The following is a 137,773-nucleotide window of genomic DNA, read 5'->3' on the forward strand; positions in this document are numbered from 1 at the left end:
TTCTTTCCCTTTCTTCTTTCTTTTTCTTTCTCTCTCTTTCTTTCTTTCTTTCTTTCTTTCTTTCTTTCTTTCTTTCTTTCTTTCTTTCTTTCTTTCTTTCTTCTTTCCTTCATTCCTTCTTTTTTCTTTCTTGTGAGAATATCTGTTTTCTTCTAATATAATTTCACAAGGTTATATGGATTCACAAAACTATAAAGATGGAAGAAGTGGGGATCTGGGCTTAATTATGACTATGAGGAAGAAGCTGAAGAGAAAGACATGGAGGACAAGGAAGCAGGTGGCAGAAGGGGACATTTCCCATTCAGAGATGAGTGCTGCCCAGCTGAACATGGCCTCTTCCTTTCAGCTCTGCATTAAATGAGCAATTAAAGCATCCTTAAATAAATGTACTTCCTGCCTGTAGAGAAAAGGCTTCTCCATGCTTATACAGGGGTAGACAACGGCCCGCAGAATGAATTACTTGAAGACTTCAAGTGTACTGTGTGTCTTTTTTTCTGAAGTGTTGCCCTCTGTAATTTGTCCTTTACAACATGACAGAAGGTTCTCAGCAGAGTCTTAGAGAGAAAGAGAGCAGGAAGAATTCTGCAGTTGTGAAGATCTGGAAAGGGTACATTTTGTTCGTCCTGAAGTTGCCTCCAAGGTCTCTCCTGACTCTAGGGACTATTTGCAAGCCTTTATCTTTTTTAAAAAATAAGTTTTTTATTGTGAAAATACTGTACAGAGGGGTTACAGTTACATGAGCAAGGTCATGAGTACATTTCTTATCAAGCATTGTTGCCTACTCCTTTGTCCCCTGCCATCCCTTCCCTCCCATCTCCACAACTGCACTCTCCCCGCCCCACCTAAATTGTAAAGTTCATTTTTTGACATAACATCTTGTACATCTCATTGTTGCAATGAGACAAAGGGGGGCTGGAAACATGGTTCACAGGGCAAAGTGCCTGTATTGTGAGCTTGATGTCCTGAGTTCAATCCTAGTATCTCAGAAATATAAACCGGTAAGCAATGGCTGCCAAGGAGAATGTTCATGTACTGTCAGAAAAGGAAGATAATTCAATGAGGTTCAGAACTCAATTTTGCATCAGAAGACACTGAAAACATCTAGGCCAAGGAACCGTTTGGTTCATCAACAGGCCATTGAGGCTTGGCTCTAGTGCAGTAGCTGCAATGGGAGAAAGAGGAACGGGTTTGCCAGGTCCAGAACTGCATGCTTCATTTTGTAAACCAGGCTTCTATCAGGCAGATAAGAAACTAGCAGAATCATTACAACTTTCCAGCGAGATAATTTTACTCGATGACAAGATTCAATTGTTCAGTAATTGTCATAGTCATCCGATCTTGTTGTCCTTCACCATCTGAGATTTATGGATAGCAAGTGACATAACATTGTCTAGCAGTTTTGTCCATAAAACTTCAAGCATGATAACAGCTTCTGTTTTCTTTTTTAAATCTGTACACTTTTTCTAATGTGTCTTGCGCAAAAGTAGGCCAAATCTTGTGCTGAGCGAGTTTCTCTGTGGAGTTACAAGTCTTCTTAATGCTTCTTCTCCACAAATGGGCTTCAATTCTTCCAGCCTGGGGGAGGAAGCCAAGAAATTAAGGGATAGAGATCAAGTGCTCCTTTTTCTTTATTGACAGATGGAAGGATAGCATATTTTCAGTGAGTCTTTCTAACTTCCCGGTCTTATTATGCTTGGGGAAATAAAAAAGAAACTCGTATTGGCATTCTGAATGGGGGTAATTTGGCGCCTTCATTTTCTGGCTTTCATTTGAGTGCATGCTAAGGATTTGGCTCAGACTCCTGGCTTCCGAAATACTGGGTACATTGTGCCCATACTGCAAGAAACCTTAAAGACCTTGCTTTCGTTATAATTTGAGCTGTTAGAACAATTTTGTAGAAATCCTGTTTATATCTTGGTTTGCTTTCCCCACTATTTCTTGGTAGGAAATCCATATAGTTCTATTTTGGAGGCAACTGGAAACATGGTTAAATGAGATCAAGATGCACCAACATCAGCAGGACATGGAAGCGATGGGATCTGAGGAGCTGAAGCTGGGCTTTGTTCTAGCTTTGTCCAGCTGGCTGCTCGTCCTGCTGGCGCTGGACACCTTCCATTTGTGGCCCTGCAGTGAGGAGATCCGGCCCTCAGGTGTGTGTGTGTGTGTGTTTGTGTGTGTGTGTGTGTGTATGTGTATGTGTAGGTAACTTGTCAGTGTCAACGTTTTGATAGAGAACACAAGGCAAAATAAAGAATTAAGTGATAGCTGGGCCCCGGTGGCTCATGCTTGTAATCCTAGCTACTCAGGAGGCTGAGATCTGAGGATCGAGGTTCAAAGCCAGACCAGGCAGAAAAGTCCATGAAACTCTTATCTCCAATAAACCACCAGAAAACCGGAAGTGGCGCTGTAGCTCAAGTGGTAGAGCACTCACCTTGAGCTGAAGAGTGCAGGGACAGCGCTCAGGCCCCGAGTTCAAGCCCCATGACCGACAAAAAAAGAAAAGAAAAGAATTAAGTGATCACAAAATGCACATATATGAGATGGATTTGTATATAATTAAAATGCTTATTACAAGGGAAAAAGATGATGAATAAAATATATCCATGAAGTAGAATAATCCACAAATGCTGATTTGTTTGCACCTTTTACTGGATTATATGCATCACAAAGGTAGAGAATTTGGAGGTTCTGGTTTTTCTCTACTCACCAACATTTATTCTTCACAGTTTTCACAAGAGTAGTGGGTTAAAATATGCTCCAGAATGAATTAGTTATGAAACTCATGGTTGAAATTCTGGAGAGAGAAACAGATATCCATGCTGGGCTGGGATAACATATTGGGAGATTATTTGTTGGTTTATTTTTTGTTGCCATAGAGACAGAAAAAACCAAGAGATGCATGGCTCCTAGAAGGGGTCCCAGGTATGTCTAGATCTGCATGCAAAATTCTGGGCTCCCTTTTCCATGGGGTGGAAATAAGAGGTCCTTTGATTCCTGTGCATTTCTTGGTAAGAACCCTTAGGGAAGTTACACCTTGGAGGTGTAGTCCCATCCGCTCCTCAGAGCTGGTGGAGAGACAGCTGGAGAAACACGTTTCTACACAGGAAGCTTTGATACAGAGGACTGGAGTTCAAAACCAGCCCAGGCAGAAACAACCCTGAAGACTCCCTCTCCAAAATGATGAGCAAAAAGCAGGACTGGAGGCATGACTCATGGGATTGAGCAACAGACAAACAAGAGGATTGAGTACAAGGCTCGGAGTTAATAACATAATACAATAAAAGAGAGGATACTTGAAGAAGAGCAGAAAGTAGAACTCTAGGAAATAGGAGAGCATAAACTGGAAGGGAAGCAGTTTGCTTGGTTTTGGTTCTGAGTGTAGTGTTCTTACCGTTTTGCCAAGTTAGTACAAATTAGATCATGGACTAACAATTTAGATATATTAGCTACTTACTCATGTAAGGAAGAATAACTTCCTGTCACCTTAGCTCACAAAGGCGAGGGGTATTTTTACCTCTGAAAGATAAAGATTCTGCCTTTCAAAGACAACAGAAGATGGAAGAACTTGCGGGGTGAGTGTGGCTTTTGCTGCTGCCTAGTGTAAGTCATCATTGCGCATGGTGGATGTCTCCGAATTCACGTTTCGAAGGCTCTGGAGTCGTGGCTGACGCAGCTGTGAAGTGACTTGCTTCGAGTGATCTGATCCGCGGGCTCCGAGTTGAGGACAGGGACGTGGCTCCCACAGGAGGAATTACCCTGACTCTGGTGTTTGCTTAGTCTTCAGGCCGCAGAGAATGACTTCATTTCGTAGCCTGACACTCTGCACACATTTTAGGGTCATCTCCCAGAGAGTCGCTTTGAAATGGTCGTTTATGGTTACCCCACAACTCCCTCACGCAGACGTATCTTGGAAATGTAAACTGCAGAATTGTTGGAGTCGGCTGAAAGAATGTTCTTTTCTTGCGTGAAAATCTGGTCAGTCATCAGAAAGCCAAAGAAGTATGTTCTTTAAGACACTGAAAGAATGGAGGGAAAATTCTGTGAAACGAACACTCCCACAGCACACGCTATCCTGCCACGCTGCTTTATTTATACATGGAGTGACCATGTGTACACAGAGGTGCCATGTGAACAGTGGGTTTCTTATAGTTAGGATTGCGGCCCAGCCCGTGGCCTGATTCGTGGCCGGACCCGTGGCCTGACCCGTGCCCTGACCCGCAAGTGGCTTAATCACAAGTGTTTGCAGCCTGGGCCTCCCCGGTGCAAAGGATGCAAAGAAGCGGGCGCTGAGCAGACGGCTGCTGACCACCAGAGGCACGGTGCGGTCCTCTCCCCTGCTCCTCGGGTCACGGCCCCCAGCCATGTCAAGTCTCCGGGAAGCTTCTAGACAGGACACCTCTCTGCTGTGCTGACCTCAGCATGCAATGGCCGGGAGCCCATTCTGTGACCGCTCAGCTTCTTGTGCTTTCCCTTCATTTGGAATCCAGATGAAACGTGTACAGGCTCCACATCACTAGTAGTTCACGCGTTCTCTCCTGGCAAGAGTGTTCCTCATGTCCATGGGAAGGTGTGGAAGTGAAATCAGACCTCTGAACCCTGACTTGCTGATGCGGAGGTTGGGATCCAGCTGCTTTAATGTCGTCGTCCTTTGTGCCGAGATCTGCACGGCATTTGCTGACCAGCCTCGGAGGATGTGGGCGGATGAGTCCTGGCCTTTGGGCTACGGTACAGGGCACCTAAAGAGCACCGAGAGGAAAGGAGGCTCTGGAATGAACTTGCCACGCTGTTGATTTCATGTTATTTTGAGGCCAGTGAACTTAGTGTTGTTGACCAGGATGGATTTGGAGATTCACCCGGGAGAAACTTACATCGCCCAGCAGCTCAGGCGCTGACTTCAAACGCTGAGTCTGAGTTTCTTCTAGAGAAGGAATCTATCTTCGGATATTTCTATTGAACTGTGCACAGATGCACTGTCAGGAAATGTGTGTTGTAAATAAAATAAGCCCACATCTGACCTCTGACTTCTTCCCTGTGAGGCTGGAGGCTTCTTTGTGCTTCATTTACTTCTTTGGTTTCAGTCTATATAGTGCCAGCCCAGCACACTGTCAGATTGTTTGGTTTCTGGAAGGATCAGGGTTGGAGTTTGGGTGGGTGGCTTGCTGTGTCTGCTGTGTCTTGGGCAGAACTGGCATGGGTGAGGACCATGAGGACAGTTTCCTGCAGAAGCCTGCCCTGGCGTCTGTTCCCAGCATGACCTTGGACACAGCCAGGCTGTGCCAGTGAGGCCACGTGTCAGAGTTGCTGTGGAAACTGAGTGAAACAACTCACCTAGTAAAGCACATAAGGTGCAGAATGAAGAAGCTGAGGTCGAGATGCCTGTACTGAAAGCCGCCTCAGACATAAGGCCTGTTCCTTTGTCATTATTCTCTTTTTCCTTTGTGTGCTGGTGTTTGAAATCAGGGCCTCTCACTCTCCCCCTAGTTCAGCTTTTCATGCAAAGATGGCACTCTACCACCTGAACCATGCTCCTGCTTCTGTTTTTGCTGGTCAATTGGAGGTAGGAGTCTTTCAGATTCGTCTGCCCTGGCTGGCTTTGAATCGTGATGGATTCTCAGATCTCAGCCTCCTGGGTGGCTAGGATTACAGGCATGAGATACTGGCACTCAGCTTGTTACTGTAAATTCATTATCTGATAGTATTTTTGGACAATTACACCTAAAATGTAATTTTAAATAATCTTTAAAATCTAAATTTCCAACACTAAAGAACTGACTAAAGAAATGACAACATAGCAGCGCAGAGAAATAATTTTAGTTGCTCTGTATTTTGGTTGTTCTCTCTGGAAAATGTCACACTACTAAGTACTTTCCACTAAGTTGGGGTGAGCGTGACTTCCCACCAATCCCGGAGAAAGGCAGCCCCTCACTTTGCAAATCCTCGTCCTCATGTGGGTTGAGCTACGCCGTTGTTAATGATATGTGTTGATAAGAAGTACATAACACTGCCAGTTTTTCTACATTGGGGATAAAATTGTGATTTTTATTCCTCTTCATCCTTTTATAATATCAACCACAGCAATTGAATGAAAAATAAACAATCAAATACTAAACTAAGAGAACTTGATATCCCCACGGAGCCCTCCCTGTGATTTTCACATTTTTTTCCATCCTGTTATACCTACTCTAATAATGTTACTATTTGGTAATCTGAAAGTTTTCATTTTACATCTACTTAGTTCATATACAACAAACCTGGCCTGGTGATGTACAAGCAAGCTAACTTGGAACACACATTTTGATTTATTACTTCACGTGACCAAGACAGACATAGAACAGCAATATTCAAATGAAAATCAAACAGAAAAGAATCAAGTGCAAAAGTCTTCAAAACTAAAAAATAATAACACAAGTCTGGATACAAATCCAAGGACCCTTTTCAACGATGCTTCAAAGAAAGTCCTTTGGTGGGAGGGCAATGATTCTGAAATGTATTTCTTGCCAAATAGTCAGGTTGACACACATGCAATCTCAGTGTATTCCAAATCCCTTCAACCCAATTGTGCATTTTATCATTTGGAGTGACTTGTATTTCAGAGTAAGTTAGAGTCCAATGCTTCATTTTAATTTTAATTTTTGTCAGTCGTGGGGCCTGAACTCTGGGCCTGGGGGCTGTCCCTCAGTTCTTCAGCTCAAGGCAAGTGCTCTACCACTTGAGCCACAGCGCCACTTCTGGCTTTTTCTGCTTATGTGGTGCTGAGGAATCAAACCCAGGGCCTCATGCATGCAAGGCAAGCACTCTACCACTAAGCCACCTTCCCAGCCCTAATTTTAATTCTTTAACATTGTACAAACAAAGTACTGGGCTCTTTCCTAAAGTGGTAGAAAGACTGCAGGTTTTGTTGAGCTGGAGAGTAGCATCAGAAATATGATATGGAAGCAAAATTACTTGTGATGATGTGGTCAATGGTTTGTAAAGGATGGAGTTAATAGAGCCGGAAACCAGGACCAACCAGCAGTGACTCCGTTTTGGTTTGGGAGGCCCAGCCTCAGGTCTGTGTGAGGTGACAAAGCTGTTTTTACAACCAAGAGCTTTCCTGGGCATCATTGCATGCAGACGGTGTCTAGGAAATGGGCTCCCTTCTTATGAGTCTGTTCTGTTTCACTTGCACAGATCCAGGAGGGAGGAGGGGTCTGCTGAGGCCCATGTGTGTATTGTCATGCTGCACAGAGCCTTCCAGACTCTGACTTCAGCCCCTTGGTTAGAAGAGTGCTTTGTGGCTGAGCGCCAGTGGCTCACACCTATAATCCTAGATACTCAGGAGGCTGAGGTCTGGAGGATGCCAGTTCAAAGCCAGCCCAGGGGGCTGGGAAGGTGGCTCAGTGAGAGAGCACTTGCCTCGCATGCATGAGGCCCTGGGTTCGATTCCTCGGCACCACATCAGTAGAAAAAGCTGGAAGAAGCACTGTGGCTCAAGTAGTAGAGTGCTAGCCCTGAGTTGAAGAGCTGAGGGACAGCACCCAGACACAGACTTCAGGCCCCACAACTGACCAAAAGAAAAAAAGAAAAAAAGCTTCAAAGCCAGCCTAGGCAGAAAATCCCCCATGAGACTCTTAACTCCAATGAACCACCAGAAACCAGAAGTGGAGCTGTGGCTCAAAGTGGTAGAGCACTAGACTTGAGCAGAAATAGCTCAGGGACAGTGCCCAGGTCCTAAGTTCAACCCCTAGGACCAACCACCAACAACAAGAAGAATGCTTTTGGAGCCGCCCGGCCTTAGCCTCAGGTCCACCCTGAAGATTGCTGAAGGCCACAGCTTCTCACAGCTCAGCTTCCCTCTGGCATCACTCAGTCTGGTGCTGCTTCTGCCTCGCATGGGATCCTGCTCTTTGGGTTGTGAAGTCAGAAACTGGAAGCCCTGGAATGCGATCACAAAGCAAAGGAAGCCTGCTTCTCCTCACAGTGAGCGGACGTTTCTTCTTTCTTAGCATCGCCAGGCCTCTCAAATTACTCAGACACCACAATGCAATTTTACTATCACCCTACCTCCAGTTCGTTCTCCTAAGCCAATCCCGTAAGACCATGAGTCAGTTTTGTTTGTAATTTTAAAGCAAGGCCAGGCCGCAGATTGACTTCCCCTCCATTTCCTGATATTTGGTGTTTGTGACATGCGTGGAAACTCAAATCCTTGTCGTCGTTGACCTTTGTCCTCTGTCCTTATGAAATTCAGAATTGTCGGTAACTGTGTCTCTACATTGTATAGTGCACATTTAGTTTCTCAAAATCCTGGACATCACAGAGCCAACATCCTGATGGAGAAAATGTCAACTACATGACCATTGTTGTACACCATCTTCGCTCTGCAGATTGCAGCATGGAACTGTGGGAAGGGTATGGAAGTGGGGTGTGTCCACCGCTGGACCTATGCAGTCTTCTTCAGGGCCTGAGGTTTGTCATCAGCCAGTCACTCGGTCCCTGGGAGGCGCTGATGTGAAAGCCTTCACACCGCAGACTGAGCAGTTGAAGCAGCACATGAAATAGGGTATTGTTTACCTCACTTGATAAATAAATGTGAAAATCAATTGAAATGAATGTGGGCAGTCTTTTATAAGACACGTTGCTCTGTGAACGGTTTATATGTGAGGTTTCTTTCAGGTGTATGCTCAGCAGACCGTAAAATTGAGCTGCAAAATGATTAAATTAGGTAATTTGGCACGACATAAGTACCTCTTTATCATTGCATAATTGTTTCAAGTCTAAGTAGAAATGGTAGTCTTCCGAGATATGTTTAAAGTAGATTTTAATTGAAGAGTTACTTTAGTGGAATCTTCTACGTGAAAAATCTAAAATATTCTTCTGCTCTTCTAAAATAGAAGCCTATATGTGTGAAGCAGTTTTAGTACTAGAAGAAAACAAATCCTGGGTTTCAGCAGTGTGGGTTTTAATGGGATGAGTTTCTTGTTATAATTTGTCTCTGGTTGCAAAGGTTTTTATGCAGGAAATATCCATTAAATTTCCTATTATCTGGGTTTGAAAAAAATACCAATGATGTGACATTTGTTACATTCAGATGGTATTTATTAGGATACCATCTGTCTGTGCCATTATAACGATGAGTTGATGGCCTTGTTTGCAAGCACACATGGAAGCGGGCCCCAGTTGTCAAGAAGACATAAAAGCAAACATTGCATTTGCCTCTGAATAGGGACCATGTCATGTGTGCCTAACTCTGCATGGGGTCATGGTATGTGTGCCTAACTGCATGGGGTCATGTCATGTGTACCAACTGTTCATGGAGGTCATTTCCTGTGTACTAACTCTGCATGGAGTCATGTCATGTGTGCCTATCTCTGCATGGAGTCATGTCATGTGTACTAACTGCTCATGGAGGTCATTTCCTGTGTACTATCTCTGCATGGGGTCATGCCATGTGTACTAACTCTTCATGGAGGTCATGTCCTGTGTACTAACTCTGCATGGGGTCATGTTGTGTGTCCCTAACTCTGCATGGAGGTCATGTCGTTTATATATAACTGATAAAGGCGGGCAGTTTGGATTATCTCTGTGTTGCCTAGGTAAGTTAAGAGTTTACTCCCTTTTAAATCTTGAACCCAAGCTTTCACTGTTGGTTCTTCTATGGAAACTGCAGGCAATTAAAACATTTAGCCACTTGGGATTTGTTCCAAATGCATCTAGAAGAGTTTGTGCAGGTGAATGGCTTTGGACAGTCCAAGAACTTCTATTGGCTGTCCCCCGCACTGGACAAGGAGGAGGGAGAGGGAGGAAGAAGAGGGAGAGGTAGGAGGAGGAGGGAAAGGGAGGAGGAGGAGAGGGAAGAAGAAGAGGAAGAGGAGGAAAAGGAGGAGGAGGGAGAGGGAGGAGGAGGGAGAGGGAGGAGGAGGGAGAGGGAGGAAGAAGAGGGAGAGGGAGGAGGAGGAGGGAAAGGGAGGAGGAGGAGAGGGAAGAAGAAGAGGAAGAGGAGGAAGAGGAGGAGGACAGAGAGGGAGATTTAGGTCACGTCCTTCCAATGCCAGACTACTTAGTGAACTTAGGCCCGTGAATCCTTACAGCTTTTGAAATTTTGGAAGGCATGTGTTCAAACACTCACACTGTTTTACTCTACTGTGTCCCACCAGAAAAGACTAAGGAGCATTTGCCATATCTGTCTTGCGCCAGTGTCTTACAGAAGCTGAGATAGATGGATGACACCTGGTTTTCCACTTGTCTTTGTTTGCATGCTGTCCACTAATCGAGCCTGGGGTATTTGTCCCTTTTCACTGGAATGAAATCCGTCGTTTGGAGGTAAGTGCTGTTTCAGCATTCACCGGCTGGGGCTTGGGGTGATGAAAACCTAAAAATATGGAGTGTGCCTTCTCAGAAAGCAGAGGCCGGAAGTATGTGGAAGACATCAGACAGGTTCAGGCAAAGCTGTCCCATCGGTGGCCTGATGGAGATCCAGCTCTTGATTCTTGATTTGGGGACTACAGTTTAGCAGCTGAGTCATATTACACACAAATCACACATGTGATGTTTGCACACTTGGTAGGTAAATGGAAAATGATTGTAGTGCAATACCAGTATTTTAGGTGAGCAATAAAATAGGAGCACAACTATTTTATCTTGTATTTGGGTATCATAAAGATGGCACGTGAATACACATAAAAATGATCTAACTAAGTTACAGTTCTAAATGAGTAGTGGAAAAAAACACACTCATTTTATTTTGCATTTAGAGATAAGAAAACTTAGCATGCACAGAGAACGACCTAATTAAATTATACCAATTTACATAAATGCACATTGAAGGAGTTGTAGATGTTTCAAAGGACAATTCATGACAGAAGAAAGAGCCAGTAACCATGACCTTATACATTTCCTGCCCGCATTTGTTCCCTGCTGGTAATTCATGCTGCCTGACTTCATTGACGCCAGTACCATAGGAGCCTAAGGCTTTTTGGAATCACAAGAAGACATTATAGTCTTTAGAAAACAATCAAAACTTTGATATTTCCACCAGTTTGAATACGACCATGAGAGCCTTCTCGATTGATCGTTTCTTCGGGGTTAAGTTCAGATAGACTGTTATACTTTGAGAATGTCCTCCGAGGCTTGGAATCTGAAGGATGGAATGAAGTTCCTAAGGTTGTCATCCTGACTGGAATGTTCTGGAGCCACAGGCCACAGGGGGCTGTGAGGACCGGAGTCACGTGGGGTGGGGAGGGGCAAAGGTGAAGAGGGAGCAGGGAGAGAGCCCGCGCTCAGGTGCTCAGGTGCTCCAGACGTGACGGCACCGGGAAGACTGGCGCGTGGTAACTGCTTGGTACAACCTTGTTAGACTTACATTTGGATCCTCCAGGATAAGTAAAGAAAGACCTCCACGCTGAGCAAAATGAAAATGATCTGTTCACCGTGACGGTTCTTTTGTGATCCACAAGGCAGCCTCCCTGGGGAAGTGCTCAGTACAGGAAAGGCTTCTAAATTTAAAACCTTCCCAGCCTCCCAGACAGAAGTGGCCTTCATAGGCCACTGGATCTGGACTCTCTCCTCTGTGGGTCCACTTAGCTTATCACCCCAGGCCCAGGCTCTTCAGAGCCAAGAGGACAGGGCTCACAGCTTGAATAACCTCATCTATTTAAGGGCCTGCTACAGAGAAGCCCAAAGTGTCCAAAAAAGAATTCTACAACATGTTGTGTGTGTCTCTTGGCTCCCAGATGAAGCACTCTAAGATCCTTTGGTCCCCCCCAACCCCATCTTCTTGTCTGTTTAAGGGGTGTCTCATGCAGTGTCAGCTGATGGTATGCCCCAAAATTTGGAGCCGTTTAAAGCAACGTTCTAATCCAGCTGCTACCCATGCACAATGTGTTTCCTTTTTGTATAAATTGAACAGTTAAGATGATAGCTCAGAGAAAATAATAAGAGTTTTATTGCTTTGGAGAGAAGATCTGTGTGAGTCCTTCATGCTCTGTGAGTTAGAAAGTATGAACATACAGTGAATGAGCCCTGCTTTGAAACTGTGAGAATCCATGGCCTGGTCTTTCATAATAGTAATCATAATCATAAAACGACCCAAAGCGCGAATGTTTGCAAGCGTTAGCCTGTACTGTTAGGTGTGATAACGCCCAGAATCCTTTCCTGTGGCAAATGAGGAACAAACATATCAGCTTCTGCTCTGGGCTGGGAAGTGGCTACCCCGGCTTGTTTTAGGCACTTTGCAAAGGTCAGTACCTGATTCCGATGCTTCCAGTGGACAGAGTGTGGTTGAGGTGACTAGGGGCCCCAGGGTAGGTTCTGGAAGCAGGGTTCTGTGTGCTGCGGATTAGTCAGTGCTGCTGTTAGGCTCACGGGTGAAATGACTGCCCGAAGGTCGTGCCAGTTCACTTCCATTTTCACGTGGATGGGGGACCCGGTGCCCATGCGTAAACACGAGGCTGCGAGGGGGGTGGACAGCCGTGCACTCCTGCCCGGAGAGCTGGAGAGCCCAGCCGAGAGCGTGAGAGCTGGAGAGCCCAGCCGAGAGCGCGAGAGCTGGAGAGCCCAGCCGAGAGCGCGAGGGCTGGAGGGCCCAGCCGAGAGCGCGAGGGCTGGAGGGCCCAGCCGAGAGCGCGAGGGCTGGAGGGCCCAGCCGAGAGCGCGCCTGGCTGCCTCTGCCCCGTCCCGCCTGCTCCCCGTCTCCACGGGGAGCGAGCTGGCGTTTCTCATCCTGCTCCAGCCAGGCCGCTTATGGCCCTTTTGCTGTTTCAGAGGTAGAACCCATGACTCGGAGATAAGTCACATTATTTTGCCTTTATAATCAAATAAACTTAAAGCCCAGGGAAAAGCTCATGTTTCCATAGAGCATCCCTCTTTTTGCCTTGAGAATTCTAGAAGAGGCTGCGTGGAGGCCGGTGACTCCCTTCTGTGCCTGCCTTGTTCACCACGGCCCAGACCAGAGACAGACAGACAGACAGACAGACGCCTCGGCATCAATGTTTTCATTCTGGTGAAGAGTAGAGCCAGGAGGAGATTTTGGAGACACTGAACCCCGCAGTCCCGCCTGTTGAAGAAGCCTCACTAGCATCCTCTCTGCCTTCCCTCCTGGTCCCCCGACATTACCGCCACCTAAACCTTTCCTTTGACCATTGCCGGCAAAGCGGCTCAGACTCTGGTGTGGCCCCCAGGGCACAGGGTGTGTGTGGAGGGGATGATGGGGGGAGCGGGGAGGGGAGTCGAGTGGGGACGGTGCATGCTCTTCCTCTTTCGTGTGGCTGCTCCAATGAGTGAGAACGTGTCCGTGAGTCACGGGGGTCCATCCTTCCTTACAGACACGCTTTTATTTGGAACAAAATCCCATGACCTACGGTGATTCTCACTGTGCTCCTCAAATCCTTCTTAAAAATAGATGTGCATGCTTCTACAAATCAACCAGCAGCCAGCAGAGGACAGCCTCGAAGACAAATCCAACATGCATCCCCCTCAAATAAGCACTTCAGAATGTGCATCAGGGGGCTGGGAAGGTGGCTCAGAGGTAGAGCGTTCGCCTCACATGCATGAGCCCTGGGTTCGATTCCTCAGCACCACAGAAGCAGAAAAAGCCATAAGTGGTGCTGTGGTTCAAGTGGTAGAGCGCTAGCCTTGAGCTGAAGAGCTGAGGGACAGCGCCCAGGCCCTGAGTTCAGGCCCCACGACCGACCGAAAAAAAAAAAAAAAGTGCACCAAGCACTTTTTGTCCAAAAGACAGTAATGTCTGCTTCCTTGTGTTCACACTGCAGCCTGACCCAGAACCAGCGATTCACTTCTAACCACTGGCTCGGGGAGAAGTGACCCCAGCATACTTTCCAAAGGCCCAGGACTCCTCTGGCCTCAGTCTCCATCTGTGTGTCTCTGTTTTGTTAGAGAAACGGAGGAATCGTAATTAGAATCAAGAGCGCAATGCAGACTGGAGAGCATGAATTTACAGTGTGGCTAATGGGGATGTGTTCAGCATTTCCTGTAAAATGCCAGTGCTCGGATGCATGTGTGTGTGTGTGTGTGTGTGTATGTGTGTGTGTGTGTGTGTGTGTGTGTGTGTGTTTGTGCGCATGTGTGCGCCTGCCTGTGTACGTGTGTGCGGAGGGCATGCCAAAGACCACATGCCATGCGGGCGGGGCTGGGATTTCCTGACATCAGTTTCGCCCCTGGTCTGCTCTCCTGCTCTGAGTATGAGCAGGCCTGCGGCCATGACTGCAGGTGGGAGTGGTTCTCGTAAGAGAGGACGACAGGATGGGCGGGTGGAAGCACTCCCCTTCCCGGAGGAGAGGGACGTGAGCAAATGGTGTGAGGGATGGAATTTGTGAAGCATTTCATAGCCGGAGCGAGCCCTGTGCTCAAGATGCTAGTTTGGGCCACACAACTGAAGTGAGGTGTGACGAGATTTTCTACAAGGCTGGGCAGCCGTGGCTCACGCTGCCATCCCCGCTACGCAGGAGGCTGAGATCTGATGGTCGTAGTCAAAGCCAGCCGGGCAGGGATGTAGGAAACTCTTATCTCCAATTAATCACCAAAAAGCCAGAAGTGGAGCTATTGCTCAAGTGGTAGAGTGCTAGGCTTGCGCACAAAGAGGCGCAGGGACAGTGCCCAGGCCCCCGGGCCAGCAGCAAACAAACAGATTCTGACAAGGTAGGAATGAGAGGACTGTGGAGACACACTGCTGGGTGTGTCGCTCTTACTGCTGTTCAGCCATGTGACGTGGGGGTGGCGGAAGTTCCCGTGTGATGGGAGAAGATGGTGGGCCCCCCAAAATCTTCAAGGCTCCAGAGTCACTCCATAGATGATAGCAGGGTGGACTTACTCTGGTGTGCAAATAATAATTTCATTTATGCATGCAAACCACTTTTAAGTTTCACCTTCAAGACCTCCTTCAGTATGAATACACACATTTGATAAAATAGGAAGGTGCAGACGAACATAACATTAAAATTGCTCAGAGGTAAGCGTCCTGACGTTGGCAGGAACGCAAAAGGTTTCCCCGTCACGGAGTTCAGAGCAGTTTCCTTCTCGCCCCGAGTTCCCCTGTCCCTGGGCTGTTGCTTATCATCTGGGAGAGGCTTTCCTCATTGGCTGGCTGACCTTATGCTGTGCCCCGCCCCCAACTCACACTAAAATGGCGCCCAGTCCTGCTGGGCTCGCCATGTAGATACTGTCCTCACCCTCAACCTCATTATCTGGGGATATAAAAAGTTCTGAAGTCTGGTTCTCTCTAGAACATTTCCAGAAGGCACGTGAGGTGCGGACCTGTCATCCATTCTAGGCTACCCCTCCCAACACGCGTAATGCTCACCCTTGACAGTGGGGTAACGGCTCTTTGGGAACCCAACCACATTTACTTAATTACACTGCCCATCTTTCCCAAGGCTAGGCTGATTCGATGTACTGTTGAGGTTTTCCCAAGCCTTGTTTTTATGATCTCAGTTCTACTTATGCAGCCACTTGAGGTTTGCATTATTATTTGAAACCATGCTTTTTTGGTAGTAGGAAAAAATATTTTCTCTCCAAGATACATCTCTTAAAAATCCAAATTCTTTTGAAGATGAAAAATTTTGTTTCTGCTCTAGGCTTAATGAACTTTATTTTAAAACTGATTTCTGCAAATTGATTCATTCTGTTGTTTGCTGGACCTGAAGTGCTACAGTCCTTTGCTTCAGATTATTGCTACATAACAATAAATAGAGGGGGAAAACACATCATTCGCTCAAAGTTTATTTTGCCAGAGTAGAAACAAAGAAGCTGAATGTCATGAACTTTAGCAGAGCAGATATTATATTATTTTAACACAGGGATGGAGAACTAATGGTATGAAACAGACTGTGGAAATCAAGCCGAGTACAGATTTTATAGTATTCTCCCTGAGTGTGGGTTTCAGAGACTTTGGGAGAATTCAGAAGAAAGCCTTAGTTATTTAAAGCAAACAAGTGGAGCTACAAGGAAGGTACTGGTATTTCATTAGACGAACTAACAGCAGCAACAAATGCTCAGAAGCAACTAAATGAAATGAGCTCCTGAAGAAAATGGATGTGCGAGACCACGTGCTCCAGGACCACATCCAGTTCATGTCCTACACCATTGTTTCTTGGATGGTTCTTTGGTTTTATTATTATTACAGGATTTTTATAAAAGAAAGACCAAGTAGATAGAGTTTACAGAAAAATGATTTGAATGCAAGGTGCAAAGGCCAATATTCCCTCTGAAAGTTTCTGTGAAAGAGAGAGAGAAGGAGGGGGAAAAGGAGGAGGAGAAGGAGGAAGAGGAGGAGGAGGAGGAGGAGGAGGGGGTTCAGGAGGAGGAGGGGGAGGAGGAGGGGGGGGAGGAGGAGGAGGAGCAGCAGCAGCAGCAGCAGCAGCTGGGGGTGCTGGGGACAGATCCAAGACAGCCCCTCACTCTGTTCAGAAGTGCCTGTAGACTTACTCAATAATATCTTGTGAAAATTTCTCACAGTCAATTACTGTGATTAATTTACTGATTAACTTTATAGAATGGTTTTGTATTTGATGATGCTAATGTTCTCTAGTGTCCTCTATTAGCACAAATTGTTTTATTCTTACTTCTTTATAATACATAGTGCTATTGATATATTTCAATAGGTGATTGCTTACATATGGTTTAAAAAGCCTTTGCAGGTAATAAGGAGGTTGGAGGGAATTTCCATTGAACAATGGAAGAATAAACCAATACGTCTTCACGATGGTAACATTTTAAAATAGTATACGGCTGTCCGAAGTATACTTTAGGCACTATAACACACAGGGTATGGTGCGTGCAGGACCCGCGCAGCCGCGCACTGCGTGAGGGTGACGCCGCCTCCTCCAGCATGCCCGCTCCGCCGGCCCACGCCTTCCTGCTCCCACCTCCTGTCAGGGCCAGGGGTCTCACACCCTTGACGGTGAGCTTCTCCTTGCCACTGTTTGCCCTTACATTTCCACAGACTTTATGTGAAACGTCCTGGGTGCTCACAGCGGCAGAAATAGTCAGTGCCCAGTGACGTCCAGGCCCAGGTGACGTTTACTAAGACTGCACTGTATCCTGTGTCTGGATTATTATTGAACCTCTGGAATGGATGAACCCACCGTGAATGAAAACAGGGGAGCGAGGGCTAAAGGATGACTGCTCGTTTGTAATTGGGGTTTACACGGTGAGGACACGCTGGTGCACAGGTGAGTGTCCCATACACGTGCTGGTGTGCTGGTGAGCCACGCACACGCACAGGCGCACGGGTGAGTCACACACACACACGCTGGTGCATGGGTGAGTGTCACACACACACACACACGCTGGTGCATGGGTGAGTGTCACATACACACACGCTGGTGCATGGGTGGGTCACACACACGCTGGTGCACAGGTGAGTGCCACATACACGTGCTGGAGTGCTGGTGAGCCACGCACACACACAGGCGCACGGGTGAGTCACACACACACACACACACGCTGGTGCATGGGTGAATGTCACATACACACACACACACACGCTAGTGCATGGGTGGGTCACACACACGCTGGTGCACAGGTGAGTGTCCCATACACGTGCTGGTGTGCTGGTGAGCCACGCACACGCACAGGCGCACGGGTGAGTCACACACACACACGCTGGTGCATGGGTGAATGTCACATACACACACACATACACACACACACGCTAGTGCATGGGTGGGTCACACACATGCTGGTGCACAGGTGAATGTCACATACATGTGCCGGTGTGCTGGTGAGCCATGCACACGCACAGGTGCACGGGTGAGTCACACATACACGCACACACGCTGGTGCATGGGTGAGCCACACACGCACAGGTGCATGGGTGAGCCACAAGCACACACGCTAGTGCATGGGTGAGCCACACACACACACAGGTGCATGGGTGAGTCACACACACACGCTGGTGCATGGGTGAGCCACACACACGCACAGGTGCACAGGTGAGTCACACACACGCACAAGTGCATGGGTGAGTCACACACACACTGGTGCATGGGTGAGCCCCCCACACACATTGGTGCATGGATGAACCACACACATGCACAGGCACATGGGTGGGTCACACACATACACTGGTACACAGGTGAGCCACACACACATGCTGGTGCATGGGTGAGCCACACACACGCACACACACACTGGTGCACAGGTGAGCCACACACACGCACAGGCGCACGGGTGAGTCACACACACACACACACGCTGGTGCATGGGTGAATGTCACATACACACACACACACGCTGGTGCATGGGTGGGTCACACACATGCTGGTGCACAGGTGAGTGTCACATACATGTGCCGGTGTGCTGGTGAGCCATGCACACGCACAGGTGCACGGGTGAGTCACACATACACGCACACACGCTGATGCATGGGTGAGCCACACACATGCACAGGTGCATGGGTGAGTCACAAGCACACACGCTGGTGCATGGGTGAGCCACACACACACACAGGTGCATGGGTGAGTCACACACACGCTGGTGCATGGGTGAGCCACACACACACAGGTGCATGGGTGAGTCACACACTCACGCTGGTGCATGGGTGAGCCACACACACGCACAGGTGCACAGGTGAGTCACACACACGCACAAGTGCATGGGTGAGTCACACACACACTGGTGCATGGGTGAGCCCCCCACACTGGTGCATGGGTGAGCACAGGCACATGGGTGGGTCACACACATACACTGGTACACAGGTGAGCCACACACACGCACACACACACATGCTGGTGCATGGGTGAGACACACACGCACATACACACTGGTGCACAGGTGAGCCACACACACGCATACACACACATAGATGCTGGTGCACGGGTGAGCTACACACATACACACTGGTGCACGGGTGAGCCACACACACACACATACACACTGGTGCACGGGTGAGCCACACACATGCACACACACACACACACTGGTACATGGGTGAGCCACACACACGCACACACACATACTGGTGCACAGGTGAGCCACACACACGCACACACACTGGTGCACAGGTGAGCCACACACACGCACACACATGCTGGTGCATGAGTGAGCCACACATACCTGCTGGTGCAGGGGTGAGTCACACACACGCTGGTGCATGGGTGAGGCACACACATGTGCTAGTGCACAGGTGTCACACACACACTGGCGCACAGGTGAGCCACACACACGGCCAGCACCGGGCCTTGGTCTGCACCGTGCATGCGCAGGTTGGCCTGCGGTTGACTTGCACAGCCCCGGCAAGCTTCCTGGGGGTCCAGGCTCCTGAGCCCCGGTGCTGCTTGCCGGTTGGCGACTTTCATTTATCACCACTCTGCAAGCGGCTCCATGTCACCTCCTTGTCTCTATAGGTTTCTGAACGCTGCTTAAAACAAAATAAGGATGTTGCAAAACAGGTTGTACGACTCCTCGGCCCGCTGTCCTCCGTCCCGGAGCGCTGGCCGGAGGTGGCTGCGTCCCTTGCCTCTCCCGAACGAGGAGGGCCGTGGGGAGGAGCAGACGTGACGTTCACAAATGCTGACTGAGGTTAGAAATTAAGACGCAGGAGTCAGTCTCGATGGGAAAGGTGTCCGCTTTGTGTAGTTTTATGCATTTTTAAGAATTGATCTCCAATATAGAACTGGCATTTACTATTTAACGCAGCTTAGAAAGCCACTGTTCCTTCTTATGGAGAAGTGTTTGTGTCTAAATAAACCTTAGCTTCTAGAATCTAATATCACCAGGTGCTACTCTGCCATTCTGGCTTCTAGTCTTTCAAAAACTGTAAAATCATCAAGGTTGTAACCGTGACATCATTGCGGATGAGGGCTCTGGCGCATTTAAGATGAGGTTTGTGAGTCCGGCCTTGCGGGAGTGTGGAGGAGGGCGCTGGTGCTTGGAGCAGCGCCAAGCGCCTTGTTTCCTGGCTGGCTTTCTCCATGCCTTTGTCTTGGACTTAGACAAATGGTTTAGTCTCAATTCTCAGCTGAATAGCTCTGTGAAATATGCTGTATGGATATGTATGTGTGAGATCGATTTAAATCAGATGGGAACACACGCGTGTCAAATTATAGAAGAAAGACCAGGCCAAAATGTGTCATCCTGTGTGTACTCATCCTGTGTGCTTGCTATTCTAGCAAGACATACTGGAGGCCATATGATTAGATGTGGTCTCGACCCAGAGGAGTTTTTACAAGTTATTTGCCTGAAAGAGCCAAATAAGATGAACAAGGATTCTAGAGAACAGAAGAAATTCCTCAGCTATGTGTATTTCAAAAGAAATTATGTCCTGACCGTTTCTAGTTTTCAGTTGGCATTTTTCAGTTGGGAGAAGGAATCTCATTGTTATATTCATCTCTACTTTGGAGTGGAAACTGGATCAAGGTTTTAAAAGATGATATCATGGTGGGAATCTCCTCCTCGCGTCCCGCACCCCTGCGGTTCTCTGTCAGGAGTGAGTAATGGTACCAGGAATTTGTTGAGCAGTTCATCACCCTGGCTCTGTTTGTCTTTATTAGTGCACGGCCTTAAAAGTGAGACCGTTTTGCCGATGACTATAATGAGAAAAATACCTGGGATGTGGTGCGCCCAGCCACCTCTGTGTAGCTCTCCGGGCCCGGCCTTCTCCTGACTTCAACAACCAGATGGATACATACATACCTAGATGATAGATGACAGATAGATGGTAGATGATAAACAAATGACAACCTAATGATGGGTAGGAAGCAATGAGAAAGCCACAGAAGTGATGTGTACAATCTTGACGTCTCGTAGAGAAGTATCTGGAGTCCTGCTTGAATTCCATTTCCACGAGGACTCACCTGGGCAAGTGTCACCTTTGCGTACATAACACTGTGGTTACCTCCCGGAAGGCTGAGACCGTGACTCAGCCCAGCACTGAAGGCTGTATGTATGTATCCAGCTATCTATTCATCTATCATCTATCTATGGGTGTATGCATGCATGCATGCATTATGTATGTATGTATCTACCTACCTATCCATCTTCTAGATATCTATCCTCCCCAGCTGGTCAATGAAATTCACTAGGCAGTGAGCTATGGCCTGAAATTCTCTACCCCTGAATTCTAATAGAGTTCAAGAAAAATATGAATGTGGTTTCAGCACTATAAATTTTTATCCAGTGTTTGAGGTTTATGATCCATTAGAATATGGCATGTGTGTGTGTATATGAGAGAGAGAGAGAGAGAGAGAGAGAGAGAGAGAGAGAGAGAGAGAGAGAGAGAGAGAGAATGAGAGAGGAGTATATGTACTTATCTCTGAATGGTACTCCTTAGAAGTGAATGCCTCAAAAACCCAGAAGTAACAAGAGTTTTATTATGTAAGTCTGAAACCAAAAGATTGGCTTCATTCCATAAGTTGAATCGAACTGCTAGGCTTTCTCTCCTTTAGATATTTTATAGACAAGAGTCACTATCTATAATAAATTGCATATTATTTTAAATAAAATGCATATTTACATTAATAATAACTTGAATATATACTAAAACATTTAAACATGTTGAATTCAATTGAATGCCACAATCATGCTAGAATTAATATATAATAAATAGCCATGATATTTGTCATTTTCTTTTTTTTTGGTGGGGGTCCGGTTGTGGGGCCTGAACTCTGGGGCCTTGGTCACTGTCCCTCAGCTCTTCAGCTCAAGGCTAGCGCTCTACCACTTGAGCCACAGCTCCACTTCTGGCTTTTTTCTTTTTGCTTATGTGGTACTGAGGAATCAAACCCAGGGCCTCATGCATGCAAGGCAAGCACTCTACCACTGAGCCACCTTCCCAGTCCATTGTCATTTTCTTTAATTATAAAAATCGATATAGCAGCCGGGTGCTGGTGGCTCACCCTTGTAATCCTAGCCACTCAGGAAGCTGAGATCTGAGGATCATGGTTCAAAGCCAGCTTGGGTAGAAAAGTCTGTGAGACTCTTATCTCCAATGAACCACCAAAAATCCTGTGAGTAGAGCTGTGTCTCCAGTGGTAGAATGCTAGCCATGAGCCAAAAAAGCTCAGGGGCAATGCCCAGGCCCTGAGCCCCACCCTCAGAATGGCACAAAAGAAGAAGCAGAAGAGGAAAAAAGAAAGAAGAAAACAGTAGAAAAATGGCAGATCTTTCTGACTGTTTTTGAATTGTCACTCGTATTATATGCTTTCTACCACAAAACATAAAATGGCCCTTTCCCATCTGGTTCAATTGTAGCAGTGTCTAGGCCTTCTCCTCCTGGGAGGGTAGCTGATCCTGAAGAGGATCTGCTTCACTTCCAAATTTTAAAACTAACTCCCGCTAAATACTCTGAGAGCAGTCGACAGGGCTCTGCGGTGCGTTCCCAGGTCTCGGGCAGCGGGTCGGGTTCACAGGCTGCTGGGCTTGGCCAGGCAGGCGGTCAGTATCTCCCGCGGCAGACCACGGCAGTCCCCGGTAGAGCGCTCCAGCTGTAGTTTGGGCAGAGGGAGCCACGGAAGAGGCTCACTAGAGTCACATAAAATGTTCTCCCCCTCAGGTGCTGTGTTCACTGTTTCTGCACACATAGTTCTCTGTTAAAGACAAAAAAATATATTTTCGGGTACAGTTTTAGAGGAAATTGAGTTTGACGTATGCATAGCACACATGCATTACCAGTGTGTTTTCCAGGGACTGCGTGCACACCACCTCGTGTGACAGAGCCTGCGGGCGGGCAGGCGGGCGGGCGACTGTGTCCTTCCACACAGCCCCACTCCAGCGGCTGTTGGACCACCTTCATCTCCTCTGCGGTGTCCTCAGGGTTCTCTTCCTCCCACCCCAGTTTTGCTGCTTGCTTTGAGGCCTACTGACAGTCCTCATCATTCCGTGATGATCCAGTGCTTCCTGGAACCCCTATTCCCTACCCCCCTTTCCTTTTATCTTCTCTTTGGAGGAAACACCACCTCTCTGAACTTCCTGAGGATAGTTGTCTGGACAGTAGAATCTGGAAAACTCTGCAGGCCTGAGAATCTCATTAGCCCCTCTTACCTGTGAGGGCTCTGTGTCTGGGCGTCTGAGCTTAGAGAACGGTTTCCCGGCACAATTTGTAGAAGTGTTTAACTTTTAAGAGGTTTTAGGTGTTCCGTTATGCTTCTACATTTCCATTAAGCAAATAATTTTAGCTATGAAGATTGGAAAAATAAATAGCCAGTTGTTTAGCTATCCAGTAATATTATTTCTCTATACATCTTCCTTGTCATCTCTCTGCTCTGCTCTACACTCTAAACATTTAAGGTTTCTCTTTCTTGATTTGTGAGGCCTGAAAATCATGTGTTCTCTGTTTTTAGCCATTGTGCAGTAACAGAGAAATGCACATTCTCAGCTTGTTAAAAAAAATCTGAATTATTTTTCTGATCATTTCTTCTGTTTTCTTTTCTCTGAAATGTTTATTTTATATTCATGCCCTGAAACGGATTCTCAAATGATCTTGTACTTTTCATTTCTACTTTCTTGCTGACTAGTTACGGATTTTCTCAATTGTATCTTCCTGTTTTCTCCATTAATTAAATATGATTTTAGTTCCTAAGAGTTCTTTTGTCTGTAAAATTTCTATTTGATACCCTTCTTACCAAGTGAAAAATCAATGCTTGCCTCTCTGTGCAGATTTCACAAGTGCTCCTGAGATTTTACTTTGTTTCTTTACCAGTTTTCTCCCAGTTGGTTCAAATGATAAACAATTAAAAATTCATAGTCTCCTGCTTTTTCCCCCTCATATATGAGCTTAGATAATATTTGATTTTTTTCCTATTTAAGAATTGCATTCTTAAGGCTACTGGGAAGTTCTCTGTTCATAAATGGTTCTTGACAGGGACACGCTCCTGCCTATGATCCCAACCACTAACACCAGAAGTGAGAGCCAGCGTGAGGAGGATCACGATTCCAGCTATGGGAAAGGGCATAGGCAAGGGGGTTGTGGCTGGAGATGGCTCTTGCAAAAACACAGGCTTTGTTTGAAACAGAACAAAAGTAAAAATCCCCAAAAGTCTTGGCATGCAGCTTAAGAGGTAGAGAGTCTGACTAGCAAGTACAACTCGAAAGCACTGCGCTCTGAATCTGGTACTCGGAACAGCTAGGTTGGGGAGAGGATCAAAATGCACACAGGTACACAGCTGAGCAGCATAACGAATTCCTCCCCACCCTGCTGGAGAAAGCAGGGATGGAATTGTACAGGAACCGGTAAGATTGCTCAGATTACTCTCTGTACATGTGTGCAAGCATCACAGAGAAATCCCCTGGTGCCATTAATGGACACTAACTCAAAATTTACAAGTTCTCAAGCCTGGTGAGCACACATGGAGAGCGGTTCTCACTCCGGAGTGGGTGTCGTCCAGATCGCTCCGCCAGTGTTTTCTGCCTTGCAGCAGACCGGCTGCGATGAGCATGGATTTAGTGCATGTTTTTGTGTTCAGAAGTGCTGTCTGGGCCAGCCGGCCTCCGCCAGTGCGTCCATGCTTCTCTGCCTAGCTGCCGTGGAGGTGGTGGCTGGGTGCTGAGCATCTCACACGTGGGTGGCCAGGGGCTGGCCGAAGCGTCCAGCTTCTCTTTTTCCGTCTTCCAGCAGGCTAAGTTGTGCTTATTTGCAGGTCTTGGGATCCACGAGTGGGAGAGCGAGAGTCCCAGGAGCCATGGGTTGGAGCATCTGTTTTCTGTTTTCTGTGTGTCGCTGGAGCCAAAGCCAACCATGTAGAAAACTCAGATATGGAGGGTGGAGAAACCGGCCCGAGGTCCTCTTAAAGGGAAGATCTGTATTGTTACGCTGCAGACACAGAGGAGAAGACTGTGGGCCATTTTTATAATCTACCGTGGAACAGCTCCCAAGCTGTGGTGTTGAGGATTTTCAGTATCATGTTCTATAAGTCTTTTAGGAAAATTTCACCAAGAATGAAGTTCTGAAGGGAAACGAGCCAGACAAGAGCTGTTCCAAATCGAGGAAAGGCCTGAGAAAGTATCTGCAAGCACCATGTTGCTTTTCTCTAAAATATCCTACATTCATTTGGGGTCCTCATACTTATCTTTGCCCCGTGATTTTAAACCAAGAGATTATCAGGATCAGTTCTTACCCAGAGGATGTGCCCAGTCTTCTGCTGTTAGTATTCTGGAGACCTGTTGTCCACTGTGTAGAAGGCAAAGCCTTAAGATGACCCTAGACTGAAAAACAAAATAAGAAAGCGGAGTCGCATTTGTGCTGAGCTGAGGCCCAGGACAGAGTCAGGAGCAGGTCAATGGTGCCTGCTCGTGGCGGGCTGAGGGAGGGCCACACCACACCCATGCGCAATGACCTCGCTGCTACAAGATCCAGACCCACAAATGAACACAGAGGGCAAATACCAGGAAAAGATAGGATACTGTGGGAGGAGAAAAGGGAACCAGCATGACTGTGATGAAGAGTTCTGAGCAATCACTTCCTCTCCAATGTACAAATCCCAATGCAAAAATCACAAGAGAGGAGAAAACCATGCAGCCTATCCACACCCAAAGCAGATAATGCCACAGTGATGGATGTTAGCGATCGTGGGGGGGGGCAATCGTCAGAAATTCTGGGGGATGTTTCTAAGAATCATCAATGAACCTTAGAAGGACATGAATAATCTATGGAATGGATACCAAGAGATATAAATCTGGAAGTGAAAAGCTCAGTGAGGCAAACCAAAATCCCAGAAACTCATGGACAGGATCAAGTCCAAGACAGAATGTCAGGCCTTGAAGACAGGGCGGTCAATAAGAACATGTTGGCAATGATAAAATAAAAACATGAAATAATGAAAGGAATGAAAAAGACCTTTGGGAAGTTGTGAGAGGACCAAACCCGTAAGTCATGGGCACAGAAGATGAGGTGCGATTTTAAAGCATGACAACCTGCTGAATAAACAACTACGGAGAAAGGTTACCAAGTCCTGGGAAATAGACAAGTATCAGATACAGGAGGGTTTTAGCACACCATTCAGACCGAAACCAAGGAGTTTCACTCCATATCATATTATCGTTGCACATGCAGGGTAGAACAAGGAAAGAATGCTGAGGACCTCAAGCTCCAAGTGTCAGGTGAAATACAAAGACACGCCCACCGAATACTAGCATAGCTCTCAGCAGAACTGTGAAAACAAGGAGGACACACAACAATGCATGTCAAGCTCAGAAAGAAAACAACTCTCAACTTAGATTGCTATATCCAGCAAAGCTATTCATCATAATAGAAGGAGAAATGGAAACTTTCCATGATAAACACTCCCTAAAAATAAATTTAAAAAACACACCCCCAAACCAACAACAAACCAAACATGACCTTCTCAGCCATCACTATAGAAGATTCCGAAAAGAAACAACAAATGCAACCAGAAAGCCAAGAAAAACACAGGAAATTGAAATTGCCTTGTGTATTTTATCTAATTTCAATGGATAAAACTAGAAATCACCAGCAAGAGAAACTACAGGACACATTAAAGCAAACAGAGACAGAACTGTGTACTTTTGAGTGCTTATTAGTAATCACAGAAATAAAGACAGAAAGAAAAAATTCTGAACGAAAGTGAAAATGTAAACACAATTTATCAGAACATTTGGCACACAGCCAAAGAATGTTAAGAAGAATATTTGTAGCTATAAGCACCCACATTTTAAAAAAATCATAGAGAAGCTAGGCGCTATTGGCTCATGCCTGTAATCCTAGCTACTCAGGAGGCTGAGATATGAGGATTGTGGCTTGGAGCCAGACTGGGCAGAAAAGTCCCCATGAAACTCTTATCTCCAATTAACCACTCACAGCTGGAAATGGTGCTGTGGCTCAAGTGGTAGAGCTCCAGCCCTCAGTACAAAGAGGCTCAGGTACAGCATCTAGGCCATGAGTTCAAGGCCCACAACCAACAGAAAAAAATCATAGCGACCCCAAACTAATGACAATAATCTCAAACTTTCAAGCTATTAGAAAGCAAGAGGAAACCAAAAATCAAGTTAGCAGCTGGAGATAACAATGTTATAGACATAAAATATGAAGTGGAGACTAATGGATGATATAAAAAAATCAATGTGATCATTGGGGGAGTTTTGGAAGATAAATAAGATTGGCAAATGTTAGTAAAACTAAACAATAGAGGGAGAATATCAAAATTCCTAACATAAGAAATGATAAAAGGAATATCAAAACACAGAAGAAATAGAGCAAGTTTTATACACACGTAGCCTATTAATATTAAACCAACTGGACACAAATAATATACAAATCTTTAATAATCAATGAGATTGACACTCTAGTAGGTTTCTAACAAAGGCCCTGGCCTGGATGTGTTCACAGCTCACTTCTTTCCGACCTTTTAAAAAGAACAAACGTCAATGTTTCTCAAAGAATTCCATAAAATTGAAAGCAAAGCTATACTAACAAACTGAGTCTATGAATCAAATATTACCTTGACACCAAAAAATAGATAAGGGAATAATGTGGAAAGAAAATGATACGCCAATTTGCTTGATGAACACAGACACAAAAATTCCCCATAAAACAACTGCAAATTGAATTCAACAGCATCCTGTATTTTTTTTTTTGTCTTTTCTTTTTTGGTACTGGGGATCGAACCCAGGACGTTGCACTTGCTAGGCAAGCGCTTTGCCACTGAGCTACATCCCAGCCCTCAACAGCATCCTAAACAGATCATATACCATAATCAGTTTGGTTTCATTCCAGGGATAAAAGAATGGTTCAGGCTGGGTACTGATGGTTCATACCCATAATCCTCGTTACTTGGAAGACTGAGATCTGAGGATTATAGTTCAAAGACAGCTGGGCAAGGAAAGTCCAAGATACTTTTATCTTCAGTTAACTCCTAAAAAGCCAAACGTGGAGCTGTGGCCCAGTGGTAGAGAACTAACTTTGAGCAAGAAAGCTCGGGGACAGTTCCCAGGCCCTGAGATCAAACCCTTGGATTGGTGCAGACACACAAAAATCAATCTTAAAATGAATAAGCAACACAAGAGATCTTGAATGCATCCCCCCAATTAAACAAGAAGCACCATGCTGCTCTTGGAACTCCTATTTGTGGGAGGTAAAAGGAGAAACGAGGCAGGGCAGAGGGGTTTTCATGGAGCCTGATGATCGTTTCTGGAACTTAGTTGTCCAGCGAGGATGAAGAGAGCAAGTCACTTCTCTCTTGGGTCTCCATCTAGCCGTGGGATGCAGACTTCCCTGGGGAGCGTGCTCTGAGACAGTCCTGCAATCTCACCCACTGATGGTGTTTTCCCACTGAGTTTCCACAAGCTGAGCCAAAGGCTCCTCAGCGAGAGGCTCTGCACAGCACCTCTCTGTGCTCAGCGCCCCGTGTAAGTTTAAATATTATCAAAGTAAGTGTTGTAAACTATTCCTGGACACGCTCACCTAGTTAGCTCTCAGGCACATGAGCTTTGTCAGTTTTAGAAACATTCCCTCTACAAATGATTGCGGTTCGCTGGCACACGTAAAGATCCTTAGAATATTCTTTGTAGTGGGATATAATATGCCCATGACATGAATGTAAATGATTTTATAAAGTATTAATGCTACTCCCGGCCTCTTCACAGCTAGCTTTGTTCTAATGACAACTGTCTTCTGCCAATTGGAATAGTTTCAAGAAAAACATTTCTTTTATGACTAATTTTAAAACCTAAAAAAAAAAACCCAGCCCCTAAAAACTGCAAGTTTATATATTGCTATTTCTGGTAACTTTCATTGTATGTTCAACATATTATAAAATGTGTCTCTGCCCAGTATAAGAGCATAAACATTTAAGTTTTTCTTTTGTCTTCCTCTAAAGCATCTGCAAATCATATGCAGGGTCTTAACACTGAATTGTTATAGTCAAATCTGATTTTTTTGCTTTTCAGTAGTACTGAAGATGCACTATGCTTTCCTCAGATACACCCTTTCTGTCGCTCTTTCTCTCCCCTCAGCACTTCTCCCTTGGTTGTTTTTATTTGTACAGTTTTAATGGGTTTAATCAATTTCCATACATGCATACAATTACTTCAGATTTCCCATCATCTTCCCCTTCACCTCACTCAACTGAGCTAGAACAGACAAGCCGAACTTGAAGCCCTGTAGTACTAGAACGTAGCTCATTTTGTGAATCTGCCAAATATTTTGGCTGAGGTCGCAGGGACTTGTTTTGTTTCAAAATAATTATGGAAGCTAAAGAATGTGCCTGATTTTCTTTTCCTCAAACTGATTTATATGTAGTATTTGTTTTCTGATGAATTGACTTAAAAGCTCATATTTCTGGGCTTCTTTGTCGGTAGGAAACTTGGCGAGAGCCCTGTAGATAAAACATGCACTGGTGTTGGGGTTGGAGCCGTTTCCCTTGCTGCTCTTTACTTTTCTCTAAATGCTCTCCTTTTAAAGAAAAGAAGAGGGAAGGGAAATTTTGGATGAGACAACTTTATGAATGACCTTTCTCTCCACCAAACTCCATGTACACTGAGCAGCCTCCTCTCTGTGGGAATAGATACAGAGTCAATGTAAGTTTTGTGTGTATACTCATGGAATAAAACCAAGTTCCATTTTGTAACTGAACATTTTCACTGAGAAAACCTCGCTTCCCAGCATGGGAGAAGCACACATGTCTGCCCCTAGTCAAAAACGCTAATGTTTTCTATTGGAGAAATTGCAAGCTGTAGAAAAAAGCAATACTGATTTTTCATAGATGCCTAGTGGAAGCATACACATGCTATGTAACTTTCCCTTTCTTTTGCTTTTTTCAAAGACAGGCAAAGTTGGCATCTTCATGACTTTTGGAGCGGTGAGACTCTGAACGCACCAACATTAATGGTGGTCCCCAGGGAATCTACCATCGTTTTCCTACAAAAACACGTCCGTGATGACCCCAAAACCCAGGAGACAGAGAAATCTTCTGCCCTTTTGGTTATGACTCCAAGGTTGGTGAGACCAGTTCAGTTGTCACAAACAGTGTTGAATAAACATGAAAGGTGTTGAAATGATCATTCTTTCTCCCATTAGCCAAGAGAAGGAGGAAGGTACGAAATGTCGGCGACCCGTCGCCAAGGATGGTGACTTCAGGTGTGATTATAAATTGCGTGCTCGGTGCGCAGGTTTCTGTCTGCTTGGGATTCAGGGTTCGAGTGCGAGGCTGTCACTCAGCTGTGGGGTTTCGGCCTTGAGGCTGCAGCCGGCCAGCTGATTTCAGCGCCGGGGCACAGACTTGAAGCTCTCCTCCAGTTAACGGCGGCGGTCCGTGGTGACTGGGGATGCTGGCCCACAGGAGTCTTTGCTTAATACAAAAAGTAAGTACTTCTAATCATCAGTCCTCCCTGAGGCCTTCAGCCAGAGCCACAGGAGTCTGGGCAGGACTCTAGCTCCTCGTTTGTGGAGGGCGGCCTTCGGTGGGCACTGTGGGTCAAGTGATTAAGCCGCCGGTGACGTGATGGAGGCAGGAACACAGCGCTCGGGTATCTGTGCACTTTCCACGCGAGCTGATTAAAAAACCATTATGGCTTGGGGTCAAGGTCAGCACGGACCCGAAGTGTTAGTTACGGGTAGATTCTGTCTGAACAGGGCAACCCGCACGTCTTGTGGCTACAGAGAGCTGATCCATCTTACAGAGCAGGAGTTGTGTTTTGCTTTGTTTTGCCCCAATATCTGACCCCGGCCAGTGAGGAGAACCAGTGACCTCTGGCGGCTCCACACAGTGGCCGCACAGCTCAGAGACCACCCCTCGGGTAGAAACCTTCTCTTCAACACCGGGAGCCAACCCGAAGACCGCGCCAACCAAGTCTTTGTTGCCATAATCCAGGACAGTGAATTTCCCCAAACATTTCCTTTTATTTAGGATGTTTTCTTTGTGGGTTTTGTCTGCATGAAGATGAAACTCCCAGATACTCACTTCTGTTTTCTTGTCTTGGTCGGCTATAACAAGTCTTCTCCCACAAACGGTTTAATAGGATTCATTTTCGAGAACGTGTGCTCGTCGATGATGGATGTGCGCACATCCTACCCAGCACCCTTCTTGGAATTAGTATCTTAAGTCCTGAGTTGTTTGGGTTTTTTAGCAGTGATTGTATTTTACCATGGCCGTAAGTATTTCCTTTCTGCTATTTCACACAGGTAACAGCATAAGTGCGAGGATCTGCGTTTGGAATTCCCACACAATCGAGACATGTGGTGTTCTGTCTGGCCTGTGAGTTCTGAACTCTTACACATTCTTCCTTTGACAACCTCTTAATGCATTTCAATTCCCATTTATTAACTTCTGCATCCTTTCTGATCACAGCTTCGAAAATCTGGGATTAATTTCTACAAAGGACTGTCTTGTTGCAACCCAAGCTATGTCTTCATCGGCAGAAAATGGTGGTAATTCATATGTGGACAGTTTTTTAAAAATACAATGATGGTGCTGTTGTACGCAGATGCCATATCTAGAATTTTACAAAACTGTACATGATTTCAAGATTCTTTTAGTTTTCTTTAATAAAAATATGATTGTTTGTTGACATGGTATTGGTAATGGAAGGCAAAATTCATGATATTTTCACTTCCCTGTGTAAAGTTTCAAGGGGGGTCTTACATTATTCATAACATCTGAATGCTCCAACTCAACCTTGAAATAAAATCCAAACAAAATGAGGAGAAGCAAATGATACCCACATTTGGTTGCTGATCATAACGATCATTGTGTTTTGCACATAACATTTACATTATTTAAAAATTCAGCATGTTATTTTAATATATTTTTCATTTAGATGGTAATATTTAATTTAAATGTTTTTTCATGTTGATAAGTCACAACTGGCTTTAATTATAGGTTTGTGTGTATTTTAGTATTCTTCATTGGTTTTCAATGCCTGTAGTAAATAGAATTGTCACAGCTGTTTTACATATAACTGCTCAGCCTGGCAAGTGAGAACGTCGTGCAGTATTGAGCTTCTAGAGGGAGAAACTTCATGAACTAATTGCTGATAACAGATTAGGGAGGAAAACATGTGCTTTTTTCCCCCCTAAGTACGTATGCAACTGAGATGCATGCAGAAATGGACTTGAGGAGGATTCAAATGTCTCCAAACTTTTGCATCCAATTTCATAGATATATTTTGAGTGACACCAGCGTTTCAAAGCTGGGGGTTCTGTGGCCAGGACGTCAGCCTGTTCACCAGAGCACTTAGGCCTTACCTCGACAGGGCGCGGCGTGGCTGTGGTATGTGGCTGTCCAGGGGGTGTGGGGGGTGTGGGTGAAATGGGCCACACACAGCCACGTGGGTCCCTGCCCAGTCCCACAAGGCACCCGGCCCCACCACCGTGGGTGCCGCTGGGTAGAGAAGACCCAGTAACCACTGGTCACAGCCAGCTCAGCTCAGGGAGAGGTTCCGGGAAGCCGAGGCAGCGAATCTGTGCTGATTTTCTAAAGCCACCACAAGAAAAGAGCTATGTGTGATTCTTATTCTCTAAACCATATTGTTTTAAAATAAAAATAGAAACGTCTCATAACATTTTTTTTTCATAGCCAGACCAGGACCTCCTGCACAATCGGCCTGAGTCTGGAGTCTCTGTCTGCAACTCCCTGCTGACCAGTAGACTACGGTAAAAATAAGTGGATCACAGTCCTCATGAGTGCGCTCTGCCCGCTACGGTGCCAGCGTAGTGCCCAGGAGTCAAAGACTCACCTGGGGGATGGATGAAAGACAAACCCATCCTGAAGGAGCCCGGGCACCGAGTGCCGCCACCCAGCCTCTCCCGCGGGTTGTCAACCCCTGCAGTCCCACAGCCACCGGACAGCGCTGCCACCCGTGAGTGGACCCAGCAGCGTGGACGCCCACATGTGCATGAGTACAAGCACACATGGAGAATAACACTTTAAGATCTTTGCTCTGATTCTAAGGACAGCAACGCATGCCAGTCCACAGGACAACAGGACACAGATCTGGAATGTGGACAGGGCATGATCAGGATTTCCTGCAGCCACTTACGCTGATGCTGACTCCTGCTCTGTGGACCGGCGTGTGTCTCCACACACACACACATGCTGTGTGGATCAGCGTGCGTCTATACACACACATTCATACTCTGTGGACTGACGTGCGTCTCCTCGTCCACACTTCCACAATGCTGATGTCTCTGGGCACACACTTCCCAGGAGGCTGAAGTTTCAGTAGTGGATTTGTGTCTTAGGATTTCATTACAAAATACAAAAGAGATAAAGTATAAAGTTAATACAAATTGTAGATTTATACCACACGATGATCAGCGAGTCCACTCCTGTGCTGCTGCCTGTATTCCCTTGCAAAATTTGTGTATGCTTTGCTGAAAATATATACCTGCTGTAGCGTCAGGAACGGCACGGAAACTCCAGGGGCTGCTGGACCCAGGGATGGTTAGAACCAACAGGATCAGTTCTTTCCCATCATCCCCACCCGAACCCCGGGGGTGCTCACCACGCCCAGACACAGCTTGTGTTATCAGCGGGCATGGGGCATGCTGACGCAGGAAGGGAGACAATGTGTTCCATCTGGAAGAGATCGGGGAGGCAAGGGCTTGTTGTCGGTCGTCTTGCAGTTTTAACCATGTGTTAAAGCGAGAACTCCATCCTCAGAACAAACATCTCACACACTGCAAGAAAAAAAATGGTTGGCAGGAGGTAGAAGTATGATATGGTGGTCAGCCTAACTCATCCCGGCTGGCTTCAATGCAACAGTCCAGCCACTCTTCTTGGTGGTGTTGTTACAAATCATATGTCTAGGGAGCTATGAACAGTCAGGACCAGTGGTAGCCAGAGAAGAACCAGAACAACAGGGACTGTGTGGCATGAGACAGCCCGGGGCAGCGATGTCTGTGGACCAGAGGGAAAGCAAGCTAGCCGGCCGGGCAGTCACTAGGCCCGGTTTATGACGACTAATTCATTTATATATCAAATAAAATTCTTACCCCTCGTGACCAAGCATCTCACAGGGGACAAGCGAATACACGTCTCTTGTGCCATTCGCGTCATGTATGGTAACGTAATCCGTCTACTAAAGGAAGAATTTCACGTTTGGTGGCACTTCCTGGCCTCAGTAGGGCGGTAGATGTCAGTAGTAGCCAGCAACTCTAACTGTTGAGTCTTGAAGACACAGAAATAATGTGCTAGCTAAATTACTTGGATTAAATTATGTACCTCTCTGCCGCTCTGCTTCCTCACATAGGAAAGTACCATGACTGGAGGCCCCTGCCTGGCCCGGCTGCTGAGAAGACTGGAAGGGTTAACATGGAAAGAGCTGTCAGGTGAGCGCTCTACGCACCGATCGCAGCTGGTTAATACCTGTGCTATTGTTCTTGTTTCCACCAAATTTGGATGCTTGAAAAAGGATAACTGACAAATTATGGTTCAGGATATATACATGAATTGTGTTTACGAGATCTAAAACTTGGGCTATCAAACTTAAAAAAATTCTATCAACATCCTGAAACTATTTAAAACCCAATTTTAGAGCCCAAACCATCACAGGTTGTGTATGCGCAGGACGGACTGAGGTGAAATCTTTGTAAATCATACTTGTAGTCAGTTTTGTTTTGTGTTGAAATATGAACTCCGCTGGAAGCAGCCGAGAGCAGGCTGGGGCAGGGCCAGAACATTCGCTGGCTTGTGTTGTTGTTGCTGCTCCTGCTAGTGCTGGGGATTTAGTCCAAGGCCTGGGCAGCACTCTCAGACAGAGACTCTCCCAGCCCTGAGAAGATCAGGAAGATAAAATGTGAATAAATCCTGATAAAACAATTTACATTGTTTTCCTTTGAACTACTGATGCTCAATAAAAGGTAAGATACTGACTGCTAAGTGGAAGACGGTAAGCTCCTCTCTCCATCCGAGGTCTCTCAAATTCCGGCTTGCCTTTGTTGGGAATGAGGCTCTGGGAGCCGCGGGCTGTGTCTCTCCCCCAGGGAAGTGGTTGTAGAAGGCTTTCAACAATGCCTAATGGCCTAGAACTTAACAAAGTCACCGAGGAAACCAGCTGATCTGAAGAGCTCTGCAGGAAGTCTTAGCTCTGGTTAGTTGAGAAAACAACAGTGTAAGGATTCTATTTTTGAGAAGGAAATTGCAAGGCTGAAACCATTTTCAAAGACTTCAAAAAAGGGGGAAAAACCTGATGAATTCTAACTTATTTTAAGATTGTGTTAAGCGTTCTTGGGAATCTCCGTGAACAGCTATGACTTGGTGACAGGGACATTTTCCTCCAGGGAGAATGGACTAACAGGTAAAAATGTGTTTGTGCAATATGGATGGGGAGAGGTGGGAGGAGAGGAAGGGAGGATGGGGTCTCGGAGACCCCCGTTTTCTTCCTCCATCGTTCTCCTACGACCCAGCGATGGATTACAGCACCTCCATTCATGAACCTTCAAACGCATGGATACAAAACCAACACAAATATCAAACAGGACTTTCATTTGTGAATGTACTGGCAATTTGAGGCTTTCGGAGCTTAAGATACTGAACAATGCCAGTTATGAATGCTCTCTTGATCGATATGACTTGCTTTTCTATTCAACACAACTGGAGCCTGTTGTGGCAGTTCACACCTAAAGTCATAGCTGTTCACTGGGCAGAAATCAGGTTGTGGGAGACTCTGGTTTGAGATCAGCCCAGACAACAAGCTCTGGAGACCCCCATCCCAATCACCGAATAAGAAGCTGGTGATAGTGCACATCTGTCACCCCAGCTGTGCTAGAAACATAAATAGAATCTGCGTTGTCTGCTCTCCACGTCCAGGACAGCCTGCACACAAATATGAGGCCTTACTCAAAGACAGACTAAAGCAAAAGGAGCTAGTGGTTCAAGTGGTAGCATTCCTGCCCGGCAAATCAAGGTCCTGAATTCAACCCCTGAAAAAACAAACGCAACCAAACTACTGGATGTAGAGCTAAAGAACGTATCATCCAAAGATAAAATTTAGTGCAGTTGAGTCACACTTACTGTAACTCACCATGATAGATCAATGGATTGATGGATTGGAAAAAAAAAAGTCCAACTAGAGTTTGAGGTTTTGCATACACTGGCAAGGTACGTGTCCTGTGGTCTTCCAAGATCAGAGGCAAAGTTCACCGCTGTGACAATTCTGAGCTGGCCTGGAAGCGAGGCCGGTGCGTGGTTCTGAGTTTGTGTATCTGCTGGCCCTGCGGCCTCGCTCAGAGTGGGACGCTTTTGTAGGAGAATAGAATTTGTTTCTTGTCTTCCAAAGCCTGGTCTTTATCAGAACAACGCTATTGTTCACGGAACTCTGATTTTACTGACAGAATGCCAAAAACTTGCATGCTTCCCATCCATTCAGACAGGCCAGAGGTAACACGTGTGAAGCATTGTCTCCAGTGGGGTTGGGAGAGATGGGGGAAGGCCGGAAGGCCGGAAGGCCGAAGGGATGGCACTGACAGCGTACCCATGAACTGATACGCTGAACTGAGCTATGCGAAGACAATAGATAGAGATTCTAAAAACCCAGATGCTGAGAGATAAAAGATGGTCTCCGTCGTTTTTCACGTGTAGTGTGTGATGCATGCCACTCTTCTGGTGTTTTCCCACGTTCTCTGTCTCGTCTTAGAGGTCTCCTCCCTGTCTAGGAGGTGTGGTGACCGACGGCCCGCGGTGACCAAGGCACTTGCTGCTGCTTGCATGTAGGGCTGGTTTGTTTTTCCATGAGGAGGGCAAGCGAGCATCCACACTGTGACTCTGCCTGTCCGGGACTGGGGGATCTGTCTGCCTGGGGGAATCTGTCTGTCTGGGGGATGTCTGGGGGGATGTGTCCGTCTGGAGGGATCTGTCTGTCTGGGGATGTCTGGGGGAATGTGTCTGTCTGGAGGATCTGTCTGTCTGGGGATGTGTCCGTCTGGGGGATCTGTCTGTCTGGGGATGTATCTGTCTGGGGGATGTGTCTGTCTGGAGGGATGTGTTAGTCTGGGGGATGTGTCTGTCTGGGGATCTGTCCGTCTGGGGGATGTGTCTATCTGGGGATCTGTCCATCTGGGGATATGTCTGTCTGAGGGATGTGTTCATCTGGGGGGGAATCTGTCCATCTGGGGGATATGTCCGTCTGGGGATCTGTCTGGGGATCTGTCCGTCTGCTCATGTCTGCAGTTTCTGTCTTGGAGGTTCATAGTTTCCATTGTCAAGGTCTTCCACGCCTAGCTTGGGTTATCCCTCGATATGTATTTTCCTGAGGCATGTGACTATCTTCTGGATTTCCCCCTGGGCATGTGCCTGCCCTCCCCCGTGGGTGTGCGCTGGGATCTCGCGTTCCTGGAAGATCTGGCCGGCTCCTGTGCGGGGCAGTGGTGCAGCCCGGGCAGGCATGGCTGCTGGAGGCCTGGGGCCTGTGCCCGGGGACAAGCGGTCAGAGAGGATGGGGATGGGCGGTCAGCGTGGGGAGGGGGACGGGCGGTCAGCGCGGGGGAGGTCACTGCGGGGGGATGGGCGGTCAGCGCAGGGGGAGGTCAGCGCGGGGGGGATGGGGACGGGCAGTCAGCGTGGGGGGAGGTCAGCGCGGAGGGGATGGGGACGGGCGGTCAGCGCAGGGGGGGACGGGGACGGGCGGTCAGCGCGGGGGGGACGGGGACGGGCGGTCAGCGCGGGGGGGACGGGGACGGGTGGTCAGCGCGGGGGGGAGGTCAGCGCGGGGGGGAGGTCAGCGCGGGGGGGGGACGGGGGCGGGCGGTCAGCGCGGGGTGGAGGTCAGCGCGGGGGGGATGGGGACGGGCAGTCAGCGTGGGGGGGGAACGGGGACGGGCAGTCAGTGAGGGGGGGGACGGGGACGGGGACGGGCGGTCAGTGAGAGGGGGGACGGGGACGGGGACGGGCGGTCAGCGCGGGGGCGGTCAGCGCGGGGGGGACGGGGACGGGCGGTCAGCGCGGGGGGGATGGGGACGGGGACGGGCGGTCAGCGCGGGGGGGCGGTCAGCGCGGGGGGGACGGGGACGGGCGGTCAGCGCGGGGGGGATGGGGACGGGCGGTCAGCGCGGGGGGCGGTCAGCGCGGGGGGGACGGGGACGGGCGGTCAGCGCGGGGGGGACGGGGACGGGCGGTCAGCGCGGGGGGGACGGGGACGGGCGGTCAGCGCGGGGGGGATGGGGACGGGGACGGGCGGTCAGCGCGGGGGGGACGGGGACGGGCGGTCAGCGCGGGGGGGATGGGGACGGGCGGTCAGCGCGGGGGGCGGTCAGCGCGGGGGGGACGGGGACGGGCGGTCAGCGCGGGGGGGGACGGGGACGGGCGGTCAGCGCGGGGGGGATGGGGACGGGCGGTCAGCGCGGGGGGCGGTCAGCGCGGGGGGGACGGGGACGGGCGGTCAGCGCGGGGGGGACGGGGACGGGCGGTCAGCGCGGGGGGGACGGGGACGGGCGGTCAGCGCGGGGGGGATGGGGACGGGCGGTCAGCGCGGGGGGGACGGGGACGGGCGGTCAGCGCGGGGGGGACGGGGACGGGCGGTCAGCGCGGGGGGGATGGGGACGGGCGGTCAGCGCGGGGGGCGGTCAGCGGTTGTGCCAGGTTCGCGGACGCCATCAGCCCCGCGCGGCGCCTCTGCGGGGCCTCGCCAGGGCCGGCCGGACCCCCCCCCAATCCCCGCCCCGGTCAGCCCGGCCTCCCCACCCTCCTCATCTCCTCCACGGCCCGCAGCACCGCCGGCCTCGAGCCCCGCACCGCATTGCCCCGCCCCGCATCGCCCCGCATCGCCCCGCCCCGCCCCGCAAGCACCGCATCGCACCGCCCCGCATCGCACCTCCACCACGAGCACCCCAGGCCCCGCCCCGCCCCGCCCCTCCACCACGAGCCCCGCCCCGCCCCGCCCCGCCCCGCCCCTCCACCACGAGCACCCCCCCCCCGGCCCCGCCCCGCACCTCCACCACGAGCACCCCCCCCCCCCCGGCCCCGCCCCGCACCTCCACCACGAGCACCCCCCCCCCCCGGCCCCGCCCCGCACCTCCACCACGAGCACCGCCCCGCGAGCACCGCCCCGCCCCGCCCCGCGAGCACCGCCCGCCCCGCCCCGCGAGCACCGCCCCGCGAGCACCGCCCCGCCCCGCCCCGCGAGCACCGCCCGCCCCGCCCCGCGAGCACCGCCCGCCCCGCCCCGCGAGCACCGCCCGCCCCGCCCCGCGAGCACCGCCCCGCCCCGCCCCTCCACCACGAGCACCGCCCCGCGAGCACCGCCCCGCCCCGCCCCGCGAGCACCGCCCCGCCCCGCCCCGCCCCGCCCCGCCCCGCCCCGCGAGCACCGCCCCGCCCCGCCCCGCCCCGCGAGCACCGCCCCGCCCCGCCCCGCGAGCACCGCCCCGCCCCGCCCCGCGAGCACCGCACTGCACCGCCCCGCCCCGCCCCGCGAGCACCGCACTGCACCGCCCCGCCCCGCGAGCACCGCACTGCACCGCCCCGCCCCGCGAGCACCGCACTGCACCGCCCCGCCCCGCGAGCACTGCACTGCACCGCCCCGCCCCGCCCCGCGTAGCACCGCCCGGCACAGCGCTCACGCACCGACCGCGGGCCGCCCTTCCCGGCCCGCCAGCCTCGCCCGGCCGGGCGCGCGCGCTCCTTCCCGGACCGGCTCAGCGCGGGCGGGTGCGGATCGCTCCGGGAGCCCGCGGCCCCGCGCCCCCCGCACCCCGGCCGGCCCCGCGCTCCCGCCGGCACGGGCGCCCGCAGCCTCCGCAGCCCCCGCGGCCGCCATGGGGAACGCGCCCGCGGCCGAGCGGCCCGGGCCCCACGCGGAGCCGGCGCCCGAGCGGCCCGAGCCGGTGCGGCGCTGCCTCTGCGGCCCGCGGCCCCGCCAGCGGCTCCCGGGCGACCACTCCGCGGTACGCGCAGGCCGCCGCCCGCCCCCCGCCCGCCCCCCCCACCTCGGGCGCCCCCACCTGCCCTTCCCCAGGCCCAGGCTGCGTCGGGCGGGCGCTCCGCGTCTCCCTCTGCCGGCCGCGCGGGAAGGCGGGGGGCGGGGGACCCGGAGGCCCCGGGACCGTCCCGCTGCCGGCCCCGCCCGGCGCCCAGGCCGGGGCAGGCGGCCCAGCCGGGGCTGGGCATCCTCGGGGCCGCCCAGGGCGGGGCCGCCCACTGCCTGAAGGTCGGTGCTGTGGATCCGTTTGCTTGCAAGCTTGTGGTCAAGGTCAAAGTCAGGGTCAAGGTCAAGGTCAGGATCATGGTCTGGGTCAGAGTCACCGCCTCGCGCACTCCGCGCTGGGTGCTGGCAGGTGCGGGCGCCCGAGAAGGGCGCGGGGGCTCCCGCAGCCTAAGGCCTGTCTTCTTGTGGTAAATGCAGGGGTGAGGCCTGAGGCGTGTCTGCTCGTGGTAAATGCAGGGGTGAGGCCTGAGGCGTGTCTGCTCGTGGTAAATACAGGGGTGAGGCCTGAGGCGTGTCTGCTCGTGGTAAATGCAGGGGTGAGGCGCGTCTGCTCGTGGTAAATGCAGGCGTGAGGCCTGAGGCAAGTCTTGTGGTAAATGCAGGGGTGAGGCCTGAGGCGTGTCTTCTCGTGGTAAATGCAGGGGTGAGGCCTGAGGCGTGTCTTGTGGTAAATGCAGGGGTGAGACCTGAGGTGTGTCTTGTGGTAAATGCAGGGGTGAGGCGTGAGGTTTGACTTGTGGTAAATGCAGGGGTGAGGCGTGTCTTCTCGTGGTAAATGCAGGGGTGAGGCATGTCTTCTTGTGGTAAATGCAGGCCTGAGGCGTGTTTTGTAAATGCAGGGGTGAGGCCTGAGGCATGTCTTGTGGTAAATGCAGGCCTGAGGCATGTCTTCTCGTGGTAAATGCAGGGGTGAGGCGTGTCTTCTCGTGGTAAATGCAGGCCTGAGGCGTCTTCTTGTGGTAAATGCAGGGGTGAGGTGTGTCTTCTCGTGGTAAATGCAGGGGTGAGGTGCGTCTTCTCGTGGTAAATGCAGGGGTGAGGCGCGTCTTCTCGTGGTAAATGCAGGGGTGAGGCGTGTCTTCTCGTGGTAAATGCAGGGGTGAGGCGTGTCTTGTGGTAAATGCAGGCCTGAGGCGTGTCTTCTCGTGGTAAATGCAGGGGTGAGGTGTGTCTTCTCGTGGTAAATGCAGGGGTGAGGCGTGTCTTCTCGTGGTAAATGCAGGGGTGAGGTGTGTCTTCTCGTGGTAAATGCAGGGGTGAGGCTGTCTTCTCGTGGTAAATGCAGGCCTGAGGCGTGTCTTCTCGTGGTAAATGCAGGGGTGAGGCTGTCTTCTCGTGGTAAATGCAGGGGTGAGGCGTGTCTTCTCGTGGTAAATGCAGGGGTGAGGCGCGTCTTCAGACCCACTCCACATCCTCTCGCCAGCCAGCCACTCTCACTTGCTACATTCTTAACTCAGGGCGTGGTGCACAGCGCTGCAACCCTGGCCCCTGGTAGGAATCCAGGCTCTGAAAGACTCTTTCTCATCAGTCCTAGAAGATGGCCGAGAAGCAGCCAGGGTGCCCGCCACACCGGGAAAATAGGTGAAGAAATGGTAGGGAGCACAGACAAGAAATTGCTTTATTATTGAGTAAGGAGAAGAACAAATCATGTCACTTGCAAGAACCCAGGTGTAACTGGAGGTCGTGCTCAGTGAAATGAGCCAGACTCAGGGAAACCAGTGCTGTATGCCCTGCTCTCTGATGTGAGATTCGCAGGGGTGGGGGTGGCAGGGTCAGGAGAGTGCAAGGAGAAGTCACAGGGAGGAGGGACAGAGGAGGGTGGCAGGCTCCATTGTATGCATGCGTGAACACAGGTGGCTCAGGCTGAAGCCCCGGCTACTCAGGAGGCTGAGGTCTGAGGATCACCGTTCCAAGTCTGCTGGGGCAGGAAAGTCCATGAGACCCTTATCTCCAAGAAACCAACAGAAAACTGAAAGTAGTACTATGGTGGCTCAAAGTGGTAGAGTGCTACCCTTGAACAAAAGCGCTCAGGCCCTAAGTTCAAGCCCCACAACTGATTATTTAAAAAGGCCAAACTGAAGCCTTTTATTTAGGACATGCTAAGAAGTGAGTGTGCGCATTGACACACACACGTGTCCCAGACCAGCTTATCAAAACCTGTTGTCAACAGTAGTAGATGGTAAAATTACCTTTGGTATTCTTTTTTTTTTTGTCCCTGAACTCTTCAGCTCAAGGCAAGCACTTGAGCCACAGCACCATTTCTGGTTTTCTGGTGGTTTATTGGAGATAACAGTCCCATGGTCGTTCCTGCCTGGGCTGGCTTTGAACCGCAATCTTCAGATCTCAGCCTCCTGAGTAGCTAGGATGACGGGCGTGAGCCACTGGCGCCCCACCTATTTGGCATTCTTACGTGTCTGTATGCCTGTTTAATTTTCCTGAATTTGATTTTGAGTTTCCTGCTGCACATTTTCTCCTGAGGTTGCCAGCGTCTGTCTCCAGTTTGTTCTGTCGTCAGAAACTTCTAGCTGTTGCTCCCTGAAACTAGTCTCTGCGACTCTGGTTCTTAGGTGGGAAGCATATTTTTCTATCACCCCAACATTCTGGTTTATACATTCTGTGAGTTTGGGGGACTGTGATAAAGGGTAGATTGGGAGGTAAGCCTCTCTTTATCTTCTTCAGAATCAAGAACAACGGAAGTGATGAGCATCCGGGATCAGAACGGCACGATGTGGCCCCTCCCCCACTGCGCCGTGGTGGATGATTTCGCTTGTTTTTGAGAAACAGTTCTGCCTTCCCCAATGCTATGGTCTCTGCCCTCCAGATGTCCAGCTTCAGAAAAGCTTACTCATTCCTCAAATATGGAGAAAATGTCCTTCTTCTCTCTAGCTCTTTCCTCTTCACCGTCATTTTTATGAATCATTTTAATTTTGTTCCAGTGGTGTTGGCTTATAATTGGTTATGGTTATCACTACCCTACCTGCATTGGAAGCAACATGGACCCCTGGCTCTTAGCCGCTTGGCATTGACCCCAGCCGGCCGTGGGGTCCACCAAGCCTTTTCCACCTCAAGCCCCACTGGCTCTCCCTGTCCCTCCTGGTCGACGTGGCCTTCATCTGCCTGCCTCCTCACGACTTCTGCTCCCCACACCCCGTCTCCACACTCCATGTCGGTGATGAATTCCACACCCATGTCTCACTTCCTCGAGCTGCGTTTCCAGCCCGCACATCCATCCCTCCACTCCCGCAGCCCGCGGTGGACGTGGTGCCTTTCCTAAAGTGCGGCCACCTTTACCCTTCCCAACCAGGGCCCCGTCCAGAATTTCCAATCACGATTCATTTCGTTCCACCAGCCACAACCCCAAAGCTCCATTTCCTTCCTTTTCTCCACCCCAAGTTCTGCCGAGTCCAGTGCTTTTAATGTTGTCGGTGCTTTCCAGCCTCGCAGCCGCCATGGCTTTTACGGCGTCATTATCGCTCACACGGGTGGCTGGGCTGTGGCGATCTCCCGCGCCCCCCCTCCATGTCTGTGCAGTTAGAAATGTTCTCACGGTGAGTGGAATCGTGTCATTCCCCAGTTTCGCAGCTGCCTGCAAATTCCCAGTGCTCTGAGAAATGGGACCATAAAATGTCTTCTCTTGCTTTGTGAAGCCGCAGACGGTCTTTTTCCACCGCAGCACTCGGCACTGTCATGTTAGAGGCGGCCGCGGCCTCCTGGGCTCTGGGACACGTCCCCGCGGCCTCTGGAGCTCTGGGACACGTCCCCTCTGAAGGCCTGCTCGGCGCTCGCCCCTGCCAGGATGACCGCTGACTTCTGTTCAGACCTCGTCTCTCAGTGTGAATTTTACTTTCTCACAGAAATTTCCCCAGACTCGCAGGGCCAGCACTTTATGGTAAAACCCGCACGGCACGGCGAGCTACTTGTTCTGTACGGTCCAGATCACAAACTTCCTTGTGATCATTGGATATCTGGGTGTCTGCCGGCTGTGATGGACAGTAAGAACAGGGACACACGTGCCCCGCGGAGCCTCGGCAGCCAGCGGAATGTCTGGTTAGTGTCCCAGAGCCGATGGACATTTGTTGCACGAATGAATGAATGAGCGAATGGTAACCCCTGTGGGCCGTGCACCTCACATGCTCGCAGAATCATCCTTAGAGTTTCTCTGCGGTCTCGAGCAGTGGTCGGCATGTGGCAGTACGGTGGAGATGGGGCTCAGTGCGTGCTCAGTCACGAGGCTGAGGTGCAGCCCTGCAGCCTGGGCCTGGCCGGCCGCAGGTGGACATGGCTCCTGCTGTGCTTCTGCCTGGCACGGAGCCTCTCGGCTTTGATGGGCGTGGACTCTGGACACTGGGCAGGGAGAGACAGCAGGAGCTTTCGTTCTCATCGAGCCTGGTAGACAGTCCGGAGGGGGAGCGGGCTGCAGGATAGGAAATCACTGGCTTGCCGTGGGAAGCAACAGAAGCCCTGCATTTTGAAGAATGCCGTGCTAGGAAATAGAAGGTGACAAACCGTTGTTATTTCCCCTCCCCCCAGCCTGGCTGAGCCCTGTGAGTCTGGGTTTATGATTTAATGCAGGCAGTAGCAAGGGAACTTGAAATGCTGGCTTCCACCATAGATACCATCGTATCATCCCTGATCAACTAGAGCTATTTCAGATCCGATAGGCCACTGGTAAATTGAATTTATTTCTCATAAATTATTTGGCTATGTGTGTGTATTTACACACATGTTGAATTTCAGCAATTTTATACCAAATGTATTATGAGTTGATGTAAAAGAAACCCCTAACTATCACAGGAGCATTAATTCAGCTCTGTGGATCAGGGATAAATTTGTTCATTATGTGGTTTGAGCTGTTCCTTCGTACCTTGTATGTTTTCTGCATTGTCGCTGTTAAAGTAGGGTTGATGAAGTTGGCGTTATTGGTTATGCTTGAGTTTGATTGGATGTGAAGACTCTTGGGAGGCTCGACACCTGGTGCATCTGCAGTCTCAGTCATGGGGCCGGCAGAAGTAGGGGGAATCGCAGTCCACAGCCCGGCCGGGGAAAACGCCCGGGAAGGGAAGGATTCCTTTTGGGCGTGGCTCAAGTGGTCAGGTGCTTTCCTAGCCATAGACAGGTGCTGATTTTGAGCCCCAGTATCACAACAGAGAAAAGGAAAAAGTACCTACTTGGTGTTTAATTGTTGCTTAAGCAGCAGCTAAACCTCATCATCCATTAATTTCCTATTGCAACGTTAAAATTTCCAAGGATCACAATTCTAACATGAACAAAAATGTTTACTTGATTTCTGAAAGTGAAGTTTTAGATCATGTGATATTCACCTCCGATTTGGTTCACCCAGAGTGAAGTATTTAGTGCTAAAGACTCTGGAATTTAACCTAAATGCCTCACATTTCTGCTTAAATTCAGTGAAATGCTAGTGTGAACTGTATGCTGTTAGTTTGTAACTAGGTGGTCTTCGTGTATGTATTAAACATCTTAGGTGATGGGGTGAATTTTCAGGAAGGAACTGAGCTTTGGCTTACTGCTGTTGTTCTGTTTGTATCATGCGCTCTTTGTTACACATTTCCCACTTGTCTTCATTTTTGGTTGGTTTCTTTTGAAAGAGTATATTTTATCATTCATTCTCCCCAATTACCATGCTAGTTATATGCTATTTTTACAGTACTCTTGGTTGCTGTTTATAAAATGTCAACCCATTACCTTTATTTATTCAAATATAAATTAGTGCAAATGTATCTGATTCAAATGAAAACGTAACATTTCAGCTCCTCTCACTACCTCCCACTTTTTATTTTATATTGACATATATATTTATTCTCTTTGTGTCTTTACAGAATGCATTTATTCAATCTGTATTTACCTACATTTGTATACATATTTCTTTACCTCTTCGTTTACTTCATCTCCATTGTTACAACTGAGTTATTTCCTTCAATTCTTTCTTCACTAAAAACAAACAAATAAATGGTGTTGGCGATTATTTCCTTCAGCTTTCCTTTCTTTTGAAATTATATACACATGCCTGCAAGCTCATATCTGTATATCATGAGCTATACATGTATATATATATATATATATATATCTGTAAATGAATAGTAAATCTAAAAAATCCATAATCATAATCGATATCAAGAATTAAAATGCATGACAGTGGTACAAAAATGAAGTTTTCCCAATGGGAAGTTGAAAAGCAGTATCAGTTGTCTCTTTGTGTGTGTGTTGGGAGGGGGGGTTGTGGGGCTTGAACCCTGGGCCTGGGTGCTGTTCCTGAGCTCTTCAGCTCAAGGCACAGCGCCATTTCTGGATTCTCTGGTGGTTAATTGGAGATAAGAGTCTCATGGACTTTCCCTGCCCAGGCTGGCTTTGGACTGTGATCCTCAGATCTCAGCCTCCTGAGTAGCTGGATGACAGGCGTGAGCCACCGGTGCTGATTATGAGATATATTGTGTCCTCTGCCTTTGGTTTCTAGACGTACACTCTGGAATGTCTGGGTATAGCTTTCTGCCGATTTGTCTAGCTAATGGCGTTGCATCTATACCTCAGTGTTGTTGGCTGTTTATTTATTTTTACTATTTTGAGCATTTTTATTGTCACTATGAAGGTGGTGTACAGAGGGGTCCGGTTGCATCAGTCAGGTAAAGAGAACATTGCCTTTTGGACGTCACCCCTTTCCTGCTCTCTCCGTTTTCCCCTTCTGTCCCCACTTACAAGTTGTACAATTCATTTCCAACATAGCGTCTGGTGAGTACCACTGCTGCTTTTGTTTACCCTTTGCTCCCATGATGTTTTTTATTTTTTAATTTCTATTGGAAAGGTAATATACAGAAGAGTTACCGCTACGTAAGTCAGGTAATGAGTTCATATCTCTGAACTGTGCACCTTCATTCTCTCCCAGTTTTCCCCCTCCCTTCCCTTCCCTCCAAGTTGTATAGTTTATTTCCAACACAGTGTCTAGTGAGTATCACCGCGGAATTGGTTCGCCACCACCCCCGTCCACCATCTCTGTGTAGTTACACCAAGGCGTCGTCATTTCACAAGGCAGTTTGTGAACATGATGTACCTCGATCTTTCCTCCTCTCCCCTCTCCCCTCACTCTCACTCTTCTTACATTTGTAGGGTATGATTGAGTTTGACTGCATTCTCCCCAACCATTTCTCTTCATTTGTCTCCCCCTTCTCCCTTGACCCCACCCTATGCCTTCCAAGTACCCGTTTTCTGGAGTTTTAGTTTGTGGAACTTTGACTTAGCCTTTCTAAGGAACTACACTGTGTGTGGTCTCCCCTGTATCTGCCGTGTCACTTAATGTATTTGTATACGTTTGCCTTCTGCCCAATCATTTACTTATATGTTCATAAACAAATTCTAGCTTCTACGTATGAGGGAAAACATATAACCTTTGTCTCTTTAGGCCAAGATTTCACATCATTTTTTCCAGGTCCTTCCATTTCTTTTCATGTGGTGCAATATCTTCCTGATGGGTGTAGCACTCCGCTGTGACCTGTAGCCCCTTTCTTCATTGGTCCCCCGAGGGGCGTCTGGGCCGACGCCACGCCGGGGCAGTGGTGACAGTGCTGCAGAGAACGTGTTTGTGCAGCTGGCTTCTCCCTTCTTCTACTCTGATTATTTTCTTCTCAGTTACATTCCGGCTGACTAATTCTCTATTCAGCTTTGTGTACTGTACTTCCCATCTAATTGACTAGCTTCTCATTTTTAATATGTACTCACACATATACACATTACTCTGTGTGTGTGTGTGTGTGTGTGTGTGTGTGTGTGTGTGTGTGTGTGTGTGTGTGTGTGTGTGTGTGTGTGTGAAGTCAGGTTCTTGCTGTGCATCCTAGATTGGCCTTGAATCCAGATCCTACTGCCTGAGCTCCCAAGTGCTGACATTGCAGGTATCCACAGCCACACTCAAGTAGTTGTTATTTCCTTGAGTTAAAGCAGTTTTATGTGATTTTCAGAACTAGTTTGTGTTCTGGTTCTGACCTGCTGTGTTAGCAGCTTCTTACAAACTCATCAGCATTACCATTTATAGCCTCAGTCAGTCTGCTTTATGTGTATCTTCCCTCTGGTATGCCTACTAAATTTACTTTGTATTTTAGACATCAGGTATGAAGCAGCTGAGGTCGGATATGAACACAAGAAGTTCTAGAAATTTCAGAGCCAATGCCAATACTTGCAAATCTGCAGCTCCTGAGGCATTTGCTGAATATGATGGAAATCCTGGTCCAGGAGTGTGGAATTGGAACCCAACTGTGTTTTTCCATCTTCCCATTTTGGTAAACAGTGTGTTGCTAGATGCTGACCCCTCCCCGCCCCCCGTATCCTGGGCCAGCGTCTGCAGCTCTCCCATGTGTTTCCAGAGCCCTTGGCTCCAGCCTGTGAGAGAAGAAAGGGCCACGGCGTTCACTTCCTCTCTGTCTTCTCTGAGGCTGAGTCTAGAGTTCAGCCTGGAATAGAATTGCATTGGTTATAAAAGGAAAAACAACTTGGTTTCCAATAAATTTCCGGTTCTCTTCAATCTTCAACACTTTCTGTCCTTAGATTTCTGTTGGCTCTCTCTCATTCCAGCTGGCTTCCACATCCTTCCTTCCCCTACTCCGTGTTCTTGTTTTTTCCATTAGATGTGAGCTCCTACAAGTCTTCTGGCTCCCTTTCTGCTATTCATCCTGGGCTGTACATTCTCGACCCTTTCTTCTCTCCCTTCCTATCTCTCTTCATGTTTAGCTTTCAGCTCTGTTCCTTTTTATTGTCAGCCCAGAGGCTAGACCACGGTGACCCATAACTTCATGAGTCACTCTCGAGTACTGTGTTTTCTTTAAAGAGAGAAAGGAAGATCATATACTTGGAACCTATGAGTTGAACAGAAATTAGCCTTTGACAGTAATTGTCCAGCTCGCTGGGGCCACAAATGACCAAAGCACCTCTCAGGATTTTGGTTTTCTCCTGTGATTTTTGACCATGATGAATCTGGAGATACAAATTGGTGTGCACGTGAGCCAAATTTAATCTCCGGAAATATTTTGTTGGGTTGTTACTCGCTTAAAATGCAGGTACGTATGAGTATGTCTCAGCAGGACTTGTAATCTTTGATCAGGTATTGTGATTCTCAGTGGACAATTTCATGGCAATATTGCAATGAGTTCATCCGGTACATTTCTGAACATTAGCACAGTGTTCAAATATGCAGGGCCTTATAAACATTCAAGTATTAGGAAACTGTCTTTAAATTACCAGAAGTTTTCCATCCTCCTGTTTTATGATAGTTCTTTTTCTCAAGTATCATAACTTAGTCCCGAATGAGTACTGAAAAGTTTTAATTCTTCCCTTGGACCTAAGTATGCTTACAAGCCCATTTTTGCGTGAACTGACCTGGGGCTTGAACTCAGGGCCTGAGCACTGACCCTGAGCTTTTGTGCTTAAGGCTATCACTCTACCACTTGAGCCATAGCTCCACTTCCAGCTCTTTGGTGGTAAATTATAGATAAGCATCTCACAGACTTTCCCGGCCAGGCTGGTTTCAGACCTGGATGCTTAGGTCTCAGCCTCCTGAGTAGCTAGGGCTTACAGGCATGAGTCACCTGGATTATCAGCCATTTCGTCTTCTTTTTTATTGTCTTCTATTAGTTATGCATGGGGGATTTTACTTTTTATGACATTTTCTTAAATAATATTGGCTATTGAATCTTATTCTCAAAACACTTATTGTAAAGCCAAGCGTTATATAAAATAAGATGTGAAGATGACTTTTAGAATCATTTAGGTCCGTAGAGGCTTACATCTTAAACTCTTTCCATAAAATTTATACAAGTGTTGTTTAATGATGTAGGGAAAGCCCTCTGTAAAAGCATCTATCCTTGTGGGGGGGGGGGTGTGGATGTGTCTTTGTCCAGTACAGTATAAGGCTCTAAATTTGATTGCAAGATTTGGGGGAGGTGGAGAAGAGCTGGGGTGTTGTGTAGTTGAGTTCTAAACCTGCTTCTGATAGGAGGGACACAGACTTCCCTCCCCTGCCTGGGTAGAGTAAGGACTGGGCTCTGTTGCTCAGATATCTACAGGGTGGTGGGGTATTATGGGAAATCAAGCTGTTATAACTCCTGTCCCCAGGGCCTCCAGAGGCCACATGTTCCTTCCAGATTGCTCTACGCCCCTCCGCCCCTCAAAACTACTTTCCTCATTCTGATTTTTATTGGGGTCGTTTTGGTTCTGCAACTCTTCCTTGTGACTGAAATGTTGAAAGCTGGTCTTAATTCGATACGTGGCGAGTAAGTTAACAGGATGATAGTCTTTTAGGTGGGGGGGGATTTAAGGGTCAAGGGGGATGTTGAGAGATCAGAGGTGTTCTTCCTGGTCAGAATAAGATGGCTGAAGATGTATGCACAAGGTTAAGGAAGTGAAATTCTGGGGAGTTATCTCATGTGTACATACACACATACATATATACATCTGTGTGTGTATCTCCCTGGTCTATTACCTCTTATGAGAAAAATTTTAAGTCTCATCATCTTAAAAATTGCTTATGTGTTTTCATTTGACTTGAGAAAGGGCCACTCATTCGCTCGGAGTGTGTTGACTGTTCACATTGTTTGTGCTCTGTCCCTCCCTTTCCCTGTCTTCCTGCCAGCTCTAGTTCTTGTGCAGTGTCTTGTATCATGTTTAATGGTCCCACCTTTGCTTTTTGAATGGCAGCAGAATTTTCTGTCAAATATGGCTAAAAAAATTGAAATATCTGGACTGTGAAGGTGCTCAGCGGTAGAGTGCTTGCCTTGTATGAGGCCCTGGGTTCGATTCTTCAGTACCACATGAGCAGAAAAAGCCGGAAGTGGTGCTGTGGCTCAAGTGGTAGAGCACTAGCCTTGAGCTGAAGAGCTGAGGGACAGCGCCCAGGCCCAGAGTTCAGGCCCCACGACTGACAAAAAAAAAAAAAAAAAAAAAAAAAAAAAAAAAAAAAAACAGAAAAAAAAAGAAAAAATTAATAAAATAAAAAAGATTTAAATATCAAGTCTGTAATGGTCCTGTGGCTGGATTGAGGTCTTTTGAAAAGATAGGCTGTATTTTACTTCCATTCTTGCCATCCAGAGGGCCCAAACATTTAGCTCTTCATTAAACATTTATGGAAACACATAGTTTGTTTATAATAAACATCACAAACTTCCACGTCATAAGCTTCAATGGATTCTAAATAAATTAAAACTGATTGGTAAACATCTATTCTTTAATTGTGGTGGATTAATAAGTAGTTCTTTATGATTGTTTTTCATATTGGACCCTGATTTTCCCTTTCTTTTCTTAGCTACTGTTGTAATGTCAGAGAAATTCACGTGTGGCCTTCCGTGTTAACTCTGGCTCTGCTCACTGGCACTACAAGTCCTCTTGGGCTCTTCCCTGGGGAGGACTCAGCCTCAGGGGCAGGAGCACCCCATCCTGGGGAGGACTCAGCCTCAGTGGCAGGAGCACCCCATCCTGGGGAGGACTCAGCCTCGGGAGCAGGAGCATCCCATCCTGGGGAGGACTCAGCCTCAGTGGCAGGAGCACCCCATCCTGGGGAGGACTCAGCCTCGGGGGCAGGAGCACCCCATCCGGGCTTGGCAGCTTCGCTCAGGGGCTCGGCGAGGGTCTCAGGTTCGGGGTGGTGCTTGGGCTCAGTCTCCCGCTGGGAGTGAGTGCTTCCTTGGGTCTGTCGAGCCCTGAGGGACCACAGATGGCAGAAGCTCCCATGCACACAAACTCCATGAGCGAAAGCGCCACCCTGCGAGCTTGGCACTTCGTAAAGTCTCCGGCGAACTTGGTTAGCACCCCGTGGGGGCTAGGCTGCCTGGTAAGTGAGGACCCCCCCCCGTCAGGTGTTTTCCTTTAGGGGCGTACTTTGGAATGTTCTGGAATCTTAGGGGAAGCTGAGTGGCTGTGGTCACTGCCTTCCCGTATGTGCAGCCGCGGGGCGGGCAGCCTGGCGTCCCCTTCTGAATTCCTCACCCCATCCATATTCATCTCGCCGTGAAATCAAAGCTGGCCGCAGGTTAATGGCGAAGTCAAAATATGGATCTCATTTTCTGTAGACACAATTTCTGCTTTGGGGGAGTTTTGATTTAAGGGCCCAGAGTTCCCGAGTTTCGTGAAATGATGTGAGATGGTTCTTACCTTATGCTTTACAGATCAGCTGATGTGGAGTTCTGTTTGCCTGAGTTTCAGGGCTCTGTTTAAAGGCATTGATTCCCAAGCCTATTGAGGAACAGCTGTAGTTACTCAAGCTTTCACTTGCGCATGCCTGCGGTCACTCAGCCCCATTCTCCTACGACAAGATTCTAATATTTAATTTAATTCTGCCGAAAGTGTGCTCTAGAAAATACTGAAAGAAAAACTTGAGCCACAGGAGACGCAAAGCCTGCGCACATCCTCCTGGAGAACCTCATCTCCACTCGGCTTGTTCTTTGAAGAGGATGCACACATTTGACCTTCTAATGAGAAAGATACAGTGGCAATTCATTAAACACAATGTCAACCATTTGTCTTCATCAAAATGTACTCTGTGGAGGAAGCATTTTAGCACACTTGCTCTGTACTGGCCATTGGCATCACCTGGAATAAATCAGATCAAAGGATACTTGTGATGCAGGCTTCCGTTGTTCGTAGGGGTCTGTGAACGAGAAGTTTAGAGATTGCTTTCTCATCTTAACCCTCAAGGCCACATCTCTAATGTTCCTGATCAGATAGCAAAGGAACTCCACTGGTGTTGCTGTCCTGCCTAGCACAACAGAATCCTTTGCAGCCATGATGAGGTATTGTCAGAAGGGTTTTGTCTTGTCCTTGGTTTTGTCTCAGTGTCCAGCCCATATCAAGACTATATTAGATGACTCACTTATACATTATTACTTATCAGCAGCTAAACATTTGAACACTGTTACCGTGTTTATAAAGTCAGTGGCTCTAATTTCCATGAGACACACACAGATTGCTCATGAATTTGTTTCTATGAATATGCATTTATTGGCATATGTATGCATATGTATCTATACATCCTCTGAAATTGACCTGACTGTATTCAACATATTTGTCAATGTGTGAACACCTTACACAGCTTTATGTCAATGAATATTTACATCTATAATTACTGATTACTGCTGGGTAAATGATGGCGTATCAAAGCACATCGATTTAGTTAGAGGACTAGGGGCGTACCTCACAGAGGCACCCAGTTCTGGATTGGTTGACTGGGTTTAGAAGGCAGAGGTCTGGAAGGAACTTATTCTATTGGAAGTGTACTTAGTTGATTGCTTTGCCTGCTCAGCTGCTGATTATCCTTGAAACTTTGAACCGTTTTGTCCAGAAAGCTTTCAAGTGACCCTGTGAAGTTACTTGACTTGCTAGACAACGACTTGGGACAATTATTAAACTTCGTAAGTCTGTCATTGACGGGTACTCCTAGCCCTTCCTTCCAAAGAAGGAACAGGGAATCCCACTCCCCCACCCAAGCCTAGAGAATGGAACAGGGAACCCCACCCGAGGCTAAAGGGTACCCTGCTAGAAGCAGTGGCTGAGATGGATACTGTGAGGTGTTTCCTGATCAGTTGCTTCCTGTGCAACTTATCCAGCACTAAAAACGTGTGTGTGTGTGTGTGTGTGTGTGTGTGTGTGTGTGTGTGTGTGTGTGTGTTCCTGCTCACTCTACGTTGATATTTCTAGCATTAGTATTTCTAAAACACCACCAGAAGTTTAAAGAACATAGAACCAATGTTGAGATGACTCTTGAACTTCGTAAGAGGATTTGTACGGAGTTGTTTAAGTAATATGGAGTCATGCTGAGCAGGCGGACGTGGCACGCTTGAATCAAAGGAAGAGACATCATCTGTACTGGAGCATTCCGTGGTGGTGCAGGAAGGGTGTAAACGCTGTTTCAGCTGCTTCCTTGGACTCATAAATTAAGTGAAGATAAGTGACAAGCTGGACACCTGTGCTTCTCTGCTTTGTGTCCGTCTCCAGTGCTCTTGTGAGTCCCCCTCTCCTGCTGTTACTCTGGCAGCCTTGTAGGAAGGCAGGAAGAGCAGGGGAGGGGTGAGGCAGGCCATCCATGACTGTGAAGGCTAAGACTTACGGTAACAGACCCCCCACCCCCCGGGCAGACGGAGACCAAGGGCTGTCAGACAGCCTGTGGCTGCCTCCGACCTCCTCCGACCTCCTCCGACCTCCTCCGACCTCCTCTGACGGCCTCCGACCTCCTCCAACCTCCTCCAACCTCCTCTGACCAGCAGACCATGTCTGGCCCAGGATTGTTTTAAGTGTGCCTGCTTCCCTTCCCTGCCCCCCGTTCTCGGTCTGTTTAAACCTGCCGCTCACGCCGGTCCCTGGATGAAGTCTGAGATGGACGGAAGGGCTCACTCCCTCTTCCCAGGCCCATCTGATAATAAATCTCTTTTCTATAATAAATCTCTTTTCCAGCCATCCGCAACTATTATGTCTTCGTTTGGCAGAAAGTAGTGGAGTGGCCTGACGTGACCTGTAAATCTCCCGGAGTGTGGGCCTGGGCCTTCAAACCTGAGATTCCAGCAGTATTTGACACGAACCACGGAGAAAGTACCCCTCAAACCGGAACTCGAATGCATGTCAAGGCACAGCTTGGAATCGGAATGCTTATCTGTGCTACATTCTGCGGATGGGGGGATTTTTGAGACTCTCACTGTGAATGGCAGCGGGCCGTGACTTACACTTAATCACGCCATTTCTTCTTAATTGGCTGGCTCGAGAGCTCTGCCCGGTGGCAATGGCTCCCGCACCATCTGTGAGCTGCTTGGAAATGCAAAGTTTGGACCTAACTTACCTAATGAATCATAACCTCTGGCGGGGACTCTGGGATGCAAAAGTAACAAGCTTCCCTCGGAATCCCTGCACACGTTAAAAGCTGAGAACCACTAATCGGAAGAGGCCGTGACACGGTCATGATGATGTGTCCAGAACACAGCTGGGTCTCCATCTTATGGGCTGGGTCAGGAGGAGGAAGTCTTATTTTCTTGGATTTCTCTGGATTATAGGCTGAAGGTTGTAGTTTTACCAATAATTTTTTATAAGATGTGATAGTTCCATCAGATTTTATGGTTGTATCTTGTTGGCTTGGATATTGATAGAGCCCACAACTTATTTGCTTAGAGTGAACAGTTTACTGGGATAGTTGACTTACTAAATTAAATAATGCCATTAAACTCAATTCTATATTCAGGAATGAAAGTAAACTTTATTGAGCAACTCGATGACTTGTATTAGAGATTGATTTCCCACCTAGAGATTTCATTCCCTTAGCTGGAAGGCAGAAAGACTAATTAGCCACCGAGTGCATCCGTTTGTTAACTATTCCTTTGAGGGGAAATTGAACTTAGCCACTGTGGTTTATTTTTTCACAGATTTTGAATATAAGAACATTGATGTATTGCCTAAGATGGCCGATACAGGCTGCATCCAGTTTCAGCAGAGCTGTGCAAATGTCTCTTTGTTTTGATGTTTCCATCCGCAGATGTTCACTGTTTTGGTGAGGCAATCACAGTGTCAGCTCTGAGTTTTCTTGGATGGAAAGGGCTTAAGAGCTTTGCCGTGCCGGGGGCTGCAGCTTGAACAGCCAGATGAACCCGGCTGGAGTGTGAGAGGAGGGCCTTAGGGGCTTGTTCCACAGCAGCATCTGGAAGGAAGCAATAAGTGACCGAAGGGTTTACTTTTCAGGCAAATGATGAAGGGGCGATTAAATGAAGGTGTTAGGACGTGAGTGAGGGCAGGAGGCTCTGAAGGTATATATATAATATGGAACGGAGGGATTATGGAAAAGACTTAACGGAATGAACTGCAGGTCACAGTGAACTCATGGATAAAACAAAAACCCCTGCAGTTGGAGTTGGGATGGAAAAGCTCGTAGTATCACATCAAAACGCTTTTCTGGAACTGAAAGGACAGTGATGATGTCTAGTTATTCAGAGCCACTGGAAATATTTTTCTTTTGGAACTAGAAATACATCCTGCTATTACAACTTTATGGTCTTATTCCAATTATATTGGTCCTACTTCTAAGTCCTAGAAAAGCTCTGGGCTTTGATTAGCAAGTGGTTTTAGTTTACCAGTTTGATACCAGCTCACCTGTAACGTAGTGGGTAGTGTTGGTTTAAGTTGAACAAGTATTTTCTTTTTTACTCTTATTGTGAACAAGCATGTCTTTATGCCCCATTTCAACTAGCAATGAATAAGGTGACCAAAGGAACAAATAAAAAAAGCTTGATGTTTAGGTTAGAATCGGGGTTTAGGACAATTTTATTCCCCCCACAAAAGCTCACATTTGTTTATATAAAATAAAATTAAGTGTCCTTTGGAATACAAATTTCCTTCTTGATGCCAGGCATTTGATCATCTTAGGAAAGCTGGAAATTTCCTAGGAAATGGTACAGCCACCTTGTTGCATGCAAAGTCTTTGAATTCATCTCTGGTCGTCTCTGTTGGAAGTCACTTAGAGTTCGTTTAATCTTTTTTTTTTTTAAATAATGCATGTTTTGTTATTGTAAAGGTGATGTACAGAGCGGTTATAGTTACTTAAGTTAGGTAATGAGTATGTTTCTTTTTGGACAATGTCACCCCGTCCCTCGCTCAGGTTTTCCCTCAAGTTGTATAGTTCATTTTCAACCTAGTGTCTAGTACCACTGCATTTGTTCACCCTTTGTTCCTGCATTTCTGTGCCCCCCTACCTTTCCAGAGATAGATAAATGAAAAAAAAACAAGACAAAATGAAAGAAGAAAACTCTCTTGTTTCAATTTCTTGGAGTTCATTTTGGTAATAATTACTTTATCTGATCAGAGGCTCAGAGGCATGGGATTCTGTACCCTGTGCTTGGTCTGTACATCTGAGAATTGATCTCATTCATCAATGTGCCTAAATTCAGGACCGCAGAACCCCCATCCCAGTATTTGTGTATTTTCGGATTGAACATTTTGCTATTTTTTAAAACTCTATTAAAGAAAACAATAACAACAAAACCACAGATGGTTTATTGCTTAAGTTTTAATGTGGACGATCTGGTCATTTCCTGGCTCCGACGCTTCCTCTCGGGTCTCTGCTGTCCACATCTCCTTTCATTTATCTGGAGGATGGGAAGGAGACCTGGAAGGACCCCTCTTCCTGCATACCATGATTTTGCTTTACCTCTGTCCAGAACCATTGGATTGGTCAGCCCCAGATGTGAAGGCGGCCGGAGGGCCTGGTCCAACACAGTCCCCACGGGTCTTCTGCAAAGCCTTGAACTTTCCCTCCCATCTCCAAGCGACTCTTTTTCTTAATTGTAAGAAAATGTGTACAATTATCGAGGCACCTAAAGGACACGCCAGGCAAATTAAAGAGAAATCTACTTCTGTACATTTTTTTCTCAACAATTTCTTGTAAGTCAAAACTTTTCAGGGGGCATTTTTTATAAAACAAAACAAAACAAAAAGTCTTCATTAATAATATTTAAGTAATTTCCTATCCTCTGTCCAGCCTTGGTGCATGTCTGCTGTTGTTAGGGTGATTGTGTCATTGAATGGCTCAGAGAGGCCAATACTAAGAGTGTCTGAGACACCAAAGATGCATCTGAGGCTTGGATCCATTGGAAGGTGAAGGCTTATTGTCTGCCTGCCTGACACTTGTCATGGGCTACTGTGTGTCCTGACCTTGAGAACTGAAAAGGGGTAGTAGTTCTGAGGCTTCTCTTGTTGGCTGGCCACCAAAGGGTAGGTAGAGAGAGAACATGGACAGTCAAGAAACAGCTCTGGGAGAGCAGAGCTGAACACAAGTCTCCCTTTTCACGTTTGCCTAGAGTTCACCTTCTGTGGAACATTTATCTGGAAGCATAGACACGAAAACCTACAAACTGGAAAAGAGGTCTCATCAGGTGTGCAATGTGCTGCGATAAAGGGATTCTTGAATGAGGATTTGTTTGGTTGTTATTAATCATCATATTCCCATGGAAGGACTGTGGGTTAGACAGTGACTCTTCTGTCACTATAGAAGTTGTGTTTTCTTGCAGGGCTAGGATGAATGTATAATATAACAAACTCTTTTTTTCAAACTCTGTTTCATTATAGACAATTAGAATGCTCATGTAATTCATGGCTCAAACAAAGACAAAACAGGACAATATTAAATATCTTAGAACAGTAGGTTGGACCAGACCACTTACAAATGGTCAGACTACAGTTACATTAAGACAGCGATGGGGCTTTTGATAGCCTTCACTTTAAGAAATGTTTATACTCATCCTCAAGCTATCATTTAATAGTTAAAATCTAAATAGAATGGGGAACATTAATCTCAGTTGATAAGCCTTTCATATTTAAGCTATGAATTGCTTGCTGATTCCCTATTCCCAAGATTCATTATTTTCATTGTTTGCTTATCTGCTCAGTAGAGCTCTTCTATCAATCTGAAGACCTTTTCTGAGTTTTCTATGTCTAAGTAGAACCGCAAACAAGTGTAATTTAATGTAGTCAGGTTCTAACCAAATCTAAGGTTGGCTAGGAGCCTTTGGTACTCACCACAATAGGTTGTCATTTTTTAAGTTTGGATTTCCTAGTGCTCACTTGAGGACAGATGGTTGTGGAGTGGATTAGGCCCTAGCTTTGACTGAAACCAGCTTCAAAATTCATTGACCAATCCAGTGAGAACCCATTGAGGACCCAGTAAGAAACCAGTGAAGACCAAGACAGAACCCAGTAAGAACAAAGTGAAATCATAGTGAGGAAACAGTGAGAAACCAGTGAGAAAAAAGTGAGATCACAGTGAGCTCACAGTGAGAACACAGTGAGAACACAGTGAGATCACAGTGAGAACACAGTGAGGACACAGTGAGATCACAGTGAGAACACAGTGAGAACACAGTGAGAACACATTGAGGACACAGTGAGATCACAGAGAACACAGTGAGAACACAGTGAGATCACAGTGAGAACACAGTGAGAACACAGTGAGATCACAGTGAGATAACAGTGAGAAAACAGTGGGAACACAGTAAGATCACAGTGAGAACACAGTGAGAACACAGTGAGAACACAGTGAGATCACAGTGAGATCACAGTGATGACTCAGTGAGAAAAGAGTGAGATCACAGTGAGAACACAGTGAGATCACAGTGAGATCACAGTGAGAACACAGTGAGGACACAGTGAGATCACAGTGAGATCACAGTGAGATCACAGTGAGAACACAGTGAGGACAGTGATATCACAGTGAGGACAGTGAGATCACAGTGAGATCACAGATCACAGTGAGATCACAGTGAGATCACAGATCACAGTGAGATCACAGTGAAAACACACTGAGATCACAGTGAGGACCCAGTGAGATCATAGTGAGATTACAGTGAGATCACAATGAAAACACAGTGAGATCACAGTGAGAACAAAGTGAGATCACAGTGAGGATACAGTGAGGACACAGAACACAGTGAGATCACAGTGAGATCACAGTGAGAACACAGTGAGATCACAGTGAGGAGACAGTGAGAACACAGTGAGATCACAGTGAGATCACAGTGAGAACACAGTGAGATCACAGTGAGATCACAGTGAGAAAACAGTGAGGACAGAGTGAGAACACAGTGAGAACATAGTGAGGACACAGTGAGATCACAGTGAGATCACAGATCACAGTGAGATCACAGATCACAGTGAGATCACAGTGAGATCACAGTGATGACACAGTGAGAAAACAGTGAGATCACAGTGAGGACACATTGAAATCACAGTGAGAAAACAGTGAAAACACCATGAGATCACAGTGATGACACAGTGAGAAAACAGTGAGATCACAGTGAGAACACAGTGAGGACACAGTGAGATCACAGTGAGATCACAGTGAGGACACAGTGAGGACACAGTGAGATCACAGTGAGGACAGGGAGATCACAGTGAGAACACAGTGAGATCACAGTGAGATCACAGTGAGATCACAGTGAGATCACAGTGAGATCACAGTGAGAACACTGTGAGATCACAGTGAGATCACAGTGAGATCACAGTGAGATCACTGTGAGATCACAGTGAGAACACTGTGAGGACACAGTGAGATCACAGTGAGAACACAGTGAGAACACAGTGAGATCACAGTGAGATCATAGTGATTATACAGTGAGAACACAGTGAGAACACAGTGAGATCACAGTGAGAACACAGTAAGGACACAGTGAGAACTTAGTGAGAACACAGTGAGGACACAGTGAGATCACAGTGAGATCACAGTGAGGACACAGTGAGATCACAGTGAGATCACAGTGAGATCACAGTGAGATCACAGTGAGGGGCGTGGCCAGAGTCACCATGGGGAGTACTTCTGCCACAGGACCGGAGGTGCTTCTGGACAGCCGGATGTGCACTCTGCTGGCATCGGCCAGCGGTCCCGCCTCAGCACAGGGAGTGAGGCGGTGTAATTCGTCACTGAAGGTTGTACCAGTGAGACAGCTGACCACTGAGAGCAAGAGGTGGGCCAAAAAGAGGGTCCGTGTGAGGATGTCGGTGTGAGTGTCCATCCGTGTGAAGAGGCAGTGTGAGTGAGTGTCCATCCAGGTGAGGATGTCGGTGTCAATAAGTATCCGTATGAGGATGTTGGTGTAAATGAGTGTCTGTGTGAGGATGTTGGAGTCAGTGAGTGTCTGTCTGTGTGAGGATGTCGGTGTCAATGAGTGTCCATCCGGGTGAGGATGTCGGTGTCAATAAGTATCCGTATAAGGATGTTGCTGTAAATGAGTGTCTGTCTGTGTGAGGATGTTGGAGTCAGTGAGTGTCTGTCTGTGTGAGGATGTCGGTGTCAATGAGTGACTATCTGTGCGAGGAAGTCAGCGTGTCTATCTATGTGAGGATGTTGGTGTAAATGAGTGTCTGTGTGTGAGGATGTTGGTGAGTGAGTGTCTATCTGTGTGAGGATGTTGGTGTCAGTGAGTGTCTGTCTGTGTAAGGATGTCTGTGTCAATGAGTCTGTGTGAGGATGTTGGTGTAAATGAGTGTCTATCTGTGAGGGTGTTGGTGTCAGTGAGTGTCTGTCTGTGTAAGGATGTCTGTCAATGAGTCTGTGTGAGGATGTTGGTGTCAGTGAGTGTCTGTCTGCCTGTGTGAGGATGTCAGTGTCAGTGTCCATCCTGTGTAAGGATGTTGGTGTCAGTGAGTGTCTATCTGTGTGAGGATGTCGGTGTCAGTGAGTGTCTATCTGTGTGAGGATGTTGGTGTAAATGAGTGTCTATCCTGTGTGAGGATGTTGGTGTCAGTGAGTGTCTGTGTGAGGATGTGAGTGTCTACCTATCCATATTAGTTGTTGTTCTGATGTCTGTACATTTATGAAACAGTGGTCTTTTGAGTGTCCTGGTCACACTGCTGCATGCTGAAACTTACCAAATGAAGGAATCAAGGAACCAAACTTATCAATAACCACCGAGCGCCACAGGCCCCCGGTTGATCTTATTGGCAGTGACCAGGGTCTTTTCAGCCTGTGACATAAAGTATCTCCAATGATCCCGTGACCTGGAAGGCGTTTGGAATGGTAGGCTCAAGCATCTTGATATTCTGGCAGTTGGTATCCATATAAAGATGCAACTCTACCCGACTTACCCCAGGACCAGGAGAAAACCTGTTTTTAGAAAAGAACAACTTACCTTCCTTTTGGAGGAGCTTTCTTACTACATGTGTCTCCCATTCAATGTGTGTTTTGAGGGTGTTCCTTGGACAAGCCCCAAAGGAATACTGACGCTAGTTGTCTTCTCCAGGGTATCAGAGGTCGGGGGCCATGTGGAGGGGACTTTTGAAGCCATAACATGACATCCTCCCTTATGTGACTAAGTGATTAGAAAAATTGACATGTTTGTGAACTCTGGAGGAATCATTTCAATGTATTCTTTCCGTAAGTGATTTTTGCACACTGTCTGCACACCAGGCTCTGTTGTAAGAGGAGGAACACACACTGAACCTACCAGAGTCGATATCCTCATGGGGACCTCAGTCTCGGGGAAGAAGCAAACATCAGACAAATAAATCAACTCCTCTGTGGTAGCACAGGGCGACCATGGAAGCAAGACACACAGCGAAGTGGAGAGGAGTTTGTTCTTGGCTTCACGTTGCTGGATTGGGGAGGTGGCAGTACTCAGGGCCTTGTGAAGATGAACATTTTAGTAGAGAGTGTAGGGATCGCGGCCCAAAGGGATGGCAGCGTGTGTAGCTGGGTGATAGAAAGGCATGAGGTGTCTACTCGGCTCATGGTCAACTCAAACCTCCCTCTGGGGTGAGGAAGCCTAACTATGCTCTTCCTTTGCCAGCTCTGTATCCTGCAGAGATCTGCATGATCGGAACACGGAGACTCCAAGGGGCCGAGTCCTGGAGTGAGAGAAGCCGAACCCCGACTCTGGAGAGGTGACAAGGCTTCCGAGACTCGCTTGCCCCTGAGCACAGGGTGCAAATCAGAACTAGCATTGTGTTTTATTTTGCCTCTACATCAGCATATTTTCCACAAACACATTTGTGGCAAGTGAATTGCTGTGACTCCTGTATTAACGAATGGCGTTATCCAGGCCGGTCTTGAATTGGGCTTTTGTGTGTCTTCTGGTGGAGGAGAGGGCAGAGGAGAGGGAGGCTGGAGGCGGAGGGGGGCCCCTCTGGTGCCGCTCTGAGGTTCAGCGTCAGGTTGGCGTGGCCAAGTGGAACAGGATGGGTGGGGCTGGTGGCGTCGGCCAGGGAGGCGCAGGACGGTTGGCAAGTCAGATTGGCCTCACGCCTCTGAAGTGCTTTGCGGTCCTGGCTGAAAGATCTTGAATAATTTCCACGTATTTCTTTGATTGTGGCTAGCGGGACAGAAAGCAATCCACTGTTCCATCAACAATGAGCTCTTTCATTGAAACGTGCATACAGTGGGTGCATTTCTAAACAATACATGGAGTATTTAAATTGTTAATTTATCATAAAGAACCTTTCTGGGTCATCAAGTGACCTGTACAAAAGGCAAGTAACAGAAGCGCATCAAGTACTAAGTCTTCACTAGGCACCACGTCAAATCCCTTAGCCTGTCATGTAACCTGCCCAGCACAGTTAGGGGACTAACAGCACCAGAATTCCATCTCAGTGGGAGGGAGCCTAGGCCGCCCTGTGTTAGCAAAGGGCTCTGTGGCTGGGCTGCATGACCCCCACGGGCTCTTTTTCCCCCCTTTTCTTTTGAAGCAGGGTCTCAGGAAGTCTCCTGGGCTAGCCGCTTGGGCTTCCTGAGTAGCATTCTTCTCAATTGGAACGATAGTTCCCCAGATTTGTGCCATAGTTGGTAGTATGTCCAGGATGTGTGTCTCTGAACTTTTTCACGACTGCAATGACTAGCCTGCTCTAGTAAGAAATTTCCAAGGTTTGCATCAGTGGTGGTATTCAAACTGTAGCTACAAGTGTGGATCGTATGTTATTGTGGAAATGTGACTCCTCTAAAACCAATGTCTATATCCCAATAAGCTTTCTTTGATCAAGTCAGGCCTCAGTGTAAAACAAATGAATAAACAAAGAGAAAACAATTGGATCTGCATATTTGGTCTGTGTGTGTCACATATGAAGGACAGACAAGGGATAAGAACGTGTCCCACTACCCCAGGACAGCAAGTTGATGTTGCCCTGTTGGCTAGACTCAGCTCTTCGTGGATCTCTGGAGCTACTGGGTGAGATCGCCCGGTAGTCGATTGTGGAGCAGATGGTTGTGCTGAAAAGCTCCTGGAGAGCATGCCCGGGCTCCTGTGAGGACGGTTTATGTGTGACTGCATGTCAATGCGTGTGATTGCGTGTGAATGTATGCAATTGCTGTGTGACTGCGTGTGATCGTGTGTGAATGCAGGAGGAGGAGTGCACCCTACAGAGACAGGCTCTCTCTATTTGACCAATTGAATTCTATGCTGAGTATTTAAGATTGTTTTGTTTGTATATCTGCATTAGAAAGAAGCCCCTCCCCCTACATTACTTCTATAATTTCCTAATGAACTTTAATTTTCTTCCGTATGATGAGAACTTTGATTAAGTATTCATCTATGCTGTAAGTTACAAGTCATTCGCTAGTTCTCTCTGTTCAGTGACCGCCCCGCCCCGTCCCCGCGGGCAGCTGCTGTGTGCTGCTGAAATGTGGTTCATTCCATCTACCTAACTAACTGACCTGTGATCAATGAAAGGCAGCCTTACTTCTATGAATCGTCTGTTCATCGGCTCCACCTAAAGAGCATCCATCAAGTGTTTGTACGTTGTGGTGACGCCAAGGTTTCATGCAAGGGAAGGTTAGGGAGGGAGAATACCTCTGCTTTCCTGCAAAGATTTTCTTGCAGCTGTATCTTTGAACCGGTCTTAGCACGAGGTTACCTACTCCATCCAGAGAGACCCTCCCCCCGGGCGAGGCCCCTTGGTGCGGTGGGCCCCTCCCTCAGTGTTGCTGCCCGGCTTGCTGTTAACCCTCACAGGTGTGCCATGTGGGGGAGAGCTCGCCAAGACGTGGTGCCAGCACAGAGAATGGAAGGCTACGTGTGCTCGCGGCCCCCTCCGCTACCGCCCGTGTTGAATGTGCGCATGGCCGGAGCTGACAGTTGGCTCCAAACCCAGCAGCCAGCACCGTGCATCACGGGCACCCAGCAGCCAGCACCGTGCATCACGGGCACCCAGCAGCCAGCACAGTGCATCACGGGCACCCAGCAGCCAGCACAGTGCATCACGGGCACCCAGCAGCCAGCACAGTGCATCACGGGCACCCAGCAGCCAGCACCGTGCATCACGGGCACCCAGCAGCCAGCACCGTGCATCACGGGCACCCAGCAGCCAGCACCGTGCATCACGGGCACCCAGCAGCCAGCACAGTGCATCACGGGCACCCAGCAGCCAGCACCGTGCATCACGGGCACCCAGCAGCCAGCACCGTGCATCACGGGCACCCAGCAGCCAGCACAGTGCATCACGGGCACCCAGCAGCCAGCACAGTGCATCACGGGCACCCAGCAGCCAGCACCGTGCATCACGGGCACCCAGCAGCCAGCACAGTGCATCACGGGCACCCAGCAGCCAGCACAGTGCATCACGGGCACTCCGTGCACGATCGTTGCCAGTCAGTTGTTCCGGGCGTTCTCTGTCACTGGATTAGGATTGTCTAGAAAGACTAGAGGGCAGCATAGAACCAAGAAGAATCTAAAATCGTATCAAACGAGCACATGTCCTGCTGGCAGGGAGAGGTGGCTTGTCTCTCCTCTGGGGGGGGGGGGGACCTGTTAGGTAGGCACTCTACCACTTGGACCTCACCCCCAGCCTCTTGCTTTAGTTATTCAGGTACGGTCTCACTTTTGCCAGGCTTTGGGCTGTGAGTCTTTCTGCTGGGATTACAGGTGTGAAACCCCTGCTTGGCCTTGCTCAGTCTCCTCCTGACACACAGGAGCCGTGCTGGGTGGATCATGGGAATGCTAGGAACTTTCTCCTCAACATGTTTTCATCACCGTGTTCCTTCTTGGGGTGAACATTCTGGTGTAAAGGAGAAGTGCTCCTGGTCCATGCCTACTATGAGCCTGTGGCTCTTGAAACTGCCCTGTGGGGAAGCCATCACTGTTGGTGGTAAGGAGATCATGTGTTTAGGGCTGCCTGGCTTTTTGTTTTTGTTCCACTTGGGGATGTTTAGGACTGGATGTGATGAGAGAGAGAGTGAGCGTTCTCCTTTGGCCCGTCTTTCCATTCCATGCTTCCTGGTTATTGCCGTCAGTTCACGTTATAACCACTCCACCATTAGGCATGCTTTCGTGATGGTCCACCAAACCTGCCTCGTCCCTCTCATCCCTCCCAAGTTCACTAACCCGCACAGGAGGTGCGGACGCGAAGAATCCCTTCCCGTCTCCATTCCCTTTTGCTCATGAATCGCTCAAGTGTGTGGAAATGGTGGATGATGGTGTCTTGAAGCCCCTTCGGGCCATCTGGTTACGTTCATTGACTTAGCACACCATGCTGATGAAGCCAGGCAGGGCTCTGGGCACACCAAAGGCCGCGGAACAATTTTCCTTGGTCATAAATTGCATCCTGCGCCCAGAAGTGGGCACCTCCAAAGTGCCCACTGATGCCCACGGAGAGAGACACTGGTAAATGGCCAGCGTCCATCATCACATTTGACAAGAGACAAAGACAAAGAGCGCGCAGGGGATGAGGTCAATCTGACTTGATCATGATCCATGCACGTGTGAGTCACCATGGGGAAGTAAAGCTAACAGACAAAGCAAAGACTTGAACGCAGGGCCCTGAGGTAGCTCAAGCCATGCCCTCGGTCCTTTGGTTTCTTTTGTTTGTGTGGGGTCTCACTAGTTCCTCCTGATTCCTCCTGATCTTCCTGCCTCTGCTTCCTTAGCACCTGGGAATCACAGAGGGGTGCAACGCCCCTGCCTAGCCCGTCTGACTTTTCACGGAATCTCTGTGCTACTTCCCCTAGTGACTGGGCTCATTTGCATTTTCACTAGCAGCGTGAGGACACGTTTCCTCACCATCTTCACTACATCTTCTTTTCTTTTGATGGAAGCCATGCTGACTGTGCTGAGATAAAACTTCAGTGTAGTTTTGGTTTACATTGTGAAGCAGTTAAAGATTGTGCTTTTTCCTTTGCAATGTACCAATCGAATGGACTTGTCCATTTTTGGATTGGATTATTTTTTGGGGGGTGTGTGTGTGCATGGTGTGTGTTCAAATTCTTATTCTGGATTTCTTTCTGGACATGAGATACATAGCTGACCAAAGAGTTTTGTTTTTGTTTTCAATTGATCCTGGGGCTTAAACTCAGGGTCTGGGTGCTGTCCCTGAGCTCTCTTGCTCAAGACTAGTGCTTTTCTACCACTGCGAGCCACAGCGCCCCTCCCGGATTTTGACTGGTCATTTGGAGATGAGAGTCTCGCATGGGGACTTCTCTGCTTCATCTAGCTTCTAATTACGATCCTCAGATCTCAGCCTCCTGAATAGCTCGGGTTACAGGCGTCAGTCCCCAGTGTCCCTACAGGGATTTTCTAATGAGTGATAACAATAGCACAACTACAAATTTACACAAAATTGTTCAACACATTTGCTCTTTAGATCCTGCGTAGATTACCTAATCCACTGTTCTATTTTGGGAATTTTTATTCATTTGGGGATGAGTTACTTTGAATTTTAATCATAGACGGAATCCCACTTGGTTATAAGAAGTAAACTCCTGCTTCTTGCCAATAACATCGATGGATAGATGAATTCTTTCTCTATGTTGCCTCCTCACTGTTTGAACTTTCTGGAGCATGAATTTAGCAGAGCGTAGTTGTTTAACCTGTCAAGTCCACCGGTGATGTGTGATTGTTCTCATGTCTTGCGTTTCAGGAATCTCCTCCGTTGTCTGGACTTCCTGAGTGTGTCAAAGTTGTGGAAGTTGGTCCTCGGGATGGGCTGCAGAACGAGAAGGTAGGTTCAGGCTCACAGAGTACATCGCAAGTTCCAAGCCCAAACCCTGACACTTGTTTAGGTTTCAAAGGCTCATGGATTTGTGTATGTTTCTTTGCCCACGGCTTCCGGAATTTATAAATTGTATTTGCTTTTCAGCCAGGAAGTCATTTTCTACTTGTGCTTCAACAGACCTTACGTCAATTAAATTACGAAAATACCCTCTTATGTTTTCACAGACTATAGTTCCTACAGATATAAAAATCGAATTCATCAATCGGCTTTCCCAGAGCGGCTTGCCTGCGATAGAAGTGACCAGCTTTGTGTCCTCAAAATGGGTGCCACAGGTGCGTACGTAGCCTCTCGCCAACCCCTTACTGAGTCAGGATCCCTTCGCGAACACCGTGCTACATGCAGCGTCCCGAACGTAGCGTATTTGGTATTGTGGGGAGCGCCCCCATGACACCACACTGTTGCCAGCTCACAGACTAGCAGGACTGAAGGAAGCCTTGTGCGTGGGGTCCTGTGTGGACTCAGTCTCGGTCCTGTGCACGGGTGGGGCTGACCTGTAGCCAGGGCCACGGGCCTTCGTAGCCACCATGTTGGGGGCTGCCTCCTGCCGGCCACTGGGTGCACGTCCGAGCCTCACCAGAGGGCAGTGTGGTAAGTGGCCGGGCACTTCCCCCTGGAGCCTCGGCCCTGGGTGGGAAGTGCAGGCCTTGAGTCTCTGCTTCTTTTAGCCGTCGACCTTTGTGGTGGCGATGGGGAGGGAGGCAGCATGGGAGGTGAGCACCGGGTCAGGAGCTGTCCATGAGAACGGCAGAGTGCTGGCCTTTATTGAGTGTGTACAGGCCATGGAGGAAGACCGGGTTCTGAGACTCGCCGAGCACAGGATTGGAGCCCCAGCGGTGACTGGAAGCCGGCACAGGCTTCGTGTGCTGCCCCCGCGCCTGCCCTTGCTGCCCGCTTCCTGTCTCTCACGGCCTTGTGGTGTAATGGATTTCTTGGTCTCCTTCTCTGGGTGTCCGTTCTCTCCTCGGTTGGTCAATCACGGCCCCAGCCTCTCCACATCCTTTCGTAACCACTGGGCTAAGGTTCTTGCCTGAAGATTGTCTTCTCCTCCTGGTCTCTGTTTCTTTGTCCTGGTGGTATCGGTGGCCCCTTCTGTGGGGATGACACGTTCCTAGCTCTGGTCCCATTTTCTCTGCTGAGCTGATTGTGTGCCAACCACCTAAGTCCATTGGGTTCAAAATCAAACTCATGCTGCCTGATGCTGACCCCAGCGCCTCCCGCTGGGCTGCTGGACGTGCCTCTCCACCAGAGCTCTGGCCTTCTGTTCACGCTCAGGGGCAGCGGCTGCCCCGGGACTGTGCCCTCGGTGGCTTAGCGTCAGAGGTCTGCCTGTCCTGTCTCGGATCTGGAGGTCCAGCGGTCTGCGGCGAGCGCTCCGGCAGGGCTGGTGTCTGCTGAGGTCTGTGGCGAGCGCTCCGGCAGGGCTGGCGTCTGGTGAGGTCTGTGGCGAGCGCTCCGGCAGGGCTGGCGTCTGGTGAGGGCTCCTGCCCACGCGTGCTCATTGTCTGCTCCGTGGTGGACAGCAGAGGGTGAGCAGGCTTCCCCTGCCTCCTCTGAAGAGCCGTGTTCTGCGCTATCCCAAGGGCTTCCCGCCCAGGGCTCAGCTCCTGAGGAGGCCAGGAGCTCCACGCAACAATTTTGGGAGGACTTAGGCATTCAGACACAGTGACTCCTCAGTCCCCTTGGTCCCCGGTGCGCCTCTGCCTGTCTTTGCTTTCCTATCCCGTGGATATGGGAGCACCACCCGCACCGAGTGGAGGCCGCGCGGCCTCTCAGGGATAGCTGACGCTGGCGCCATCCTCGCTGCTTCTCACGCAGTCTCCAGAACTGCCGCCTCTGACAGGAGCCTGCATTCTTTAATAGTTCCCCTCCTTCCTATGGAAAACACAAAACCTCCAGACTTTGTGTGGTCTACAAGATGCCTGCGCCCTCCCCGCTGCGCCCTCCCCGCTGCGCCCTCCCCGCTGCGCCCTCCCCGCTGCGCCCTCCCCGCTGCTCCATTCCCGCTGGCCTGTCCCCAGGCTCCTTTCTGCCCTTCGTTCTGTTACCACCACCTGCTCTGTGTCCCTGTTTCCCTTCCTGCTTCTTCTGTTTCCGTTCCTGCTTCTTCTAATCACACGGACCTTGTAGAGGACTGGATCTGCCCCTCAGTGTCAACATTTTTATCCTGCAGTTTTCACGGGATGGTGTAAAAGGCTGGAAACCATGGCGGCCTTGGTAATGGTCGTACATGGAGATGGCACAGTAGGAAGGTGGCTGCGTGTCGCTTTCCACCCTTACGTTTATTGGTCCCAGTGATTTGTTCTGAGGGACAGAGGCCTGGCAGGGAGCAGACAGCAGGTGCAATGCTCTGGGTGCAAATGCCACAAAGATTATATACTTCACCTAGTCTCACTATTTATTATATGTATATATGTAATATATATTACACAATATACTATGTATGTGTTTTTCCCCAGTGATGTGCTTCTGCCCTAAGCGTTGCAGCAAATACTGTGTGACCGAGTCTCTGTGTCTCTGTGTCTCTGTGTCTCTTGGGGCATAGTGAGCAGACAATAAATTACTGTGAAATGAATAATGAGTCCATAAGCCTAAAAGAACCATACAAATATGATTTCAGTTTTCCAGCCTAGGCAAGTGACTTCTTTTGGTTCATTTCTTTGTTCTCATATAATTAGGGAGGCAAATATCTTACTTGAAAATGCACCGTGGCCTGATTTCCCTGCGATGCCTCGTTGCAATGTGACTACCATCGCATGGTCAGCGGCTTCCGCTCATTTAAGGACGCTCTTCACGGCCCTCCTCACAGGGATTGCTGCTGTGCAGGAGCCGGGCCTGCTTGCAGAGCTGGGATGGGCCTGGGAGGGGGAACAGCAATGAGGCCCAACTGTTACCATCACGTTACATTGCCCAGGGCTTTGCGAAGCTGCAGACAAAGCATTCTCTTTCCCTGAAATGACGCTCAAGGCCACATCCTACTGCTGTGCAATAGAAGAAACTGATCGCTTGCTTGCTTGCTTTTTATCAGCCCCATCTACAGCACACCCCTGATCTGCAAGAGAGCGCACTGGACTCCTGTTCTCAAGGCCATACTTCCTTTAGAGCTAGCGAGGAGAACAGATGGGCGGGAAGAACACGGAGGCGGCCCCCACCCCCCTTCCTGGCCACGCTTAGAGACACACGTGATGGGGCTATAAAACGACATGATTTATTCTGAGCTGGGTCCTGGGTTGAATTTGGCCCTGAGCCCGCTGAGATGTAATGAGCTCTTTCCAGGCTCAAAGTATTATCAAATCAGCGACGGGCTTCCCCCCACAGCGCCCGAGATTCAGAGCATGTGAAGAGGCTCCGAGGCGTGCGCCCTTGCCTGCGTTCTGCCTGGCGCTGGGCAAGGCTTTGCCGCCCCAGTGGATCCACGCAGCGCTGAGGCCTGGGGGGGGGTGCAAACCTGTGCGCCAGCGCTGAGGCCTGGGGGGGGCGCAAACCTGTGCGCCAGCGCTCAGGGCTCCCAGGAGTCCAGAGCGCCGCCCTGGCCAGCGCCCACTGTGCTGTGCACCGTGCTTACACTAATACGTGCGTAGTGCACCGTCCAGAATCACCAGTTACGGACACAGAGCCAGCCACATGTGCAGCATCGCATGCAGCTTAGGGAAACCCACCAAATGGCTGTTATAAACAGGGGCTGGGTGGGAATAGGTCCAGAGGCGATAAGTTTAATCACAGGGCCCTGTGCATGTTTGGAAGCTCCATGATAAGACCCCTCCTGCTACGGTGCATGCAGGACCAAAACGAACACTTGACAAGGAAAGGAAGCAAAGGAGAAATGTGAAACTGCATGCCTGCGGAGAGTCCTGTGTTCAGGTGACGGGAGCTGAGGTGTGGTCTGCGGCCTTCAGTGTCTGCCACGTCCCTGCGGCCGGGTCACCGCCGCTGTGGAGGACAGTCGTTGTCAGTTTGGGGAACTGGACCATTATTATTGAAGCCTTTTAGAGGTCCCTGAGATTAATTTCTTAAAAATATCCCGTTAACATTTTTATGGTATTTTCGTGTTAGAAGCTCATCACGCACCGGGCCCCTCCCCTCCCCAGGGACATGGGCTGACCTGTGACCAGGCCCCTCCCCTCCCCAGGGACATGGGCTGACCTGTGACCGGGCCCCTCCCCTCCCCAGGGACATGGGCTGACCTGTGACCGGCCCCTCCCCTCCCCAGGGATGTGGGCTGACCTGTGATCGCCCCCCCACGTGGGCTGACCTGTGACTGGGCCCCTCCCCTCCCCGGGGATGTGGGCTGACCTGTGACCGGGACCCTCCCCGCCCCCCCACATGGGCTGACTTGTGACTGGGCACCTCCCCTCCCCGGGGACGTGGGCTGACCTGTGACCAGGCCCCTCACCCTCCCCCCCCCCCCGGACGTGGGCTGACCTGTGACCAGGCCCCTTCCCCCCCCCACGTGGGCTGACCTGTGACCGGGCCCCTTCCCCTCCCCCCCCACGTGGGCTGACTTGTGACTGGGCACCTCCCCTCCCCGGGGACATGGGCTGACCTGTGACCAGGCCCCTCCCCCTCCCCCCCCCTCCCCCGGGACGTGGGCTGACCTGTGGCCCGCGTCTGCTCTTCCCTGCTGTGCCCGCCGCCCTGTGGCTTATGCACGTTTGTGTTTTTTCCCATCCCAGCGGTCGTGGGAATGGCTCTCCAGGTTATGTGTAGATTTCTGCTTGTTCACTTATTTCTTTTTTTAGTATTTTAAAGCTTTTTTTTTCTTCTTCAGTTTCCCTCCTACTGTTTTGTTTGGCAGAGGTTTTCTAAGTCAAACAACTGAAAGAAAGGCTCCACAGTAGGCGGATGCCATAGAAACCAGGGCCCCCCACGGGAAATCAGAAGAGCCACGCATGATAAAATGCCTGCTGTTTGAAAAAAATACACGCTCTTTACAACTTATCCGAGTTAAGAAGATTTCCTTAGCATGACGTGAGATAGCCGAGCACCTCGCACCAGGCAGCCGGGCAAAGCAGAGCAGCAGAGAAAGCAAGCAGTGAAGGCAATGGGCAACGTCCAGTTGTGTAACGCGCCTGTGTGTGGCCAGCTGTTCACCTTCCACATGCGTGATTGGAGACCAGAGCTGGGCTAGCACACTCATCTTTTTATCATTGGGTTTGAAGTACTTTCATTCACAGGAGTGATTCAGGTGCATGCCGTGTAGTTATAAAAAGAAGATGACGTTGCGTGAACTGTATGGTGGTTTTTGTGTGTTTTGTGTAAAGGCTCAGTTTAAATAGTTGCCCCTCCCCCCACCCCCGTTAGTTATTTTTCAGCTGTTAGAGTAGAAAGGTAGAAGTAGAATTGTTTTATAAAAGTGGAAAGAAATGCACAGGAAACCCTGTGACAGTTAGTTGCCAATTGCTTGACTGCGTAGAAGCTGTGTGGTGGTTCCCTTCCTTCCTCAAGCCTTCCTGTGGGAAGGGGCTGAGGAGGGAGGATCACAGGGTTAGCCCACACGGCCACGTCTGCCATGACTGCCACACGGCCACGTCTGCCATGACTGCCACACGGCCACGTCTGCCATGACTGCCACACGGCCACGTCTGCCATGACTGCCACACGGCCACGTCTGCCATGACTGCCACACGGCCACGTCTACCATGACTGCCACACGGCCACGTCTGCCATGACTGCCACACAGCACGTCTACCCTGTCTGAGTGCACGTATGGCCATCGGAATGCCAGCACTCCTCCAGGAAGGCAGAAGTAAAGGGCAGAAAAGGAAAGGCACAAGTTAAAGCCGATAGCTTCCATCTCCACACCTGAATCCTGCCATCAACTCCGGAAACACCAAGCCCAGACTCCCATAGAAACCACTGTACGCTATATCATTGCCACATATTCTAGAATCACTGTCCACTGTGTTATTTCTGCATTTCCTGAAGGCTGTGTCTGGCGTGTCCAGTGGGGCCATCTGTGTGTTCGCACTTTGGGCTGACATCCTTACAGAGTGTTTTGTAAGTCTACAACTTAGTTGGATGTCTGCAATTATTTAGGCAATGCTCCTTGCTTCTGAAGGCATAAGTAAGGGAAAGGACTTTTGTAGAATAGAATCACTGTAGTCCAGAAATAAAAAGTCCAGTCTCATTGATATCTTTGTCAGCACCAAGCACTGCATTATTTTAAGTTGCCATATGACAATGTTTCTCTAAGTACGCAAGGTTTTCTCCTCTCAAGGGAGATAATTCCTGCATTCTGAATATTAAGCTCCACGGTCTCCAGTATGGCAGTCCATCTGAATTCTGTCCTGTATGCGTTGCTTAGGTGATGGTAGGTCCTACGATCCGCAGATCGTGAGTGAGAAGGGGCTGTGTAGATGCTGCCCGTGGTTTTACTCAGTGATGAAGGTAAAGTGCAATGTTTTAGAATTGTTCCTTTGTGAAATTTTTATCGTTGTTCATGTTGCCAACCAAGACAAGCCATCACCTAACGTATATCCACTAATCTCTAAAGATTTGTTTCTGTCAGGAAGGAGTATAGAAATATGAACAAAAATTTGGGGGGAAAGGTGGAATAAGGATGGTGAGCACTACTTTTTGAGAAATTAATCTGGGGTTCTACAACAAGACTATGTCTTAGGAAGGAAAGTAAAAGGGGAAGGAAGGAAGGAAAGGAGGGAGGGAGGGGAGAAGGGGGAGGGAGGGGAGAAGGGGGAGGAAGGAAGGAAGGAAGGAAGGATCTGCAGGGAAATTAGAACGCATTTTGCTGCTGACACTGTTTGGTGTTACACAGCACTCAACAATGTCTTCTCCAGCTGAGTTTGCTCTGCGGCAGCATCAAAGTGAAAGTGAAACTTACCAATGCAAGACTGTCAGAGATTTCAGTGGCTTGATTTCCTTATTTTTCAAGCAGAATATATAATACCTCATTAGGCTATAACATATCATATTAAAAGTTTCATTATGTTCAACATATGCTTGCCTGCCTGCCTTCCTCTTTCCTTCCTTCCTTCCTTCCTTCCTTCCTTCCTTCCTTCCTTCCTTCCTTCCTTCCTCTTGCTTTCCTTCTTTCTTCCTTTCTCTGTCTCTTTTTTTCTCTATACTTCTCTCCCTTTCATCCTTCCTTTCTTCCTTTCTCCTTCCTTCTCTCTTTCCTCTTGCTTCTTTTCTTTGTCTCTTTTGTTTTCTCTAAATTTTCTCCCTTCCATCTTTCCTTCTTTCCTTCCTTCCTTCCTTCCCCCTTCCTTCCTCTTCATTCTTTCTTCCTTTATTTATCTCCTTCTCTGTATTTCTATATTCCATTTCTATATTTCTCTTCCTCCCTCCCTCCCTCCCCCATCTCTTTCTTTCTTCTCCTTTCTCTGTCTCTTTCTTTCTCACTTTCTTTCCCTCCCTCCCTCCCTCCAAGGTCCTTCCTTCCACCCATCCTTCTGAATAATGGAATTACAGGTGCATGCTGTGTCAATTGACTGATAATTAGTTGATTTGATCAGTTACATTTTTACAAATTGGGTTTTCTTCATTCTTAAGTTTATAAAAGTAACCAAAGTCAAATGTTATAATGAAACATTTCACCTTGTCTTTCAATCCGTTTACCATGTTTATCAAGCATTCTATACATGTACTCATGGAAAGGGAAAAGGTCAAGTCCATGTTGATTACATTAAAATGTCACTTTTGGGAGAAACCAGGGAAAGCAATGGAAGGGTGACAACCAAAACAGGAGAAAGAAATGTGCTCGTTACTTGACTGGTGAAGTGGTTATCCTGCTTTACAACTCCCAAATAATAATGAAATTATTTTTAAAAATAAAAAATGTCACTTTTGGATTCGATTAAAAAAATTAAATTTGGCTTTATAGAATTATCTGACTGCTAGGATGTAGGAATCCATTGATAAAGTGTTATCAGTCAAAATGGGTACATCGTACATTGATTGACTTCTGCTTCTAGAATATTTTGGACTAACCACCCCCCTCACCTTCTCCCATGCGCTCTCCTCCCACTCCCCCCTGCTCCCTCCCCTCCGCCCCTCCCTCCCTCCACCCCATGGCCTCCTCCTGTTCCCTCAGTTACAGGATTCCTGCCTTGGGGACCCCCGTTATACCTGTTGTTTAACTTGAGCTTTCAGACGGCACCGCAGAAAGCTCTTATGGTTCTATAATATGATTTTGGCAAGGTATTTCATCTCTCTATGCCTTGGACCCTTTCCACTTATTCATTCTCCGGTTCATTGCTTTTATTGTGTCTCTATAAAAACTGTATCGAGTTCTTTGTTGGTCTCACAAGTTGAATAGCAGTCAGTGGTTAACAATCACCACAGTTTACGCCAGCACAGCAATGTGAAGTTAAAATGGAAAATGGGAATAAAGAAGCACTGAAACAATTCAAGCTCACGCAAAATGTTAGAAGCCAGGTGACTCTCACAAGGGTGTTGTAACGGAATAGATCACAGTGACTAGGCCACATCAGGCAAGGTGTTACAGGGCACGCCAGACCACCTGGAAAGTTCTGTCTTTACCCTGCCCGCTGCTACAGAGATCTCAGGCTCATCACAGGCTGTTTGCACGATGGCGTTGCCTGCAAGGTAATAAAACACGATTTTCTCCCTCCGTTCTTATCACTAGTGTCATATGGCTCATGGTTCACAGCCCAGGTCCCCCTCGCTCCTCACCAGCCAGCACGCCTCCACACGGGTGTGAGTGACTTGCAGAAGGAGGTGTAGGAGAGAAGAGATGCTCATTTACAGTCAGTGTAGACGTGCGCAGCTAGGTCTGGTATTTGAACGAATGCTTCTTCTTCCTTGCCAGGAATGGGAGGTGCTCGCCATGTGAGAGTCACACCACGTGAGAGTCACACCACGTGAGTCACACCGTGCTGTGGTGGTGTGGTGCGTGTGCTGCACTGGTTGGGTGGAGAGAGCATTATCCCAGGAGCCTGGCGCTTCGGCCCTGGGGAGAGGGAGGCAGTCACCAGACACACTGACCCAAACCAAGAATAACCAATGCGCGGCCATGGGGTTTATCTTAGGAAACTGAGACGTGTTACTGAACGAAAGGACTCTTGTTTTTTCTGTTGGGGACATTACTCTCCCAGTTGATAAGCTATAAATCTACTGGGCGAGGTTTAGTTTATCCTTTGATTTCCAAATGAGCATTGGTAGATGCTGACAGATTATGGTAAAAGAAGGTGTCTGGTGTGTGTTCTCAGTGAGCAAGAGTGTGGCTGGGCGTGCGGGTCCCGGCGTCTGGCAGAGGTGGTGACCGGGTACACAGACATAACGTTGCATAAGGAAGCACAGGAAATTGTACACCAGACACAATTAGTTTTAAGGCTTCTAGACTTAGGAAGCTGTGTGTGTGTGGTGTCAGACCATTTCAGCTTTGGCAGCCAAGACCAGGTATTGGGTAGGAAAAAAAAAGTGGAAAAAAAAAAACTGGATGTTCAATTTTCCAGAGATTTCCTGTGTTTATTATTGTAAGACTGTGATTTATGAAAACTGTTTTACTTCTTCAAGCAGACCAAGATTTCCTCTGTGCTACTGAGGCTAATATATATGGGGTTTGAGCAGAGTCTGAGAATGAGCCACAGTACCCAGGCTGCAGGCTGGTGTTGGCCCTGCGTCCCGGGCCGTCAGGAAGAACCCTAGTCTCATTCCCGCCCCCTGCCCCCACCACGGAACTTATGAATACTGCCTTTAAGAGGAATTACTGCTCAAATGGAGTTTGAGTGATAGAGTCTGGAACTGCATTATTTGCATATTTGCATTGATCAAGGCATGTGTGGAGGATGTGCGTGTCCCGTATCTGTCTGTCCCACTGTATTCTGCACACCGGAAGTGATCACTTCTGCCGTGGCCAGTTCATCCAGCCAGAGAGGCCTGTGGACAAATCATTCCTGCCATGTGCCCTTGTCCGCAGACGTGTGAGAAGCGTGGTGGAGGATGGTCTCATGGTTGGCACGAGCGGAGGCTACTCCAGAAACTTAAAAGTTATTTAATGAGCACATGATCCATGTAGCTATTTCCCGACAAATATTTTTTACTTTTATAATGCTGGGGTTTGAATGCAGGATTACAGGTTTGAACTGTATAGATTTGGGAGGTATTGGCAGCATGGTCACATGTCTGTGCTGAGGCTCTATCCAGCTGATAGTCATTTCTTTGCTGATGAGAGCCTGCCATATCCTAGTGGTTGTACTATAGAACGCGCTCCAAGGATGACAGGCCATGGAGAATACCTATGCTAATCCAATCACACGCACTGATCACGGGCTCCTTGAGACTGACTGATGGAGACACTCAGTATTCTCTAAACTAGGGTGAAATTTCACCCACTGGAAATTACTGAGGCACAGATTTCCGTGGAAAAGGAAGAACGGCGCATTGCCGATCTGCCTCTCCCCGGTCGGCATAGACCATTAAATGATGGGAAGAGAATAAACAGTGGTTGTGAAAAGAGTAGGATTGCTGACTGTCTGAACCCCTCTTTCTGTGGAGAGTGAATGAAGCGCATTTCTAGTGACTGCGCGGCCATGGCGCTGAGACCCGTTGGTCTTCAGCTGTGCCGACATGCTGTCACTGCAGTCGTGAATTCATGGCGACCGTGTGCACTCGGTGCGGAGCTCCCCGGGTGTCTCCGCGTCGGCAGCTCGGCCCGCGGGGCTGGCTCAGGTCTGTGCTCACCTCTGACTCTTCTGTCTCAAAGATGGCCGACCACACCGAGGTCATGAAAGGCATTCGTCAGGTGCCAGGCGTGCGCTATCCCGTGCTTACCCCGAATCTCCAGGGTTTTCACCGGGCTGTAAGTGCACTGCTATATTCCCTCAATTTTACTATTTGTGTTGTTGTTTTGAGGATGGTTACGAGGCTCCGTCCCGTACCACATCTCAGCTGTCGTTCTGTAAGAAGTCCCTGCTAATACGGGAGCTGTAAACCGAAGCGGCCCCTTCCCCTTCCCCCAGTTCAGCCTCTCAAGATCCAAGGGAAAACTCTGCCTCTCCTTCCTAATGGCTCTGTGTTTTCTCGGTGGGACGGAGGTTTGAACTCAGCCCCTCATCTTTCTGCCCACACTGGTCTCAGACTCCAATCCTCCTTCTCGACCTCCCGTTGTAGCTTCGCCTGGCTCGTGGGCGAGGGTGGGTGCTGGTCACTTCTTCCTGGATAGCCTTGGCACAGGATCCTCCTGACCTCAGCCTCCCAAGTCCCTGGAATCACAGGCCTGAGCTGCACAGCTCAAGGGCAGACTTAACCTGGGGCCTTGTCCTTGTTCCTCACGGATTCTGATTTCCATTGTAAGTCAGATGCCAGCGTGGATGAACACGGCCTCAAAGCTGCTGCTCATCCACGCTGCCGTCATCCACGCCCTGAAGGCTTTGCTTTCTGTGTTTCAGGTTGCTGCTGGGGCCACGGAGGTCTCCGTGTTTGGTGCCGCTTCAGAGACTTTTAGCCAGAAGAACATCAACTGCTCCATTGAGGAAAGCCTGGGGAGGTTTGAGGAGGTGGTGAGGGCTGCACAGAGGCTGAGCATCCCTGTGCGAGGGTAGGATGCGCGCGCACCGTGCATGGGGGGGAGGACGCGGGGCTGAGGGGGAGGACGCGGGGCTGGGGGGAGGACGCGGGGCTGGGGGGGAGGACGCGGGGCTGGGGGGGAGGACGCGGGGCTGGGGGGGAGGACGTGGGGCTGGGGGGACAGGATGCGGGGCTGGGGGGGAGGACGCGGGGCTGGGGGGCAGGACGCGGGGCTGGGGGGCAGGACGTGGGGCTGGGGGGAAGGACGTGGGGCTGGGGGGGAGGACGCGGGGCTGGGGGGAAGGACGCGGGGCTGGGGGGGAGGACGCGGGGCTGGGGGCGAGGACGCGGGGCTGGGGGGGAGGACGCGGGGCTGGGGGGCAGGACGCGGGGCTGGGGGGGAGGACGCGGGGCTGGGGGGGAGGACGTGGGGCTGGGGGGAGGACGTGGGGCTGGGGGGCAGGACGCGGGGCTGGGGGGCAGGACGCGGGGCTGGGGGGGAGGACGCGGGGCTGGGGGGGAGGACGCGGGGCTGGGGGGGAGGACGCGGGGCTGGGGGGGAGGACGTGGGGCTGGGGGGACAGGATGCGGGGCTGGGGGGGAGGACGCGGGGCTGGGGGGGAGGACGCGGGGCTGGGGGGCAGGATGCGGGGCTGGGGGGAGGACGCGGGGCTGGCGGGGCAGGACGCGGGGCTGGGGGGGAGGACGCGGGGCTGGGGGCGAGGACGCGGGGCTGGGGGGGCAGGACGTGGGGCTGGGGGGGCAGGACGTGGGGCTGGGGGGGAGGACGCGGGGCTGGGGGGCAGGACGCGGGGCTGGGGGGGAGGACGCGGGGCTGGGGGGGAGGACGCGGGGCTGGGGGGGGAGGACGTGGGGCTGGGGGGGAGGACGCGGGGCTGGGGGGACAGGATGCGGGGCTGGGGGGGCAGGACTCGGGGCTGGCTCCTTAGATGGGAAAACCGTGCAATCTGGAGTTCTGAGAAAAAGGTAGGTGACAGTGGTGAATAGGTAAATTTGGTGACTAAGAGAAGATTGTTCTATGCAAAATCAAGTCATTTTACAAGGAAAGAACGCTTTGCAAATCTCTTCTGAAGACCCACTAAGGAAATACAGCTTCACTCGGAAGCAAGAGCTGAGGCGCGTGGGCAGATGACTGGCCGGCTGAGTTTGGGGTCAGCAGGCGTCTGCCCTGCTGGCCCTGTGATCTTCTCAGGGACTTTACCTGTGTGATGATCCAATGCCTTTATGAGCAGACCGTGCCTGGGCCCAGCTCCACGATGGAGCATTTCCAGAAGCAGAAATCTAAGGATTCCAATCAGGTAGTCCGTCGGTGAGGGCAGAAAAGCAAGCCATAGTTCCCGAAGATGGTATTTCTGGAAAACGATTCCGTCTTTTCACGACCTTACCTCCTACGCCTCTGCGCATCCTCCCCACATCCAGTACAGGCCCTCGCTGGGCCACGCTGTGATGCTCGAGCCGGAAGGACCACACCCAGCCTCCTGGGCTCACCGGCCCTCACCATCGGACACAGGATGCGTTATTTTAATACCAAGTGTCGCACAAATATCCAAGGGGAGTTTAAACGGGCTGACATGAGCTCGAACGGACCTGTCCCAAAGCCAAACGGTTTTAGGATGCAAAAGGACTGGGGTGCCCGCAGGAAAGGCTTGGCATCTTATTTCAGAGTGAATGGCTGATGGAAATCTTTATTTGGAACATCAGACATTCTTCTGCTTAAGATGATTTATGTAAGCCATGATGGAGAAATAAGATGACAGTCAAAACCGGGCTCCGTTCTAGGGTTTGGGAGTGATTAAAAAGTAGCTCCACATCCAATGCTGTCAAAACATCCCGATAGCCAGGGGCTGGTGGCTCACTCCTGTAATCCTCAGGAGGCTGAGATCTGGGGATCACTGTTCAAAGCCAGCCCAGGCTGGAAAGTCCGAGTCCAATTTACCACCTAAAAGCCAGAAATGGAGCTGTGGCTCAAGTGGTAGAGCAGAGTGCTAGCCTTGAGCAAAAATGCTCAGGGACAGCAGCCAGGCCCTGAGTTCAAGCCCCATGATCGACAGAAAGAAAAAGAAAATCCAGATGACAGTTCAAAGGGAAACCTAGTGTCAACATAGCATTCTAGACCTGAATATTTAGAAGTTGAATTACATAATTATCTAAATAAAGACCTGGATAGAGACAAGTTGAATTATGTAATTATTTTAATACAAACGTATACTCGGTTGGGTTCGAAACATTGTAGGTCGTTGCGGTGTCCACAGCCCTACATGGTAAGTAACTGATTTTGTGTCATCTGTCGTCAGATGACAACACATATCAAATTGTAGTTGTAAGAAAGATGGAAAGATGAGTCAACTGAGAATACCCAGCATAACCTTTGTTTGGTCTAAGCACAAGACAGTAATGAAAGGAGAGGCTAGAGCCAGTCTCCCGGCCGCCTCTCCAGCTCCTCCTACGATCCCAGAGTGGAGAGGAGATGGCGGGTCCATGCCACCGGTGCTGACGTGGTTCTGTGTTCATTCAGGTATGTGTCTTGTGCCCTGGGCTGTCCTTACGAAGGAAGCGTCCTGCCACAGAAAGTGACCGAAGTAAGATTCACCTCCAGCCATTGAGGTTCATGGTAAAAGCATGCATTCTTTTTCAAAGTGGACGTCGGTATTTTCTTTTCTGTTCATTGCCTCCGTTCTATTTATTGTTTAGTGAGTCACGTGAGCACCAAGGACTCGAAAGTTGGCTGTCTTGTCTCAGAATTAAGTAGTGGTCAGGCCCCTTTGTTGTTCACGGGATGCTAAAGCCGGGAGGAAGGCAGACCTCTGCTCTGTGTTTCCGTGACGTAGTGTAGTGAGCGCTTTCTCCTTTCCATGCAAGTGCAAGGGCAGCGTGCACAGGGCTCACAGCTCCGCTGGCCGGCCGTGCTGGCGTTCCCACGCCGCCCTGTGGGCTGCACGCTGGTAGGACGATGTCTCAGCGATAGAGCGCAGTCACTGAGAATTTGCTGATCGCTGTGTGCGACCTGTGTCCTTGAGCGTCAGTCACTCACGCTGATGAAAGACAATGTCTACACTGGGCGAGGCCCTGAGTGTTCTAGAAACTCATTTGCAGGTACGAACCCCTTGTTAAGGTTGCAGTTTTTTTCATGGATTAAATAACATGACCCTGAAGCAGTGAAGATGTAGCTAGAAAACTCACATTTACTCTGTTAAACCCCACATGCCGCTAAAGCCATTCCTCTTCTGTGTACTCACTGGAACTTGGGAGAGTTACTGTCGATTTTCCACACAGATTGATTTCCTCCTCCTCCTTCTCCTCCTCCTCCTCCTCCTCAGCCTCATCCTCCTCCTCCTCCTCCTCCTCAGCCTCCTCCTCCTCCTCCTCCTCCTCAGCCTCCTCCTCCTCCTCCTCCTCCTCCTCCTCCTCCTTCTCCTCCTCCTCCTCAGCCTCCTCCTCCTCCTCCTCCTCCTCCTCCTCAGCCTCCTCCTCCTCCTCCTCCTCCTCAGCCTCCTCCTCCTCCTCCTCCTCCTCCTCCTCCTCCTCCTCCTCATCCTCCTCCTCCTCCTCATCCTCCTCATCCTCTCTTTCTCCCTCTCTGGCTCTCACTCTCTCTCAGTGGCAGTGGGGTTTGAACTCAGGGCTTCATGCTCACTAGGCAAGTGCTCTACCACTTGAGCCAAGCCTCCAACTCTTTTTGCTGTGCCATTTCTTTGGTGTGGGACAGTTTGGACTATGATCCTCCTATTCTTTTTGTCATAGCTGGGAGGTCAGGGGCTGCTGCTATTTATTTAACACCAGGGTTTAAACTCAACCTCATGCTTGATGTTCAGGTACTCTACCACAGGGCCATGGTTCCAGCCCTTCTGGTTATTTTGAGGTATGACCTCACTTCCTGTCCAACCCCTGTGGTTATTTTGAGATGTGATCTTACTTCAGGGGTATGATCTTCCAATTTTTTTAACTTCACATTGCTATATCCATTCAACTTTTCTCTGCCCTAGCATGTCCTTTGCTTTTCATATTTCATCAGCTTTAAGGTTGGTAGTCTTTCTAGAACATTCTTCTGAGACCATTTCTTCTGACCCCTTCCAAGTTTACTTTACCTCAGATGACCACATAAGCTTTCCCTGTTTGACCTGTCTAGGTCATGCGTCATGCTCAGAGGATCCTGTACACGTGTGTCAGAATTCTTACTCTGGTTGACACTTCGGGTTCTTCCGTGCAGTGGACGTCTGCCCAGCCCCTCCCAGCACAGGGAACGTTGGTATCCACATGCCATTCCTCCTTATACCCAGGCAGCTGAGCCCGGCCCAGACACTGGGGAGAGCAGGCCGGGGGGATGGAGGAGTGCTGTGCGCCAGAAATCATATACTTCCATTTAATCTCCAACTGTGCCATTAACAATAGCATGTCTCATTTGGAAAGTGTGTGTGTGTGGAGTGAAGGGTTACCAAAGGAAGATATTTTGTTGTCTGCATTCTTCAGATTAGGGATTGAGGCTTAAAAAAGTAATATTCTGCCCAGCATCACATGACCAACCTGGAACTTTCTGATAGCATGCCCCAGCAAGCCCTTTGTCTGTCCAGGGGACACATGTCTGCATGTGAATTCCCATTGAGTTCACAAAAGCAGCGCTGGTGACTTAGGGAACTTGCTTCTTTGGATGAGAACTTGCAATGCAAGTCCCTCCACTTAGGATCTAGAAAAAAAAAAGGTCAGAAATAATGAGCAACAGCCGTGCTGTAATGGCTCTGGGTGTTGCTTGAACTCTAGTACCGTGGCTAGAGTAAATTTTATGTCTATATGGAGTTCAGAAAATCTGTAATACTTTTGAGCCATTGAAGTGTCACTAAGTATATGCCCTTCCTAACTGGGATGGTGGCTTTAGAACTTTGTAGCCGAACAGGGAAGTGAACATTAAATAGATAGAGCTCTAAGGCAAACTCAAAATGTTAGAAAAACAGAATGGTCATAACTGGGAAGTTTTGTGTGCTATTTAGGATCCAACAAGCCAGGGAAAACACTAGAAAGCGCCAGTGTAAGTGTTCCGGGGTAAATTCATCTTGGTTGTGGGCACTCCCTCCGAGGAGCGGAGCCTGGAGCCTCTCCTTCCGCCCCTGTGCCAGCGCGCCCTTCTCCCTACAGGTATCGAAGAGGCTGTACGCCATGGGCTGCTACCAGATCTCCCTGGGAGACACGACGGGGGTGGGGACGCCGGGGAGCATGCGGCGGATGCTGGAGAGCATCGAGAAGGAGATCCCGGCCTGGGCGCTCGCCGTCCACTGCCACGACACCTACGGACAGGCGCTGGCCAACATCCTCACCGCCCTGCAGGTGGGCTGCGCCCAGCCGCCAGCCGGCCCTCGCCTGCGGCGTGGACCTGTGGGGCCTTTAGCGGGAGAATAGCTATGTGTGTGTTTATATATCACAAATACACGCGTGTTTCATATAATACTGACATACCATGAGATGTGTATATATATATATATATATATATATATATATATATATATAACATAGATAATGCATGCTGCTTTATCAAGAATTGAACACCGTGCTAAAGTATGAGAGACACTAAAGAGCCGCTGGTAACTACTGCTTTTAGGGAATGGCTGTCCCTTGGGACTGCTAGTCTTCTTTGGTAAAGCTTGAGACTCTTCTTGTGAAGTGTTCCTCTAGGAGGAGGAAAGCCCGTCATTTCCGCTCCCACGATGCAGTGTAATAGATGGGCGGTGCTGGGATTTTGTGGAGTAAGCGCAGTTGAAGTCACAGAGTGCACTGTGGGTGTCGGCACGAATGCTCGTTCGCTGGGTATGTCATGGCGGTGTAGGACGGTGAGAAGTACACTATTTCACTTCAGACGTTTCCCTGATGTTACCCAACTGACTTTGACACACACCATGTTCTTTTTTTTTCCACAAAAGAACTCAAGTGTGTCTCATTGTATGAGACAAGGATGACGTCTGGAAAGCCGGGAGGTGTAGGAACTGAACTCAGTGCTATTCTAAGTTGTGCCTGTTACAAAGAATAGAATTAGCATTTTGGGAATTTGATTTTAAAATGAATGTTCGTTCCTTTTCTCTGATATCTCTCCAAGCTCTGAGAGTTTCACCCCAAACGTTCTTCTCCTTGTCTAAAACTGAACTTGGTTGTCTTGTTGTGGCTGCTGCTGCTACAACTGCTAGCGGACAACCACCAGAGACCATTTCTCATCACCCACTCCTCCCAGTGGAAATCAGAGACGGATCAGATTCTCCAGGACAGTGCTAGCTTAGGCTTCGGGAAGCCGTGGCCACGCCTCCTGTCTTGGTACAAGTGTACCTGTGAGGTTGTCATGAAGGAGTTGTACAGTGGGCTGCAGTTCCCTAAGTCAGGTGGTGAGCACAGCGCCCTGGACCAGGAAGCCCACGCCTGCCCTCCCTTCCACCCTGCGTGGGGTTTTTCCCCCCTGGAATCTTTGAAGTGTCTCTCGTAAGGTTGGTGCTGGATGGGGAGTGGATATCTATCGCTCGCTTTGGTTGGGGGTGGAGAGCCGCGCACAGGGCTCCAACTGGACGCTAATATTAAGGCAAGGAGACAAGGAATGGGTGGAGCCTTGGCCAGGGTAGTAGGAAGCAAATGAGTTCTGAAAGGAGAGCCCCTCCCCTGGCCCCGAAAGCATACGCGAATCACACAAGCGGAGGGATCGTTCCTGGTCTCCAGGTTTTACTGGTGCTTTTAAGAAAAAGTTACCTAGGCATATGACTTAGGGGACTAGAGATGATTGCATGGAAGTCAAAGATCCACAACTGTCAGGTGTGATTTCATATAAGAACGTGTATTAGCGCAGAGACATCGGCGTGGGATATTTATAGCCACTCAAGAGCAGAGGAACAAAGTGAGGTGGCCAAGCACACATCTTAAAAATGGGGGTCACGTAGCAACCAGCCTGCTCGTCTCCAGTTTTATGTAAAGATGGAGCCTCGCTTTCCTTCCTGTTCCCCAGGTCCCTAAGCCAAAGGCCAGTGAACAAATGGTTTAATCTGCAGAACGCCAAGCCGCCGCTCGTTGCTCTGCATTGCCGTGGCGGGAGGCTTCATAACCTGCTGAAAGCAGAGGAGAACACACGGGCTCCAATGCTGCATGTTAATTAGGAGTACGGAGACGACCAGCGGGCTGGCAGTATTTACATTTCTCATGAAGAAATACCATGTGCTTTTACTCTCTTCTCCTGAGCAGACTATTAGCTTTTTCCCATAACATTTTCCATGTGCTTACTCTTTTCTCTTAGAAAGACCAAGTTATTAACCTAATTTTCACATGAAAGCATTCATTTTTATATAGACTCTTACTAAAGCATATTAAAATGCCACCAACTGGCAAATCCTTATTCCTGTGATTTGTTTATGAGGTTCTCAAGGAGACTTTTCCAAATTTCCTGTCATTAGCCAGCCAGCAGTCTCTGATTCCCAGTTCTGCACTTGCTAGGGAGAGGGGCAGGAGGCAGAATTTCTAGTGCACTATCTTGATGCTCATGTTGGGTGTGGACAATTACTACTAGGACTGGGAATAACTTTTCATGCTTCTTTATGAGACAGGATGCATAAAACTTTGCATTACAGTGTGTTTTATAAATATATGCATTAGATATTTGTCATTCATGTTTTTCAACACATCTCTGTCAGTCACTCATAATTTCAACAGATAAATCCAAAGATTTCAAAATGGTTGAAAAAAATTATCAGCCTCCTCAAGGGAATTTAAATAATCATGGGAATGAAATGAAGAAGTCAGTTCTAAACTTGGATGAGAAATTCAGCATTTACTCAAGGTGATTCTTTAAAATAAAAAAAGCTTGGTAAATCAAGTAAAAAAAATTCAGAAATGGAAACACAGAAGTAGAACCTAGTGAAGTCTGGAATTTTTTTCTTTTTTACAAACTCAGATGCTTTACAAAGGAGTCAAACTGAATGCAAAAGAAGGAGGTGATTTCAGTACTGCCAAACATTTTCAGATAACATTTAATTTTATGAATAATGCATTCTTGCTTGCCAAATCAGGAAGGAGCAGTATAGGGAAGGGAAACTACGGCGACCCTCACCTGTGAACAGGTGTGCCAAGTTCTAACTCAGACAGTAAACCACATGCAGCAATGTGCATGAGATACTGTATCACAGAGGAGGTTCAAGTTTCGTTGGACAGCAAGAAACACCTCCCTGAGTGTTTAAAAGGAGAAACGACTGATTAACCCCAGTGCTTTACATCACACATATACACGCATCTGTTCATTGATTTTCCATTTTTCTGTCACAGAAAACTCAGCCAGATTTTCTGACTACTCAGCTTTCTTTTTCATCTATAATTTAAAAGAGGTCTGGCAAGGAGGATAGCAAATTCTTCAGTGGCTTAATAAGTCGCGAATGCGAGGTACGGCCATTCTCCGAGATCACAGATGCTTGTGCTCACTCTGTCTCCTTCCCCCTGACTACTCCGCCTGGCCCCAGCCTCGCGGGGGTACCGCTGTTGTCGCCCACATTTCTCCAGCCTTTCTGGAAGCACCTTATTAACACCCGGAAGTGTTTCTCGGCCAGTTGGACCTTGGGATTAACCACCAGGACAACGCATATTCGTTACAAGAAGAAATAATAAAGAAACAAGGTATCCGCCTAACCAAAAAATGCGATGTGTTCACAGAAAACAGTAAGATAGTGTGGAAAATAGCTTTCAAAAAACAGATGAGCGGAGCACTAAAAGAAATTGCTGGCTCAGAAGATCCACTATTTAACAATCGTCTTGTTTCCTTTAAGTTATTTACATACTCAGTGCAAGCTCACCAAATCTTTAATTGTGTGTGTGTGTACAAGTCAATTATAAAACTCATATGAGAATGCAATCTAAACAGAAATTTTGTATCTAGAGAACTAGCCAAACAACAAACCTAACTGTATTTTATAAATCAAATAATAGTAATAATGTAAAGATGAACACATAGACCACAAAGGCAAAGTAGGAAGCAGAAAAAGAGATTCAAACCCATGATTTTAAAAAAAGAAATCACTATAAATTTGCAGGAAAACTTGATCTGTTAAACAAATGTTACTAGTTCAATTGAATATCCACCTAGACAGAAGGAAATCTTAACTATGTTTCACGCTATACACAAAATCAGTTACAATTGATTTTAAGTGTAAGTGTGAAAGGAGGAAATATTATGCACAGACAACTATCACATAATGCAGAACAATATTGGTAAATAGCCTCAATTTTTAAAAGATTCAAATTAGTATTTTCTGTCCATAAAAAGATGACTGTGGACATCCAGGTTTGTCTCATGTGCAAAGAGCTTGGAAATCTTTCCCATTTCCCCTGCAAACAAGGAAAGTGGGTGAGTAGAAAGAAGCAAGCGTTCTTGGGTCCCAGGGCAGCTGAGCCCCAGGGCAGAGCCAGCATTGCCCACAGGAACTCTGCCAATAGTCAGAGACCATTAGCACAATGAATTGGTAGATTAAAAGGAGACTTTTTGGAGGAATATTTAGTGAAATCCGCTGGAAAGAGCATCAGTGAGAGAGACCCAGGAGATCTGAAGCCGCAGGCAGCCAGGGCCAACAGGTGGAGCCCCTCACGGTACCACCAGATAGGAGGTGCGGGCTCAACAAAATACACAGGTCAGGGCTGCAGCTCAGCGACAGGGACTCACGCAGCGTCTTCAGAACCCGGGCTGAATGCCCACCACTGCAGGGGGGCGGGGGGAGGATAGCAAGGAGAAAGTGAAGAAGAGCCTAACCTGACTTACGAAACAGCCACCCCCCGCCCAACGCCTTAATAATACTAGAATTGTATTTTAAGGAGTAGAGCCCGAAGAGCTAGAGGAATCGCTAAAATCAGACACCATCATGACTATCGCGCTGAGTGTCAAGCAAACGGCACAGACATAGAAACGCCAAGAAGAGTTCGGAGGAAATGCTAGAAGAAAGTAAGAGACATGGAGAATGCCCTAAGCCCTTCTTCCGTGGATAGCAGCCGGGGAAGAACGAGTGAACTGAATGGTTCTCCGAGGGAGCTTGAGAGAGGGTGGCGTGAGGTAACACTCCAGATCTCCACAATCCACCCCAGACAAACGCAGTCTCCTTGAGCTGTAATACTCTCAGAGAAATACAAGACATTATTTTCAGAACTGGAGGCCGGGTCGGGGAGGGGGAGGGTGTTGGGGGGGTATATCAAGAAGTGGTCACAGGGAGTCCGAACTATTAGTGTTTTTCTATTTTCTTTCCCTGTGCAGGGAATAGACGTATGGTCATTTTATTATGCCTTCAACTGTGTGTCTACTTCAAGTATACTTTTTATGCTACTGGTGACAAATTTAAAAGTTAAAGAAAAAAGAATACAGTATGCTATTACAGTTACATTTGGACTTTGGACAAGAATTCCCCGAGCCACATCTATCAATTAAAAGTTTAAAGAAATACTCTGAAAATGCTTTTAGCCACTATCCATCGGATACATTTCAGCCCAAGGCTGTGTGGGAAGCTTCAGTGTACCACGCCAGGGCTTGTTCACACAACAGCAACAATCAACAGAAATGTTGATGTCTCCGAAACCAGAGGCTGGAACTTAACAGTGTATTCTTGTGCCAACACAAGCAACCATTATAATACCACGTGAGAAACACTGCAAAGAAAACACAAAGCCTGCTGGGTTTCAGTGGTTCACACAAGTCAGCAGATTTCTTTAGCGGTGGAAGATCGGGCCCGGGCTTGGTTCAGCCTTGGTTCTTAGGACGTTGAAGGGACGGCTGATGAAAGAGCGAGCGGCCGGCGGGAAGGCCCGCGGTCCAGCCCACTCCTCCCAGGGACCGCTGACATCTGGCTCCGCCGCGGAAGCCGGAAAACTCCTCTAAAATTCTCTTGACAGTAAGACTGGACATGTGGAAAGCATTCTGATCTGTTCATCTCTGCTGCTCCTGGAAGAGGGGACACTTGGCTTTGTACCTCACGATGATGAATAGGAAGCCTCCAGATCTAGCTGTAAATAACTTAATGGCACTTGAATACAGAATGGACGTTTTATTTCCCCGGGAAGCAAATGAGGAGTGCACACCTGCGTCCACCGCGCGTCCCTCCCGGGCCCCGGGCTGCTGTGACGCAGCTTCCTGACTGGCAGCCGGCGGCCCCCCGCGCCCCTCCCCTGCGCGCTCCCCTGCTCCTGGGCTCCCTGTGCTTTCCCACATCCCCTCTCCTCTCCTTGGTTGCAGACAACCAAGAACCAAACAACCAAGGTTATCATATAGAAATGTATATTATATATGTAATACGCTTTAATTCTACCAGCCAATGACCTTACTCATCACTAAGTAAGTACATTAGGATGTGCATGTGTAGAATGAAACCAAAAGCGTGTGCTACAGTATATAGCTAGCTTATCCTTGAACTTGATCTGACTTCAAGGTGAACAGGCCATAGAAGCTGCTTCTACTTTGTGGTGCCTGTAGGAGCACGCGCGTGTGCGTGTGTGTGCGTGCGCACACGTATGTGTGTGTGCGTGTGGGTGGGCGTGTGTGCACATGGGTGTGTGTGCACATGTGCATATGTGCTCATGTGACTGGGTGTGTGTATGTGTGGGGGGCACATATGTGTGCTCACCTGTGTGTGCACGTGTGCGTGCTCGTGTGTGTGCACATGTGTGCATGCTCACCTGTGCGTGCTCATGTGTGTGTGGGCACACGTGTGTGAGATGGCTCGGAGTCCGGTCCGCGCCGGCCCTGTGCCGGGCCCGTGCCCGGGGCTCTGTCTGCTTCGCTCACCCCCTCCCGTGGCTCATGGATCCTCTCTTCTCACCTCCACTGAACTGCTCTCTGCAGCGTGGATGTGTTCATTTCACCTTCAGATCCTAAACCTAGGGGCTGTGCATTTAAGTTCAGAAGTCGGACAGAGAATAAAGTCAATATTGTGCCCGCCCAGCTCCCAATCGGATGCTCGCTTCTGAAGCTGTCTGCTCTTTGTATGCCAGACATCATTCGTGGCCTTGAGACAAGACAGCTAGGCAGAGCCACACTTAAACAAAGGGCAATAAACGGCAGCGGTTGTTTTGGACAAGTTGGTGCGTTGGTTTGTTTCTCTGGATGCCAACTGTACAGTGATACATCTCGGCCAGGAGCAGGGCTTCGGGAGTCTAGACGGCTTAGATCCCACGGTGAATGACCAAGCTCCTCTCTCCTCCGCGCTTCTCCTCTGTGAATCTGAGCCGTGAGCAGCCTCTGCTGTGAGCCGTGGTGATTTAACTGGTTGGGCAGTCTCTTCGTGGTGTGTGTGTGGAGATGGCACCCGGCCATTCCTCTACAAACACTTCTGCAATGGGAAACTGCAGCCCGCTGCCCCCATGTCCGCTCCTCGCTGCCTGTCACAGACTCGGATTCACTTTTATGCCACAGGTAGGAAGCGTTCCTGCAAGGCGTACCTGGGCTGTACGTCCATGCTCACCACGCTCGTGCAGCAGAGTTGTCGGCATAACGCCCTGCCGCTGGCAGCACGTGGGCGCGGCCCTCAGTAGTGAGGAGGACTCTGTGCCCCACGCGTGCCTGCGGTGCGGTGCTCGGGGTGGGCTTGGCCGTCCGTGCTGCCGTCCTGGGAGGGAGGGGACGCTGCCCCCCACGGTGCAGCAGAAACGCTCCATTGCTTACATCAGTGATGAGTGTGTGTGTGTGCACACGTGTGTGTGTGTGTGTGTGTGCGTGTGTGTTTAGCTTCTTGATCTCCTTGCAGAAGAGTCAACTATTATGTGACTTCATAGTACCTAATGATACAAAAAGAGCAACACGTCTGCCCTTAATGAGGTTACACTCGGGGAAATCTCTGGAAAATGATTTATAACTCACATCTCTGATTTAGCTCTCCCATTTTCTTTAGCTGAGCTCCTGCTCAAATCCACAGTTCTGTTCTAGCTGTAGCTGGAGTGAGGTAGAGCAGTAATGACGCACTATCCCGTCAGACCACTCGCCGAAGCCTGCATGCTCACACCCATGAGGTGTGAACAGACGTGGGCATGCTCACACCCGTGAGGTGTGAACAGAGGTGCGCGTGCTCACACCCGTGAGGCCCAAACAGACGTGGCGTGCTCACACCCGTGAGGCGTGAACAGACGTGCGCGTGCTCACACCCGTGAGGTGTGAACAGACGTGCGCGTGCTCACACCCGTGAGGCGTGAACAGACGTGCGCGTGCTCACACCCGTGAGGCCCAAACAGACGTGGCGTGCTCACACCCGTGAGGCGTGAACAGACGTGGGCGTGCTCACACCCGTGAGGTGTGAACAGATGTGGGCATGCTCACACCCCTGAGGCATGAACAGACGTGGCGTGCTCACACCCGTGAGGCGTGAACAGACGTGCGCGTGCTCACACCCGTGAGGTGTGAACAGACGTGGGCGTGCTCACACCCATGAGATGTGAACAGACGTGGGCGTGCTCACACCCCTGAGGCGTGAACAGACGTGCGCGTGCTCACACCCGTGAGGTGTGAACAGACGTGGGCGTGCTCACACCCATGAGGTGTGAACAGACGTGGGCGTGCTCACACCCCTGAGGCGTGAACAGACGTGGGCGTGCACACCCGTGAGGTGTGAACAGACGTGGGCGTGCTCACACCCATGAGGTGTGAACAGACGTGGGCATGCTCACACCCCTGAGGCGTGAACAGACGTGGGTGTGTTCACACCCGTGAGGCGTGAACAGACGTGGGCGTGCAGAGGAGCCGGAGAGAGCCAGCCTGGTAGCGGCTTGCTGTGGCTTGAAGAGACATCTTCAGTGAACCGGCAGAGTACAGCGGGGCCAGCGTTGGTCATCGCCTTCCGGTGATCCCACACCACGATGGGACCCAGCCGGGCTGTACTTCCTCCTCCTCCTCCTCCTCCTCCTCCTGCTCCTCCTGCTGCTTCTCCTCCTCTTCCTCCTCCTCCTCCTCCTCCTCCTGCTCCTCCTGCTGCTTCTCCTCCTCCTCCTCCTCCTCCTGCTCCTCCTGCTGCTTCTCCTCCTCTTCCTCCTCCTGCTCCTCCTCCTCCTGCTCCTCCTCCTCCTGCTCCTCCTCCTCCTCCTCCTGCTTCTCTTTCTGCTCCTCCTGCTCCTCCTCCTCCTCCTCTTCTTCTTGTTCCTCCTGCTCCTCCTCCTGCTCCTCCTCCTCCTCCTGCTCCTGCTCCTCCTCTTCCTCTTCCTCCTCCTCCTGCTCCTGCTCCTCCTCTTCCTCTTCCTCCTCCTGCTCCTCCTCCTCCACCTCCACCTCCTCCACCTCCTCCTCTTCTTCCTCGATGCTCCATTTCTGCCTCCAGCTTCGGGCCCCCGGCCCCCTCCTAGGGCTACGAGCAGCAGAGGAACTTTTACCGATGGTTTGTGGTGGGGGCGGCCCACGGTGGTGAACACAGAATCCCACCCCTCCCATCACCTCCAAGGCACATGAGGACGCACCTTTCTCGTTTCAAAAGTCATTCCATGTGTCATTCACAGCTGGAGACTCCCAGGGCTGGGAATGCGTTCCACATGTTTCTTCTTTTGACTCCAAAAACATTTTCTCTAAAAGAAAGAAAAATCTTGGCTGCCTCAGCAGCACGGCGTGGCTCACGCAGGGCCGCCGTCCCCTCGGACGTGGGCCCGTCCGCGCTTCGATGGGGTCTGGCCCCGTGGCGGCAGCGCTGACTGGGGAGACTCGGCTGCAGAGCCGGTGGCCGGGCGGGAGGACGGCGGTCCTGATGAAACGCGGCCCGTTGCGTCTCATGACGAGACGTCGCACTCGGTCGGATGAATGCTGAACTGCCGCCGCTGCTGCTGTGACGACGCATAAGCGGTGTTGACATGGACATTTAACATCCTACTAACCTGCAGAAATGGCTGGTTAAAAAAAATCCAGGCTCAACAATGGGAAGATAAACGGCAGCACTACCGAGCCGCAGCACTGGGAACGCTTTGCCCCTTGGACAGGGGCCGTGCAGCGGGGCCAGTGTGTCTCGTGTGGGAAAGCGCCCGCCGTGGACCAGATGAACCTGCACCCGGGGAGGAGGCCGCGGTGTTTTACTGAGGATCTTGGAGGAATCCAGAGCTTACAGAGCGTTTTGAAGTCTGAGGATGCATCTGTCTGAAAGACATCTGTTAGATGTTCTTTTTTTTCCCTAAGGAGAATAATATAGCTGAAAGACAAATACACTGTGCTTCATCAGGAAATATTCAGACTGCTGTACTAATACAAAACTTCACCGTGCCGCCATCAGACATCGCCACCCTGAATACTGGGCCACGCGGTGATCAGGCCATACTGCCCCCAGCCGCAGTCCAGCGTGCGACCCAGGAGACCACGTGCCGTGCCAGACCGTGCTGAGACCGGACCAGGTCTGGCACGTGTAACAGCAGGACTTCGAAAGACGTCATACTCCAGCCTTTATCGCTCATGGCTGCTATAATTAGGAGAATTCCGAGAAACTCTATTTTTTTTCTATTTTTAAGAACTGTTTTTATACATTAAAAAATAAAACTTTGAGGGTCCTGTGTAAAGAGTTGCTCCCCCAGCCCGCCCAGGCTTGAGCCCAGGGTGGTGTCCTTTATTTTTTCACTCAGGATGCTCTCTACCACTTGAGCCATGCCTCCAATTTTGACTTTTTGCTGGGTAATTGGAGCTACAATTCTGCCTGGGTTGGCTTTGAACAGTGATCCTTAGATCTCAAACTCACAGGTAGCTTGGATTTCAGGTGTGAGCCACTGGTAACCAGCTTTCCACAGTTTTAAAAGAGTGTGGAAACAGCAGTCAGGTGACTGTCCCCAGGTCAGCCTCAGTGAAGGGAGAGCTAGGGGATGCTGAGAAATCTCTTTCAGCCTCAGTAACATTTACAAATGTGGGCAGTGAAAAGACCAAATAAAGGTTAAGAGCAAATTTCCACAATTTCTATGAATTACAAGTGTTTTGGGATATTCTCTAGTAAAGAGGAATGAGTTGTTTGTATACATATAGAATTCAGTTTAGAGAGCTATCAAGTTGAAAATAATTAATTCTGGGTTATATATAAAATAATCAGCATTATAAATGTAGCATTCTAGCTAATTAACATTTACTATAAAACATTTATATATACCTACAAATATCATTACATAAACTGTGGATACTATATACATCTGAAATATGTATATGTAAGATGGCTAATTATTTCTGTCTCCATCTATCACCGATCATCGGTTTACCATCTGGCTATAATACTGTTGTAGCACTTTGTTTGGTGATAGGTGTTGGATTTGATTTTCATTAGTAAGCTAGGTTGCCTGCAGTATCTCGCCTCTGTAAAATATGTTGGGCAAGGCTATATCTTTCAGGGGCATGTGAGCATTTATTAACTGTCCCATAAACCTTGATCAGATTACTCCGGGATGGGGTGTGATGGTGTGAGGAGCCGGTGCAAGGTTTGGCACTTGGCTGAGGTGGTGAGCAAGAGCAGAACAACCCCACGAAGCAGGCCTGCGCTCCAGAGGCTGCTGGGTGTGGAGACCATGTGGATGAGAGTTCATATGAGGGCCGTTATGAAACATAGCCACACACACATGCACAGATGGCTAGTTCAACACAGAAAAGGACGACTGCATATATATTCATTTGTGGGTGTCTTCAGTGTAGTCCGTGGTATAGCATTTGAGGGACATTTTAAAGTGTTTAAAACGTGAATATTGTTATACACATCATGCTAATCCTAGCTAGTCAGGAAGCGGAAAATCTGAGGATCAAGGAGGTTTGAAGCCAACCCAGGCAGGCAAATCTGAGAGACCCTGGTCTCCAAATAACCATGAAAAAGTCAGAACTGGAGGCATGGCTCACGGAGTAGAGCACCAGCCATGAGCAAAAAAAGCCAAGAGAGAGTGTAAGGCCCTGAGGTCCAGTCCCAGTACTGATGCTCGTGCATGCACACACACACACACACACACACACACACACACACACACTCCTGTACACATACACTAAACTGATGGTCACTGTGAACAATTAGAGACACAGGTGGCAGGCTGCTGGAAGGAGAAGGAGTAGGAACAGCATCCACTCAAAAACGGGAAGGTGTAGACAGCGCAGCAATGAATTGTCCAGAGGACGCGCGTTGCATCTACTAAATGAGAGCCAGCGATGGGCCAGAAAATGTCCGGGCATGTTGTGCTGGCTGAAGAAGAAAATGGCTGTGAAAGCAAAGGGCACACTTACTAGTAAGGTTCACTTGTCCTGAATGCTTGAGGGGTGTGTAGTTATTGCAGAGGGCTGAAAAGATCCAGAAACCCAAGTGAATGCTACCACACATCATTTTGTGTTTTTTTCCCCCCTCACTTTCTGAAGATTATTTTTCCTAACCATTATATATTCTGTGAAAATATTTACCGGAGTCATATACAGTCCATTTTACACAGTCTCTTAACTATTTTCCTCCCATACGTTTGACTTAGACTTAACTTCGACTCTTTTAAGAATTATAAAAGAATATCCCTTTTTGACCATAATGCTATCTCAACCTTTCTGGCTCTTTTCTGGGACTGTCTTCCTAGAAATTCAGTCACGTGCACTCCGAGCATTTCTTCCCTGAATGCTCCTGATAATGCTGCTAAGTGGAAATCTGTGAGACTTGAAAAAAGACTCTTTGGGCTTCCCAGCACTGTCTTCTTTCCCAGTCTTCCTCAGACTTCCCAGTGCTCTCTTCTTTCCCAGTCTTCCTCAGACTTCCCAGTGCTCTCTCTTTCCAAGTCCTCCTCTGTGCCTTGCCATCATTTTTACAAATTAAATGGAAGAATCCATATGAAGCCTGCTCAACAGCCTGACACATGGTCGATTCTGTCAGTTAACTCTTAATCCTGGACAGTACGCACGATGTTCACCCTTGTGCTCCTTCAGACATAGCTCTCTGTAGGGTAGAGGTTTGCACGGCTGAGCACCCCAGCGGCAGGCAGGGCTTTGATTCATAGCTTGAATCATGGACTGTAAGAAAAGAGGGAGCCAAGGAAATGTTGGTCCTTTGAGAGATTTTTAAGCTTCAGGAACAATTGCTTCTCATCGGCTAACATGAACACCGATCTAGAATCGCTTCCGTTTCCAACGGTGAGTCCCACCAGCTACAGGATTTTTGTGTCGAATGTTGTTGGTTTAAGGACAGGCAAGTCGAAGGAGGAATCAGCAAGCCTGAACTGGACATAGTGAGCTGCAGTTCCACGCGTCCGGTGCCACCAGTGAGTGTGAGCTTATTTAAAATGTGATAAGTGTTTGATAACTATAAAACTAGGATCCTCTCTGCCCCTTCCTGGGGCTGGAAGGCTGGAGTTGAGCTTGGAGGAGTCCTGTACTATACTGCCATCTTGTGGCCGTCCATCCAAAATCCATGATGGGGCGGGGAACGCAGAGACAGGTGGAGCTGAAGTATGATAAATCGAGATTGTTAGCGTTTTTATAGCCCAGCGGGCACGGCTGGCCCTTCAATATCCTTTGCTTCCAGAGAGGCCTGGATCTGTGTGTAAAGTGGCGTTTCTGTCAAAAGTGTGAATCGAATGGATGCCCTGAGCCTACAAAATTAGATCACGCACATCAGCCCCCCCACCCCGGCCCCCACCGCTGGTCTTTTGAGGCGTCTTGGTCTCGAGTGGGGGCGCTGGGGTTATTTCGGGTTGCTGGTGAGAGGCTGGCGGGGGGAGCTGGCACTGGCGGCTGTGAGGCCTGGGCGTGAATGGTCCTGACCACAGCTCGCCGCCTCGCGTCCTGCTTCGATGTCCGCCTGCTCGCGCACCCACCGGGGGCCTGGCCGCGGCTCTGTGGTCCAGGAGAGGAGCTGGCCGGCACGGCCGTGGCATGGGTCTGTGAGGGAGTGTGGAGCGGGCGTCCCTCTGCTGCGGGTGGAGCGCACGTCTGGCACGCACGTGTGAGCGGCCCGCCGGGCCTGTGCTTTGTTTTCCAGATGGGCGTGAGCGTGGTGGACGCGGCCGTGTCCGGGCTGGGCGGCTGTCCCTACGCGCCGGGGGCCTCCAGCAACGTGGCCACCGAGGACCTGCTGTACATGCTGGAGGGCCTGGGGCTGCACACGGTAAGTCCCGCGCCCCACGCACGCACGGCTCACTCGCGGCCCCTCCTCCCTCGGCCCCACGCCCCTTGCGTCTGAGGAGTCATGTGCAGATCGCTTCGGCCACCGCTTTTGTTACTTGCGTGAATGACCGGACTTGACCTTCACCTGTGCCTCCCGCTGGGCCTGCGCCTCACCTGTCACCAGGCTGCGCCGGGCCCGCAGCTGCGCTCTGGCGTGTGTGGGGCCCTCCCGCACACGCGGGGCCCCAGGGCTCCAACGCCAGAGCTTCTCCCTCCTTTCAGAGGCTCCGGAATCTGTCCGGCTCTGCCCGTGGGGCTCACGGGAAGAAGAGAGTCACGCGCTGTGTGACTCCACCAAAACCAACTCCTAACACCAACTTGCTTAGTGACACTGCGTCACGTCTATCATCCGGCGCCAGCAGGTTCTGTCCCTGACCCCAACCCCCGCTGGTTCTTCCGCAGCAGCCCAAGGGGTCTTCCAGACCTCCCTGCATCTCCCCTGGAGAGCCCGGGCCTGGGCTGGGCCCTTTCTCTCCCTGGGCGACCCCGCGCTTCCCTGCTAGTCTCTGATTTTGCCTCTGGTCGCCCCCCCGGGCTGTGTCACAGTCTTGTTCATCTGCCTTCCTGTGCAGTCAGAAAGCAACGGCAGCCCATCCTCCACAGAGCCAGCAGCATGCAGGTGCTCGGCGCGTTTACCGAATGCAGATGCTCGGCGTGTTTACCGAGACCTAACTGGCACCACACACCCGCACCGTTGTCTACAAACACAAAAAGCTACTGCTTAGCTTCTCTGGTTAGGAGGTTTGTTGGTTTGTGTGTTGCACAGTAGCTTCATCATTTGCAATTCCAGGAGGATTATGACACTGCCTAGCAATCGCCATTGAGCCGGGAATCCAAGCTAGCTAGGAATCCATGCTCCTCCAGAGGCCACAACTCCACTCTAGTTTAAAGGCCGAGGCAGCTACCAAGAACTCGTGGTTCAGTTTCTAGAATGTTCTGGTTGGTCACTGCTTCCTCACATAAACGCAGGCCCTCCTCCGTCTCCTGTGGACGTGCCCTCCACACTCACGCTGGCCACACACGTGGCTTTGTTCCTGCACAGAATTTTTTCTCGCTGGTCCTCGAGCGCCGTCACCCGTGTGCTCACACCGGAAGAAGCACACGCCGCACACAGTTTCTTTGTCAGGCAACGTATCAGGAGCGTGTGTAGGTCTGCGCTGCTGTACTCTCTCTGTTGGGTAGCGGGAGCGTGTGTAGGTCTGCGCTGCTGTACTCTCTCTGTTGGGTATCAGGAGCGTGTGTAGGTCTGCGTTGCTGTACTCTCTCTGTTGGGTAGCGGGAGCGTGTGCAGGTCTGCGTTGCTGTACTTTCTGTCTGTTGGGTAGCGGGAGCGTGTGCAGGTCTGTGTTGTTGTACTCTCTCTGTCTGTTGGGTAGCAGGAGCGTGTGAAGGTCTGTGTTGTTGTACTCGCTCTGTCTGTTGGGTAGCGGGAGCGTGTGAAGGTCTGTGTTGTTGTATTCTCTCTGTTGGGTAGCGGGAGCATGTGTAGGTCTGCGTTGCTGTACTCTCTCTCTCTGTCTGTTGGGTAGCGGGAGCGTGTGTAGGTCTGCGTTGCTGTACTCTCTCTCTGTTGGGTAGCGGGAGCGTGTGTAGGTCTGCGTTGTTGTACTCTCTCTGTTGGGTAGCAGGAGTGTGTGAAGGTCTGTGTTGTTGTACTCTCTCTGTTGGGTAGCGGGAGCGTGCGCAGGTCTGATGTCAGCATCTTGAGGAGCTCCCGTGCTGACTTCCATAGCATGTGCAGTCCTTTCGTCCCAGCTGGGGCTTTGAATTCCTTCTCCGTGTGGCCATCTGAGCTGTCTCAGCATGAGTCCAGCAGCGGCCGCGTGTATCTCCTCCAGAACCAGAGAGAAACATGGACGGTGGCATTTCCATGCACAGTTCTGAGCTCCTTCTAGGATTCCTGCTGTTCTGAGCGCAGCGCCTGCTCCTGCTCCCTCCCAAGGGCTCCCACACTCCCTGGCGCCCGGGTCAGGGCCGCCGCGCCCTCCTGCCCCAGCTCCTCCTGGCTGGCTGCCCCCCTCCATCTCCACGGTCACCAGGATGCAGCTGTGTCCACGCCGCTAACCAGGGAACACAGCTCCCGTTTCCGTCCATTACCTACGCACGTGCACACGCGTGTGCGCTCGGGCTCCAGCCCCCCCCCCCCCGTCCTCACACACGCCTGTGAATGATTTCCATCACGGCGCTTCCTGAGATGCCGCTTTACTGAGTAGTGTTTGATCACTCCAAAATGTGATCCGCTGGAAAGCAAACAGCGCTCTGAGACGAAATAAAGATGTCTGCATTTTTGGAAACAGCGAATACTGACGTATCTATGATAGGAAACAAACCTGGACTTCTGGGGTGATGGAGGCTGTTGACCTTTGAGTCCCGGTCGTGTCTGGTGCTGAAGGAGGACCCTGGGGGGGTCGGTGCGGCCCAGCCCCGGCCAGTGCACAGGCTGGGCGTGGCGGTCACGGGAGCCAGGCTGCGACTCCACCTGGCAGGGATGAGAAACAGTGAACTTTAAAATGGCTGGTTTCTGGTAAAACTTTAAAGCTCTGTTTTCTCTGTGTGTGTGTCTGTGTGTCTCCTCTCTCTCTCTCCCTGTCCAAATCCCCTTTCCCCCGGGGTCCCTTCCCCCCAGGGAGTGGATCTGCACAAGGTGATGCAAGCTGGGGACTTCATCTGTAAAGCTCTGAACAAAACCACAAACTCCAAAGTGGCGCGCGCCGCCTTCCAGCCCTGACCTGAGCGGATCTGTGAGGAGGGCGGAGCGGCTTCATCTCCATCAGAAACGGATTCACACCCGCAGCCCCTGCAGAGTGCAGCTGCAGGCGGGATGGGGAGGGAAGGGGTCTCATCGAGGACTGCACCGGGCAGCTGTGACGTCGGCAGAAAGCGGACCAGCCTGACCCTAACGGCAAGCTGTGAGCAAAGAATAAAACGTGTAGAAATAAGTTCTTAATTTAGAATGTGTGAGCATTGAATTCAGATCTCCCTACGTACGGCCTGGGGTGCAGCTGCTCAGCACGGCGCGGCGTCAGTAGTGTGTGATGCCGCCTGGCGTGCGGGGCCGTGTTCTGCTCCTGGAGCTCGGCCTTCCTCGGCGGTCAGTGGAGTTACGGACCGAGAGCCGGAGCTGCCTCCGACCCGACCTAAGCTTTAGCAGCAGAACTCTGGTGTCAAGTAGGACGCGCATCTGTTAACTATTGCCGGGGCTATCTTGTCCCAAGGGGCTGTGGCCAGTGGCAGGAGCCGGTGTCGCGGCCCTGCCCTGCGTGCCCGGGCGTCCGGCGCCCACACCGCACCCGTCATCAGCGCCACGGAATCCAGTGCCCGCACGCAGCCACGGAGAAATGAGAGCGTAAGCTGTGCTCCCCCTGCTGAGCTCCCCCTGCTGAGCTCCCCTGCTGTGCTCCCCTGCTGTGCTCCCCCCTGTGCTCCCCCTGCTGTGCTCCCCCCTGTGCTCCCCTGCTGTGCTCCCCCTGCTGTGCTCCCCCTGCTGTGCTCCCCTGCTGAGCTCCCCCTGCTGTGCTCCCTGCTGTGCTCCCCCCCTGTGCTCCCCCCTGTGCTCCCCTGCTGTGCTCCCCTGCTGTGCTCCCCTGCTGTGCTCCCCTGCTGTGCTCCCCCTGCTGTGCTCCCCTGCTGTGCTCCCCTGCTGTGCTCCCCTATGCTCCCCTGTGTGTGGCTGTGCTCCCCTGCTGTGCTCCCCGTGTGTGGCTGTGCTCCCCTGTGTGTGGCTGTGCTCCCCTGTGTGTGGCTGCGCTCCCCTGTGTGTGGCTGTGCTCCCTGTGTGTGGCTGTGCTCCCCTGTGTGTGGCTGTGCTCCCCTGCTGTGCTCCCCTATGCTCCCCTGTGTGTGGCTGTGCTCCCCTGTGTGTGGCTGTGCTCCCCGTGTGTGTGCTGTGCTCCCTGTGTGTGGCTGTGCTCCCCTGTGTGTGGCTGTGCTCCCTGTGTGGCTGCGCTCCCCGTGTGTGGCTGTGCTCCCCGTGTGTGGGCTGTGCTCCCCTGTGTGTGGCTGTGCTCCCCTGTGTGTGGCTGTGCTCCCTGTGTGTGGCTGTGCTCCCCTGTGTGTGTGGCTGTGCTCCCCTGTGTGTGGCTGTGCTCCCCTGCTGTGCTCCCCTATGCTCCCCTGTGTGTGGCTGTGCTCCCCGTGTGTGTGCTGTGCTCCCTGTGTGTGGCTGTGCTCCCCTGTGTGTGGCTGTGCTCCCTGTGTGGCTGCGCTCCCCGTGTGTGGCTGTGCTCCCCGTGTGTGGGCTGTGCTCCCCTGTGTGTGGCTGTGCTCCCTGTGTGTGGCTGTGCTCCCCTGTGTGTGGCTGTGCTCCCTGTGTGGCTGTGCTCCCTGTGTGTGGGCTGTGCTCCCTGTGTGTGGCTGTGCTCCCTGTGTGTGGCTGTGCTCCCTGTGTGTGGCTGTGCTCCCTGTGTGTGGCTGTGCTCCCTGTGTGTGGCTGTGCTCCCTGTGTGTGGCTGTGCTCCCCTGTGTGTGGCTGTGCTCCCCTGTGTGTGGCTGTGCTCCCTGTGTGTGGCTGTGCTCCCCGTGTGTGGGCTGTGCTCCCCTGTGTGTGGCTGTGCTCCCTGTGTGTGGCTGTGCTCCCCGTGTGTGGGCTGTGCTCCCCTGTGTGTGGCTGTGCTCCCTGTGTGTGGCTGTGCTCCCCTGTGTGTGGGCTGTGCTCCCCTGCTGTGCTCCCCTGTGTGTGGCTGTGCTCCCCGTGTGTGGGCTGTGCTCCCCGTGTGTGGGCTGTGCTCCCCTGCGGGCTGTGCTCCCTGTGTGTGGCTGTGCTCCCCTGCGGGCTGTGCTCCCCTGTGTGTGGCTGTGCTCCCTGTGTGTGGCTGTGCTCCCTGTGTGTGGCTGTGCTCCCCTGTGTGTGGCTGTGCTCCCTGTGTGTGGCTGTGCTCCCTGTGTGTGGCTGTGCTCCCCTGTGTGTGGCTGTGCTCCCTGTGTGGCTGCGCTCCCCGTGTGTGGCTGTGCTCCCCGTGTGTGGGCTGTGCTCCCCTGTGTGTGGCTGTGCTCCCTGTGTGTGGCTGTGCTCCCTGTGTGTGGCTGTGCTCCCTGTGTGTGGCTGTGCTCCCCTGCGGGCTGTGCTCCCCGTGTGTGGCTGTGCTCCCCTGCGGGCTGTGCTCCCCGTGTGTGGGCTGTGCTCCCCTGCGGGCTGTGCTCCCTGTGTGTGGCTGTGCTCCCCTGCGGGCTGTGCTCCCCTGCGGGCTGTGCTCCCCGTGTGTGGGCTGTGCTCCCCTGCGGGCTGTGCTCCCTGTGTGTGGCTGTGCTCCCCGTGTGTGGCTGTGCTCCCCTGCGGGCTGTGTCCCGCGTGTGGGCTGCAGGGGGAGCACAGGCTGGCACGTACCCCCCCCAGCATTCCCAGTTTGCTTCCAGGGTGTGGAAGCAGGCCCAGATCGCACATGGAGATGGTGCCAGTGCATGAACGTTCCGTGAATGCCCGGAGCCACTCTGATAGAAGTCCTTGAGAGGAAAATTTGGTGCAGGCCAAGCTCACGGCTGGGATCTGACACTGAGGACAGAGGCACTTGGGGCTCGAAGGCCGGTTCATCTGATGGTAGTATGGCCGCTCTGGCTTGCTCACAAACGCCGTTTACTTGAAAATCCTCTGACTAGGTATTCTTAGTACACGTGTTGGATGATACGCAGGAGGTTAACAAATGTATTACCTGAAATACGGTGAGTTCAAGGGAGATTTCTATAGGTACTTCCCTAGAAAGGCAAAGCAAAGTTCAGGAAAATAAAACCCAGGAAGCAGGTACTTAAAGGAGGGGGTGGGGCAAGGGGGAGAGGGGCAAGAGGGGGAAATGCAGTCAGAATTAAGAAGCGCCAGGAAGGGGAGGGACTGTGGAAGGGGAGGGACTGTGGAAGGGGAGGGTCTGTGGAAGGGGAGGGACTGTGGAAGGGGAGGGTCTGTGGAAGGGGAGGGTCTGTGGAAGGGGAGGGACTGTGGAAGGGGAGGGACTGTGGAAGGGGAGGGTCTGTGGAAGGGGAGGGACTGTGGAAGGGGCGGGTCTGTGGAAGGGGAGGGACTGTGGAAGGGGCGGGACCGTGGAAGGGGCAGGACCGTGGAAGGGGTGACGTGGATCAAGATCCCCGTGTTCATAAACTGCTCCGTTACACGGCAGCTCCTGGGTACAAATACTTAAGGATAATTAACTATTTAAAAAGATTATCTGTGCCATTGGGTAAGGGTTTGTGTCTTATGGGAAGGTTTCAGCCTTGCTATTTGAGAGCTTTATGTCCTCCCTGTGTCCTTTGGGACTCGAGCTGCAGAGACAGGTGACTGCGTAGTTCCCTTCTTCTTCTTCTAGCCCGAGGACAGTGTCTGTCTGTCTGCCTGTCCCTGCTCTGCACGGCATACTCCTGAAAACCCCTCTGCTGCATCCTGTGTCCGCACACCTCACAGTCACTCAGCGCGGGGGGCGATGGCCCTCCCGCACAGCGCAGGGGCTGCTTCCTTCCACATGCCCTCGGCAGCACCCCTGGGGTTCAGAGCACCCAGGGGCAGCCTCTCACGCGTGCGTGGTGAGCGTGTCCAGCAGTATCACAAGGAAACGCCCCTGCGGACCAACATAATAAAAGTGTTCAAAACGATGGCTCCACTTTCTACGACTTCCCAACCACAGTTATACGCATGTCAGACCAGGCCCAAACTCACTGCGTATAGAATGCTAATTAACATCTTTTATTATTGCAGGGACTTGAAAAATGTTAGGGGACAAAATCAAAATCGCAGGGATAGCACAGTGTTCTTGCAGTGTGAGTTGGATTTTCTCAGACAGTGTAATTATACTTTAATGAACAGGAGGACCTCCGGTTAAAAAAGTAAAATCCGAAAGCACAAAGCACTCAAATTTGAAAATTTGAAGATGTCATTTTGTTTCAAAGACTCATGGTCTAACCAAACATGCTTAGAAATGCAAAATCAATGATGATAATTCAGCCAATATTTTGAAAATAGATAAGAACATGCAAATAGAAGTATGCTGAATATTTTTATTAATATTTTAGGGCAAGTTAATGGAAACCTATGCAATTATCAGTAAAAACCACATTAACATCATATAATATTACAAGTAGTTAATGTTACAGATAATTATGGTATTCAAAACAAATGGTAAATTTGGGTAACACTTTTAGCCATTCTGGGAAATGTAATTCTCAACTCATCCAAGGTACCAGATGATTTTCTTCAATATTTGATTAACAAACGTAAATCTGAGTCGATCATGCCACATTGCTATCTCATGGTATGATACTTACTGACTCAATATCATTGTCTGCCTGACCATGTTCCTTATCAAGGTGGATGTGATGTGGGGAGGGGGGGGCTGTGGGAGGGCTGGTCGTGGCTCTCACCAGGGGCTTTGGTCTGGTGAAGAGCTTCTCTTCTGCGCCTACAGCCTGAAGAGCCTGTGTGAAAACAGAAGCAGAGGAGAACAGCACAGCATGGGGACATTTGCAATGAGCTCACACAGTCACCTGGGCTCTTCTTCCTGTGCCCGGGAGGCAAAAGCAGACAAGATGATGCAGGCACTGTGCCAGTAGTGGAAGGCTGCAAGGCCTTTCACAGAGCCTCGTCCATTAACTGTGCTTTCCAAATGTCAGGGCTTTGGGTGGGTAAATGTTCCTTTTCTTCCTTTTGATTTTTTGTCCATCATGGGGCCTGAACTCTGGGTCTGGGCGCTGTCCCTCAGCTCTTCAGCTCAAGACTAGTGCTCTACCACGTGAGCCATATCGCCACTTCCAGCTTTTTCTGCTTATGTGCTGCTGAGGAATCGAACCCAGGGCCTCATGCATGCGAGGCAAGCGCTCTACCACTGAGCCACCTTCCCAGCCCCACCTTTCCTTTCTTGTACGTTTGTGGTTATCTGTTTCTTTGCTATCTTATTGTAGGACTTAAGGTTATTTTATTTCCGGTGAGTACAATGCTCATACGCAAATGTCCTCTTTGCTGAAGACAGGCTTCGGAAGTGAGCATCTCCCTCTCCACGGGCAGGTGGTGGGTTTCCCAGGCTCCAGTTTCTTTTTGCAATTTCCATGATGGCTTTTGCTTTCTCCTTTTATGTAACCGTGGGTCTGGAACTAACATTGCATACTACAATTTTCAGCTGTATGGAAGATAACTTGTCAGTAAATGTGATTTATAATACGAATAGTTTGCTTCGATAATAATTTGCTGGGTAAATGAAGGTTTTTTCCGGTGCGGTAGCCGTGCACCCCCTCAGGACCTGCCCTTCGACGCGGGCTGGAAAGCGGCCAAGCGCGGGCTCACAGGAACCGAGCCTAGCTGTGTGCTCTGTACCCAGGGCACAGCTTTGTCTGCAGAGGCTCAGGGTCCCCGTGCTAGAGGAGAAGGCCGACACTATTTATGAAGCAAAGAGCAGAGCTGCAAACGTAAGAGACTTTCTAGGCCCGAAAACGATTTCTCTGAAACAATAGCTTGGTCATGTCCTTTCTAGGTAAGCCGAGTAACTGAACTGTGCTCTCAAATACTTGAAAAAAAGCAGCAACAAAGGAAGAGTGTCATAAACTCCAAACTCGATGTTCCTCTTAGAAATGGACTGACTCTATTTGGCCTTCAAGACTGCATGTTGGAACTCATGGAATAATTTCCCATGCAGATATAAAATGTAAAGCCTTGGAGCACAGCAGCTTGCTTTGGTACTGGGTTTGGTACACGTGGAATTAAATGTTTAGATGGGTTGGAGCCAACAAGGGGGTCTGTTTCGTTTTGCTTTGCTGCTTTTAAAAATAAATAATCTGACCGTCCTCAGGCAGAGAACTCACGCAGGGGTGCGCCGCGGCTCGCTCGGGCCCGGCCGCCCCTCCTCCGTTCTGCATGGTATCTGCTGGTGTTCAGGCCCGCTGGCCTCGAGGTGCGCACACGTGGTGCGGGGGACCAAGGCCGCTGACGGAGCAGACGCGCCCACCGTCTTCTGTAGACACCGGGACGCCTGGTCTAAGAGGAACAGCCACTGAATCTGGTCCACTCGGTGTCTGCGTCCACGGAGACGTCTCCTTTCCGCACATTCGGCTATGTGCGCGTGTCCAGTCACAAGGCATCTCTTCATTAGTATCGATGACCTCGACATTACGCGCAGGTGTGTTACGAGGAACCAAGCGCACGTGCCTGATAGGTAAATACGAGGTTGTTTTTAAATTGAAAGCATTGTTTATCTATCATTCCTAAATAAGTTAAGGCATTTTGAATCCCTGAGATTTGGAGGTGGACTGGGTGGTGTTTCTGGAACCTCCCTGCCGCGCCCCCGTACACTTCGGCACCGGGCCGAGCTGGGGTCGGCGGTGGTCAGGATGCCTTCCCACGCTCAGGAAGCACACGCTAAGCCGCGCAGACGTTTCCGAAGTGTCGGTCCGCACCGTGGAGCCCGTCTGCAGGTCGGAACACCCGGGAAGCCCCCGGCGATCACCCACCCAGTCGGGCAGGCGTGGCAGCAGCGTGAATAGTGAGCACGCGAAACTCCGTTCGAATGAGTGGAGGACGGGGCGGGGGGGGGGGGAGCGGGGGGGGAGCGGTTATTTGGAAGCAATGCTGTCCAACGTGCGATGCACATTTTGCTCTTAAAATCCAGACGGGAGAAAAACCAAACGTCCTATGAGCACATTTCCCTTCCCTGCGAAGCCGGGAGGAAGGCTTGGGAGGCCTGCTCCCCTCCGGGGAGCACCTCCCCTGTGAAGTCTGGAAGATGGCGGCCTTTCCCTCCCTCCCCCTTCTCCCCTTCCCTCCCCCTCCCCCTCTTCCCCTCCCTCCCCCTCCCCCTTCCCTGCATTACCTCAGCTTGAGGATAACCAAGGAAAGTCCGCCCGAGACAGCCACCGCGCCCAGCAAAGCGTAGAACACTTCCCCTGGGGAGAAAAGGTTGAAAATGCACCGGTTTGTTGAGAATAAACAATAAAAACAGGAGCAGGAGCTGACGTTCTCCTGACCTGGGAAGGCGCGGTGAAACCCGGGGCCAGCGGCTCCCTTGGTCTGGTCTCCGTCCTGTGGGGTTGTGCCGTCCTTGTGGGAGGGGCCGAGCGAGTCTGAACGAAAATAATGGAACGAGATTCAAGCGTTTTAAAAAAGGCTTAATTATTTAATGAAGCAGTTTGTAACTTGCTGTGTATCACCTTAGAAGACAGTAAATTGTCTTAGTTTTTACTAGTTTCTCACAATACGTGCTTCATGCACTAGAACTCTGGTTTCTAGCCTTGAGATTCTTCTCTTTCCCCAAGGGTTAAATCTGGCCACCCTGTGGTCCTAATCTCCTTAGCCAACTCTGAAAAATACACTCATAAAAATAGACTCGTAACACTCCTCAGATTTCATGGTAGCCAGGCTTATAAATGAAATGGCCTATGTCTGGCTTTTCCATGCTAAACAGAAGATGTAATCTTAGAAGTGAATTGATCGTTGGGCACCGGTGGCTCACGCCTGTCATTCTAGCTGCTCAGGAGGCTGAGATCAGGATTGCATTTCCAAGCCAGCTCAGGCGGAAAAGCCAGTGAGACTCTTCTCTCCAATAAACAACTTAGAACAAGCTGGAAGTGGTGTTGCGGCTCACGCAGGAGCCTTGAGCACAGCCTTGAACACAGAGGCTGAGCAGCCAGGCCCTGAGTGCAAGCCCCAAGATCGGCACACACAAAAAAAGTGAATTGATCCATTTTAGCTGATCTTGTCGACTGCTTTGAGAAGAAACCACTCCTTGTTCTAACTCCATTCAACACACATAAGAAGACAGGCCGGGACTCAATGTCCTTGAGGAAGGTAGGTGAGGTCAAAGAGGAAGAAAAGCACGCTGCTGTAGCTTTGTATCTAGAAATCCTGCTGAGGAGAGGATTGCGGACGTGAGTGTGTCCCCGACAGGAAAGCGGCATCCGGGCCGGGCTCTGGACGGGAGGGGAGGGGAAGAGGGGTGGAGGGAGGCGTCGGTCAGGCGCAGCCCCTCCCCGGTCGCCCTCCTGCTTCCAGCCCTGCGCTAGGCATCATGGGTGAAAGACTGAAATTCAGAAAAAAAGAACAACCAAACCAAACCTTCCATGGTGGGCCAGGGAAACAAAAGGAAAACTAGCAAAGTAACCAGCAAAGCCTGCTGCAGGAGCGCGCAGAGGAGGCTGGCACCCGGGGCAGGCCAACACCTTTGCTCTGACCAGTTGGTCCTTTTGTTGCACGCTAGCTTGCAGAGAACTTAAGAAGCCTCTTGTTCACGGGGTCTTAAAAATCAGTGCCTATGGCACACAGAAGTACCGGAGGGAAAGTGCGTGAGCTTTTCCTTCATGTTTGTGCTCACATTTGTGATCTCAACAGTGGGGGAGGTGGTGGTCGGGAGCTGCCCAGGAAAAAAAACTGCTCATGACCCGCTCAGAACGAATCAAAAGCTGTGTGTGATGTGTCCCACCTTTCATCCCTGGTAATATAATATAATATAATATACATGGATGGAGGTCCAGACTGGCCTGGGCAAAAAATGTGTGTATAAGTCAACTCATAAACAGCTTAAGCCAAGAAGACTGGAGGTGTGGCTAAAGTGGTAGAGCACTGGCTTACCCATGAAGTTCTGAATGGAGATCCTGGAATGGAAGGGAAGTCTAGAGACAGGGAGACAGAGGGAGAGGAACAAGAGGTGAGGAAAAGCAAGAGGAGGAGCAGGAGGAGCAGGAGGAGGAGGAGGAGGAGGAGGAGGAGGAGGAGGAGGAAGAGGAGAAGCAGGAGGAGGAGGAAGAGGAGGAAGAGGAGGAAGAGGAGGAAGAGGAGGAAGAGGAGGAGCAGGAGGAGGAGCAGGAGGAGCAGGAGGAGGAGCAGAAGGAAGAGGAGGAGGAGGAGGAAGAGGGGGAGGAGGAGGAAGAGGAGGAGGAGCAGGAGGAGGAGGAGCAGAAGGAAGAGGAGGAGGAGGAGGAAGAGGGGGAGGAGGAGGAAGAGGAGGAGGAGGAGGAAGAGGAGTCCTTTTCTGGAATACTTAATCAAATGGAGCATATACAATTATATCTACATCAGAATAGATGTGGAGGATAATTGGTTTGGTCTTTTTATATTCCATGGGCTTCATGCTGCTGTAGGCAAATTCATGGCCTACATGTTAATACATAATTATGAAGCTGATCCAATATGTTATGACTTTCCTTTGTGATTCCCCAAACACATTTGGCCTGATCACCATTTCACTCTTTTCCGCATAAGGAAACATAGGACGGTAGGATAAGCTAGCCCAACTTTTGTATAGTTAACTTTTAGCTGCTAAACAACTCACCTCACAAAATTGAGGGAGGATCAACTCCTTCACTGAACTTCACTCACCTGGAACTCATTACCAAACTCATAATAGGCCAGGGACAGACACACTAGGCACGGCTCCCAGTGAAAATCTAAATGTCTGTAGCAGTCACTTCACAGTCTTGATATTGCACTGAGGAGGAAACCAGGTATCAGTTGGAGAGATTAATATTGCCGAGGGCTTCTTGGCCACAGAAGCCCATTGGAGACCCTCCCTGGCTTTTTGTAAATCGTGAGGTTCACAGTGTTTTATAACCATGAAATTAAAGTCGGCAGAGTTGATAACTAACCTCAGTCCCTTACCATCTGCTGTATTCATAGATAAACACTGTCAGTGACTCGTTTATTTTAACTTCTACCCTAGAGGAATTAAACACTACTGTGAACTATATAATAAAAATCCCTGTACATTTGATAGGAAATCAAGATTAATTTCAACTTTGTGTTAGGAACAAATTTAAATAGTATTCCCCCCAGTTAGAGTAGCTGATTTTTTAAATATTTTTATGAACTTACAAATGTGTTGTAGGAGAGGCGGTAAAAATAGATGAGGCCTAGAAAAGTCATTTAAACTTGGTATCAACGTATTTGAAAAACAATTGTTTGAAATAGAAATTGAACGTATCATAGACCATAAAATATGTTAAATTTTAATTAGAACATAACTTAGAAAGGCCAAAATGGACACAAAGATGCCGATATCTAGACCAAAAAAAAAATGTCCCCCAAATTGAACGGTAAGTTCTCCAATGAATGATGATACACAAAGCTCATAGCAAAGAAGACGAACATAAGATAAATTTGGACGCATTTGCACTATATTTAGAACTTTGTTTTCCATACTATAGCATACAAATGTTTTCAATAAAAGTGTATAAGTGACAGTCCTAGTGATCGTCCAAATATGTTTCTGATATCTTCATTTGAAATTGAATAATTCACTAATGAATTCCCTTTGGGAAATGCGTCAGGTTTTCTCTGCTGGTTTATATTACATTGGATAGGCTGATTGGAAACATCAGGGCAAGAGAATAAAGAAGATAAAGCAATGCACCGCGTGGTGAAAAGTCTTCGTAGACCCTGGAAGTGGTGGGCTGGCCGGCAGGCTTTGTTGCATGTAGTGTATTGATCAGGGAACTATGTTTCAATAGTGGTACACTCAGCATCAGTAATGAGGCACTGAAAATGAATACGCCCTAGTACTACGGCAGTGAGCTATTTCGTTGGTCCAGGAAGGGGTGGAGATGAAGGATTACGCATTCATAACTTCCGAAAGTCTCTGCGGACACACAGTGTCCCATCAGGACAAACAACCACGGGCACCGCATGGAGAACAGCGTTCCGGAAAGAACTCTGACGGTCAGCCACGTCCTGGTATGTAGGGCAATAAAATACAAGTTCTTAGGGGGGAAGAGAGAAAGGGGGAGTTGGGAAAGACGGTAGATGGATGCGGTGGGTGGACAGGAACCTGTCCACTCCTGAAGCTAGCCTTGCCAATGAGAAAGCACACGAGCTCTCGGATCAGTAAGGGATGTGGCCACTTGTAAAAGTTCCCTTACAGCAAGCTACCTGGCAGTATTAAAAGAACAAAAACAATTAGGAGCAACAATAATTCCATTGTCGGGCTGGGGAGCTGGTATGGAAACGCGGGCCAGAGAACAGTGGGAGAGAAAGGCAAAGCAGCGAGTGGAAGTGTTGGAGCAGCTGTTAGGCTAGCAGACACATGCTGCAGAGGGTATTTTCACGGTAATAACTACCACATGTCGTTTAAACAATTTCCATTGTGTAAGGTTCACTCTGCCTGTGCTGCAGCCACAATTGAAGAGAGCTGCCGGTTCTGTGTGAGCGGGGCCCCATGCTGCAGAATCGTCCCCCACAGACCCAGTCACACCACACAGCCAAGTACCGAGAGCCCCGCAGAAGGTCCGAGTACCGAGAGCCCCGCAGAAGGTCCGAGTACCAAGAGCCCCGCAGAAGGTCCGAGTACCAAGAGCCCCACAGAAGGTCCGAGTACCGAGAGCCCCGCAGAAGGTCCGGTTCGGGGCGACCTCCCACTGGTCAGATCCCTCACGAAGCCCATCCCCAGGCAGATGAACCTTCCGGACCCTGGGCACAGCCGGAGCCCCTCCGGCTGCCACGTGGCCTCCGGAAGGGCTTGCCGCCGGCCTGCCCAGAGGCTCGGCCATGGACACGAGAGCCGTGGACTCGAGGCCCAGGGTCACAGCAAACACGGGGCCCAGGGGGGCTTGTGAAGTAAGGGCAACCTTGGGCAGCCCGGGAACCCATCGCCCGGGAGCGGAGGCAGGGAAAGGAAGAGGCCAGGCGGGGTGCACTGTGCGCCCCCCCTGGCATCTCGGCGAGCTCCCCTGCGTGAAGCGGAGCCTTGTGTCCACAGTGTGTTGGTTCCTCTAGTTCAAAAACCAGGGGAGTTGCTGAGATTTAAACCCCAGGCCCTTACCTAGGTGAGGAATGAGTAAGAAGACTGAAAACCATTTCACATGTCTTGATGGCTTAGGAGACCGCAGTGTGAGTCTGTCTGTCTCTCTGTCTCTCTCTCACTCTCTCTCTTTTTAGCCAGTCCTAGAGCTTGAACTCAGGGCCTACGCGCTGTCCCTGGGCTTCTTTTGCTCAAGGCTAGCGCTCTACCACTTGAGCCACAGTGCCACTTCTGGCTTTTCCTGTGTGTGTGGTGCTGAGGAATCGACCCCAGGGCCTCGTGCATGTGAGGCGAGCACTCTACCACGGAGCCCCCTTCCCAACCCAGCAATGTGATTTTAAGGTGTTCTTGCAACCTGTGCACAGAGGGGCTATTCACCCATGTCCGCAACGTTTCCACGAGCCCGTGCAAAGATGGAGCTGCTGGCTTCTGACCAAGGATGGACATCACCGTGGCCAACAGCTTCTGGGCAGTTCTTCTGTGAGGGTCACCCGCCTCCCCCGAGGGAATGGATGTCTCCAAGTGTCACGCGGTCTTTGTTCCCCAAGCAGTGTGTCTTTGAGAGGCCACGCCGGCACAGAGGAGCCCGCACAGACACCGCCCGGCACAGAGGAGCCCGCGCAGACGCCGCCCGGCACAGACACCGCCCGGCACAGAGAGGAGCCCGCGCAGACGCCGCCCGGCACAGACACCGCCCGGCACAGAGAGGAGCCCGCGCAGACGCCGCCGGGCACAGACACCGCCCGGCACAGAGAGGAGCCCGCGCAGACGCCGCCCACAGCCGGCGTTTTCCGGGAAGAGCATCTGATGCTATTATATTGTCACAAGAGGAGGAGCTGGCTCTTTCAGCCGGGGAGACACATGCTCATAATAAATGATCTTTATGACTTCACAAGCATGATGCACAAGAAGTATAAAGGAAAGACTGCTCACTTTATGTCGGCTTGGCACCGACTCCTTCCCCAATTACAGGCCACAGGGGGATTGCAGGAAGCCAGAGAAAGCAGAAGGGCGGAAAATGGAAAAGATAGAGCCAGGCCTTTGCGTCTGAAAGCCTGCTATTGTTCACACTGTGCCGGTGTTGTCTTGTGGTACTGGCTTCCAGAACCTTCTCCACAGAGGCCAAAATGTGACTTGTCTCACCATCCAGGGCAACTCTTCAATCTTCCCTTCCTGGCGTGCAACGAACAGCAAAGGTAGTTGTAGATCATTCAGATGCCGTTTTGTGCTCAGTGCCCCCCGCCTCCCGCCTCCCGCCCAGCCCCCGACAATCCTCAGGCCTCTGACAGCCGAGCTCTGTTGAGGGCTGAGCGTTCCAGTATTTCCAGATTCCGGCCGTGTGAAGCGTTTACTACAAAATAAGCAGCCAAGCCAGCATTTGCTGGGCTTCAGGTCTGCAGATGAAATGAGAAGCAGCTGGCCCTTCCGGAGAACAAGGCCTTTCCGGCGTGCAGGGAGCCGTGGTGGTGAAACCGGAGCCGGCCTTTCTACCCTCAGTGTGGCCGTGGTGAGGCCTGTGCACAGACCCTTTCTCCCGAGACGAGTTTGAACTCCAGGAGGGTGGAAGACCCAACAGGCCGGACAAATCCCGAGAGCCCGTGCATGGGATCCGAGCGAACAAGGGCGGGAGGCGCAGGCAGCCTCTCTCAGGGAAATCTTCAGAGAGGAGGAACCTGGGCCTCGCTTGCGCTCTGCCGTCTGCCTTCCAATTCCCTGTGCTCACGGACTTCAAGAAGTGAGCGCCGTAGACACATGCTTGCTCCTCCGCACACACACACGCACACCAGGCCCTGTCAAAGCACAGAATGGCCGAATGATTGGATTTGCAGGCGGCCAAATCCTACTCATACTTGGAGGATGCTCTAGATGGAAATCATGTGTGCTCTTTGCTAAAAACACACACAGTTTTGATGGATTTCCCTCCGTAAAAAGCAGAAGAGAGAAGTCCTACGGCCCAATGGCCTGAAGCTCATTACCTGTGATCTCCTCATAGTCCAGCGGGCCAGGACGGAGAGCTAGGGAACAGGAAGGGATCTGAATATCTGAAAGCACGGTATTTGTTGTTGTTGTTGTTGGTTGTGGGGCTTGAACTCTGGGCCTGGGCACTGTCCCTGTTGCTCTTCAGCTCAAGGCAAGCACGCTACCACTTGAGCCACATCACCACTTCTGGTTTTTTGGTGTTTATTGAAGATAAGAGTTTCACGGACTTCCCTGCTCAGGCTGGCTTTGAACCGCGATCCTCAGATCTCAGCCTCCTGATGACAGGCGTGAGCCACCGACGCCTGGCAAGCACCAGCATTTTTGTGAGGGCAAAGAAAGAAACGATACTGGCTTCCTTAACTTCCAGCGTCAGCCTCAGAGGAAGACGTGCTTGGCTGTTTCCCCAAGGGTGGAGCTGGGATGCGGGCATGGAGTGGAGTCCTCTGGAGTGCCAACCGTCACCCGGGGAAACACGCTCAGTGTCACTTCACCGGCACAGGCGATCCTCTGGGCTGGTGAGCGCTTCACACCTTTCCCACAGCCCTCCTGCCCTACGCTGGTTGCTCCAGGTTGTGAGGCACAGGCGAAATCAGCAGTGGCGCCTTTATGGCATTTCCTGACCCCAGACCTTCACCACTCCTATCAGTGGTCAGCAATGTGGACATTTCCATGCTTGACAAGGGGTAGTCTTGATGCAAATGCACTTCGGATAGATGGATCGCTCATTTATACCTCAGAAAAGCGCACACACACACACACACACACACACACACACACACACACACACACACACACCACACACATACACACACGCCCTCTCCTTTAATTAAAACCAGCTCTCCTCTTCCTGCTGCCCGCGGGGCTGTTTCTTGGGTTGGGAAAATGGAACGTGGTAGTGCAAACTCTTTTGCTCCACTAACCTGCTAAACATGTGTGAACACATTTAAGGACGGACCCTGGTTCTAGGGCGGGCGCACCAAGCCGTCAGTACCCGAGCCTCTCCGTGGGGCCTACCACACATGCACCCACGGGGGCCCCAGAGGCGTCTGTAGGCCTGGGCTGGTCTCCAGGAAAGACTCAATCTGCCCTTGAGCCAGTGTTTTCTGGGATCTGGTGTACAGGTTGTGTTGGTCCCCTTGGGAACATGCAAAGGTTCCTGGGTCTATGAAGTCAGAAACTCTGGGTGGGGGTGGAGGCTGGATAAAATCATATGATATGTATTGTTTTCATTAAATAGTTGTCCAAGGGGTCATGACGCCACAGAACAATCCCTCTTGGGTACTGTCACCCTTTCTTTGTTTTCCCCCGGTGCAAGCCTGCGTCACGCGATTCTAATGGAGCTAACGTTGATGCCCGCCACAAAGCTTTAAGACCTTGGATTCTTTCATGGCAGGAAGATGACCAATACCCACAAAGAAACAGATCGCCCGCCCGTCAGTCACCACGCAGCACGCCAGCGGGGTCGGCGTCGTTTGCAGTAGCAAAGAAGTCATTCCACATACTAGCTGCCCTCTTTTACATGTATCATCATGGGTTTCTTCCCTCCCCCAGAGAACCGCTAAAGGTCAAACAGGTCATTGCTGCCCACGGAGGGGTTTCCTGAGCCAGCAGGAGCAGCAGCCTGAAACGCAAATCTCAGACCCTTCCCAGTCTCCTGAATCCTAATCCATATTTAAACCCATTTAACAAACCCGTGGGGCCTCGTGACTGACGTGTCCTAGCCAAGCATTTGCCAGGAAATCATTCAGAGGTAAGTCGCTTACCCTGGGAAGTTGCAGCTCCTCAGCTCCTCTAGAAAGCACCATCTTCCCACAACATCTGTCACGCTGTGGCAGTTACACCAGACCTCCAATTTTCCTGATGTCTCCAAATAGCTCAGCAGCTACAGTAAGAGCAGCTGAGTTTTACCATGTTACAGACACCTTCCATCAATCAGGTCTATGATCTTTGTACCATCCTTCTGCATTAAAGGTGATGGCTCTAATTCCATCTCAGGATATTAGTGTTCTATTGCCTGTCTAGAGTGTTGTCTCTAGGAAGGTCTGTTAACACTTCCGAACATGACGTTTTGACTGTTAGAGGCAGCTTTGTTGATCTGGTTTTTAGTCAAAATTCAAATGTTGGCCGAGGGAGTAGAAGAGGAGTTTCTGTTTATATTTTAGATTTGGAAGCTAATAAAGGTTAAATGCAGTGATTTATCCCCAAGGACCAACCCTAAGGAAATATCCAGAATTCTAAGTCAATAAATTAAAGAGCATGAAAGCCAAAAGCTACATAACCTACCATGGATGTACATTTCCCCATCGCGTGGTAACCAAGCTCATTTTACATACATGGTTTATTTGTTTTTATTATTCTTTTTATTGTTAACGTAAAATGCACATGCCTGCTCTCTAAAGAATTCCAAAGAGTTTGCAAATAATGAAAAACAAGATCCTAAAGGGGCAATCACTGACTTCTAAAAGGTAAAACATACGTTTATAAGTGAGTGTCTATGGATTTGATGGCCTACAAATTCGCCCTGGAGCCAGGTTAATCCAGAAAATACAAAATACTGGGCTGTTTAGAGACTACATTATAAATATGAACACAGAGTCGGGAATGCTGTTGAATGTTCCCTGGGAAACCAGGAGACTATTTTAGCACCTGGACTGAATTTGAAAGAAGCTCAACTTGAATTGATGTTTTGTGTAGAAACCATGAAAAAGTCAGTGGTTTTGGCTAGATGAAGTGATTTATTTAAAGCCAAAACTTAACCTAAAGCTCCTGGAACACTAACATATGAGTTGGCTATAAGAAAAGGGTGTGTGTGTGTGTGTGTGTGGTGTGTGTGTAAGAGAGAGAGAGAGAGAGAGAGAGGGGAGTTTGCAGTGGAAATGTCTCTCAGTTTTGTTTATGGTCTATAACCTTCCTTTCTCCAGCAACTAGTGATCAGATGACAATAAAAATTAAGACAAAATGTGAAAAAGTAAGCTTGAGCTCACATGAACTCTTTTCCACAGTTTTTAAATTATTTTGCTGAAATAGATGTAAGAGTTCATACAGATTAGGAAAGAACATGAAATGATACGTTCTGCATGGCACACGTGTGTGGGCGCGTCAGACTTCCCATAAAAACACGAGTGGCATGTTGTTTCCGACCCATGCTTTCACCGGAGACAGACAGACAGCTGAAACGCAGCCACCTCCATCAGCAGCCCCTGGGTGCAGCCAAGGGGGTGAATAACAGTCTTAGAGCGTCTCCCTGTCTGCAGGGGGCCGCGGCTGTAGGACTGGCGAGTAAGAAGCGGGAAAGAGCGATAGAACCACAGGGAGCCACACAGCTCTTTCTTAAGACTGCGCTCACATGCCGTGAGCTTACACGTTGGTATCTCATCAGCGGCTAGCGCCGTGACGGTAGCAGGAGCAGCCTTCTGTCCTCACGGTAATCAGTGACGGGGTGTGCCCTGCGGTTGGTGGGGTGTGCCCTGCGGTTGGTCGCGGAGGCCACACACGGGGAGGGGCGCCAAGGGGCGGGCGCCCCTCACGTTCCCCCCCAGCACCACCCCACGGCCACCTGCACCAGCCTTCCCACCGCCGCGGACGTGGGAAAGTCCAGCTACTAAAGGACACATGCTAGAAAATAAAGGGAGCTTAAAATGCCCGCTCTTGTGAATTTCTGGCTCTTTTGGTGAAATAACTAAGTTGGAAACTCCAGTGTAGGTGACACATGAAGCGTGGAAGCTCGTGCCCGCGGCCGAGCTGGTATTAATGAGAGAGCTCAGGCAGTTCTGACTCAGCGGTTAAATATTCCTGGCTCTCTCCTTCTCGCCCCGCCTCTCTCTGTCTACATCTTTCCCCCTGCTCTGCGTCCAGAGGCTGATATGCACCCCTCCCTGCCCACTGGGCCGGCCACCGCAGCCCATGGCCTCAGGAGGCCAGAGGGAAAAGAGCCTTGGGGGGGGAGGCTGGCGCGGCTGGCTCCCTCCCTCCCTCTCCCTCCCTCCCTCCCTCCCTCCCTCTCCCTCCCTTCCTCCCTCCCTCTCCCTCCCTTCCTCCCTCCCTCTCCCTCCCTTCCTCCCTCCCTCTCCCTCCCTTCCTCCCTCCCTCTCCCTCCCTTCCTCCCTCATCCCTGGCTCCAGAGATCAGCACTTCCCAAACCTGGCTAGCATGGTCCTTTTCTTTCAATGCAGATGTCTGAACTCTGTCCCAGCCAACAATCTGGAGTTCCACGAGGTGTGTGTGTGTGTGTGACTGTGTGTGGGTGTATACACACACGTATATTAATCACACACACACACACACACACACACACACACACACACACACATCCCCCCACGAGCAGCAGTCCTGCGCCCCCTGGTGGCCCCAGGCAGTCACTGCAGCCCAGGCCTCTCCAGTACAACGGGGAAACAGCAGGCTCTCAGGAGCGGGTCCTGAGGGCTGTGCAGATGCTCCTCAAGTACAGACAACGAGCACGCGCACACACAGCAGAGGCCAGGCTGCGGCGGCCCCTGGAGGAGCGCGGGGGTCAGAAATCTCTCCCTCAGGCCATGCCACAGAGAGGGCCTTCCCTGCAGGCACCGTGCTCCTACAGCAAAGCTGAGTGCTCCCACAACACAGCACAGCACAGTGCTCCCACAGCACAGCACAGCACAGCACAGCACCGTGCTCCCACAGCACAGCACAGCACAGCACAGCACCGTGCTCCCACAGCAAAGCTGAGTGCTCCCACAGCAAAGCTGAGTGCTCCCACAACACAGCACAGCACAGCACAGTGCTCCCACAGCACAGCACAGCACAGCACCGCACCGCACCGCACCGCACCGCACCGCACCGCACCGCACAGCACAGCACCGCACAGCACAGCACAGCACAGCACAGCACAGCACAGCACAGCACCGCACAGCACCGCACAGCACAGCACAGCACAGCACAGCACAGCACAGCACAGTGCTCCCACAGCACAGCACAGCACAGCACAGCACAGCACAGCGCTCCCACAGCACAGCACAGCACCGCACAGCACAGCACAGTGCTCCCACAGCACAGCACAGCACAGCACAGCACAGCACAGCACAGCGCTCCCACAGCACAGCACAGCACCGCACAGCACAGCACAGTGCTCCCACAGCACAGCACAGCACAGCACAGCACAGCACAGCACAGCGCTCCCACAGCACAGCACAGCACAGCACAGCACAGCACCGCACAGCACAGCACAGCGCTCCCACAGCACAGTGCTCCCACAGCACCGCACAGCACAGCACAGCGCTCCCACAGCACAGTGCTCCCACAGCACCGCACAGCACCGCACCGCACAGCACAGCACAGCACCGCACCGCACAGCACAGCACAGCACCGCGCTCCGCGCGGCCGTTGAACCCACATGGCCTCCCCTTCCCACTCACGCGGCCCCGCCTCGCCCTGCACGGCCGCCCTGTGGCCGCTTCCGGGCGCAGGGAGGTGAGTTCGCGTCCCGGGCCGGCTCGCTGCCCTTCTTGGCGTGTTCCGTGCCGGGCTGGCGTGCCTGGTCGAGGACGCCTCCCTCCCGCGCGGCCGGCCGGGCGCTGCTGCCCCCGCCGGGAGGACGGAGCGGGAGCGACCCAAACGCTCTCCCCACGGGCGGGGAAGGGCTGGTCAGAGGAGGGCGCGCAGACGGGCCGAGGGCGCAGGCGCGCAGGCGCAGACGGGCCGAGGGCTCAGGCGCGCAGGCGCAGACGGGCCGAGGGCGCAGGCGCGCAGGCGCAGACGGGCCGAGGGCGCAGGCGCGCAGGCGCAGACGGGCCGAGGGCGCAGGCGCGCAGGCGCAGACGGGCCGAGGGCGCAGGCGCAGACGGGCCGAGGGCGCAGGCGCGCAGGTGCAGACGGGCCGAGGGCGCAGGCGCGCAGGCGCAGACGGGCCGAGGGCGCAGGCGCACACGGGCCGAGGGCGCAGGCGCGCAGGCGCAGACGGGCCGAGGGCGCAGGCGCGCAGGCGCAGACGGGCCGAGGGCGCAGGCGCAGACGGGCCGAGGGCGCAGGCGCGCAGGCGCACACGGGCAGAGGGCGCAGGCGCGCAGGCGCACACGGGCAGGCGCAGACGGGCCGAGGGCGCAGGCGCGCAGGCGAGGCACCCTCTCCGGTCAGCCTGGGAGCCTGCCTTCCCTCTCCCACACTCCTATGGCGAGAAGGGAGGCGCGTTCTCCGTGCGCGTCCTCGGCCTGGGGACACGTGTGCACCTGGCGGCAGGCTGCCGGGCAGCGCTGACACGCGAGGCCGGGGAGGCGGGGAGGCCGGGGAGGCGGGGAGGCGGGGAGGCCGGGAGGCGGGGAGGCCGGGGAGGCGGGGAGGCCGGGGAGGCGGGGAGGCCGGGGAGGCCGGGGAGGCCGGGGAGGCGGGGAGGCCGGGGAGGCGGGGAGGGCGGGGAGGCCGGGGAGGCGGGGAGGGCGGGGAGGCCGGGGAGGCGGGGAGGCGGGGAGGCCGGGGAGGCGGGGAGGCGGGGGAGGCGGGGAGGCGGGGAGGGCGGGGAGGCGGGGAGGCGGGGAGGCCGGGGAGGCGGGGAGGCGGGGAGGCCGGGGAGGCGGGGAGGCCGGGGAGGCCGGGGAGGCCGGGGAGGCGGGGGAGGGCGGGGAGGCCGGGGAGGCGGGGAGGCCGGGGAGGCGGGGAGGCGGGGAGGGCGGGGAGGCGGGGAGGCGGGGAGGCGGGGAGGCGGGGGAGGCCGGGGAGGCGGGGAGGCGGGGAGGGCGGGGAGGCCGGGGAGGCGGGGAGGCGGGGAGGCGGGGAGGCCGGGGAGGGCGGGGAGGCGGGGAGGCGGGGAGGGCGGGGAGGCGGGGAGGCGGGGAGGCGGGGAGGCCGGGGAGGGCGGGGAGGCGGGGAGGCGGGGAGGCCGGGGAGGCGGGGAGGCGGGGAGGCGGGGGAGGCGGGGAGGCGGGGGAGGCGGGGAGGCGGGGAGGCGGGGGAGGCGGGGAGGCCGGGGAGGGCGGGGGAGGCCGGGGAGGCCGGGGAGGGCGGGGGAGGCCGGGGAGGGCGCGAGGCCGGGGAGGCGGGGAGGCCGGGGCCGCCGGGCCGCGGCGCGTGCGGGGTGGCTGCGTGCGATCCCACCGCCCTGCGAACGCTCCCGCCCTGAAGCGCGGTGTAGACAGAAGAACGGAGCCGTCGTGGCAGGCAGACACGAGAAAGAGAAAAGCCAGGGCTCTCTGATACCAGAGTGGCCACGTCTGCGCGCAGACAGCGAGAGGTGAAACCACGCACTGCAAGAGGCCCAAGTCCAGTAAACAGACGGACTCAGCGCTGCAGCTAAACCCGGACGCAAAGGAGGGCCGTTCCCGCACGCCGAGGGCTTTCCCGCACGCCGAGGGCCGTTCCCGCCCGCCGAGGGCTTTCCCGCACGCCGAGGGCCGTTCCCGCACGCACGCCGAGGGCCGTTCCCGCACGGCGAGGGCCGTTCCCGCCCGCCGAGGGCCGTTCCCGCCCGCCGAGGGCCGTTCCCGCACGCCGAGGGCTTTCCCGCACGCCGAGGGCTTTCCCGCACGCCGAGGGCCGTTCCCGCACGCCGAGGGCTTTCCCGCACGCCGAGGGCCGTTCCCGCCCGCCGAGGGCGCGTGTCCTCGTGTACCCTACGTTCGAGCGGGCTGCGCGTCAAGAAGCAAGGAAACGGGGCGGAGCTGGGCTCAGCGAAGACAGTACTTTAAAAAACATGAATTCTGCACATGACAGCGAGCAAAACAAACAGAACCTAACACGCACTTCCGAGGTGTGTCCCCAGGAAGCCCCAGTCTGCTCACAAAAATCTGTCTGTCCAGCTTCCGGTCCAACTTCCTCGACCCCAGTCAGTCCTTGACCCCTGTCAGCCCTCGACCCCAATCAATCCTTGACCTCAGTCAACCTTTGACCCCAGTCAGTCCTTGACCCCTGTGAGCTCCCCAGGAGGCTCCTCCCCCACCGAGCCCAGCCCAGAGATGAACGAGGAAGAGGACAGTCCAGGAAGCCTCGCAGGGGGCAAATGCAAGGGCCACGCCAGCGTCAGCGAGTCCACCGCTGGAGGCTCCCGCACACCCGGCCCAGGGAGCTCACCCCCGCCCTGAGCCTCCTCCAGGCCTCGCCCCCTGAGCCTCACCACCCTGAGCCTCCTCCAGACCTCTCCTCTGAGCCTCCTCTGAGCCTCATCCCCCTGAGCCTCCTCTGAGCCTCCTCCGAGCCTCACTGCCCTGAGCCTCCTCTGAACCTCACTGCCCTGAGCCTCCTCTGAGCCTCAGTGCCCTGAGCCTCCTCCAGGCCTCACCTCTGAGCCTCCTCTGAGCCTCACTACCCTGAGCCTCCTCTGAGCCTCATCCCCCTGAGCCTCCTCTGAGCCTCCTCCGAGCCTCACTGCCCTGAGCCTCAGTGCCCTGAGCCTCCTCCAGGCCTCACCGCCCTGAGCCTCCTCTCAGCCTCACCTCTGAGCCTCCTCCGAGCCTCACCCCCCCGAGCCTCACTGCCCTGAGCCTCCTCTGAGCCTCACCCCCTGAGCCTCCTCCAAGCCTCACTGCCCTGAGCCTCCTCTCAGCCTCACCCCCTGAGCCTCCTCCGAGCCTCACTGCCCTGAGCCTCCTCTCAGCCTCACCCCCTGAGCCTCCTCCAAGCCTCACCACCCTGAGCCTCCTCCGAGCCTCACCTCTGAGCCTCACTGCCCTGAGCCTCCTCTCAGCCTCACCCCCTGAGCCTCCTCCAAGCCTCACCGCCCTGAGCCTCCTCTCAGCCTCACCCCCTGAGCCTCCTCCAAGCCCCACGGCCCTGAGCTGTGCCCAGCCCCTTCTCCTCGTGTCAGAGTGGTCCAGGGCAGGATTACAGTCGCATCATGGCGCACAGGTCTTCCGGCCGGATGGGCTGTATGAGTAGCTCTCTGACCAGTCACCTATATTGTGCTTTTGATATCCAAAGCAGTAAATGACATTCGGCATTGCTCTGTCTGTCGTACCACGTTCTGTTAAATGTGTAAAGCAGCAACCACCCAGGACAGCATCAGCGAAGAGCAAATGCAAGCATCTTTGTGAATCAGTTTTCTGGGTTAGGTGGGCAAGAGTCACAAGCAGGTAGACACATGACAGACAGACAGAAAGAAAGAAAGAAAGAGAAAGAGGGAGAAGGAAGGGAGGGAGGATAGATGGATGGATGGATGGACGGATGGACGGATGGACGGATGGATGGAGACGGCAGGCCCTTTCTGGGCGCACTCACGGAAGCAGGCCTCTCTCCGGAGCAGGTGCTGGACGGCCCGGCACGGGCGCTCCTGGCTCTGGGCGGCGGCCCGGCAGGTGCAGGGCGCGTGGAGCGCGGTGCCGAGGGTCCCCACGAAGGCAGCCCTGCAGCCCCCGCTCCCCGAGCAGCGGAGGCCCGGCCTGGGCAGCAGGCCCAGGCAGGTCTCGTCCTCCTGGCACTCGGCGGCGACCCGCGGCCAGCACGCGGCCTGGAACGTGCGGTAGCGCTCCCTGGGGAGAGAGCGCGGGTCTGGAATCACCCTGAGCTGCACCGGGGCTCCTTTCCTCGGGGCTGGGCCCAAACGCCATGTCTACTCGTTCTGATGCCCTTTCACTGTGTGCAATGTTTTATTTGGCTTCTCAGAGGAGTTACTTCATTCAAATGTAAGTCACAAATTCTGACAGATCATGGGTGGACTCGTTAATTAACGTGGAGAGCTGTGCGTTGGGGCTCGCATGCCTAGGTGAACACTGTCGTTACGGTCTCCGTTTTGGTTTGAAATGGCTGCTGCGGGGTTTCCTGACCCTTTCTGTTTCTCCATATCATCCCAATTGGTTTTTTGGCATAAGCTTCCAACGATGAAGGTTTGTCTCAAGTGTTTGACTATTTTTTAAAAAGGTTTTGAGTAATGTCTGGCTTCAGGTTTGTAGCGATCTCCAGTCCCTCCGCAGGGCGTGGGGGGCGTGGCTGAGCTCGTAAACGCCGCACCCGAGTCCGCAGGGAGGCGAAGCTGGAATTGTTCTGAGCAAATAATTTTAAGCTACTTTTCTGAGTTCATAGATATGGAAATAATGTTACCGTGTTCTGTTAAGTTCCTAAGCTTGTTTACTAAGCATGGTGCTTGTGGTGGCTAGCCGCCCGGGACACAATTAATCAGAACTCGGACTTCCATTGCCTTCTGTGAATTTCCCCAAAGCAGCGGCTGCTCTAAACCTCGCCGTGCAGTGAGGAATCGGCGCAGGAACTTCACCGTAGAAGCCGGCCCCCGGCGCCTGTGTAAAAGCGCGTGGTGAGGGCTTTCCACCCGCATGCTTATTCTCATCTGAATTACAGTGACCGCAAATGAACATGAATGCTGGGGATTCTCCTAAGGCAAAGTCTGCTCGGGAAACGAGAGGATTTATCTTTTCACGTTGAGTTCCTCGATGGTACCGTGTTTTCATCACCTCTATAAAGGTTCATTAGGGAAGTACTTGTGCGCAGAGAGAGGACATTGGACTCACAGGGCCCTGAGCTCCTCCGAGAAGGGCAGGAATGACAGGAAAGAGATGTGTGTGTGTTCATAGACGCACGCACTAGAGAGCTGGGGCTGAGTCGGTGGCGAGCGGCCTGCGTTCCTGACCCTGCACCTCACGCTGCGGCGAGGAGGCTCGCAGGCCGCTCCGTGCCCCGCGCCTGCGGAGCGGGTTCGGGACAGTTCTGTCCAACACCCATCTCCACGTTCTCGTTCCACATTCTATTCTACAGGCACCCCAGATTTACACCCCCGCCGCTGTGCCAAGTCCGGCGGGTGTCCCGGGACGCAGGGCTGGCACTGGAGTTTAACAGCGAAGGGGCGGGCGTGCGGTGTGCGTGCATGCGGTGTGCGTGCGTGCGTGTGCGTGCGTGCGTGTGCGTGCGTGCGTCTGCTCACCTGCACACGCGGTCACGCCGGCAGCTGCGCAGCACCTGCAGGCAGGTGCGGGGCCGCGCGGGGCGGGCGCAGTGCGGCCCGTGGAGCGCGTCCCGGGACCGCTGGCAGAGCGCGTGGTCATCCGGAGGATCGCAGGTGCACAGGGCCAGCGCCTGGGCCGCGGCGGGAGGCAGGCTCCCGTAGAAGCGCCGGGTGGCCGCCTGGCAGGGCCTCGGGGCGCAGGGACCCCCGCGGGCCGGGCAGGCCGCGAGGTAGGCGGCCAGGCGCGTGTTACAGCTCAGGTCCTCCAAGCAGGCCCGCGTCACGTCCCAGCAGGACCGGCTCCGCCACAGCCCTGGAGGAAGGGACATTCTGGGTGACAATGCTGCGTGTGGAGACGCTGTGCGCATCCACGCCGCGAGAAACCCGTGCCGGGTCGGGCGTGGATGGGCTGAGACCCCGGGAGCGGCTGGGCCACAGGGCAGGGCGGGGCAGGCACCGGCCTGGGGACAAAACGAACCCGGGGAAACCACCCCACCAGCCCAGGGCTCCCAGACGCAGGCTGCGTGAGCTCCGGGCTCGTGGTGGCCCATCGCTGAAGGCCACACCCTGCCGGCCCGGTCACACTTGGCGGGGCCTGCACACCGAGAGTCCAGTGCCACGTAGCTGATCCACGTGGTGGAGCTATACTCTAGAGAATGCAGCACCTGTGGACACTCCCACACACACAACACGCAAGGTGGAAGACTCGCCCCCCAGTGGGTTTAACGCGTGTGCACGCACACGCTCGTGTGATGTTCTGCACACCAATCGTGAGGGCTCGCTTTGCCTTGTCTCACGGGAGCTGCTACACCACAGGCCTGTCTCACACTGACGGAGCCCCTGCAAGCGGACGGTACAGATGAAAATATCATTCAGAAGCATTACCATGAGGAAGAGCAGTGGTTAGATCCCATTTTAAGTGATCGTGGTCTCTCTCCGTATCTGGAAGGAAAACACAGTAATGAGTTCATGACTGAGCCGTTTTCTCAATCTCCCAGGAGAGTTTGTGACTGAAGAGTCAAGCGCATACAGAGGCTCATGGAACACGTAACCCTAGATGTTCAAAACCAGTGAAGGACAGAGGGAGAAAAGTCAGCCCCATCCGGGAGACACCCGCTTTGAGAGGCTGGGGACTGGGGGTTTCGGATCAAGGCTGACAGCTAGACCATGTGCCCAGAAACAAACACTGTCTGGAGAGAGGGGCAGAGAGGATGTGGTTGGAACAAAGGAAGAAAAAGAAAAGGACATTCCAGTAGTCTAGTACTTGGGCAGAGAGGCTACCTCTTCCTGTGGCTCCCCGCTGCCCGGGGCCTCCCGATCTCCCCGAGGAGACTCCCTCTTTCTCCTGCTATGCTCCCGTGGGAGAGGGGTCGATCGGCCTGGCTTGCGACCAGCCGATCACTGGGCAGTCACTGGGCACCGAGTGACCCCGAGACTCCAGTCAGCCCCGGCGTGGCCCGCTCCAGTGGCTGCGCAGTCACACCTCCCATCAGGAGATGCCACTGTTGAGCGTGTGGAATGGAGTTTGGGGCTCTAGCTGCACGGGCAGACGCAGCACGGGCCAGGAGACCTGCCGGGACGGTGTCTTCAGAAGAGGAGACCCCCGCTGCTTCCCTCCCCGCCACCCCGAGTGCGGGTCCAGGCAACGCGGGGCATATGCAGACCCAGCACCGCGGCTCCCCTCGCTGCCACGCCAGGAGCAGAGCACGGAGCAGCCATGGGCGCGGGGGAGCAGACGCAGGCCGCCCATCCGCGCCTCCCTCGCGGGGCGGGCTTGCTGGGCCCAGCCCCAGTGCGGGGACTCCAGTGCTTTGCTGTTCCCAGAAAGAACGGTACACAGAGGGCACCTTCTGCCCTTCTGTGATCGTGATCCCGTCTGAACACGGTCGCCATGCTCACTTTCCAGGAGGAACACGGGCAGAGTCCGGAGGAGCGGAAGGGACGCGTGACTGCAGCGGGCTGCTGTGACCTGCCTAACGGCCACAGCTCCCCCCTGTCAGACCAACCTGGAACTGCGAGCGGAGGGGACCGGGCCACGGCCTCCCGGCTGCAAACGTCTTCAAACAAACGCTTCCACACGCTGGCGCAGCCCGTGTCCCGCGGGTCGGGGCACAGACAGTCCCACAGAAGCCTTGTGCTCAGACGGTCCCTGGCCGTGCTGCACAGCGGCCCTCCGCCCCGGCCGCGCTGCCCTCCGGCCCGGCCGCGCTGCCCTCCGGCCCGGCCGCGCTGCCCTCCGGCCCGGCCGCAGCACCGCAGGGCTTGCGCGCTGCAGGCTTCCTCACAGCTCTCGTGCGGCCGGGCACAGACAGGCCCGGCAGTGGGACAGGGCGTCCTCACTCCCGCCGTGGACGATGGGGCTCCCCCGTGGACCCATCCTGACTCCGAGGCGGGGAGCAGCACCGATTCTTCTAGAAAGAAAGCAACAGAAATGAAGACGATTCACCTGCGTGTGACTATTTAACGCATATGAAAGATCACATAGGCATGTCCTTCCCCAAAACTCCCGGCCCAGGTAGCTTTCAAAAACCCTGAGGAATGGCTTTAAAGGGAGCGTGTGCAAGCCACGTGAACGGCGGCACTGGAGACACAAAACAGGGTAACGGTTTTGCACTCTGGCTTTTGCATTGTATTCTGCTCACCTACTGCTTTGGTCTCAGTACATCTTGGTGATGGTGTATAGAACATTTAAACTATGCAAGAGCAATCCCGCATTGTCGCACACTTCCTCGTGGACTCCCATTTCCTCCTGTAAACATTCTCTTGCTGAAGAGTTTCTTGGCTCTTACTCAGTTTCCCTTTCACCTGCTTCTTACACACAGTTTTGCTGTTTCTTCACACCCAGTGACATTTCCATCTCCCAAAGGTGTTATCCATTGAGAGAGTCGGTGTGTGTCCTTTATATTCATACACAGTTTTGTTCACACCTCAGTCTGAATTTCCACCCCTTGCCCATTACGTTGTGGTCACCAACCACCATTGTCCCATAGGATAACTCCTTGAGACCCTGCCGTGTAAACGGTGTGCACTGAAGCTAGAAGAGCAGCTGCGGTGTGGGCTGAGTGTGCATGAGTGTGCGCAGACGTCCCGTCCCAAGCCGTCCAGTGCTGAAACGGGTCGCCATCCTCCGAAGAGAATCAGTGCATTTTCTCCACGCACACTTCCCAGACTCATGTTTGTCCCTCAGCCTTCAGGATAATCCTGCCGGTGTTCATTAACTTAAATACTGTTTTGGTCTATAGCCTGGGAGTGGTTCTGAGATGCTTCTGACTGGGTCGGCTGGAAGCCACACAGCCAGCCCCTGCTATGAGAGACGGAAGCATTTCCAGCAGTGTGTCAAACAGGACCCAGCGCTGTGCAGCAGGTCCGAGCTTTGCAGGCTCAGCTCCCTCCACGCATCTTACCTGAGGTGTTGATGCAGTTTTGTCCAAGAAATTTGCTCACAGCACAATAGAGGTCGCCAGCACAGAGACGTTCTTTAAGCCAGGGTTTGCTTTCCAGCAAAGCATGGATGCTCAGCCCGCAGTGCGAAGCACTGTTTATCCTGCAGGGATCACCTGGATTGTAAATCAAACACAGCACACGACAGATCTTAACCAGAAGAAAAATACAGGGTTCTCCTTTCCAAAGTGCTTTTAAACTTATCAATCTGAGTCACGATTGTTACAGCAAGAAAATCTGGGACCACTACGGGATAGCCAGAGAAGAGACTTGTTAAACAATGTCTATTTGGGCAGTACTTTTCCCAAAAGGGATTTTTCTAAAATAGTTGTACATTTCTACATTGTATAATCTCTGTGTCACCATGTGCAAAGTCGGTGCTTGGCTCCCTGGTTTTCAAAGCTGTCCTTGCACAAGTGACCCAAGCGCTATCTCATTTATTTTTCTCGGTTGGCTTTTTTATTCAATATTTTGTCTTCATCTGCCATTCATCTTACATGCCATTCTGAGATTACAGCAAAAGTGTGTGTGGGGCTCCACTTGTGTTATAGGAAACAAAATGTCCAGAAAGCACTCAATGTATATTGTTGAACAAATGAGTCATTCCATATTTCATTTTCTGCTTTAATTTAAAAACTCACATCCCTCTCCATGACAATTTCTTATATTCATTATTCTGAAGAAAATGATCTGCGTTCAATTTACTCGTGCATTTGAGAATATTTCCATTTCAATTTTATGCATGAAATAATTATGCAAATGTTATTGCAATTTACTGCAAATGAGTTGCTCTTTGTATACGAAAATACATAAATAACTTATAATTCATCATACCAAGGGTGTCATTTTATCCATACACACTTTAAATTGCCTTATAAAATACAGTAAGGCATTTCATCATCAAAACAAAGAATAGATCTTTTGGGGGGTCATTCTCTGCTCTTCAAAGACAAATGTGCTTTTGAAATTATTTTTTCTTGAATATCAATACGCCTGTCAGACTAGATAGCTATAAGACTCTTTTAGTCAGTGTGAATATTCCAGGTATTTAATCATGTGCAGAGAAGACAAGAACCTGCCTTCCTCAGCAGCCCTGGAGTCCAGCCAGGGCTCCCTGCTGTGGAGGCCCAAGGTCTCAGCTCTGTGTAGCCAGCCTTAGAACCGTGAACTCCTGCCTTTAACCAACACGTTCCACGGTAAACAGATCACCGGGGGACAGCGAGAATGAGCAGGGCAAAATCTAATCCTTGCGAAAGGGGTCAAGAATCACTGGCTCATTAAAAAACACATATTTTTTTTTCATTCTGAGTTTGTCTTACAAAATACCCATAAGGTTTTCCGAATTTTTAGAGTATCAGTATAGTTGTAACACATGGTCAATAAATTGCCATTATGTTAGGATACAAGTTTAAAAATGATTTTGAGGGCTGTCCCACTCTTTGGCATATCTACTTTTAATGACATAAAGTCGTCCTCTAATGCTTTTATTCAGTATTCATCAGTGACACAAATATGCTGAACATCATTTTCTTTTTACAAATATCTTCTCTTTGCTCCTCATTTTGAATAGCTCCTCAAATTTGGGGGCTATAGAATTGTTTTCCTTTTTCCTTGACCCATTTGGAATGAAACCTAGTCTTTAGGTTGCAAGAAAGTAAAATGAATGGTATAAATGGGCTGGGAATGTGGCTTAGTGGCAGAATGCTTGCCTAGCATGCGTGAAGCCCTGGGTTCAAGCCCTCAGCAAACAGAAAAAGCTGGAAGTGGTGCTGTGGCTCAAGTGGTAGAATGCTAGCCTTGAGCACTGAGAAGTGCAAGGGCAGTGCCCAGGCCTGGTTCAAAAGTAAATAAGTAAAATGAAAGTAAATAAGTGAATAAAACGTTGTTATCATGAATATCTTTTTGGGGGGGGGTTCGGTCGTGGGGCCTGAACTCTGGGCCTGGGCGCTGTCCCTCAGCTCTTCAGCTCAAGGCAAGTGCTCTACCACTGAGCCACCTTCCCAGCCCCTATCATGAGTATCTTTATCATTGACAAATTAACTTGTAAGCCACGGGGCATTTTGTGTGGAAAACCGTGAGTCCTGGCTCTGGGCAGCCGCGGGGAAGTGTGGCGTTCTTCACCGCGTGGTGTGCCAGGCACAGCGGTGCGGTGGGAACAGCGCGCCCTCTCAGCTCTGAGCGCCCTCTCCCACCTCGTGCCATCGGCTGGTGGACGGTGACGCGGCTGAGCACTGCGGTGAAGCAAGAGAGCGGATTCCCCTGACCTCTCGGGCAGCCAGTCCCGCCCAGAGCTGGACAGGGGCAGCTCCTGGCGTGGTCTGTCTCCCGTGTGGTCTCCCCGCGTGGCGTGGCCTACCTGCAGCCGTGCAGGCCTCCGCCACGACGCTCCACGCGCTCTCGCTGCCGGTGCAGGTGCAGCCTCCAGAGTCCTCCTCCGAGCTCAGCCCCGCAGCTGCAGCAACACCAGCAGACATGGCCCGTCGGCCCCGGCTGCCCGTCGGCCCCGGCTGCCCATCGGCCCCGGCTGCCCGTCGGCCCCGGCTGCCCACCGCCCATCCTCCCACGCCAGCCGTGCGGGACAAAGAACACAATGTGGAGCACACACGGGCAGAAGTGTCCCGAGGCTGGAGCCGCTGTCCCCTCCCTCCCGGGCGCACCCTCTGGGTCTCCACGGAGCTGTCCACAGTGCTCCCCTCTCTTTCCTATTCACTCCTCGAGGCATAGCGTTTACTCTGCCCACGTCCCTCTTCAAATGTCCCCATTGCCTCCTTCCCATCAGACTTTATCATCCTGAGACTGCATCCACCTCGTTCGACCGTGGCTCCTGGAAAAATGTTTGTAAGTCTCTCCCCTTGTCAGCCTGTCCTCTCCGTGCGGTGTCCGTGCGTTCGTGGATGGCCTTCCTCGCCAGGGTGAAGAAATCCCTCCCCGGGGCCCGGCTCCCCCAGACCGGGCAGCCCCAGCACTCATCAGACGCTGCAGTGTCGGCTGCCACTTGCTCGTGTCCCCTGTGGGGTTGTGTTTGGTGTGGTTTGCGTGGTTTTGCGACAGGCTCTCAGCATGTTGTCAAGGCTGACTTTCCCTGCCCCCCGCCCCCTCCGACTTGCTCTTACCAGCCCCCATTAGACTAAGTTTGTTTGTCTTTTATGTCCAACACTCACATTACAGAAACTAAGTACCTGGTTCACAAACACAGACTTTAAACATTACAAAAGTGGAGGGATTCAAATTAATAGGAACGTCTCATTTTTTTTTTAGTCCACAAATGTGCCTTTCCTCATTAATTTTCATTAGCTTGGATAAAAAGAAGCTGTCCTGGCTTTGTTTATTAATACCCAGAGATCAGGGGTTAACATAACCCTAACTTTCTCTTTTCCTGGTCACACTTTACAGATTCTACCAAATACTGTAGCTCAGGCTGAACATTTCCCTAATTCCCTGACACCCACCAAGTCCAGGTTCAACTCCCAGCCATGCAAAAAATCAAACAGACAGACAGACAAAGTGCTTCCCTATAAAATGCTATAAAAATGCTATAAAGAGCTTCACAATCATGCAAGAAGATTTTTGTAGATGCCTTTTACCAACGTCTTACAATACATTCATAGAAATAAGCCCACACCATCCCTTGGTCATAAAAAATCATTCAAATGTAAAGAATTCGGTGTGCTGTTGTTTACTCTGCAAAAATGGCTCTTGGTTAGCAAATATCAATATTTAAAATGACAGAAATTGAGTACATAGTTAATAAATATAAAACTTTAAAACTATAGGAACTGAATCATTAAAATTGATCTAATTTACATTTAAACTTAAAGCAAAGTGGCTAACTGAAAATTCAATATCCCCTAACTTGTAAACAGATGCTGGAAGGTTTTATTTCTGGAAGGTTCTGGCATATAGGTAAAGATCACAAGTCTTAGCACAACTCAGTCACTGGGTTGCTCTACAATGAAGTCAAGCCAGCATGAGCAGCTCACGCAGCGCTCATTTTCTGTGGATCTAGCAGTGAGTGAGTGAAAGGGCATGTCTGCTGGTAACAGAGCCTGCAGCTCTTAGCCCCCAGGAAGCTTCGGCTGGTAGGGACTTCCAGGCGACAGAGAATTAGTATTCCATGAATTTGGACAGACCGGAGACACGGTTCACTTACCCAGGAGGAGGAGAAGCAGCATGCCGCCCGCCAGCCTGCCCGCACTGTGCTCCTGGCCTGGGCAGAGGCTCTGGCTCTGCTCCACCTCCACCTTCCAGCCCTGCTGTCTGGCAGGAGTTACCTCCCGCCCTCGTCAGTCCCTGCCCGCCCTCCACATCCTCAGCAAGCCCCCGAGCTGTGAGCTGATCCTGTTCAGATTCAATCACTGTCATCTCCGAAGATGTTAACTTCCAGGAAAGGCGGGCAACATGTGACAGGGTGAGGGAAAGGTCTTTCCTCTGAGGAGAGCGGCCCCAATGCAGGCCACTCACGAACCCCCGTATGCCCCCAAGTCCCCTGCGTCCTCTCAGTTTTCACTTGGTCACAAGCCTGGCCAGGGTGACATCCATGCTCTGAGCGTATGGAAATGAACAGGGACAGAAGTAAATGCAGGGGTCGCTGGAATCAGCCTGGCAGGCCTGTTTCCCAAAAGAGGAGCGTTCTGCACAAGCCCGCAGTGCTCAAAAATCTAGCCGCTCCCCTCCCTGGGGGTCCCCTGAGGCTCCTGTTCAAGTTCCCCTGCGGTCTTTGTGCAGCACGGGGTGGGTGGGTGGGAAGTTGCCTTGCCAAGATGCCAAGAGAAGACGGGAATACAAGAAAGGGACACTGTGCTTGAAGCTCCGCCGCTCACGCGCTGTTGGTTGAACACTGCTGGTGCGTCGTGTTCGCGAGTGAGGAAGCTCTGTGTTATCTTTAGGGGCAGAGTGGAAAGGCACGGACTGAGGTGCTGCCAAGCATGGGAGCTGGGTAAATGGGAGCATGAAGGTAGGCGTTGTGTTGGGAGAGCGGCTGGCTGGAGGGGGGCGCGGCTGCCATGTGCGGTGGGCGAACAGTGATGCACACCCAGAAACCTGAGTCGCCCGAGCCAAAGGCTCACAGAACTTTCATCATTAAAAAAAACTGAGGGCATCAAATGTTTCTACAAAGACAGTGCTGAGTTTGATATAAGCCAGCACTGAGTGGTTTGAGGTAGAAATAGAGTTGACTTTCCTCTAGCTGGGGCAAAGAATTGCTTTCAAGCTACGTCTTTAGTGTCACCTTGTTTTACCACACCTCTCCTTCCTTCTTTCTTTCTTCCTCCCCTCTCGCTCTCCCCCCTTCCCTCTCCTCCTCCTCCCCTCTCGCTTTCCCTCCTTCCCTCTCCTCCTGCTCCTCTCCTAGCCTCTCTCTTCTGCATCAGGAAGTTCTTTCCTCTTTCCAGCTGGCCAGAGAGGTGTGGGCCGCGTGCTCGGGAAAGCAGCTGTGGCTGAGTTAAGTAGGGCAGCTGCAGGAAAAACAGAGAAGCGCAGAGAATTTCCTGTTCATGGGGGTGATGATCAGAGCCATAGTTTCAAAGGCGTTCCATTTTTAAAGAGATGACAGAGGAAATGGTCACATTGAAGGACATTTATCAAAATACAAAACAAGACCCCACACAACCAAATCAGTAACAAAGTAACAAATGCGCTTCTTTGTTAAGGGAATAATCATGGAGATGTGACCTGTCCGATCGCTGCCATAATGTCTGAGCAAAGCCCACAGGCCGTGATTTGAGAGGTACTCTGAATAAAAACCTCTGAAATGAAAATGACAAAGCTACCCCGGGAAGCACTCGGTTTCAATGAGTGCAATAGAAAGAAAATGCGATTTTGCCACAAGCAAACTTACAGATATTACAGATGAATAAACCCTAATCAATGTCAATGGAAACAATGTTTTCAATTACATATCCGGAGGCAGTGTCTACAGAATTGGTGCATTTTAGGAGTGGGGGGAATAAGAAAATCATCTATTCTGGTGGCTTCTGCTGATGACACATGCGATTGAAAATGTATCCTGTGCTTCCGGTCAAACGCTGTGGAGGAATAGGACGGAGCGCGGTGGATCTGCTGGAGCGGAGGCTCTGCCCGCTGACCTGGGCACTGCTGACCGCAGGTAGCCAGACGCTATGGAAGGTCCTGGAATTCCTACTAAACAGCCCCTGACTTCACCTAACTTGCTTATGTCCTTTTCACAGATAAAGCCATTTTCACGACAAGACAATGAAATACATGGCACACGGGGCGGGGTGGGGGGGAGGTCAGTTTGGGCCTACGGGACTCAGCGCCTGCTGTGCCCAAGACCAAAGCAAACCAAAAAATGAGGTGCGGGCCCAGATCCTGGAGAAAACAAAGCAGAGTACGGATGAAAACCTGCGCGAAATGAAGCACCGCTTCCAACAAAGCCAGGGTGAATCTGCGACCATCTTTCTGAACCCTGCACCCAGTCACGGAAGAGCACTGTGGCCAAGCCCCAGGCCTGCCTGGTGCTGCCCCCGCCAGCCCCGCCCTGGGCTGGGGCCTGAGGGGCAGGGGACCAGGACAGGCCTGGGAATGCCATCTGAGACCGAGAGCCAAAGTAATGCGGGGATCTGTGGTTGAAGGAAGGCCTGCGAACATTTACTCAAATACAAGAAGGAGCCCCAGAGAGCACCACGAAATCCACCGCCGTGATACCAGTGCACAGAGCTCCCGTACGGCACACCGCACTGCCGACACACCGCACTACCCATGCACTGCACTACCCACGCACCGCACTACCCATGCACCGCACTACCCACACACCACACACCACACACCACACACCACACTACCCACACACCACACACCGCATTACCCACACACCACACTACCCATGCACCGCACTACCCACGCACCGCACTACCCACACACCACACACCACACACCACACACCACACTACCCACACACCACACTACCCACACACCACACTACCCACACACCACACACCACACACCACACACCACACACCACACACCACACTACCCACGCACCGCACTACCCACACACCACACACCACACACCACACACCACACTACCCACACACCACACACCACACACCACACACCACACACCACACACCACACACCACACTACCCACACACCACACTACCCACACACCACACTACCCACACACCACACACCACACACCACACTACCCACACACCACACTACCCACACACCACACTACCCACACACCACACTACCCACACACCACACTACCCACGCACCACATACTACCCACGTACCACACTACCCACGCACCACACTACCCACGCACCACACACCACACACCACACACCACACTACCCACACACCACACTACCCACACACCACACACCACACTACCCACACACCACACTACCCACACACCACACTACCCACACACCACACACCACACACCACACACCACACACCACACTACCCACACACCACACACCACACACCACACACCACACACCACACACCACACACCACACACCACACACCACACTACCCACACACCACACTACCCACACACCACACTACCCACGCACCACACACCACACACCACACACCACACTACCCACACACCACACTACCCACACACCACACTACCCACGCACCACACTACCCACACACCACACACCACACACCACACTACCCACACACCACACACCACACACCACACACCACACTACCCACGCACCACACACCACACACCACACACCACACACCACACTACCCACACACCACACACCACACACCACACACCACACTACCCACGCACCACACACCACACACCACACACCACACTACCCACGCACCACACTACCCACGCACCACACTACCCACGCACCACACTACCCACACACCGCACTAGCGCGAGGCACACGCAGACGCTTCGCGGTCGCCCCATCCCTCCACATGGCTTCTGGCCCCAGAGCCCAATGCTGTTCTCAGCCGAGGCAGTTTTTAAAGATGCTTCTCCAGGAATGACTTGTTTTTGCCTCTGTAAATGTCTCGACACATCACCCATTTGGTTAGACACATTCTAGTGTCCGAACCCAAAGAGTTTGGCTTCTTTTCCTGCCTCCAGTCCTCCAAAGAGGGCCGGGGGATCATCACCCGGGGCACGGACTCCAAAGAGGGCCGGGGGATCATCACCCGGGGCGCGGACTCCAAAGAGGGCCGGGGGATCATCACGCGGGGCGCGGAGCAGGCGGTGAACATCTCAGCCAACCTCAAGGAGCCGCTTGAGCCGAGGACACCCAGCTCGAGCTGCAGCACTGACGGGCTTCCAGGACTTGGGCTGGGCCAGGCCTCACCCGGACCCTGTCCTTGCCGTGGATACACTAGGAGAAAATGTGGCTTCTCAGACCGCTATTTACAGTGGGGAGGGGGGGGTCAAAGAGTCAGAGGAGAGGGAGAACAGAGGTGGGGAGATGGGAGGTGGGGGGAGGAGGAGGGATGGGAGAGGGAGGGGGAAAGGGAGGAGTGGGCAGGGGGAGGGATGGGCTGGGGGGGAACAGACCTTCAATGCAGGCACTGCGCTGGTTCAGGGCTTGGCACACACATCTTTTATGAACTCTCACCTCCTTCCCCTCTACAGACAGCTTAAAGTAAAGCAAGCGCCCGGCCTACAGGACTGGAGAAGAAAACTGCGCTGCGTTCCGACAAGACAGCTAAAAGATGGCGGATCAGTAGTTTCTGAGAAGACAATTGTTTACAGGGGAGGCTGTTTCCTTCCTGTCTCCGGGGTCAGCCCCCACTGGCGGGTTCACAGGAACTAAAGGGCCTGAGGCTGGAAATGTCCTCTGCGGGAGACCTGTTTGAATAAAAATGACGAAAGTGACCTCATGGTCTGGAGGGCTCGGGTGCGTCTGGTGTGGTCAGAGAGAGACGCGCGCTCCGCACCGGCCTGGGCAGCTCCGCATGCTCGGCTTTTGGTGATG

The 137,773-nt window shown here is 51.1% G+C and overlaps 1 protein-coding gene across 6 annotated transcripts; it reads left to right on the top strand.

Moving 5' to 3' along the window:
* The first annotated feature begins 39,445 nt into the window (after nucleotides 1-39,445).
* Hmgcll1 (3-hydroxy-3-methylglutaryl-CoA lyase like 1) lies at nucleotides 39,446-100,812 on the top strand. Of its 6 annotated transcripts, none has more exons than XM_070017264.1 (9): nucleotides 39,446-39,760; nucleotides 67,150-67,230; nucleotides 67,449-67,556; nucleotides 77,966-78,061; nucleotides 78,651-78,799; nucleotides 81,305-81,368; nucleotides 83,917-84,105; nucleotides 97,689-97,814; nucleotides 100,500-100,812. In XM_070017264.1, the coding sequence occupies exons 1-9, from the start codon at nucleotides 39,632-39,634 to the stop codon at nucleotides 100,599-100,601; spliced, it is 1,044 nt and encodes a 347-aa protein (XP_069873365.1). In that variant the 5' UTR covers nucleotides 39,446-39,631; the 3' UTR covers nucleotides 100,602-100,812. The 6 variants fall into 6 exon arrangements, with proteins under 6 accessions (XP_069873365.1, XP_069873367.1, XP_069873366.1 ...); XM_070017268.1 differs by lacking the exon at nucleotides 39,446-39,760 and adding an exon at nucleotides 39,959-40,023; XM_070017269.1 differs by lacking the exon at nucleotides 39,446-39,760 and adding an exon at nucleotides 43,822-43,848.
* Nucleotides 100,813-137,773: the final 36,961 nt, after the last annotated feature.

The sequence above is a fragment of the Dipodomys merriami genome, unplaced genomic scaffold (assembly GCF_024711535.1).
Source record: "Dipodomys merriami isolate MVZ:Mamm:240054 unplaced genomic scaffold, mDipMer1.0.p SCAF_122, whole genome shotgun sequence".
Classification (NCBI taxonomy): domain Eukaryota; kingdom Metazoa; phylum Chordata; class Mammalia; order Rodentia; family Heteromyidae; genus Dipodomys; species Dipodomys merriami.

What these genes read in the sequence shown, in the direction of transcription:
- Hmgcll1 (XM_070017264.1), top strand. Translation starts at nt 39,632, where the DNA reads ATGGGGAACGCGCCCGCGGCCGAGCGGCCCGGGCCCCACGCGGAGCCG. An exon ending in TCCCGGGCGACCACTCCGCG is followed by an intron (nt 39,761 to 67,149) that starts GTACGCGCAGGC and finishes CTTGCGTTTCAG; the next exon opens with GAATCTCCTCCGTTGTCTGG. An exon ending in TCCAGGGTTTTCACCGGGCT is followed by an intron (nt 78,062 to 78,650) that starts GTAAGTGCACTG and finishes TCTGTGTTTCAG; the next exon opens with GTTGCTGCTGGGGCCACGGA.